Source organism: Jaculus jaculus, chromosome 3, assembly GCF_020740685.1.
Source record: "Jaculus jaculus isolate mJacJac1 chromosome 3, mJacJac1.mat.Y.cur, whole genome shotgun sequence".
NCBI classification, from domain to species: domain Eukaryota; kingdom Metazoa; phylum Chordata; class Mammalia; order Rodentia; family Dipodidae; genus Jaculus; species Jaculus jaculus.
Window position 1 is genome coordinate 39,698,743 of NC_059104.1, and position 144,179 is coordinate 39,842,921.

General features: G+C 36.0%; 1 protein-coding gene and 3 pseudogenes across 1 annotated transcript; 1 reads left to right on the forward strand and 3 right to left on the reverse strand.

The window, feature by feature from the left end:
* Nucleotides 1-51,992: 51,992 nt before the first annotated feature.
* On the reverse strand, nucleotides 51,993-52,498 carry LOC101594433 (annotated as a pseudogene).
* Nucleotides 52,499-58,863: 6,365 nt separating this feature from the next.
* LOC101613002 (cytochrome c oxidase assembly factor 8-like) lies at nucleotides 58,864-117,009 on the forward strand. The gene is made up of 4 exons (XM_045146027.1): nucleotides 58,864-59,015; nucleotides 71,619-71,644; nucleotides 110,838-110,965; nucleotides 116,270-117,009. Exons 1-4 carry the CDS (start codon nucleotides 58,864-58,866, stop codon nucleotides 116,831-116,833), a joined length of 870 nt encoding a protein of 289 aa, XP_045001962.1. The 3' UTR covers nucleotides 116,834-117,009.
* On the reverse strand, nucleotides 79,852-79,951 carry LOC123459741 (annotated as a pseudogene).
* Nucleotides 117,010-143,175: 26,166 nt separating the features above from the next.
* The window catches only part of LOC101594142, a 1,366-nt pseudogene continuing 362 nt past the window's right edge, over nucleotides 143,176-144,179 (reverse strand).

The window sequence follows — 144,179 nt, forward strand, 5'->3', positions numbered from 1 at the left end:
GATATGCAAAGTATATATAGCTGGAGTTCCTGAAGAGTGCTGTGTGGCTTTTGGCTTGTGCTTCTCTCTCTCTGCTTGGACCTGAGAAGACAGTCCAGGTTCTTCTGCCATTATGGAACTCCCCCTGGATCTGTAAGCTTCAATAAATCCCTTCCTCCATAACTGTACCTGGTCTGGAAGTTCATCTCAGCAAACCTGAAGCTGTCTGCTACAGGGATATTTTGCTAATTTTGAAAAATAGTGATTGTCGGGCTGGAGAAATGGCTTAGTGGTTTAGCGTTTGCCTGTGAAGTCTAAGGACCCTGGTTAGAGGCTTAATTCCCCAGGACCCACGTTAGCCAGATGCACAAGGGGGTGCATGCATCTGGAGTATGTTTGCAGTGGCTGGAGGCCCTGGTACGCCCATTCTCTCTTTCTCTCTGCCTCTTTCTCTCTATCTGTCACTCTCAAATAAATAAATAAAAGTAACAAAAATCAATTAGAAAAGTGATTGTCGTCATTCATTGGTGGACATGGAGTACAAGAAATTTAAAATTATAAAAATTAAATTTTGATATTACACTTCCATTGTGCTTCTAAAATCATCTGTCCATAATCTACTATTTTTCTTCTTTGTGTCCTAGTCATTAGTAAGACAAGGCAGATATTACTCATATCTCTACTCTCTGGCTTAGGGTAAAGATTTGTTTCCTAATTTTCCTCTGTGAATTGAATCTTTTGTATATGAACTTTGACCTGGCATGATATATTTCACTTCTGGAACAGCTTTTCTTTTCATGTTTCCATGTGTGTCCATATTTTCCTGTAGCAAGAAGCCATGTATAACATGACAGCTGTTTTGTCTCTGACTCACAAACTGAAGGGTGCAACATTAGATTCAAATATATATATATTTACAGTTTCTTTGGTATAGTAAAATGATATGCCTTCAGGACTATTTTTCATTATTCTTTCTGCCATTCTTATGTCTTTGAGTGGGTGGAAACTGATGCTTTTGTTCTTCTCATGCCTCATAAGATGTCCCTATCGAGATATTCCACTAACTTTCTTAGTTATCTCTGTTATTTAGCTTTTTTGTATGTTACAGGTTTCAATGATTGCTACTATCACATTGAAGAGAATATATAAGTGAATTTTTATTGTTATATGTAATGGAAAAGCAACAAGAAAATAAGTATGAGTCAGATATTCAGAACATACATGAGATTCTAACAGAGTTTAGAATTAAGTCACATATAAAAAACATAACATTTAAAGGAATGATTAGTCATACAATTGTCATTATTTTTGTAAACACTATATAAATCTGTAAGAAATACCATTTCATCTCAATAATCAACTAATGTAATCTGTAGATTAATGTTGAAATCATAGTCTGGGGAGATGGCTCAGCAGTTGAATGTGCTTGCTTGCAACCTGTTGCCCTGAATACAATACCCCACCATCCACATATAGCCATATGCAAAGTGGCATATGCATCTGTAGAGCCAGGAGGATCTAGATGGTCATGGGCAAGCTAAACTGCTGTAACTGGAGCAGCAAACACAGTAAAGAGCAAGAAGGGAGCCCCTGTCTCAAGAGTTGGTGGAGGAGAAACAACCCAAGGTGGTTTTCAGACTTCCACCCAAGCACCATGGCACTTACACACTCATCCACATACACACAAGAAAAAAGAAATTAAAATCAATTTGTAAAACCTGAGAATTTAATTTCACAATTATATCATCACGAAATATATGTAAATGGTAGAAATACCTATCTGAATATAGTTTTCCATTTTTATTAATAACCATACTAATTTAATAGCCACACCTTGAATACACAGATTTTTTTTTTTTTTCATGGAATCCACTTTCATTACTTGTCACAGTTTTGCCAAGTAAGCTTCAGGAGGAAGTAATTAAATTTAATAGAAGCCACCTTCATTTTGAATCTGCGGTCAATTTAAAGCCATGGGGAAAGATAATTACATTTAATAGACACCATAGCTTCTTAGACGGAGATGTATGGTATGTGACGTTAATCATTAGTACAATGGTCAGAAAAGTAAAGAGTCACTTGAAGCAAACTCCTGTAATAAAGCACACCCTCCTTTTCCTGTTAAATTTACAAGCAGAAAAAGTATAATAAGAAAGGATGCTTACCTGTGTCAGATGTACAATATTGAAAATCTGCTCAGATGTTCCATTTCATTGACTTCATGGTAAGTGGGCTTTATGAATCCCACGGCAGTAATATTACCTCTTTAGGAAATATGTACTGAAAATATTCTATATAAAATGTATGTTAGGTTTAGTAACATCTTTCATTTTCTTAAGGGCTAGCATGCAAAATGAAGTATTGCCTTATAGTCTATTCTTGTCTTAGGTTTTCATTTGTATAGATACATTGGTTTATGTCAAAGAAACTTACTGAGCTTTACTAAATGAGTATTTAATCAGTAAAATATCATAATTCAAAGCAAAGCAGTGCATCTCATTTTTGGTAAAAATCTATAAGCATGACTGCATTCCACTAAGCATTTTATAGGTTCACTGCTCCATTTGGTCACAGTGAAGTCACTTTATATTTAAGTCTTATGTTTTCTTCATGGTATATGAAAGATATTTGGCTTTTGTTTAGACATTGATTTTAGAAATAATTTGTAAATTATATTTAGATGGGTTCACATACAGTTTGAATAAATCCAGAAGATATTTTCTATAAGTTCATGAAGTTAAAGTACAGCTAGAATTACTAAAATTTATAACACTATTATAGAAATTCAGAATTATTACTTTTCTGTGTTATTTCTGTTCAATGTAAATTATCTTCAGAGTATAGTTATGTACACAGGGAAAAATGAGGTAAGTTTTTGACTTGAAAACAATCAAGAATATTTAATTCAGAAATAAAATTGGCCAGGTGTGGTGGCATATGCCTGTAATCCCAGCATTTGGTTGGGGGGCAGAGGTAGGAGGATTGCCATGAGTTCGAGGCCATCCTGAGACTACATAGTGAATTCCAGGTTAGCCTGGACTAGAGCATGACCCTACCTCAAGATACCAAATAAATAGAATAAAATAAAATAAAATAGATTTAAATAATTTTATTCCACTTTCTTGAAGTATATTAATAAATATACACCTACTTTAGTTAAGTAACATACAAAATTACCTTTTATAAATAAACCAAAATAAAGAAAGATTTTTTTTTTTTCATTTTTGAGGCAAGCCCAACAGACTGGCCTGTTTTATGAGTGTGAGAGGGAGAGAGAGAGAGAGAGAGAGAGAGAAATGGTATGCCAGGCATGCCAGGGCCTCCAGCCACTGTATTTGAACTCCAGTTGTGCGTGCCACCCTGTGCACATGTGTGACCGTGTGCATGTGCCACTTTGTGCATATTGCTTACATGGGATCTGGTTAGTCTAAAATGGGTCCTTAGGCTTCACAGGCAAGTGCCTTAAATACTAAGCCATTTCTCCAGCCCAAAAGGTTTTTTTCTATTGTAAAAAAAGTAAGGTTATCACATTTTAATAGGAAACACAAACACAGTGAAGACTTTTTATATATATATTTATACTTCTCTGCTATTCTTTTAACTATCCATCCTTTTGGTGGAATAGAAATATCAATTTTTTTTTTCAAATCTTCACTTTCAGTCAATAATGCCATTCCCATGTCTCAAGAGGAACCTTTTTATGAGTCTTTCTTTAAGACTGCAATAAATAGTCACTATAAGTGAGGTTTTACTGGATTTTTGGAAAGGCAATTCATAAATATTTATTAAAGAAAACTGTTAAGTTTCATCACATCAAGTATACTGGTTGTATTCTATATTAGCATTCTGTATTTTTCATTGTGCAGATTAAATGTAATATTATATGTTACATAATTTAAATGATTACAAGATTAATGAAGAACAAAGATGTGTCATCTTTTACTTTAGCAAAAAAATACTAATTCTTTCTGGCAGATTATTTTTTTAAGACATAAAACTACATTTTTAACATTTAAAAATGGTTCAGACATTCCCCAAGGTTAACAATTCTGCTATCTGCCTTAGCAGGGCCATTACTTTTATTTTTGTTGCTAATCACAATAGGATCTTGCATTATTAATAGATTAGTTGCTTTTGTTAGGGAACACATTAATACAGTACAGTTTATGGTTTTAAGATCACAGTATATACCATTAGACTCCACTCACTAACTCAGTCAGTATCCAAGATTGTCTCCTCATGGTACAAAGAGAGGGGGGAATGAAGGAGTCAGGAACCACATGGATGCCATGACAGGCTTCAGAGTCTTCAGTAGGCCTAAGTTTCTGTTTCCTGGCAAGGTCTAAGTTTTTATTTTTTGGTAAGGGTGGGTTTAACAGTTACTGGAAACTGCTTACACCATATATTCCTGTAGTCATAGATAAGTTTAGTTTCTCTAGCTCCTACCCACCAACTTTGCCCACCAATATCCTAAGCCAATCTGAAGAGTACAAGTGCAGTTACTGTTTAAATCAACCAGTCGTGTACCCATCCCCTTCTTCTTTGTTCCAATCCCTATAAAAACCCTACCGTCCTGCTACTTGAGGCTCTTGTATGGATCCACTGCATGGGTGAAGTCAAGAGTCCAAGAGAAAGCCTGAAATAAAGGTCCTTGCCCTTGGGGGAAAAAAAAAAGTATAAATTTGTAGCATTTATTTATAGTTTACCTGAAAAAAAAAAAAGAAATCTTAGCCATTAAAAAAATCTGAATTTCTTCATGAATTTTTCACATTTCAAGTGTTCATAGAAGAGAAATGCAGACACATTTAATATCGCTAGAATCATTGTATGCACTAGCCATTCTGTAATTTGAATAAGAGAATCCATATAAGGATTTTATGCTGCTATTAAAAGTTTGAAAGTCTTTGAGATACACTAGTATTAAAAGTGAATCATGGGCTGCAGAGATGGTTCAGTGGTTAAGGTAGTTCCTTGCAAAGCCTTGGAATATATAAGCTTCAGATAAACCCTTTACTCTCATAAGATGCTTTGACAGGTTCATGTCCCAGCAATGAGAAGGTAAGTGCAACAAGCACCATTTCTTCATCATTTCCTCAGAAAATGTTTTCAGGGAGGCTGGAGCGGCAGCTCACTGGATAATGCTCTTGCTACACAAGCATGCCGACCTGAGTTGGGATCCCTAGAACCCATGTAAAAAGCCAGGCTCTGTAAGGAGAAGGGAAATAGAGAGGAGAGTTGCCTGAAAATTCACAGGCTGGCTATAGACAGTGAGTAATAAAGAGATTCTGTTTCAAACAAGGTGGAAAGTAAAGACCAACACCTGACGTCACTTCTGACCTACACATATGAGCTATGTGTGGCACATGAGCATGCACACACAGGACAAGCACACCCACTCAGACACACAGGTACAGATCCACAAACAAATGATTCCAGGCCATCATTGCCCCTTTCTTAAGATTCTTTCCTTCTTTTTCATGAAAGGATGAATCACTTTGTCCCATCAGTACCTTACACATAGCTCATTTGCTTACAGCTATCAAATCTGACCTTGTGGATTGTTAGGAAGATTTATTTGTCAATTTTGAGGGTGCAGCCCACTTCAATTTTTTTGTGCCTCGAGTTATATGTTTGAAATGTGTTCGTATACATAAATACAGTGTGTGGATCTCTGTCTGTAATCTTTGCCCTGACTTTATGAAAATGTAAGAAAACTGTTTGCATTTGTAACAAGCATGAAAGGAGAATGAGTAAAACAGAAAAAAGAAAAAAAAAAGAGTGCATTCTCAATCCTATTAATCATTATATCCAGGAATTACAGCTAAGTTATCTATACACAGCACATGACTAATGACCATTTACATAGATGAGGTTAATTGTGACAAGGGCCATCAGACTATTATCCAGTAGAAATACTATATGTCCAGTTGAAATATCTGTAACTGAATGGGTAACTATCTGTAACTGAAATATTTTTAACTAAATGGGTAAGAAGGAAAATTAATACTGAGGGGCAATTGTAATTAATGGCCATGGTTAGTTATTTACTTTACAAAGCACCTTAAAGATTATTGTGGAAAAAAATTCATTCATGTCCTTACCCAGTATAAAGGTCAGGTAGACAAGCAAGATAATTGAAGGAGTTATTGGGATACATTTTTCCCTCAGGGTTAACCTAATCCCAACAGCCTTAATGGCAAGTTGAGGAGCGAGTATGATTACTAGCCAAGACAAATTGTCTAACTATATTCTTACATGGTAGATATATAATCATATTCAGTGAGTATTTGATAACTGTGCTAGCTTTTTTTGGACCTATTAACAGACATTCCATGTTTGTTTGCTTTTGTATTGAGACATTAATTCATAGATCCTCAAAACATGTACAAAAATATCAAGTGGATAGCCATTTCACTTCTTAACCAAAAGATAATTTTTCTCTATAATGTTACATTTATATACACAGAAGTCGGCTTTATTTTCACAAACTACTTTTCAAAATGCATTTTTATTGATTATTCTAAGTCCTCCCAGCACTCTATAATTCTCTGTAGTAGAGATATATTACATTGTGATACACATTGCTGTTTCACTGGCTAAGAATGGACAGCTATAAAGCAGACCTACATCATGGTAATTATAATTTCATAGCCAATGACCAACAATATGATGCATGTAAATACTTATTAAAATGTTAATCTGCTCAACTGGAGAAATAAGAAAGCGTTCTGCTTTCTTGGTGAACCAGGTACCAGCACAAGGGTAAAGGGGATAGACACAGAGAACACTCAACTCCTACCAAACCAGATATCCCGATACAGACACTCCCAAGACCTCATCACTGAAGTAGACCTAAAACAAACCCAACATATCTCAGGGAAATTCCCAAAAGAGGGCACAGAATGATTGTTACATTGCCTCTTCTTCACCCATAAGTGATGTCTAACCCCACAATGCCTGACCCACATTCCCCAAGGAAGAGGGTACCTGCAGAGCCGGGAGGACAGAGAGGAAGGTAATGATGCCAACATGACTGTATACACATTGTGTACATAACTAATAAAAAGAGGAAAATGTTTTATCTATAAACAATAGATATTACATATTTGACAATGTGAGGACCAGAAGTTATCTTTGCAATATGGAAAATTAGCTTAGCATGAAGCCAGTCTTCTGCTAGAGAAAAGTTCCAACAGCATTGGGTCCTCCCATCCAGATGGGGAGATGGGATGCCAGCTGGACATCACCTCTATCTGCAACGACTAGATCATGAGAGGGGAGCTCTAAAGATCAGCAGTCAGAGCTTATATGGAATGCCTAGAACAAATGTCCTACTTCTAAAAAGAGGGAAGGGGAGCTCTTTGCTGTGAATCATAGGTGTATTCTTTCTAGGTAGGGAAAGATTATATTCATAACTTTCCTTTGCCACCCTGGAATGGTAGCCAGAGCTTGTAGAAGGAAGACACTTTAAATCTTTTCTCTCTAGTACACACTCTTCAGCTCTGAATGCATCCTTGCATGTATCTATCCTTTAACCCAAAAGCCTACATTATTCCTTGCTCAGTAAACAAGAAAAAAGTTGGCATCATGCTTAGATTTTTTGTAGAGTTTATTGATTTTTATTATTATTATTGATTTCATAATAATTCTTTAGCATCCTCACATTTTGTGTTTGTTCCTGAATCTGCAATGTTCACATATACTTGATCATATACATGCTTTTGCATTTGTTTGAAATTAAAATCACATCTGCCTTCTGACATCTTTACCTTCACCCATACGTTGGTTTATTTTTAAGTTGGAGTGATATATACAGAATTCCATTTTTGTGGAACTAGTAACTATTCAAAAAGTCTATCTGGCAATATATAGTGTGAATTAGAAGAGTGGTAGGAAATTCTGGAGAACATGTTATGATTGATGTAAAAAGTTAGGTAAAGTGTGATGAGACTTTAGTTATTCATGAATGTTCTTTGGTTGTAATAGTATTAGAGATACATATGTAACTCATTAAACAGAGACAAACAAAATCACAGCTATCATTTTTCAAGACTTAGTTTTGTCAGATTTCAAGGCTTTTTACCATATAAGTTACCATATAAGTTTTTACCATATAAGTTTTACCATATAAGTTTGGTGTTTTATTTTCTTGCAGTATTCTTTCATGCAACCAGAAACTAAGTGTCCTCTAGAACATAATAATGCATAAGCACCTGTAAGACTACAAATAAAAACATCTAGCAAAATCTCTTATAAATGTAGCATTCTAAGCTCAGTTTTCCAGGTCCTGTCACAATGAGCTACCTATTTAATGGACATATATCTGACTTTATCCACTGATAACTAACCTTTATGCTTTTCTAATGCCCTGTGTTTAGGCAGCTACCCCTTGAAGTAGTGCTGGATGAGCACACCAGTTGATACTATAGGGAATGAAGATTTTAAGTTCTTTTATACTAACTCTCTTATCTGGAACTAAACAAATGAATGTCAATATTACCTCCCTTTGCAAATACATGACTATGGACAAGAGAAACATTAATTTACCTTTTCTGTATAGAAATGAGCATGGATGACGAGCCAGTGTCATTTGTACTAACTTGTTACTTTTTTTTTTATCAATATTTACTTTTTCCTCTGCTACTTTAGCATATTTCCTTAAAATTTTTAAATACAGAAATAATATGGGCTAGAGAGATAGCTTAGCAGTTAATGTACTTGACTGCAAAGCCTGAAGACCCAGTTTCTATTGCCCAGTACCCATGTAAGCCAGATGCATAAGGTAGCATAGGGGTCTGGTGCTCATTTGCAATGGCTAGCGGCCCTGGTGGACCCATTCTCTCTCAGTCTATCTGCTACTGTCTCTTTCTGTCTCATACATAAATGAAAATATTTTTAAGGACGGAGAGATGACTTAGTGGTTAAGCGCTTGCCTGTGAAGCCTAAGGACCCCCTTTTGCTTGATTCCCCAGGACCCAGGTTAGTCAGATGCACAAGGTGGTGCATGCATCTGGAGTTCATTTGCAGTGGCTGGAAGCACTGGAGTGCCCATTCTTTCTTTCTCTCTCTCTGCTTATTTGTCTCTCTGTCACTCTCAAACAAATACATAAAATAAACAAAAAATGTTTTGAAAAAGATAGAAGTAATAGTATAAATACATTACATTTTCATATTTTTTGTTGGTATGTTTTTAATTAATTAGTACTATATTTCAAACGAAACTGGATGACTGCATCATTGCATTGTTAGTGTTAAACCCACGCATGATAGTTTTGTATTCATCAAGATGTCATGATAAGAATCATTACATAAATAAAGAGTTATTCCTTCAAGACAGACCTGAAATATTTAGACTGTATGATGGAAGATATATTTACCAGAAGGCACTGATACTGGAATGCCTCTAACTTAAATGAGTTAACCTCCTATGTGTTGATATCTATCTCTCTTCACCAATAGTTCTAAGTGAAGTGAATGGACCCTGCAGAATGTTGTTTCTTTTCTATATGCCATATTTTATATTATTAATGAGCTTAAATACTCAGGCCTTTTTTGCTGTGTTTCATTTCTAATTTAGCAAAATATGTATGTATAATTTGACCTTATACTTCTTGTTATTTTATTAGTTTAACAATACTAAATAATGAGTTGCTGCTTTGGTTTATAAAAGGTAAAATTTGGGAATCTAGTTGTTAATAAGGACTTGAAATGTTGTAGAATAAATTATGAAGGGCACTTTCATCAGTTAATATATGGCTGCATATGTGGAAAAATTCTTAATTCTTAAAAGTTTAATTTGAAGATATTTATATTTTAAAATATCAGTGAAGATTTAGAGCCAATAAACCTTCTACTAGGTCCAAATGTAATGTTTAATAAGCAGGTCCATAAATCTGCCAATGCCATAAATCTCTTCGTGGAAAGCTTAGGAATCATGCAATGTGCCTCCATTCACTTGTTTACCATGTGCATCAAAAAAAAAAAAAAAAAACTGTTCTGACAAATAGATGTTAAGTCTATGACTGAGACATGAGGATTAATAGAGAAAACTTCATCATTATTTGACCAACTGAGATGGCAAGAGCCATATTTTTAAGCAAGATATTAATATCTCAAAGTATATATACTCTCATATGGATAAAAATCAAGTTAACTTACATTTTCTAGCAAGAAAGAAAAGAGCACTGATCAAATAAGAACCTATAGCAAATGTCCTAATAATTCGAACTACAGAGAAATATGCAAACAGTATTTATTAAAGTATTCATAGTGTATTAGTTTGTAAGTTATAAGATTTTCCAAGCCTCAGGGTATCTTTAGGTTTTTATGAAGTTGAATCTATGACATTTATTTAATTATAAATATAACATTTTACATGAAAAGTAAATGCTTTGGGATATAAATATTTTTCAAAAGACTTTGCCAAACTTCTTGACAATGTTTCATCAACTAATTAAGTTTTGACCAACTTCACTAAGCCTTAGAAACAATTAGGATTTTATTTAATTAATTATTTATAATAATTACTAATAATAAAATAATTACCAGTAAAAACCAATACTGATAAAAAATATTCAACAGTTTTCACTACTAATTGTGAAATCAAGACTAGTTACATTAACATCTATTGAAACACAAATATCTCAGATCAAAATGGAAATCATTCTTTAATAAACTATGTAATATATATATATATATATATATATATATATATATATATATGAGTATTCATTCCCATACTGTATATAGAATTCTAATATACAAAATAACTGTAAACTAATAAAACCTGGCTTGTGCACCATAATAATTTTTCTCCCAAGCGTGGTCTTTTTATGGGACATTGTGTGGCAGGAAGATAAGGAGACTGAAGTCATAGCTGGATGAAGAGAAACAGATATACTACTAAAATGATTTTTTTTTTAAATTTATTTATTTGAGAGCGACAGACACAGAGAGAAAGACAGATAGAGGGAGAGAGAGAGAATGGGCGTGCCAGGGCTTCCAGCCTCTGCAAACGAACTCCAGATGCCCGCGCCCCCTTGTGCATCTGGCTAACGTGGGACCTGGGGAACCGAGCCTCCAACGGGGTCCTTAGGCTTCACAGGCAAGCGCTTAACCGCTAAGCCATCTCTCCAGCCCTAAAATGGTTTTTTTTTTTTTTTCAATTCAAATGGCACAGGAAAAGAAATTTGAAGTAAAAGGAAACTGGAAAGAAGAAGAACAGGGCACACAGTTCAATCAATAATGACAACCTGAGTTTGATTCCCCAAACACACTTAAAAAGCCAGAGGTGGTCATAAAAATTTGTAATCCCTAGGCTGGGGCATGGGGCAGAAAAATAAGGAGCCCTGTGGCTAGCTATACAGCATATGTAGCCTGATTGGTGAGTTCTAGGCCAATGAGAGATCTTGTCTCAAAAATAATAATTGGGGGATGGAGGGATGGCTTATCAGTTAAAGCATTTGCCTGAAAAGTAAAGGGACCCAGGTTTGATTCCCCAGGACCCACATAAGCCAGATGCACAAAATGGCACATGATTCTGGAGTTCCTTTGCTGTGACTAGAGGCTCTGGTGGGCCCATTCTCTCTCTCTCTCCCTCTCTTTCTCTGTCAAATATATAAATAAAAATAAAATGTATTCTTAAAATACTAAGAAATTGACAGTGTTCATGAGAAATAGCACTCAAAGCTGTTCGTTGGTCTCCCTATGCATGCAATTACAAATGCACATCCACATATAAAATGCATACACTTGTGCACCTCCCATATGAATATAGACACAACTATACACACATTTCTAAAAGGAAAGAAGAGGCTAGAAAGATGGCTGAGTGGTTAAGCACTTGCCTGTGAAGCCCAAGGACCCTAGTTCGAGGCTCGATTCCCCAGGGCCCACATTAGCCAGATACGCAAGAGGGTGCACGTGTCTGGAGTTCATTTGCATTGGCTGGAGGTCCTGGTGTGCCTATTCTCCTCCTCCTCCTCCTCCTCTCTCTCTCTCTCTCTCTCTCTCTCTCTCTCTTTCTCTCTCTGCCTTTCTCACTGTCTCTGTCACTCTCAAATAAATAAATAAATAATGAACAAATAAATAAATAAATAAATAAATAATACTAAAAGGAAAAAATGGAAAGTGTATTGAAGTCACCAATGAAATTGAATATCCACTTACATCGACATGATATTTTTCACCTATAACAGTAGCTATCTAAAATAGCATAATCACTGTGTAGATAAAAGGACTAGAATTGTTAAAATTCAAAGATGAACAATAACGTGCTGAAAGGTTTAAAAACAAGGTTTAGCATCATGCATTTGGATCAGATAAATCTTATTTTAGCCCCTGCTTTTCATTTGCTAGTGATAAGTGGTGAGAGTTTAATCTGCTGAGAGGTGTGCGTGCATATTCCAGGGTGGTGCATGATGACCCTCCATTATAGCTAAGGTGAGAGAACACATAACATCAGCCATGAGCAGCTTCATTCCTGGTTGTCCTATATGTAGCATTATCTTGTGCAACAGATAGTCTCAGAGAGAAAGGGGACCTTCTCATATGTGCCAAAGAACAACTGAGGAGCCTGGAGATGGGCTCAACCTGGAGACTTCTCATTCATCCTGTCATCTATTTTGTATCTGAGAAAGGAAAATTATTCTGAAATATTTGCAAAAGATTGAGAACGTGTATGTGTGTGTGTGTGTGTGTGTGTGCGCGTGCGCGCGTGTGCGCATGTGCACACATGCACTTCTGTACACAACAATGTGGAGGGTAGAGGTCAACATCAGGAACTTTTTCAATTGCTACCCAGCTTATTCCATGAGACTCTGTTCCTTGCTGAACCTAAACCTTATAGGTCAGGCTAAATTGGCTAATCAATGTGCCCCAGGAAGACTTTGTCTCTCCCACTTCCCCAGCATTGGGATTACAGGTGTCTGCTATTGAAACCTGCATTTTGCATGGATGCGGTGATTCAAATCCAGGTTGTTATGCATGTTGTAAAGCATGTTTAATGACCAGTCATCTCCCTAGCCTCAAGAATTGGGTCTTAATTGAAACTACTCTTGACCACAAAGTGTAGGAAAACTTGTCAGTCCTACAAACAGATTACAGAAGCCAAGACAAGGCAGAAAATGACATATGAAACTTTCTCTCCAACATATTAATTTGACAACTCTGAAGAGATGAATTTCATGACCGATGGAGACTTTCAGTGCTTATAGAGAAGAGCAAAAGATATTTCCAATTTAGACATCACTTGACAATGAAAAAAATCAACAAATCTTCAAAATTATTTAAAAGTATCTTACTTTCCAAATGGCTTTCTGATTAGTTTTCCCTCCAAAACTTAAGATGTGAATTATTTTTAGTAGTACATTTTTATTAACATATAATACTATACATGTGACTTTTTTTCCAGAAACTCCAGTGCAATATTTAAATATGAAGAAATTTGTATATAAAAATAGAAATATTCAAAAGGGAATGACAAATTTACATTGCTTATGCTAAAATTCATCTGTTTTCCCTTTCTCCTTAAAAATAGTACCCTTGATTTTTATTGACTTTTCCTATTAGGAAAAGGGAACAAATCGCCAACAAATATCCACATGTAAAAGTCATTTTTCGTCAGTCTTTGTCAACAGAAGATACGTCCTCTGTCTAGCAGAATTGAAGGATGTGTTGACTTCTAAATGAGATTCCTGACGTTTGCTGGGCTGTAGTGAACATGGCCTGTCCTTCTCCACACTATTCTGTCAGATTGTAATTAAGCAATTAGACATGACAGTGAGTATTGTAATGTAGGAATAACACAGATCCTCTGATGTGTTATGCAGCACAAGACTGAATCCCATCAGGAATCCCCCTAAACAATTCATTTACAAGAGGAAAATGTGACCATACCTGGGAGCTGCAACAGCCAGTCCATTGCTGAACATTTTTTTGTGGATGATGGTGGTGTTAAAAAATAAAAAAGCAACAATTACTTACTACATGTGCTAATTTTACTTTACTAAATCATGTCATTTTTAAATTTTGTTTTGTTCATTTTTATTTAGTTAGTTGAGAGCGACAGAGAGAGAAAGAGGCAGAAAGGTTGGGGGGGGGGCAGAGAGAGAATGGGTGTGCCAGGGCCTCCAACCACTGCAAATGAACTCCAGACACATGCACCCCCTTGTGCATCTGGCTAACATGGGTCCTGGGGAATTGAGCCTCGAACTGGGGTCCTTAGGCTTCACAGGCAAGTGTTTAACCACTAAGCCATCTCTCCAGCCCAATCATGTCATTTTTTTGTGTCTCCTTTATGAAAATAATCTAATACATTAAAGGAGATGTTTTAATTCATTCTATATTAAAGTGTGAATTTTCTACAGCTTCACAGGATTCCAAATATACATTTTAGGTATTTAATATAAATTGAATTATAAAATGTTAAACTTATGTGTTTTTGTTTGAACATAAATGCTAATGTAGCAAAAAAGTAACGAAAATACAGATCATTTGGTCTGTATTTGATATATAAATTACAACAAAAATATTTTTTGATAGCCTTATGACAAAGTTATGTTGAGAATTTAAATTCAGATAATGAATGAATATAGTCTATAACTTTGTCCAGAAAGATCACATAAAAATAATAAGTGCATGTTCAAAATTCTACCAGTCTCTGTAATATGGCATTGCTAAACATATGTAATAATATAAACATATGACCAACAGTTACAAAGAGATGGCCTAAACATGACCCATGTCTTCTCCACTCCATTGTCCTGCTTGATTTGAAAAGCACAAGTTCATGAATAGGTCTCCCAAGCCTCTACCTTTTCTTTGCCTTGTCCCTCAACTAACAAAACTTATTTCTACCTTAATTCTCACAGGAACTGAGTGCAATCATGGTGATAGCCCAGGTTTGTGCCACATTTCTGTGCTATCTTGGCATGGGAAATGGTTCTCCTCTTCCCTCACAGGACTTTCTCACAAGCCATGTTTTGGCAGTCAAGTTTTTCTCCCCCCCCCCATTCCAAACCAATTTGTGTTCTTCCCTGCATAGAATTAGAAAAATCCTTGAGTCTTATGTGTTTGCCTTAGGTTGAACATCAGACTGATCAGAAGAGGAGAAGCCTGAGTGTAGACCACCCATTCCCCAGACTAACCACACCCTGGCATAGTTGCTGTCAGGAAAAGAGTTGGAAACCAACAGACCCAAATCAGCAAAAGTAAGCCCCAGACAGTATATAGTGTAAGCCTGATAGACCTGACACTGTCCAGATACTATGTCCTTTTCAGATTCTTCATGTAGGGAACACCTTTCTCCTTCCAGTCCCCCTGGGAGGGCTTCTTTTGCTCAACTTGGGTCACCATCTAATAACGGAGCAAGAAATAAGAATGAAGCTATTCAGCATGTGTGCTTGCACAATATTAAGATGAGCATTAGAATAGTAATATTCTTAGAATGGTATTAAAAACCAAATAAAAGACATTCGTGACAAATCTAGAGAAGGATGAAAGAGAATCTGGGGGACACCATATACAAAAGTAAGGGAACAAGTGTTCTTTATCATTTTAATGATAATTTTCTCTTGCATCTTGGACAAGATATAGTCATAATTGCTTTTGCACAGGACTTAAATTTGTGTAGCTGGCCCTAATAGAAGCCATGAATGTTAGCTGTTATGTAAAAGACTAATTCTTATTTAAGATGCATCATGTGTGAAATTTTTACAGTCAGTATTGCATATTTGAAGCAAAAACAAATTCCAAATATTCCACTATCTGATTACTGTTTCAAAATTAAACTACTTCCCCATGTTTAATGCTCAGGTTTTATATGAGTTAATAAATGTGTTAGTGTCTACGCAAATGTATGGGTGAAGTAACGTGATTTCCATTTATATTTCTGGTAAACACTAAAAGTTGATGATGAGAAAATAGAAGATAAATATGGAATAAAGCCATAAGTATGCTATGCAAATTATGAATAGTAAATTGGACACATTGATTAGATTCTTAGAAAGCCTAGTAGATTGAAAAAAGAAGTCTGTCAACTAAGTTTTTGACAGGTGTCAAATGTGCAGAACTATTTTGTAAAATAAGATTAAGTAATTGGCAGAGTATGCTATGTCACATTTTATATTAAGTATGACAGAGTTGACTTGCATTGATAGGAAGACCACTTCAGCAAAGCATAGATTTTGAAAAACAAGTGACTTTAAGAATCCGTTTAACTGATTGTAGTCCGTTCATGTTACATTTAATGTTTATGACCAAGCAACTTATACTTAGTAAAAACGTAATATCATAGTGTTTCTTCCAAACCAGCTTGTCACATTTAAGTCAGGAAGAAGAAAGTGGACAGGTAAGGCTCATCAGTGAAACCTCAAGGCAGTCCCAGTAACTCACTTCCTACCAAAGGCTCTATGTTGAATGGGTTCAATGACAAAGTGCCACCAGGTGGGGGGCCAAGTGTTCAAACACCTGTGAGCCTACAGGGGACATTTTATATTCAAACCACAACATAAGGCTTACCACATTCCTGGAAGGCTCAGGAAAAATTCCAAACAACTCACATATCTTAGATAGACATTCAAAGGGGTTGTTTTGATGCTTTGAACTTTAACACAATTAGAAGCTTATTAGATATATTGTCAGAAGTGCCCTGAGCCATGCTGAGCTGAGTCTTAGTATCTGGGTGACTTCAAATAGGAAATTAGCATCTCCAAACCTGTTTCATGATCTGATCTGAAAAATTAGGTTAGGCTTACTGTGTCATATTCAGGATACAGCAATCTACAAGGGAAACAGTAGATATGAAATTATTTTGTGCATCTTGATGGACAAGTCAAATGGGAGTTTCACTAACATTAAGGTAATGACTTCCATTTTAGGCTTACTTTGTACATACCAATAAAATATTATTAGTAACGTCTTACATTTTTTGTATGGCAAATCTGTGTGTACGAATTGCTTAACTTTTGTTTTGTTTGTTTGTTTTTATGAGGTAGAGTTTCACTCTGGTCCAGGCTGACCTGGAATTAACTATATAGTGTTAGGGTGGCCTTGAATTCAAGGTGATCCTCCTATCTCTGCCTCCTGAGTACTGGGTTTAAAGGTGCTTACTATTTATTAGTTTTCTTTGTGCCAAAATTACATAAAGTGAAGAAGAGATTATATCATTTATATTAAGTGTATCAAGAAACAGGAGTGAGAAACACCCACAATTGCAGAATCATAGAGCATTGAAACAGAACATAATAGTGATACTATTTAAGGAAATTAGTGAAGGCTCCATGTTATGAAGGAAAGAACAATTATATTGATACATATTTTTAGCTAACACTTCCATTCTCTATCATTTAAACTGCCCTGATGATAAAAATAATTTGGTTTATTTTTCCTTGAAAGGTTTTGGCAAGAAAATAAATATACATATTACATACTTTGTTAAGGTTTAATATTGACATTGATGAGTTAAAATTCTATCCTCATTGGCCACTCATAATAGACAAATAAGGCAAATGAGTTGGCAGCTGTGTAGACACAAACTGGATGAGGTACAAATGGAACAAATGAAATGGGAAACTAGATGAAAGAAGTCATATAGATGCTCAGCTGCTTGTATAGGCATGCACTGGCTGCACTGACTTGGCTAGATGCAGTCCTTCTCAGACCTTGTACAACTATATGTTCAAGGCTATCCAACTATATCTCATCCCCTGGGTTGGCTAGTGAAGATAGGCCACATTCACAAAATCAGGAATGTGGAGTAGTCTATATTTGTTCTCACAAGGACATTGTAGGGGGCAATCTGAAAATTCATATTTCTTTTAGAACTTAATACGTATTGGTATTTGTACTAATTTACTACCACTATAATATAATTTTTACATTCTTTATTGCTATAAACATTTGAGTACATATTTATTTGTTAAAATAATTTATTTATTTGTTTTTGGAAATCAGGATTATGTTTTGCCATATAGATATGAAGTGAGTTTGGTGTGTCAATGTGAAAAACAAATCTATAAAAGATTAGTTAAACAAATTGGAAGCAATATGATCTTTCAAAAACTCAAGCTTCCCACAGTAAGTGGTCAATAGCAATTTATTGATGGTGATGATTTTGCTGTTCCTTGGAAGGGCTGTTAATAATACAATGCAAACCATTTGCTGCTAAAAATCACTTGAATGGCTGTTTAGTAATATGATTAGACTAATTTACTGAAAGATTGAAATTCTTAACTTGTCTTAATGTGCATATTACAGTGGGTTTTTGAAAAATATAATAATTATGGGGAATGTCTTTTTTTTAAGGATGTGCTTTTGTGCACAACTTCATATGGAAATATAGGTTTAACCTATTGCTAAATTCAAGATGTTGAGATTTTAACCTTTTCTGCTCCATTGTCCTTCTGGACAGAAAGTGAAATATTTAGGATATAACTGAATAATTTAATCCAGAAGGTTGGTATTAAAAATAATACTTTAGGGCTGGAGAGATGGTTTAGCAATTATGGCACATACTTGTGAAGCCTAAGGACCCTGGTTTGATTTTCCAGGTCCCATGTAAGCCAGATGCAAATGGTGGCACATGTGTCTGGAGTTTGTTTGCAGTGGCAAGAGGCCCTGGCATGCCCATTCTCACACACACTCTCTCTCCTTCTCTCTGTCTCTAACAAATAAATAAAAATAAAATCTTTTAAAAAAATAATAAAAACAATGCCTTTAGAGCTGGAGGGATTGCATAGTGGTTAAGGCTCTTGCCTGCAAAGCCAAAGGACGCAGCTTTGATTTCCCAGGACCCACATTAGCCAAATGCACAAGGGGGCACATGCATCTGGAGTTTGTTTGCAGTGGCTGGAGGCCCTGACATGTACCCATTCTATCTCTCTCTTTCTTTGCTAAATAAATAAATAAAAATTAAACATTTAAAACATAATAATAATACCTTTAGTTCAGTGGGGTTTGCTTGGGCTTACAAATTTAGCAATTGGGAGGCTGACGTAGGAGGATTTCCATGAATTTGAGACCAAAACCTATATAATTAGTTCTATGTCAGTCTGAGATGGAGGGAAACATTGCCCTAAAATGCATAATAATAATAATAATAATAATAATAATAATAATAATAAGAAGAAGAAGAAGAAGAAGAAGAAGAAGAAGAAGAAGAAGAAGAAGTATGCACATTTATGGAAAGGAGAATCTTCAAGGCAACCTTTAAGAGGATTGGAAATTCATTCAACGTTCCAGTGCCATCACTCTGTAATCTGTTGATTGGTGTTCATAATTCTTCACAGAGATATTGTGGAGATTAATGAAATAGAGTATGTGAAGTATTTTATCTCTTCAAATGCAAGTTGTGTGAGCCGAACGTTTAGAAGCCTCATTATCCTCTGGCTGCTCTGTGCCAGCACTCTTAAACTGTTAGTAAAATCTCTTAAGTGTTGTACTCTATCATTGCTGTCTCGATAATGTAGGGCTATGCCTATCGTATCAGGTTTGTCTCTTAAGGACTGTTTAAGCATAGTACCATTGATGCTTGACATTTATCAGAGTTACAGTGATCCTTTTACATTTTGGAGTGTGTGGAATTTGTACTGATCCATCTTACAATGCTATCTAATAATGTCAGGCTGTATATGCACACAACCTAGAGCTACAAAGAGTGATGTTCTTTAAAGTATTGCTTGCATAAACCTCCTGAAGGCATGCCTTCAAACACAGCACACTGTTTTTTTGACTGAAGAGCTTCAAATTATGGGAAACCCTGCAAGATATCTAAATGGTAGTATCTCATAGCAAAGGAATTTATTTCCTTTTAATTCTGATTGTCTTCCTTTTCTAGAAACATTTTTCAATTCTGAATGAAAAAAAAAATAGAATTCCTTCTGATTCTGATATCAGCCAAGTCTTTCTTGGGGGAGAAAAGAGGTGATAAAGTACAGAAGATGTAGGGAATTCTACATTAAGCAAAGCATATTTCCTTGAGTGGTAAGAGAATGGACTGAATCCTCATTCTTAATTTTCATAGATCTGTAAAGATAATCATGCTTGGAAGGCCGTATCATCACTAAGATTATATCAAACACAAAACTATATCTGGTAGCATATAATATATATTTGAAGGGGCAAAATTAATCTATTAAATCTAATTTTTGTTCTCTAAATATATTGGCTATAGTTGAAGTTATGTTGTGTGTTCTGGGAAAAATAACAATTTAAATTTTGCTACACAATTCACAAACATGTATTTATTTGCCTTAGTGATGCAAGATAGTTCAGAATGTTTATAATGTTGGATCTTTGTATTTTTTTTTAAATTTCCTGATGACTCCCTATTTGTTAAAGCATCTGGGACAAGAAATTGACTTTAATACAGTTTAAAGAAGGGCAACAAATGAGGGAAATAAAATCAGAAACAAATAAAAACTTAGTAAAACAGGAAGATCTGCATTTTGGACAATATTATTAAGCATTAAAAAAAAATCTAATTTACTCATTTGACCCAAGTATGTAATTTTGATCAAGATATAATGTTTTACAAAACCTTAATTTTTTCATTTTAACCAAAAAGAGCCCACTGTTTTACTATTGTTCCTCGTCATTATTTAAGTAATCAAAATAGACTTCATTTCTAGAGTAGAAATACTTGATAAAATCTTGATATTATATTTTTATTTTTGTTTCTGACAGAGAGAGAGAAAGAGAGAATAAGCCAGGGCCTCTTGCCAATGCAAATGAACTCCAAACATCCAAACACATATGCCACTTTGTGCATCTGGCTTTTGTGGGTGCTGGGGTTTGAACCCAGGCTGGCATACTTTATAAGCAAGCACTATTAATTGTTGGGCCATCTTTCCAGTCCCAATAGTATATGCTTATATGTGAACATATGCTTTATTGGAGGGAAATCATCTTATAAATAGGTATTTTAAGTATAGATATAAATAATTCAATTTTTAATAAAATATTTTCATAAATCCTCATGTATTTAAAATCACACACACACACACACACAAAAAAAAAAAAAAAAAAACTGTTAGTTACCAACAAGAAGGATTTTAGATGGGCTGCAACCCACAGGTCCTCATATAAGTGATATACACTTAGGTTTATAAAGTGTCTATTTTGCTAAATTTTGAGACTTCTGTAAATTATGCTTGGTGCATATTCTACTACGTGTTTGAGTATGTTTCATTATTAGCTAATTCCTTGTGAATCATTAGCTTATCATGATACTGAAGTTTGCTGAGACTTTATATGCTATGTATTGCATACTACAACTTTCTAGTTTCTAGTTGGGTAATTGGGGAACAATACACAGATTTCAGAAATGGAGTGTTATTTTTACAATGTTAATGGAGAAAAGTACACTCAAAGGTTTCTTCAGGCATGACTGCCTATAGTAATATTTGATAATACATCAAAAGATAATTTGAACAAGCTAGCCACTATGTTAAACCTGCAGACTTGAAGATATTAACAACAACTTAGAACCAGCTGAAATGTTTGTTGTTTTATAAGTAATATTCAAAATTCTCAACCATGATAAAGGTTGTCTCTGCAGGAGTCTGTGAAGACTGTAAGGAAGGGGGAAAGCGCCACCTATTGATGGGAATATGCAAATTATTTGTTGGTCTGAATTTAGCAATATAAACTGCTTTGGGGTAAAGGAATTGAAATAAAAGATTGAAGATTTTACCTATTCAGTGCTGAATCCTTTCAATCATTTTCATCCTCAGTGTGGTGATTATTGCATTTGAGAAATCACTACATACATTTTGAGAAATATCAACAACTCTTTTTATTTTTAATTTTGGAATGCAATTATGGGTAGCCACTCCCATCATTCTCATGGGGATGTTGCATTGTCTATTAAAATAATGAAATGTAAACCTGTCCCCTTTTTATTCACCAATAGACTTTTCACATATAATAAAACAAGACGTCACTGTCTTGAGAAACTGATGCTACAAAGTCAGATTTTAATTAACCAGTCATATATAGTCAATGTGAACTATATGATACGACATCTTGTGTAGGTGATGTGTGTGTGTGTGTGTGTGTGTGTGTGTGTGTGTGTGTGTGTAGATAGAGTTTAATGATTATGTCTAGTATATGTAATTATGAATATTCATTAATTAATTATTTCCCTTTAGCATCTTACAATCTGATAATGAATAGGTAATTCTTTGAGTGGCATTTCAACAAATTGTGTGGAGATTTATGGACCATATTAACTGAATAGAAAGGAACCGTTATTATTTTTTTAAAATAAGATTTTATGTCTTACAGAACTGAGAAAGACTGACCTTCATATGAGATATCTCTGTTCTTCCATTCTATCCCTGATATCAATGGGAAACTACTTTCAATCTACACAAGAATATGTTTTATTCTCTCCATGCATGGAAGGTTGTCAGGCTTAAATTCTAAACATATCTACAGGCAGAAACTACCTCCAATTCGAAGTTATAGGGCAGCAATTTTGAGTAACATTTTCAAATAGTTCTTGCTCAGCAAATTGTGAACTGTGCAAAACTACTTAGCCTTCAAAAAAAAAAAAAGAAATAATATTGTTCCACAGCTGAAAGGGTTATATATAACTATGAGCATTGCTAATTATATTAAGATGTGCTAAAACTCTCACAAATATGATTTCAAATACATAGCATTAACTGAGAAAGAACCAAACTGATGTCTGATTGTCTTGATTTTCTAAAGACAGTGTTTCAGGATTACTATCTGGAAATCTAGTTTACTAAAATGTAATTGCAATACCTCAGTTTTACTAGCTTAGCTGAGAAACTTTACAGGTTATCTTTGCTCTTTTCCAGATCAATAACGTAACAGCAGATAACTATTAATATATTTCTTTGCATCTTCACAGTGAAAACTTTAAATATTAAAAGGAAATATTGCAGTCCATATATCATCCACTCTTACAAGACAGGAATGACAGTATTGAGATGCACATTCAGGATAGCGCTCTTTCTACTTTGAACGCTGTCAAGAACAAAGTGCTTTACAGACTTAAAATAAATCTAGGTACTAATCCATTGAATTTCTGACAACAGGAGCCCAAGGTTTCCATGCACTTAGCTGAGTACTGCATAAGAGCTTGTGCATTATTTATGTCCACTAATGGTGTTGCAATGCGCTTTGTGTGAAGCGGTGACAGTGCAATCTGCTAAGATAGCTGCTCTGTGGACAAAGCCATACATTTTCTTGAGCTTGAATTTTTGACAGAATACTCTATTAATGCCAATTCTGCTTAAGTAAATGCCGAACAGGGGTCAGTTGTTCCTTTTTTCCCCCTTCTCTTATTATTTAAGAAAACAGGGCCATAAAATTGAAAATGATGTTCTGAGGTTTGCTGGATTTTGCAGTACAATAGTAGCCAGTAAAGGTCATTCTACTTTTTTTTTTGTCTACTTTTATGATTTCATGTGATGGTCCACAGACTCAATAGGAAAGCTCTCAGCCCCGGGAAAGGGAGGTGCTATTAATTTCAGTTTCAGTGCCATTATACTCTTCAGTGGATCAATAGAATTAAATGAGCTGAGATATTAGGAAAATATTGAAAAAAGCAGGAGGGTTACATTGTGTGCCCAGGGTTGGGAAGAGTTGAAAATAAAGAGCCATCTAAAGCAGTTGTCAATAAATCATGAAAAGTATACACTGAGAAAAATGGAACACAACATGATGCCTCAAACTATAAAAGCTCATAATATCTGTTGTGGCTTTTGTAATTAAACCTTTTATTTTAAATATCCTGGCAATTATCTTTTGTCAATCACATGGACGTTGAAATGTTTTCTCATAGAGAGACTACTCTTGAAAGTGGGAAAATTGGGGATATATATATATATATATATATATATATATATATATATATATATATACACACATATATATATGATGACAACTTAATGATAAATGCAATGCATTAATGACAATTTAATGATAAATACATGTATGCATATATTTCAAGCAAAGAAGTAGACAATACATATGAAACGGTAAAACACTAATTTAACAATTCTGCTCAATTTCAATGTGTTTTTCTCTAGAGATACAACTTTTTGGATGATACATGTTTTATTTTCCTTATAAATTATTGTAATGTTATGCCATTTAATTAAATTGCAAGAAGTCAATATATTCTAGTCTCTTCAATAATAAAATCAACTTAAAAGTCCTTTATTTATCTCAGAAGCAAGAGATGCCTGTTAGGTTGGCCAACAATAATACAATGCAATTTTTCATTAATTAGTAAGAGCAGAAAAAACTCATGAATACCTGGAAGAGTGAATTCTAAGCATTGTATAAAAGGGATGTAAAAGTATAATTAAATGTTCATTTTTATGTCTATCAGACAGTGTGCCCTATTTAAAAAGTTACAAAAGCTACTGTGTCCTGAACAAATTTATGATGTTATACATCCATATTGCATCAATAATCTCTAAAAACATTTTAATTTAGAAATACTTTTAGTGTTTGTCTAATGTGACAGAGTTTTTGGTCCTGTGATTGCTTGACTGCACATTCCTTCTGCCTTTTCAGGTAGACTGATTAATAAAAGCATGTGAGAAGTAGCAGTTAGCAACATTTCTAGGTCAAGACATTGAAGAAGCAGCCTCTTTTCTTCCTTCTGAATGAATACAGATGAATAGAAATATAATAGAATATAAATAAATAAAAAATGATATGGCTACAAAAATGAAAGGACGGATGCACTGTAGGAGATTACTACAAACTGAGAACACCTGTGTGTATTATTATGAAAAAGAGGTTATGAATTATACATGAGTTATTTTACCTGTTGGGTCTGTTTGTTGCTACTTTCCAGGTTCAAAAAATAATAGAGATAACATTAAATTATGGATCTATCAATTTTGACGTGTGATGTCCGTAAACAGTAAATATGCTAATTTTCACTTGTCTTTGAACTTTTCAGATTGACATATGTAACAACCTACTTTATGAGCTGTATTGTTTTTCATAACCTAGAAGGTCACAGATTACAAAATGAAAAATTCCATTTCAGATGGTCCCCTAATAAGTGTATATTCATATTCAACACATATATACACATTACTACTAAAGTATAGCATACATTGACTATTTGAAAAAGATTTATTGATATTACCATTATAATCAATTAATTTTTAAACAAAGAAATGATAGGTTATATTTTTAAGAGGAGAAGTGAATAAATAAATAAATAAATAAATAAATTTTAAAAAAGAGAAGCAATAATTTCGCTGGGAACAAACTTTGTGTATTGAACAAAAGATTGATTATTGAGAAGATTAAATAAATAACTGGAGTCTCATTATATCTATATGACTTTATGTAGATACATTATAAAGTCTATTGATTTTTGGTAAAGATTCTGATCACTGATAAAGAAATATTGGTTAATATTCATTGACTCAGAACTTGACAGTAACTCTCAGACAGATCTTAAATTGAAAACCACATTTTAATGTAATACATTTGAACTTTGAAAGATAATTCCTCTTTTATGCCCCCAGTAATTAGGGTTGACAGTAAATTCCCCTTTCTATGTTGCATCTTGCAATATATATATATATATATATATATATATATATATATATATATATATATATACATATATATATATATATTAGATGATATGAATATTTCAGCTCTATCATAATATTATATGGAACCACAATCATATTTCTCTCATCTGTGAATCAAAACATTGTTTTTCAATGTATATGTGTAATTAATAGGGACAAAAAGCTTTTTTGGTCCCATGTATATCAATCAATATAATTATATATATAAATAACTCAAATACCAAATTGAGTTCTTTTGTAAAACAATTCGTAATTTATTTGAGAGAGAGAGAGAATGTGTGTACCAAGGTCTCTAGCCACTGCAAACAAACACCAGACACATGTACCATCTTGCACATCTGGTATCTATGGTTATTAGTGAAAAAAACCTGAGTCAGATTTTGAAGCAAGTGCCTTAACAGCTAAGCCATATCTCCAGCCCACAAAATCTATTCTTACTATATACTTACATAATTTATCTGATATCATATATATATATATATGTAACTTTTCCAAAGTTCATGCTATAGGTGTGTGTGTGTGTGTAATAAAAATATTACAGAGGTAGGAAGATCACTGTGAGTGTGAGTCCAGCCTGAAGCAACAAATTGAGATCCAGGTCAACCTGATCTATAGTGAGACCCAAGAAAATGTACAAAATTATATTGATTGATATACATGGGACCAAAAATGCTTTTGTGTCCCTATTAATTACACATATACATTGAAAAACAATGTTTTGATTCACAGATGAGAGAAATATAATTGTGGTTCCATATAATATTATGATAGAGCTGAAATATTCATATCATCTAGTGATATTTGAGCCTTCATAACACAGAAGTCCAACATATTACTCATGTGTATTGATAAAGCTACAGCCAGGAAACTTGCAATTCTGTCAGTCCTACAAAAATACAGCAATACATAAGTTTGGGAAATGGCCAGTTGAAAGATTTCTGCTTCACAAGCATTAGAACCTGACAAACCCTGTGGTAGTATGAAATTATGTTCCCCCAACAGACTCAGATGTTGTGTTCAAGTTGTAACTTTGATTTCTAGCTGTGTGGCTGGAAAGGGTATCACTGCAGGTGGATCCTGGAGTCTACCACTAAGGTGTGTTTGGGGGAGAATATGGAATTATACACTATGGTATGCAGAGAGCAGTCTAAATTCTCTCTCTGGGTCAATCTGCTAGAGGAGGAAGCTTTATCTGTTATTATAAAACTTAATCTGGGGCTGGAAGGATGGCTATGTGATTAAGGTGTTTGCCTGCAAAGCCAAAGGAACAAGGTTTGATTCCCCAGGACCCACGTTAGCCACAAGGGGTGCACACATCTTAAGTTCATTTGCAGTGGCTGGAGGCCCTGCCATGCCCATTCTCTCTCTCTCTCTCTCTCTCTCTCTCTCTCTCTCTCTCTCTCTCTCCGTCTTTCTCTGTCAAAGAAATAAATAAATAAAATTTTTAAAAATCCTTACTCTGGACTTCAAATAAATACCTTCTCCAATAAACTGGGTCTAGTTTGGAGGTTTATCTCAACCATAAGAGCTGACTATAACAAAGATTGGTAACAAAGAGTGGGATGCTGCTATACCAATGAATCTGACCATGTGGATTTTGTTTTTTTGAAACTTTTGTTTTGGAGGAATGGGCATGGATTTGGTACTTGTAACTGAAGATGTCTTCCAGGGTGGTAAGGTCAGATTTATGGTGAAAGTTTGAAAATGCTACGTGGAAAGAGAATTGTATTTGGAGGCTTTGCTTATTAACGTTCAAAAGGGAAGGAAAGACTTCAGAGAACTCCGTGGGAATTGGGCTACTGACACTGGAGATGGCTGTGTTCTAGTGTCTGTGCCCAGAGAATTTGACCAAGGTCAAAGTAATGATGTGCTTAGTGGAAGATTCAGAACTGAGAAATTTAAGATTAAAAGTTGACAAAATCCAAGCAAGTTTAAAATCACTGGCACTGAGACTGGTTTCTGAAGCTACTATTGTTAAGGGGATATGTCCAAGATTAAGCATGGCCCAACTGGTCTACATTGATAAAAATAAGTTCATTCCTCCCCAGAATGACTGAATGGTAGAAATGCAATGTCTTTAGGAAAGAAGAAACCTGTTTTTCAAGGTAACCATTTATTTTGTCCCTGAATTAACAATATGGCTGTGTCCTGCACACCTGGTATTGATTCTATAAGCATGAAAAATGCATGGTGTAGGTCATTAAATGCATATAGTTCTAGGAGCTAAGCCACTGCTGAGATGTGGCTTATATTCAGGGTGTAATGACCTTGATAAAGAGGCCAGGATATGGAGCTGAAGATGGGCTGTGGTTTGCATAGAGCCCCAAAGATGCTTTGGATATGCCAGGAATGTACAAGGAATACTATGGAGCTGTGTTGGTTTGCGATTGGCATGTTTGCATAATGGTGTTGAGTTTACATTGGTCCAACCTTGCCTTGTTATCCCTTATAGCGATGAAAATGTTTACTCTGTGCTATTTTGTTGAAAGTGCATAACGGTGGAGGAAGTAGAAGACCTCCAGCGTGCCAGAAGGTGCTACCTGGGCGACTGGGGGAAAATGACCAATATCTGTCCAAGCAACTCATGGTCTAACCTAATTAGCAACAAATAACCTGGTGTGATGCCCACACGAGTACAATAGTGGTACACAGCCATGGTGAGGAAGGAACTGCTCTTGATTTGGCTAACTGATCCCCTCAGTGGTACGGGACCCATAGCTGGAGCTGGGAAACAAGTCAGAACCATATCCAAACATAATCCCACTCTCTAATATCAAGCTACCAGCAATCATGGGCTACAGAGGGTCTACACCTATTTAATTCTCTATAAAAAAGTAAGGGCTATCTCATTTGTCCTGGTTCTAACCTACTTTCCATTGGAGAATATGCTTTTCTTTTTCAGATAAGGAGAGAGTCACCCCATCATAGCTCCAAAGGGCCCCCTCTGAAACTAAGAAAAATTAGTGAAACAAGCAAGAGTGCTGTTTTCCTGATAAACAGGATACCAACACAAGGGGGAAGGAGATCAACACATAGAAAAATCAACTCCTACCAAATCAGAGAGCCAGAGCCTCAGAGGCCCCCAACACCTCATCACTGAAGCAGACCAAAAATGAACCCAACATGGCTCAGGGAAATTTTGCGGAAGAGGGGGAAGAAAGAATGCCAGAGCCACATGTTGGGTCATGATATGCATAGACATTTATCTTACTCATAACTCTGGGCTTAAGCCACAATGCATGACCCATATACCTCAACAAGGAAGGGTGGGGGGGGACAGGGAGGGGTTGGTCACGGATGAACCTAATAATGGTACCAAACTGACTGTATTTACTGAATACAAAACTATTTAATAAAGAAAAGTATATAACAGTTAAGAGACAGTCTTAAATCTCAGATTAAACTTGTTTATATTGATCATATTGATTGTTTATATTGATTATCAATTTGACAGTAGCTGGGATAAGCCAAAAAATTAGCCTCTGGGCCTGCCTGTGAGGTATTATCCTGAATAGGTTAACTGAGGCAGTAAGACCCATTTTAACAGCACATAGCTTTGGAACTATCATAAGTAGGTAAAGACTATGGGACATTTTATGGTAGACTGGGTGCCATTTGCAATTTAAGATAATTATGAGTCCATTAGGAGTCAGGGGCAAATGTCTTAGTTTGAAATTATGCCCTCCAACATACTCAAATGTTTTATTAAACCTGTAACTTGCATTTTCAGCCACCTTGCTCTAAGAGATGTCACTGTAGGAAGATCCTGGGGTCCAGACCTAAGGTATGTTTTGGGGAAGATCTGGAGTTTCAGCCTAAAACATGATATACAGAAAACAATCTGAGTTCTGCCTGGGGCTTCCAGACTGTGCTTGCTTTTGGTGGCGCAGGTGGTGGTATCTTCTTTCTCTGCCCGAATCTTTGAAAGGGGGCAGCTTTTTCTGCCATTGTGGAACTTACCCTGGATCTGTAAGCTTCAAACAAATACCATTTCTGCCATAAACTGTGGCTTGCATATCAATCTCAGCAGCATGGAGCTAGTACAACAGGTCCCAAGGCCCCTGAGTTGGAGTGCCTGGCCCATATGCAAACATAAAGACATTATCATGCATGTCTGTAACTGCAATCTTGTGGGGAGAGCAGATAATTGCAGGGTCTTGCTGACTGGAAAACAAACAAACAAACATGACAAAAATGAATACCTGTAAGTTGATTGATAGACTCTATTACAAGGAAACAAATCAGTGAAAAGAATACACTTGACATTCTCTTCTGACCTCCAGAATTGCATGCACACACATTCATATCACATATCACACCGTACATCTTCTATACACATGTGACCACACTCCAAAAAATAGAAGAAATAGAAGCCTAGTGATAGTTTATGTTGATTATAAAGTTGACAGTAGCTAGAATAACCCAAAAGATTAGCCGCTGGGCCTGCCTGTGAGGGATTATCCTGAATAGGTCTAGTGAGGCAGTAAGACCCATTTTAACAGCACATAGAACTATTCACCATGGGCTGAGATGTTAGAGTACACAAAATGGGGAATAGATAGATGGTTTGGCTGTTCAGCAGCTTGCCTATGAAGCCTAAGGACTCAGGTTTGATTTCCCAGAACCCACATAAGCCACATGGTAGTACCTGTGTTAAGAGTTTATTTGCAGTGGCTAGAGGCCCCGGTGCACCCATTGTTTGTTTGTTTTTTTTCTCTCTCTCTCATAAATAAATACATAAAATGTTTTAAAAAGAATAAACAAAAGGGGGAGAGCTGGCTGAGCAGTAGCATTTATCCCTCTCTACTTCATGACTGGATACAATGTGACCAGCTCTTACCATGCTTTCTCTGTCATAATGGATTGTAATCTCAAAATGTAAGACAAAATATACTTTTCCTTCCTTAAATTTCTTATTTTGTCAAGGTGTTTTGTCCCCACAATAAGAATGGCCCCTAGTACAGACAGAATTGATTACTTTTCTCATCATCATGACAAAACACCTGACAAAAAAATTATTTATTTTGGTTCACCATTCCAGAGGTATTTGTCCCTCATGGTGGGGAGGATGTGGAAGAATTTCATAACTTGGCAGTCAGTAGTAGAGAAGGGGAATACTGGAGATATGAAGACTTTGTATTCCTCATCTATTCTACCTCGGTGGATGGAGCAGTCCCTGTTCAGGGTGAATCTTACCTTTACAAGCATACCCTCAGAGTGCTTCATCAGTCTTCTAGATGTCTCCAACTATAGTCAAATTCATATCAACCATCACCTGTATTTCATGTAATACTCCATAAAGATAGCAAATGATACTCCCATTTCTTCAGGAATTCAGTATACTTTTGGATTTATGGTCCTTTACTTATGAAAACATGGTGTACTATAGAACAGTGAGCCACATTATGATAGTAGCTGTCCACTCCATCTTGAACTTTCCCTCATTCAATTGCACCATTTTCTCTGTGCTTGATTTAATCTTATACTTTTTTGTCCTTCATTGTCTCTGGTGCACAAAGTGCACTGCTAATGTAGCCAGTAAGAAGCCATGTGGAGAACATGCCTGGAGATAGCAAAAGTGGTGAAGGACTGTGAAGGTGGGACAGCAGTGGTGCTTATTACTTTCCAGGCATGTCCCATTCCACCATAGTTATGAACATAAAGCAAATGACAAACATGATGGAAGCCATTAAAACAACTGCTTCACTGATGGCAACAAGAATGAGAAAAACTCAAGAAGCATACATTTCCAACATGGAGAATGTCCAATGGCCTGGATTGAAAATGTTAAGTTAAAAAGCCTATTCTTCTGGTCACTATGATAATCAAGGACTAAGCAAACAGTTTTCATTGTTGAAAGAAAAAGTTGGATCTCACTTTCATGTTGAATTTTGTGTTTGCTCTGGGTGATTAATTCACAAAAGCTTTTCTACTATATTTTTATTTTTTGACATGCTTTGTTGTGTAAATCTTTACCATTTTGCTATGTACAGGATGTGTAGGTTTATAGCCTAGGAACACTATTGAAACCTCAGTCTGTGTCTGTAGTAGGATATACCGTCTAGATTTGGATAGGTATTTTCTATGAGGCTTACCACAGTCAAGAAATTACCCAAGGGTGCATTTCTCAGAATGCTTCCCTGCTATTAAGCTAAAAGACATAGGAGAATACACTTTCAACATTTAAACTTCCATCATTCATACTATAGGAGGGAGTTATTAAACTTAATCCTTAGTCAAATTAAACCAATGAATTTCTAATAGCATCTCTTTTTTCCAGTTATTAATTGTGCATGCTACTAGAATGCTAGGGAAATAGGCATTCTTTTGCCCCTCAAAACTTTAAATGTAATATAATAAATTCATCCCAACAATTAAAGAGTTATCATTGCCCTCTACTTTCCAATTTTCAGGTTTATATGTAAACCTGGTTAAGTCCAAAAAAAATGGAAATTAAGAAAAGTTCTAGCTGGACATAGTAGCACATGCCTTTAAATCCAGCACTCAGGAGGCAGAGGTAGGAGTATCGCTGTGAGTTCAAGGCCAACCTGAAATTATATAGTGAATAACCAGTTAGCCTTGGATAGAGCAAGATCCTACCTCAAAAAAATAAGTACAAAGCAAAACCCCACCACACTATTCATTGTAGTGTAATATCAAAAATAGCTTTGTATATTCTAGCATCAATCTATATGTGGAAATTAATTATTATTATTATTATTGTCTATTTTCAGTACATTATTAATTTAAATGTTTCTTCCTATTTTTATTAATTATTAACATCACCATTTAATTATATAATGTTTAAAAGATAAATCTTTAAATTTCACATTTAGTAGAAAAAATATATTAATATTTTGCAAATTTCTTCCACAAAAATTCTATAGGCTTATATTTGGCTATAGGATATATGAAATGATAATAACTCAGAAAAATGTCCTATGTGGTGGTTTGATTCAGGTGTCCCCCATAAACTTAGGTGTTGTGAATGATAGCTCCCCAGCTGATGGATATTTGGGAATTAATGCCTCCTGGAGAAAGTGTATCATAAGGGGTGGGCTTATGGGCTTTATAGCCAGTTTCCCAATGCCAGTGTTTGGCACACTCCCCTGTTGCTATGGTCCACCTTATGTTGGCCAGGGCGTGATGTCCACCCTCTGCTCATGCCATCGTTTTCCGCTGCCATCGTGGAGGTTCCCCTCAAGCCTGTAAGCCAAAATAAAACTCTTTTTCCCAGAGCTGCTCTTGGTTGGGTGATTTCTACCAGCTATGTGAACCAGACTGCAACAGTAAAGTGGTACTGGGAGTGGGGTTGCTGCTAGACACCTGACTATGTGGCTTCGGCCTTTTGGAAGTCATTTTCAAGAGGAATGTGGAAGGAGTGGAAACCTTGGCCTAAGAGATGCCTTGCAGTGCTGTAAGTACAGCTTGATGGACTGTTCTGGTCTGAGCTGCAAGACCTGAATGCAATAAGAACTATGAACTGTGAGGTTTGGCTTATGAGGGTGTGAAAGAGCTTTGCCTGGACTGAGCTAGCAGTTTGTATGAGAAGCTGGCTCTTATACCCATGTCCTGAGAAGCTGTGCAGGGTTGCTTTGTGTAGAAATGAACTGGTGTGATCAGAGGGATATGGCACAGAAAGAAAAATCTTTGGGTGAACTCTTGCCCGTTCAGCTGCAATTGAGAGATTACAACTTTTGAGACTGGGCTAGTTGACCTGTGCTGGGTCAACAAGAAGAATGTAGACTCTTTAGAAGGGGCCTGAGTGCTCAAGGAGTGTCCTGTTCTTCAAAGTCTGCTTTATTGCCCCCTGGATTAACAAATTGGCACACTACCTAGTATCGTGGAGTATAAGAAATGCTGGAAAGAGGGTCATTGAGTTTGCAACATGGTCTTGTGTTTTGGAAATGGCCATGGGCAGTGTGAAGCAGGTTTGCTGGTTGCCTGCATAGAGACTCCATGGAGCCATGAGGATGAACCGTGACTTGCAGTGGAGACCCAGTGGAGACACACTGGAGATGCTGGGACCATGAGATGGCTGCCAAGGAGCTGCCAGCCCTGGTGAAGTTTTCCAGGATTGGGAGTAGCCTAGCTGGAGGGGTGGAATTGGAATGCCAGAGACTTGTTGCTGGTTAGAATCATCGGACTTGGGGATTTGTCACTGCCTAGAGTTGGTGGACTTGAAGCTACAGTTTGATATTTGCCCTGGTTGTTTTAAATTTGTATTAGTTGAATGTTTCTTTGCTATGTCCAATGCCATCTTTTGCAGTGTGGATATTTATTCTGTGCCATTATGGTTTTTTTGAGGTTATTTTTTGGTATTATGGCTCAGTTAAAAGATCTTGGACTATGGGGATGTATGAACATCATTGGGATTGATAAAACTATGGGAACTTTTAAAGTCAGACTGAATGCATTGTATTTTACATCATGTATGGATATCAGTTTATGGAGGCCAGCAGCGGAATGTGGTGGTTTGATTCAGGTGTCCCAGGTATCCAGCTGATGGATATTTGGGAATTAATGCCTCCTGGAGGGAGTGTATTGTTGGGGGCGGGCTTATGGGCTTTATAGCCAGTTTCCCCATGCCAGTGTTTGGCACACTCTCCTGTTGCTATGGTCTACCTTATGTTGCCCAGGGGGTGATGTCCACCCTCTGCTCATGCCATCGTTTTCCCTTGCCATCGTGGAGCTTCCCCTCAAGTCTGTTTAAGCCAAAATAAATCTCTTTTTCCCAGAAGCTGCTCTTGGTTGGGTGATTTCTTTTTTTTTTTTTTTTATTTTTTATTTATTTATTTGAGAGCGACAGACACAGAGAGAAAGACAGATAGAGGGAGGGAGAGAGAATGGGCGTGCCAGGGTTTCCAGCCTCTGCAAACGAACTCCAGACGCGTGCGCCCCCTTGTGCATCTGGCTAACATGGGACCTGGGGAACCGAGCCTCGAACCGGGGTCCTTAGGCTTCACAGGCAAGCGCTTAACCGCTAAGCCATCTCTCCAGCCCTGGTTGGGTGATTTCTACCAGCAATGCAAACCAGACTGCAACATCCTACAAAGAAAAATGTCCACAGACTCAAGAGATTTTCAACTATTTCTCAAAGATACATCTACTGAAATTATTATTATTATTTGTTTTGTTTTTTTTCAAGTTAGGGACTCACTGTGGTCCAGGCTGACCTGGAACTAACTATGTAATCTCAGGGTGGCCTCGAACTCATGGCAATCCTCCTCCTACCTCTGCCTCCAAAGTTCTCGGAATAAAGGCATGTGCCACCATGTCCAAAATCAGGAACTATCTTTTTTTATTTTTTAGTTTTTTGAGGTATGGTCTCATTGTAGCCCAGGCTGACCTGAAATTCACTATGTAGTCTCAATGTGGCCTTGAACTCATGGCAATCCTCCTACCTCTGCCTCCTGAATTCTGGGATTAAAGCATGTACCACCATGCCTGGATCTCTACTGAAATTATATTGTCTTTAAAATGTGGCATTCATGGTGGTTATTTACACCTCCTGCTATTTAACCAAACATTATATACAATTCATTTTAAATTCTGACTCTAAATCAATCTTTCCTTGTTGATAATATTATATTACTATCATGAGAAAATTAGCTTATTACATAGCTAATTTATTACATAGCTAAACACAGTTTAGCTTATTACAATGTGTATAATATGTCTATTTTTCCACTTAGATATACCATTAATGTACACAAGTCTTAAATTTAGTTATATTTGATTTTAATAGATTAATACTTATGACTTTTATAAAATGAAGCTCCCTGTGTATCAAAAATTATATGCTAATAAGAAAAATATTGTATATTATCAGGAAAAATAATATATCTTGTTAGTGTTAAATTATATATATATATACATTATGTATATAATAGTTTAATAAAACTAGATTAAATTTGAAATTATGAGAAAAATGTGGCCTATTTATCTCCATTGCAAAACACTTAGGTAGCATGCATAAAGTACTGCCATCAATCCTGAGCATTATAAGAAAAAATATATACATATTCTGGCTCATCTGACCATCCTCTTAGAAATCTATAATTTAGATATCTAAAAAATATATACATTAGAAAAAAAACAGTTCACCTGGGCTGGAGAGATGGCTTAGCTGTGTAAGGTATTTGCCTGCAAAGCCAAAGGAACTTGGTTCGATTCCCCAAGACTCACATAAACCAGATGTACATGGTGGCACATACGTCTGGAGTTTATTTGCAGCAGCTTGAGGCCCTGGCATGCCCATTCTCTCTCACTTTTTCTGCCTGTGTCTTTCTCTCTCTCAAATAAATGAATAAATAATAAAAACTTCATCTGATAAGCATATAAATATGCTCAAAATGTGAAGAACATATAAGTGAGCAAATAATGTTAAGATGAACAGACTTTTCAAGTAAAGTTTACATTTAAAAAATATTTATATGAGATGGCAGATATATGATGACAGATAAAAAAAAAAATAAACACATAGATGATAGAGACCATATGGGGACCCCATGGCCTCTTGCCAATGCGAACAAACTCCAGATGAATTAACGTTTTGTGCCTCTGGCTTTATGTGGGGACTGGGAATCAAACCTGCACCATCAGGCTTTGCAAGCAAGCACCTTTAACCACTGAATCATCTCTCCAGGCCAAACTTACATTTTTAAAGAAAATTATTGTTTTATTCAATAACAAATATTAGTTTTAAACTACATATTACTTTTTATAACTTTTTTTTAGCAATTTCTATGCATGAACATAATATAATTAGATTTCAGTCATTATGTTTTACCTTCTTTTGCATGCCCACCAACTACCCATTTTTATTAAACTACTTCTTTTCATTCATCCAGCTTCGACTTTGGTATTTTTTTTATCCATTTATCTATTCAGTGTTTTATTTCCCCCCTTTATCATCTATGTCAAATATTAATCAGCCCAATACTGTGCAGTTCTGGTGCAACCAATGACCATACAGACGCTTCCTTTCTCAGTTGGTGGAGATAGCTGAGAAGGTGCAAAGCTGGTCAGAAATCCAGAGAAAAGTAACAGTTAAGCAGTCAGTGCTAAATGAGAAATTATTACCACAGCTTCCAGAGTTCAGGAAACATCCCAGAACAAGTAGAAGAAAGAATGCAAGGCCACAAAGATGGGGATGGGTGCTTTCTACACAAGCCCTTTTTCAATTCATAATAATAAACATTTTCATTCATTTTGTCATTATTTTTTCCTATGATGTTAAGTTGCTGAGTGTTTAAGAGTGAGATTCTAATTGAATTTTAGAAACTAACAGAATATTAAAATGATATGTCTTACCTTTTAAGATTTGTGCCTCATGACTAATTACCATTAAGTTCTGTGATGCACTCAATTACACTGTGTCCAGTTTGCTCCTGTAGAACCCCCATGGATTTGTAAACTCAACCAGAAGATGTATCAATCAAGGCATATAGTGGGAAGACTTGCAGAGGATCAGCAACAATCCACCATTATTATAAACCTACTTAATGAGCAGTAAGTGCTATTCTAAAAGCTCAATTTAAAAATCGTACAATGGTCCAATAAGTGAATCAGAGTCCTAGTAAGATAGTCTAGGAAATTAATTGGTACATACTTATTAAGCCATAACCCAAACACTATAATTTCTTTGCAGTATCCACAAATTTGGGGAGGAAAAATCATTAAAATTTGAGGCTGGGTATATAGCTCCATGTTTTTCTGTATTTCATGATCTCCTTGGTTCGATCATCTATATAGGAAACAAGAGAGAATTTGGAATTACAACTTAATAACTTAATAAAACTTGCTCACATAAACTTATATCTTTACTAAATATATAACAGATGTGCTAATGTGTCCTAAGGTATATGCATAATGGACAAGGATAATATTTTCTCCACAATAACATTTTATTCCTTTCACCTGCTCATCTTTTATGCACCTGTTTCTTGTTGGTAGTTTGCTCAGCTTGAATTTGGGAGACATAACTATCAACACAGTATAGCTAATATTGTCCCTTGTGCATTTTAAATTGTTTATAAAATGTTTACACAGATTTTATGCACCCTCATCATCATACTAAGTGTCAAGCTTCTAAATATTTCTTTATTTTATTCTTGGATTTCCCAGGTTTCATGAAATGAAGAAAGAAAGCTAATATGATACCTAATTTGAAATAGTGTATTTTGTAACTTTTCAAGTATTTTTCTCTTAGTAGTTTGCTTTCTTTTTGGATTTCTTCTAAATTTTATATGCTTTCCCTCAGCAGTGTGATTGTTTTAGACATTTTCTCTGTTTTATGGGAAATGAAAGAGTAGGTGATAGATTTTTATTTATTTATTCTTTTTTTTTTTTTTTTTTTTGGTTTTCAATGTAGGGTCTCATTCTATCCCAGGCTGACCTAGAATTCACTATGGAGTCTCAGGGTGGCCTTGAACTCACAGCAACCCTCCTACCTCTGCCTCCTGAGTTCTAGGATTAAAGGTGTGCACCACTATGCCCAGCAGATTTTTATTTCTTTAAAGGTGTGTCTTTCAGAATCAGAAATGTTATGCTTATGCAGTAAATAAAATTTTCTGTCCAGTAGCCTTGGTCCAGGTTATCTAAGTCTCACGGGGAAAATAAAGAAAGAAAAAAAAAAAACTTGGGGAAATTTAACATGATTTTATTCTGTGCATTATATTCTCATAAGGATAATAAATGCTCAAAGTGACCCTTCTGTATTCACATGTTGTAACTCCAAATCTTAAATTTATGTCTAGACAAATAATTATAACATTTATGCACACTGAACTGGGGAGGTACCTCAGTGGATAAGAATATTTGTTGCAAGAATGAAGTCTTGAAAGGTCCTGAGTCCAACCAAATTGACTCCCCCAGGCCACACATAATCAGTGCAGTATAGCTACACATATCTGGAACCCAGTCCTGTGGGGAGCAGAGAATAGAGTCACTTGGGATTGTGAAAAAACACAGCTGCACTCAGGGAAACTTTTCTTAAAGCAAGTTTTGGATAAGTGAGAGAGGAAGGACAGTCAATGTTTTCTTCTAGCCTCCATGAATAACAGACACACATACCATATATATATACACACACACACACACACACACACACACACACGAACATACATGGCCACCACAACCACATATACTACCCATTCAAAAAAAAAAAAAATTCACAGATAAGCTATACTAGGATGTTGTCAAGGTACTAGGCTGCCTACCACAACTGGATATTAAGACCTTACTGCTGAAGACTACACATACTTGGACTACAGGTCACTGAGTAAACAAATTGGAGCTTCATCCCTATTAACTAGCTGTCAGAATTCTGGAATGAACTATGAAGCACACAGCCTTTGGGGTCAGATACATCATTAACTGTGTTAACTAACAGTGGAGGCTACAAACTTTATGGCTGGCCAGTCAGGTGAAAGGTACCGTCAGGTGCAATGGTGGCATGTCTTTTTTGGGGATTTGAGACCTTCTCCATGGGAGGGAATTCTTGCCTGGTACTGAAAACCTAGTCAAAAACCTAAAGCTGAGAAAGTCATAAGCCCTAGTAGCAGAAACTTCTACTCTTATCTGGCTAAATGCATATTTTATGCCCACCAAACTGTTCTCTAAATACTGATGTTTATGCCCATGTAGAAGTGCTGATTTCACTTTTAGTTAGAGAAGCGTCTCTTTCCACATGGTTATGACTGCTGCCGTGACTCAGGACAGGCCAAAGTGCTGAGAAGTGACAATGGAATATTCCTCACTAAGGAAGACATCTATATCACCCAATCCAAGGCTCAGTGACCATTGTGGAAGAGGGGATAGAAAGAATGTACTTTCTAATATAGGTTTAATTGATGTTATGTTTCTATCCAATTGATAAATTATTTTAGAATGAAGTTTGTATCAGCATTATAACTTTCTCATTAAATTTTGTAGGATATAACTTATACTTTGATTCATCTAATTTTTGTAAATGATATGTAGGCTGTGTAAAAGAGTATAAACCTCAATGAGTTTAACTGAGATGAAAATATACTGGAATAAACCTAACCAAGGAAGTAAAGAATCTCTACAATGAGAACTTTAAAACACTCAAGCGAGAAATTGCAAAAGACACTAGAAAGTGGAGAAACATCCCTTGCTCCTGGATTGGAATAATCAATATTGTGAAAATGGCAATCTTACCTAAAGCAATCTACACATTTAATGCAATCCCTGTCAAAATTCCAAAGGCTTTCTTCATGGAAATAGAAAAAACAATCCAAAAATTCATTTGGAATCACAAAAAACCTCAAATATCTAAAATAATACTGAGCAACAAAAATAAGGCTGGTGGTATCACCATACCTGATTTTAACCTATACTACAGAGCCATAGTAACAAAAACAGCATGGTACTGGCACAAAAACAGACATGTAGATCAGTGGAACAGAATAGAGGACCCAGATGTAAGCCTAAGTAGCTATAGCCACCTGATATTCAATAAATATGCCAAAAATACTCATTGGAGAAGAGACAGCCTCTTCAGCAAATGGTGTTTTGAAAACTGGATATATATCTGCAGAAGGATGAAAATAGATTCTTCTCTCTCACCATGCACAAGAATTAAGTCCAAATGGATTAAAGACCTTAACATCAGACCTGAAACTCTGAAACTTCTAGAGGAAAAAGTAGGGGAAACCCTTCAACATATTGGTCTTTGCAAAGACTTTCTGAATACAACCCCAATTGCTCAGGCAATAAAACCACAGATTAATCACTGGGACCTCATGAAATTACAAAGATTTTGCACTGCAAAGGACACAGTGAAAAAAGCAAAGAGGCAATCTACAGAATGGGAAAAAATCTTCGCCAGCTATATATCTGATAGAGGATTAATATCTAGGATATACAAAGAACTCAAAAAGTTAAATAATGAGGAATCAAACAAGCCAATCAAAAAATGGGCTATGGAGCTAAATAGAGCATTCTCAAAGGAAGAAATACGAATGGCATATAAGCATCTAAAAAAATGTTCTACATCACTGGTCATTAGGGAAATGCAGATTAAAACTACATTGAGATTCCATCTCACTCTTGTCAGATTGGCCACCATCATGAAAACAAATGATCATAAATGTTGGCAGGCATGTGGAAAAAGAGGAACCCTTCTACACTGCTGGTGGGAATGCAATCTGGTCCAGCCATTGTGGAAAACAGTGTGGAGGTTCCTAAAACAGCTAGAGATTGATCTACCATATGACCCAGCTATAGCGCTCCTAGGCATATATCTTAAGGACTCATCTCATTTCCTTAGAAGTACATGCCCTATCATGTTTATTGCTGCTCAATTTATAATATCTGGGAAATGGAACCAGCCTAGATGTCCCTCAACTGATGAGTGGATAATGAAGATGTGGCACATTTATACAATGGAGTTCTACTCAGCGGTAAAGAAAAATGAAGTTATGGAATTTGCAGAAAAATGGATGGACCTGGAAAGAATTATACTAAGTGAGGTAACCCAGGCCCAGAAAGCCAAGCACCACATGGTCTCTCTCATATGTGGATCCTAGCTACAGATAATTGGGCTTCTGCCTGAGAAGGAAAACACTTGGTAACAGAGTCCAGTAAGTTAAAAAGGAGACATAAAGTGAAGAGAAAGGAAGGGAGGAGGATACTTAATAGGTTGATATCTTATATATGTAAGTACAATGATTGTAATGGCGAGGTAATATTGATGGAGAATGGAATTTCAAAGGGGAAAGTGTGGGGGTGGGGAGGGAGGGAATTACTATGGGATTTTTTTTATAATCATGGAAAATGTTAATAAAAATTTAAAAATTTGAAAAATAAAAACAAACAAAAAAATAAAAATAAATAAATAAAATAAATCAGCTTAAAAAAAAAAGAAAATATGCTGGTTAAGTTTTTTTGAATAATTTACCACTTTTTTTCCTAGAACTGTTATTTTTCTGAAATGTTAAAGTGTACATGAAAGGCAAACACTAAAAAAATACTATTCACATAGTAAGTATCAGGTTCAAAATTCTAATAAAACTCTAATGGATGTCATGCTGTCATTCTCCTTGATAGGACAAAATGCTTGACACAATCAGTTTAAGGAAGGAAGTGTTTATTTCAGCCTATACAGTCTATCCTGGTAGGGAAGGCATGGTGGCAGGATCTGCTCACGCTCAGTCTATTAGAGAAGCAGAACAGAGTGACAGATGTTCAATGAACAGCCAGCTTTCTCTTTTTTACACAATCTGGGTACCCAGCCCATGGGGTGGTACCACTCACACTTAGGGTGATAACCTCCCAGCTCATCCAATCTAATCTAGAATCTTTCTCAGAAATCACCAGAGATTTAGTTCCATGATGAATGTACTACATTCAAGTCGATAAACAGACATTAGCTACCACACATACCCACTACTCACTATCAAATTTAATTCTATGAGAAACAAGAAATAAGAAAAGCTTTAAGTATCTACAACATGGAAAACTTGGCTTGGGGCACAGATAAGTTATAGGGTAATTGTCTACTGCACATAAGATACAGGGTTTGATACTTAGCACTGCAAAGAAAAAGAAAAAATAATAAACTAAATAAGTGTAACATTCACAACTACTTACATAATCTAAAGGATCATTTAGTTTTACATTAGAAATTTGTCATTGGCAATTAACTTGAACTGTGAAGTTCAATAGACCTGAATTAAAATCTTGATTCTTTGTTCTTTCAAGTGCAGTTTCTTTAAACTTGTCATTTAATTTCTTCATGTGCCAGTTTACTTATTACTACATTTATATTAAGTGAGAAAATGAATAAAAACACACAGTGATTGATGTGTCCAATGTGTAAAAACTATATTACTTATTATTATTATGATTTTAAATAGAGACTTTAATTATGACTGAAAGTAAAAATGGGAAGAAAATGACCTGAGGTAGAAAATAATGCCAAATTTCTGCAGTCATTGACTTGTACAAGCCTAGAAAATGGATTGATTCCTTTGAAATTCTTTTAATTCTTTCTATGTTTCAGGAAATTTGAATAATATAACATGCATTACCACAATTATATCCTTCCTATCTTTTCCATGAAAAAGCAAATTTAAAACTTTTATGGCATTTATTGCCTACATTTTCACTAAGTACAGCTCCAATACATCTCATGTTGTTTGAGTTAATTAATAAAAAAAGGGTCAAATGATATTTCACATATTATTTGGTTCTGTTCTGATTTACTTCTGAAAGCATACTTACTTCAAAAAAATGGCACACTAATCAAATTGTACCAATAATTATTGTATTTAATCCCAATGCACCATTGTGTATGACATCCAATGTCTACTTCTGTTCTTTTCTTTAAATTAATTTTTGTATTGACAAAAATTGTGCAGGTATTGCTAGGCATTGGGATGTCATGGATATCAAGGCCAAATTCTGTATGGACAGCTGCATTGTAAGGGGAGATACCCTTCCTTTGGCTCTTACTTTCTTTCTGCCACCTCTTCCACAATGGACCCTGAGCCTTGGAGGGTGTGATAGAGATGTTTCAGTACTGGATATTCCTCTGTTACATCTCCTCAGCACTATGTTGCCTTTTGGGTCACAGCAATGGTCACTGCCATCTTAAAAGAGAAGCTGCTATTAGCAAAAGTGGAAGCAGCATTAGTATATGAATATGAACATTAAGTGTAGTGCTTTTGGGGCAGTTTGGTGAGAGTAATATATGTATTTAGCCAGACAAGAACAGGCTTTATACCCTTAAGGTTCATAACCTCCCCTGCCATAGACTTTTGATTAGGATGTCAGTACCCCGGGCATGTATTCCTTCCCACAGAGTAGGCCTCCACTCCAACTCGGGAGCAGTTGGTTTCCCCCAGAGCAGATGTGTCACTATTGTTCAGTCATTTGGCCTACCTGGCCAAACTTGAAGCTTACAGTGTCCACTGTTTTCATCACTGATGACTTCTGTCTCCCATAAAGCTGCATGCAGTGAAGCTTTTCCCAGCTTTCAGTTGGTTAGTCTACAGGGAGAAGGTTTTCAGCTCAGCAACAGCTTGATTATTCAGTTACCTTGCTAACCACAAATGTGAAGTCTTTAGCAATAGGGTCTTATCATCTGTCTAGTGGGAAACCAAGAGCCTTGGAAATAGCCTGTAATGTTTTGGAGGTAACAGGGAGCTCCCCTGGCCAACAACTCATTAGAGGGTATCCCATTCCTGGCATTGGAAATTTCCTCGTAGTGATCTATGGCTTCTGGATGTACCATTATCCAAAGAAGTAGGCTTTCATATTTCTTATTCAGAATATCTTGAATTTTGACTGACCTTCCTTCTGCCTTTCTTATACTGAATCTCTTCCCCTGGCCTCACTTAGGCCATTCCACTCCCTGTAATCTGCTCTTATATTTACATATATACAATACTATCCCCTACAGCCCTTCCTTCTCCTCTCTCCCTTATATCCCTTTTCTAGCTTACTGGCCTCTGCTACCTATTTTTTGGTTCCAGCTCACAAACAAGTCTAAACATTTGTAGCTAGGATCCACATATGACAGAGAAGATGGATTCCCCAATGCTGTACCAGAGTATATTTCCAGTGTAGAAGGGTTCCCCTTTTTCTGTATCCTCACCAACATTTATTGTCATTAGTTTTCTTGATGGTAGTCATTCCGACAGGAATGAGATGGAATCTCAAAGCAGTTTTACTTTGCATTTCCCTAATGGACGAGGATATAGAATACTTTCTTGAGATGCTTAAATGCCATCTCTATTTTTTTTTTCTTTTTTGAGAACTATATTTAGTCTCTTAGTCCATTTTTAACTAGAATTTTTGATTTCTTATTGCTTTGTTTTATGAGTTCTTTGTATATTCTGGATATTAATCCTCTGTCAGATGTTTAGTTGGAAAATATTTTCTCCCATTCTGTAGGTTGTCTCTTTGCTCTAATCAGAGAGTCCTTTACTGTAAAAAAGTTTTATAATTTCACAAGATCCCAGTGGTTGATTAGTGTTTTTATTTCCAGAGCAATTGGGGTTATTTTCAGAAAGTCTTTGCCAAGACTAATATGTTGAAGTGTTCACCTACATTTTTCTCTGTCAGTGTCAGAGTTTCAGGTCTGGTATTAAAGTGTTTGATCCATTTGGAACTAATTCTTATGCATGGAGAAAGACAAGGATCTATTTTCATCTTTCTACATATAGATATCCAGTTTTCCCAGCACCACTTGTTGAAGAGGTTGTCTTTTCTCCAGTGAATACTTTTGGCATTTTTGTCAAAAATTAGATAGCTGGATTAACATCTGGGTCCTCAATTCTGTTCCATTGATCTATGTGTCTCTCTTTGCACCAGACCATGCTGTTTTTATTACTATGGCTTTGTAATGTAGCTTAAAATATGGTATGGTGATACTACCAACCTTATTGTTGTTCCTTAAAATTGTTTTGAATATTCAAGGCTTTTTGTGCTTTAAAATGAACTTTAAGATTGTTTTGTCTATTTCTGTGAAGAATGTCATTGTAATTTTAATGGGCATTGCCTTAAATGTATAGATTGCTTTTGCTAAGATTGACATTTTCACAATATTGATTCTTCCAATTCCAAATCAAGAATATGGACTGTCTTTCCATTTCCTAGTGTATTCTGGAATTTTTTGCAAGAATGTTTTAAAGTTCTCATTGTAGAGGTTGTTCACTTCCTTGGTTATGTTTATTACAAGGTGCTTTATTTATTTATTTATTGGTAATTGTGAATGAGAAAGATTCCCTGATTTCATCCTCTGCATGTTTTTTGTTAGTATATAGGAAAGCTACTGATTTCTGTGTGTTTATTTTGTATCCTGCTAAGTTGCTAAAAGTGTTTATTAACTCTAACAGTTTGCTGGTGTAGTCTTTGGGGTTCTTTACATATAGAGTCATATCATCTAAAAATAATGATAATTTTATTTCTTCCTTTCCAGTTTGTATCCGTTTTATGAGTGTCTCTTGCCTTATTGCTATAGCTAAGACTTCCAGTACTCTATTAAATAAAACTGGGAACAGTGGACACTCTTGTCTTCTTCCTCAATTTAATGGAAAAGTTTCAAGCTTTTCCCTATTTAGTATTATGTTGGCTGTAGATTTATCATAAATAGCCTTTATTATGCTGAGATATGTTTCCTCTACTTCCAGTTTCTGTAGGATTTTTACCTTGAAGGGATGTTGTATTTTGTTGAATGCCTTTTCAGCATCTGTTGAGATGATCATGTGATTTTTGTCCTTTAGTCCATTTATATAGTGCATTACATTTATTGATTTGCATATATTGAACCATCCCTGCAACTTTGGGATAAAGCATACTTGGTCAAGGTGAATAATATTTCTGATATATTCTTGTATTCTGTTTGCCAATATTTTGTTCAGATTTTTTCATCTATGTTCATGAGGGAGATGGGTCTGTAATTTTCTTTTTGTGTTCCGTCTTTGTCTAGTTTTGGTATCAGGGTGATGATGGCTTTGTAGAAGGAATTTGGTAGAATTCCTTCCTTTTCTATTTTATGGAAAAGTTTGAGAAACAGTGCTGTTAAGTCTTCCATGAAGTTCTGATAAAATCACCAATGAATCCATCTGGCCTATTCTTTTTTCCTTGGGATATTTTTTACGACTGCTTGGGTCTTCATATTTGTAATAGGTCTATTTAATTGGTTTATCTCATCTTGATTTAATTTTAGTAGGTCATATGAATCAAGGAAATGATCCATTACTTTTAGATGCATATATATATTCTAAAGTATATCCTTTTGATTTTCTGAATGTCTTTGGCATCTGCTGTAATTGTGCCTTTTTCATTTCTGATTTTATTAATTTTTCACTTCTCTCTTTCTTCTGGTCAGATTTGCTAAAGTTTTATAAATCTTGCTTATCCTTTCAAAAAACCAACTCTTTGTTACATTTATTTTTTGGATTGCTTTTTTAGTGACTATTTCATTAATTTCTGCCATAGCCCTTATTATTTCTTCCTATCTAATGATTTTTGGTTTGCTTTGTTCTTCTTTTTCCAAGGCCTTAAGGTGCAACATTAAATTGTTTACTTGTGAACTGTCTAATTTCTTAATATAGGCACTCAGAGCTATAGATTTCCCTCCTAGGAATGCCATCATCATGTCCCAAAGGTTTTGGTATGTTGTATTATCATTTAATTCTATGAATTTATTGATTTTCTTTTTGAGTTCTTCAATGACACATTCACCATTAAATATTGTACTGTTTAGTCTAAATTTCTGTATTATCTGTAGCTTTTTGTTGTTGTTGTTGTTGATTTGTAGTTTTATCTCATTGTGGTCAGATAGAGTACAAGGGATTATTTCAATTTTCCAGTATTTGTTAAGATTTGCTTTGTGTCCTAACATAGGGCCTATTTTAGAGAATGTTCCATGTGCTGCTGAGAAAAAAAAAAAAAAAGTACATTCTGTAGCATTTGGATGGAATGTTCTGTAGATGTCTGTTAGGTCCATTTGTTCTAAGACAGCATTTAATCTAGATATTTCTCTGTTTACTTTTTGCTGGAATGACCTGCCAGTTGATGAGAGTGAGGTATTGAAGTAATTCACTACAATTGTGTTTGGTGTTATCTGGGACCTTAAGTCTAATAGTATTTGTTTGGTGAAATTGGGAGTCCTCATGTTAGGTACATATTTGTTTAGGATTGTAATATCATCCTGTTGAAGAGTTCCTTTAATAGGTATAAAGTAACATTCTTTGTGTTTCCTCATGAATGTTGTTTGAAGTCTATCCTGTCAGATATGAGCATAGCAATCCCTGCTTTTTGTCCTAGGCACATTTGCTTGAAATATCATTTTCCACCCTTTCACCCTAAGACAATGTCTTTCTTTTATTGAGAGATGATTTACCTGGAGGTTATAAATGGCAGGATCCTTTTAATCCTGTCTTCAAGCCTGTGTCTTTTTATTGTGGCATTAAAGCCATTGATATTGAGTTTTTATTGAAAGGTATGTATTTATTCTCTCTATTTTTCTTGTTTTGTAGTGCATACTGTTTTACTTTACTTGCTTGTTTTAACTGATATCTGAGTATGGTTTATTTTTTCCTATTTCCTCATGTGTGTGTTTTGCTTCATCTTCAGCATGAAGGATTCCTACAAGTATTTTCTGTAGAGCTTGCTTAGTTGTCATAAATTCCTTAAGCCTATTTGCCTTGTGGAATGTCCTTATTTCTCCATCAATTTGGATATATAGCTTTGCAGAATAAATTAATCTTGGTTGCCAATTTCTTTCAGAACTTGAAATACATGATTCCAAGCCCTTCTGGCTTAGAAAGTTTGTGTTGAATAATCTTCTGTTATTCTGATGGGCTTGTCTTTGTTGGTGACTTGCTTTTTCCCTATAGCTGCTTTCAATATATTTTCTTTTGTTTTCCGTGTTCAGTAGTTGAATTATAACATGAGGAGAATCAGTTCTTTATAAGTTTTGTCATAAAAGCTTCCTGTATTGTATCTGCATTGGCATATCTTTATCAATTTGGGGAAATTTTTCTTCTATGATTTTGTTGAAAATACCTACTAAGTTTCTGGGTTGAAAATCTCCTTCTGCTATACCCTGAATTCTTAGGTTCATTCTTTTCATAGTGTTCCAGATATCTTGAAATTCCCATTCATACCTTCCTATTAGCTTGTTTTTCTCATTGTTGGACTGTGTTAGATCTGCCACTTGGTTTTCTAGTATACATACTCCATTTTCTCCTTCGTTCAATCTACTGGTAAGACTTTCCACAGAGTTTTTCATTTAACTAACTGTTTTACAGAGCTAGAATTTCTACCTTATTTTTCTTTAGTATTTCTATTTCCTTACTCATGTCTTGTAATGACCTCTTTATTTCATCAGGCTGGTGTCCTGTGTTCTCTTAGAATTCCATCAGGGGTGTGTTTTATTCTTTAATTCCTTTGATTTATTCTCTGATTCCTTTTGGAATTATTTGAGTATAGAGAATTTTTTTTTTTTAATCTTTGTCAGGCATTTCTTTTAAAATGGTCTCATTAGGGGTCATTTCTGATGGATTTGTAATTTTTGGTGGAATTGAATCGACTTGATTCTTTGTGTTTCCTATATTAAGATGCTGCAACTTTTTGCATCCTGTGTTGATTTGATGCTTGGGTTTTCTAATAATCTGCAATTCTCTTATATTTGGACATCCATCTTTATGTACCTTCAGAGTAGGAGTTTAAGGTGCCAAGTGTAGCTGTTGTACTCCAATCACATTTCAGAAGTAATCCTACAGATGAGTTTCCCTGCTACTCAAGTAATTTATTGGGCTGGGTGGAGCAATTTACTGGAAAATTCCAAAATTCAACTGAGCAATATACACATTCAATAAAAACAAGGACAGAGTATGTAAGTGTGGTGATTGAAACAAATAGATAGCCTTAAAAGCCCCAATCCCTAAGAGTGTGTGTTGTTCTACACCCTCAATCCCATCAGCTGGGAGGTTGAAATTTCTGTTGTGAATTGGCTTCCAGGTCAAGCTGCATCTGAATTAGACACTGCCCTCCGTAATGACAGAAACAAAAGATAAATGCCCTATAAATCTCAAAGCATAACATACAACAATAGTCAACCCCCAAAACAGCTTAATTGAGAATGGTAAGACCAACCAAGGACATATAACTCATAACCTTCCCTGGCATGGAAAAAGACATTAGCCCCTCCAGTGCAGCCTATGTACCTGCATTTTTGTCAGTTGGCCAATCTCAGCAGTGCTGACTGCTCACATCAATCCTGCATTGTACTATGGAGCTGGTGTTGTGATCAGCTGTGCTAGATGCCTTTCCACTGAGGGCTGAATACATTCTTTGGAGGTCCTGGTTCCAATGGGTGGGGGATGGGAGAGTGTGGGAAGCCTGGATTTGTACTGGAACTTCCCATCTTGTCCCACCTGCATCTCTTTAAGCAGCTTCTTAGCTGATCTCCACTGTATCCCCTTCAGATTTCTTGACTCTGCAAGGAGGCTGATGAGGTTAGAAAATCCCCTTGTTTGGTGTGTGCTCCTGCAGCTGAGCACTGGGCAGGCAGCATGGGGAGGGTGTGTGAATCACATAGATTGTGCAGATGGGGCTACAATTGCCTCACTGGGATTCTGGATGTTTTCCTCCTTTCTGGTGGATTTTGGTCTTTCCTACTTCTCCACTGTGGCTAATAAAATAATAATAAAGAAATAAACCTATATACCTTCACTTTTCAGAAGAGTATATTTTGATTACAACCCTTGCTAGGCTGATTTGGCATGTCTTCTATGCTGCCATATTACCTAGAAGTTCCAATAATTTACTTTTGAGGAACTTTGATAAACAGCTTTGTTAGAAGCTGATTTTGTGGTTATCATGTTATTTTTTGTGAAGTTCCAAGAAAAGAAGGTTATGACATTGACTAACTCAAAACTAGTAGAAACTTTGTTCCCATTCATTTTAGTTTCTTTATCTGGTACTTATTCCATAGGGAACTATATTAAAAGATATATGTGAGTACATTCTTACTCTTTTTGTTTCCTTTTCTATGGTTAAAACTTTCCCATTTACTGGTTGAAGACAACACATGCACTAAGTAATTACTTCTCAATATTCTGTTTACCTTTTTCCATATTTAATCACCTAAAATGTTGTTATTTAAAACAAGAAAACACATGCATTTTTTACAGGACAAAGTACAACATATCACTGGAAATAACTAGCAGAATATCTAATTATTGTTTATTATTGGTTACTTTTATTTTTAAACTAAGTGCTCTTTAATTTATTCAATTGAAAATGTCTTTTGCTAATTTAGAGTCAATATTTCTGCTTAAGAAAATGAATTTCTTTATAATTTAATTAAACAATATAGAGATTAGCCTTATCCCTCTTCTTTTCTGCTGTTTCCTAATTGGAGATGGTATGTGAGTTGGCTATCACTTCTGCCACTACACTTACCCTACTATGATGAATGATATACTATGAAATTGTGAGCTCCACCCCAAAACTCTTTCTTCCTTTAAGTAACTTCTTTGCAAATGGTTGATTGAACTAACAAGAAAAGTAGTTAATGAAAGGGACTGCCATTTTTATATAGCAAATCTGATACATTTCTAAGGTAGCTAAGAGAAAAAAAATAGAAAGCTTCTTTTTGTTAGGATAACTATTTCCCTTAAAAATGGGTCTACTTCCATAGCATTTTCCTAAATTTCTCCTCACATAATGAAATCAAGAAAACAGAAACTTCAGCATTAGATCACACATGTATACACACACATATGCAAACACATGCATATATTTATGTGCACTAATATGCATATAGGACAACAAGTTACATATATATTTTTCTTGGTATGCATGAATATTAAATATTGGTATTTTAGGAAAGATTACATAAATTTCAAAAAGAAATTATTGATAAGGTTTGTGTATTGTCTCTGGCATCTAATTTCTCAATTTTTTGAACAGAAAATTATGCATATTAGCTATATTTATGAAGTAGTATGCACACTTAAATATGTACTTTTATGTGACTGATAATAATGCACATTTTAACGTACCAAATTTAAAGTTAAATTTCTGTGGAACAATTAGAAAATATATGTTTAAAAAATAGAAACAGTGCAGGGAACAGTGGTGCATGCCTTTAATCCCAGCACTCAAGAGGCAGATGCAGAGGCAGAGGCAGGAGGAGAGCTGTGAGTCTGAGGCTACCCTGAGACTACATAGTGAATTTCAGGTCAGTCTGAGCCAGAGCAAGATCCCACCTCAAAGAAACACAACGAAACAACAACAATAAGTAAAGGGAAAAGGTGTGACCATACACGTGCACACGCATGCACACACACACACACACACACATGATGTCTTCATCATTGCTTGTTGTCATGTTTAGATGAAAGAACACTGGATCCGATAACATTTTTTTAATAAGCATAATCTTCCACAAATATACACAAGTGGAAAGTACATAATCAGAAGGCCTACTTATGAATTTATTTACTGTAATGTACTTCGGTACCATCTTAACTTCTTATGTTTTACAAACCATTTGCATTTAGAATATTTTAAGGAAACCTTTTATTTTTTATTTTTATTTTACCATGAAGTTTAATTATCATTCAGAAAAAAATGAGCAAATAACTTTCTCTGAAAAAATATATTGACTCTGTGAACTGTAGCTATTTGGAAGGAAGGAGACCACTGGTAAGTTAAATTACCCTACTTTCTATTCTGAAAATGATAGAAAGTCCCATTTCCTGTCTGATTATAAAGGTACATGTGCCCCAGATGGCTAAGAATAAATACAAAAAAAGGCAAGAAGCTTTAAAGCTAAGGGCATGCAACAGGCTCTAAGAGAAAACCTCAGAAATACCCCACGTGGCAACAAGGAGCATGTGGATGGGATCTGATGCTCTCTCAGTCATCCTTGTCTTTCGCTCTGTGTTTGAGGATGCGTGTGAACTGGATGTAGTTGAAATTCCCCTTTTTGTCAATGGGGGCTTCTCTGTATAGCTCATCTACCTCCTCATCAGTAAAGTGGTCACCCATGGTGGTCAGCAGCTCCCTCAGGTAATCCTCCTGGATGGTGCCAGTTGCTTCTTCATCAAAGCAGGCGAAAGCATTGAGGATGATGTCCTCAGGGTCGGTGCCATTTAACTTCTCACCAAACATGGTGAAGTTGATGGGCCCCGGAGCCTCGTTCATCATGGAATCCAGGTATTCATCAGTTGGGTTTTTCCCTAGTGAAGCAAGCACATCGTCCAGGTCTTCCTTGTTGATGAAGCCATCTCTGTTCTGGTCGATCATGTTGAAGGCCTCTTTGAACTCCTGGATCTGGGACTGGTCGAACATGGCAAACACGTTGGACATGGCAGCTTCTTGTTGGTCTTGGTCTTTGCTCTTTTGCTCGACATGGTGGTGGTGAGATCCCTGCACAGCCTGGAGAAGCAACAGCGCCTCTGCCGAACCCTAGCTGCCCTAGCACTACGACCTTTCCCGCCCAAGAGCCTCTAAACCATCAACGCTTCCCCCCCACCACCCCCCTTTAGCAAACCAGAAGGACAAGGAGACCTTTTATAATAATTCATTTAGATATACCATAAAGTAATTTATTTATTTTTATTCTCTTTTTCTTGGTTTTGTTTTGGGGCTGTATTTCAATATCCCTATTAACTTCTTTCTTTAAGTAGTGTATTTATGTATTTGAGAAATAGAGAGAAAGTGAGAAAGAGGCAAAAAGAATAGAGAGAAAATGGTGCTTCAGGATTTTCAGCTACTGCAAACAAGCTTCAGACACATATGCCACCATATGCATCTGGTTTGCATGGATTCTGGGGAGTCAAACCTGGGTCCTTAGCTTTTGCAGGCAAGAGACTTAACTGTTACACCATCTCTCCGGCCCTCATATTAACTTCTTGAAGTCATCATCCATGATGCATTCCTTTTATTTTTAGGATATTTAAGATTAAGCTTCTTTCAAAAAATACAAATATGTTTAATTATTCATGATTGAAATTAATGTAATTTCTTGAAATTGTTTTTCAATAATGTAAAGAAAGCACAGAGAACTAGAAATCACACATGCATATATAACTTTCCTCTTTTACTAGTAAACCTAACTTCTTTTGTCATGATTCTTTTTAAAGTTAGTTAGAATTGAACATCCCAATGAGATATAACCTAAAACCCAAAGTGTGAGAGGGAAAAAGCTTTAATAAATACCTCCATGGGAAGAGTAGCTTGCTGAATAGCCAACTCTTAGGCAAACACAAAGGGAGTAGACAAAGATAAATCATCAAAGAAGTCATGCAGATCCCATTCATGATGAAAAAAAAAAAATACAGATGAGGAAAATGCACAATTTCAATTTGAAATTTCCTGTGATCATTGGGGATGCTAATGTTTCCCAACCATTAAAGGAAAAGTTAGCAATCTTCAGAGTCAAACAGCTACTGGGTAAAACCTTATCAAAGTTCGCACAAAGTACGTAGGAGACAGACTCCCAGCAAAGCTTTCTGCCATTCAGAAACAGTGCCCAGGTTAATATCTCGAGCAGCTGTCCCGATCTCTATGGTCTAAGCTTTTTACTAACTTTAATTAAATGGAACCTTTGGAGTGCAAGGTACATGTGCCTGGGATAAAAATGAAAGACACAAGCAGCAGAGCCTGGCATATGGTTACACACACACATGCATCATTTGACTTTTGATATTTTGCAAGTATATTTTAACATTCATGAGAGGTAAAAGAGGCGAGAGATGAAATAGAATTGTCTCTCTGGACTTCAACTTTTGCCTACTATTTCTACCATCACAGCTAGGATTAAAAAACACTATAAGTCTTAATTGTCAAATGCACAATCTGCAATGCTTAAATGGGCCCTGTGGAATTGGGTCCAACACTGAACCAATCCACTGCAAGCTATTTTTCTCTTCTGTTGATGTTCGGCTGCAATATTTGCATAAATGTAACCGTGCTGTCCGTCTTTTAACTTTCACTCAATTAATTATGCTTCCAGCCCCCTGCTGATGGACAAAAATGAGACTTCATCTGCAAATAGCTTCAGCAGTTTACAGCTTATTAAATGCCAAAATCTAGTTAAGACAGTTTGAGAATTCTCATGTCAGGCATTTCAGCATGCCATTTTTACCACAAAATTCTTATTAAAAAAAAATGAACCCTCTACTCCAAGTCAGGGAAAAAGTCACTTGCATAAAGGTAATGAACAGAATAGAATTTTATACAAATTGTGTACTTAGCATATGTGACTTACACTGAGCACACTTAATTGGTTTCCCTAATAATGAAACCAGTAGGAGAAAGACTACTAAGTTGACAAGAAAATGGTCTCTACAAATCAAAGAACAGCTTTCAGTTATAGGACCAGCATTTATAATTTATATAAAAGTCTGTTTATAGTCTGAAAAGAAGTAGATGAATAAGAGTTATGTACTTGAATATTCTTTGCTCTTACTTCATGTGGCAGGTTTTACATATTGCATCAAACATCTGGTACAATCACAATCTACTATTCTTCATAACATGTGGGGTTAGCTCTTTATTGAAGCTGGATGAAAACCAAGAATATATCTGTTAAACTTAAGTGAACAGTTAAAACAGAGTATTTTGCATTTCACCATGAAAAAGTTGAAATAATTCTGAAATTTTCTGTGATAATTTGATGTACCGATTCCTCCATGATCTAAGAAATTGAATCAAAGCAAAAATTTCCTGAAAAACAATATTTTTCGTTATATATATGAGCTTATATAAATTTTTTTGTAGATAATTTATCATCTGTGCTATATAATGATGACTTATTAATACCATTTATATGATTTAATCTTTTTATCTTTTGGAGGTGGTGGAAAAGCAATTATTTTTCTTTGTATTGAAAGAATCAAAACAGTTAGTAAAGAATATTTCCACTTAATTCATCATTCAGTGTAATTTAGTTATTGTCACATAAAGGTCATGTCAGTTTCTTCTGCCAATTGACAATTGTCTCATATGTGCATTTGCTGATTGTCTCTCCAACCTTCATCCTTACCGTGTGTTACTCTACTGTTTTGGATTACCTTGAAAAACTATGTCATGTTTATGCTTTTTGTTTCTTTAAATACCACCATGATGGAACTGATTGTGACATGATGATTTATGACAGAAATTTCAGAGATTATTTTGAGAGCAATTCTCTCTGATCATATACCAATTAACAGCTTTCATAACAAGTCTTTAAACAATGGTTTGTGTTTGATCAAGATGATGATATTTCATGGCTAATACCAATATTTGGATCATAATAAAGAAATTTAAGTTCTTTACTCTTAATGTCTACTATTGTGGAAGTATATATGAGCTACAACTTCTTTTTGGAAACCACTAAATATTATTAATGCCCAGGGTTCTTAATTTTTTTTGTGCTAGAAATAAGGATAGATGAAATAACATTAGACATCATAACTAAAAATATCCTTTTTTAAAGTTTCACATAAGAAGGAAAAAAAATACACAAAGCTTAATTTTTTCTCTCCAACAATGATTGAATTTATGACTTATTACATATAGTTGATAATATGTAACATAGACTTCTAGAATTTGGCTATGTGTGTGTGAATATCACCATTTGCATATATGCAGTTAGGATTTTATGGAGTTCTTTCTATTAAAAATGCATTAGATTAAAATGTGAACCAATTGGAACTCATATGGCAAGTTGGAAGAGGACCACATTTATCAGCTATAATTAATTCCCATAATAGTGTCATATATAAGGGTCATAGGGTACAAATCCAGGCTCAACAATGCTACAGGATTCATGCTGTATAGGGAGCAGGTTCTGTGTGCGGTGAAGTAGCAGAACACATGAATTCCTATGAACATTCATTTTTCTTCAGATAGTCTGACAACTGTTCTGATGTTGCCTTGACTAAGGCATCCATTAAAGAGACCTGGGTCAGCACACTGGAATTCCTCAAGAAGGAACAAGACTCTTTGTTACCCTCCCCCCCTTTTTTTTTCCAATCTTTCATAACTTGAAATACATCATTCCAAGGCCTTCTGACTTTTTTGTTATTTATTTAGTTTTTTTTTTTTTACTTTTTATTGACATCTTCCATAATTATAAACAATATCTGATGATAATTCCCTCCCTCCCCCCACATTTTCCTTTGAAATTCCACTCTCCATCATATCTCCTCCCCCTCTCAATCAGTCTCTCTTTTGTTTCAATTTCATGATCTTTTCCTCCTATTATGATGGTCTTGTGTATGTAGTGTCAGGCACTGTGAGGTCATGGATATCTAGGCCATTTTGTGTCTGGAGGAGCACATTTTAAGTCCTACCCTTCCTTTGGTTCTTACATACTTTTGCCACCTCTTCTGCAATGGACCCTGAGTCTTGGGAGATGTGATAGAGATGTTGCATTGCTGGCACTCCTCTGTTACTTCTTAGCACCATAGTGACTTCTGAGTCATCCCAAGGTCAATCCCATAGGAAAAGAGAAGTTTCTCTAACCAAAAGTAAGAGTAGCATTAATATATGGGTAGAAACATTAAAAGAAGTGCTTACTGGGCAGTTTGATGAGCACAGTGTATGCATTTAGCCATATACCCACAGATGTTACCCCTCTAGGGCTCATGACTATCCTGTGGTAGGTTTTCAGTATCAGAGATATAATCCCTCTCATGGTGTGGGCCTCCAGTCAGATTACATGGAAGTTGGTTTCCCCCATATCAGACATGCCACTATTGCACCTGTTGCCTCATTTGGTATGGCTGGCTAAATATAAGACTTTCAATGTCCACTGTTGAGTATCTTCACTGGTGATTTCTCTCTCTCTCATTGAAATGCATGCAGTGTGATATTGTTCAGCTTTCTGTCAGCTAGTTGAAATGGAGGAGGTTTTCAGATCAGATTCAGTTTTACCCCTACTGCCTTGACTCATACATTTATTGATTATCATAAAGGATTGGGGAATACTTGTTAGAAGAAATAAATAATAAGAACATCTCACACTCATAACCAGTGGATATTTTGGGTCCTTACTTGCATACCTACAATGATGATATCATCCAACTACCTTTGTTCACTTGACTGAGCTGTCTTCTGAGAAGTCAAGAAAGTAATTCAGTATGTCCTTGTTCCCATCAAGAATGGTCTCCAAGGAAATAGAAAACTAGTCTTATCCTTTTAATTGTCACCAATAACTTTTAGGTCCTGCTCAGACAAGGACTTCACATTGTTAATGGCTGTTATTGTCAAATGTTTGTTTTGCCTCTTGCTGTGTTCTTATAGATAATACCATGGTTTCATTACCCTTTGAGGCCAAAGTCTGTACAAAGTAGACAGTACTCTCACCAAAGCATGATGTTCCCCTCCCTGGCAACTGAATCAATTCTTGCTTCTGCTCTATGCCTTTTGAATCCCTATTCACTGAAGCTACTCCTCACCTTTATACCTCAAAGTACAGAGACATCAACCTCTTTTGTGTAATACATTCTTTGTTATTGCTACACTACATTCTCAAAGCTTGTCTTTTTATTCATATGCGATCAATTACCAAGAACCCTTCACAAATTTTCTTTTTCTTGGTCAGAATATGTTGGATATCCACAGATGTTTTTATTTTTTAATTTTTTAAAAATTCTGTACCATTTGTATTTCCTAAACTATACTAGGTAATTTAGTCCCTACAGATATGATGCTACCAATATGTTTGGGACTCCCAAAGTCAGAATCCCACCTTGTATACCCCAGAAATGTGAACATAATTATAATCTTTTTCCATTTAGACTAGTCTGACTCTCAAAGCAAATACTTACAAAATGAAAACCATGGCTTTTATCACAAAAACAATATTCTTGTGTTCTGCCAGAGTGATACCCACACATACATCTGGAATTCAGTCCACCATACATCTATTATATTGTGATATCAAATTTTTAAGCATGTATTATGAGCTTTCCCATTTAAATATGCACTAAATTTGTACAGGTCTCTGTATCCATCACCGCATTCCTAGCTAAACCCATTACTTCAGCATTAACTAGCACTAATAATAGTCTAGATGTCTTCCAAAGCCTTAAACTTAGTCTCTTCACAGAAGCATCTATACTGCATCTCTGTTTACTTTATCAAAAGTTAAATTTAGCAATTTAACCTCACAATGTTTTCTTATATGTCCTAGGGTAAACACAGAAACAGAATTTTGCAATCTTATCAGTGTTTTTTACTTCCACTTTAGCTTACTTTAAAAAATTATTTGTTTTACTCTTTGTCTTGGGAACTCTTTGGCATTCTTCCTGTTCTCCAGGATTAGACAGCATGTCTGTCCCCAGCCCCACCAACAGCACCAAGGTCTATCATCCACTTCCATGCTTACTTGTTGGAGTATAAATAAATGCTAAGATATGGTTTTGAAGCTGTTTCTTAAGGTACATGAAAGCCTGTGATTTCTCCATACTCCAAATGTCCAAGGTACATGATAAGTTGAGAGAAAATATTATATATATTAACTTATATATATATATTAAATTTAATATATTAAATATTTATATTCAATTATACTTCATTATATTAGTAAGTTATTGATTCAAGAGTAGCTATTAGCCAGCCAAGATGGCGACTGAAAGAAAGGCAAGAAATTTGGGGTTATCAGAGTCTTCTTGCCAGTGGGAGGGCACAGAGTGGGGAAAAACAGGGAAGCACGCATCCCCCCACAGGTGGGTAGTCTACCCCCACACATACAGCCACCATGCCCCACACCCTGTGCCCCGCCCCCTGCGCCATGCAGCTGTGCTCCGATCGCACGCCCACCAGCCCATCGCGCACCCGCCAGCCCGCTGCACTGACACGGGGACCTCCGCCTTTGTGCTGTGATCGTGTGCGCTGGCCAGCCATGCTGTGCTCGTTCGCATGCCCGCGGGGGCCACCTCTGCGGTGATTAGGTGGCTGCCAGACCCCCCTGCTGCTGTGCTCCAATCACTTGCCTGTCGGCTAGCCTCTGCTGTGTCCTGATCCCGTGCCTGCATCAGCTGCCTCTGCAGTACAATTGCATGTGCAGCAGGCCCAGTCCCACAGCAAAGGCCACACAAGTCCACATTGAGTCACTAGAGACAGCTCAGGTTCCATCCCCTACCTGTCCATTGCCACCCATCCCCCACTCACCTGAGGCGAGAGAGTGCAGACTGTTTGCAGGTCCCAGTGCTCTCAGCCAGAGTTTGGGCAGCTTCAGGGCTTGCTACCTCAGTCCCCTTTCAAACTCCAAGGCAGGCAGCTTTGGTACATGACTGGGTGAGAATTCAGGCAACTTTGGGGCCCCTGTCAGGCTATAGATAGGCGGCTTTGGCAAGAGACAGCAAAAACCCAGGCTGCTTGCAACTGCCCCAGGCTGCCATGGATTCTCATTAAGCTAGATCCCAGGCTGCTCCATCCACCTACCTGCCCATACACTGACATGGGTAGACCACAGCGCAAAAGAAATAACATGAAAAATAAAATGCAAGAAAATCCAGGCAGATCACCCAGTCCAACAAGGATTACATCTAACCAAAACATAGAAGAGTGTTTAGGATCAGAACATCAAGGGGAAGCTATGAGCAATGCAACCCTGACCAACCTACTGCTAGAACTTGCAGGAAAGCTACAAAGGACAGATAATCGTGTGGATGCTACCATCACTAAGCTAGAGCAATACGATAAGACACTGGAAGGAATTCAAAGAGAGCTAAGAGAGTTGAGGGAGAGTGGAAAAAAAAAAGAGGAACTTAAAAATCAACTGGCCACACTAAATGAAAACATAAAGAAATGCAAGGATGATTTCCAAGAATCATCAAGAAAATCAGAAAATGAGGTGAAAAGGGAGCTGGACAGAGAAATGGAAGTGATACATAGGAAAGTAGTAGAAAATGCAAACTTAATTGAACAAGTCCAAAACTCACTAGAGGCTCTCAAGAATAGAGTCAGCAGAGTGGAAGATAGAAACTCTGATCTGGAAGACAGGATGGAAGAAACAGTTCGAGAATCCAAAAATTTCAGTAAGTTCAAAAGTTCCTGTGAAGAGAACATGAGGGAATTGTGGGATACACTTAAACGTCCTAATATCAGAATCATTGGAATACCAGAAGGAGAAGAATTTCAGACCAAAGGCATGGAGAACTTATTTAACACAATAATTGAAGAAAACTTCCCCCGTCTCTGAAAAGAAAGGCCCATCACTATACAAAAAGCAAACAGAACTCCTAACCGACTAGACCAAAGGAGAAACTCCCCAAGACATATTATCATTAAGACTCTAAACATTGACACCAAAGAGAAAATTCTAAAAGCAGCTAGGGAAAAACAGCACACCACTTTCAAAGGAAACCCCATCAGAATTACTTCTGACTCCTCAGTGGAAACCCTGAAAGCTAGACAGGAATGGAATGAAACTCTCCAAACTCTAAGAAACTATGGCTTCCACCCCAAACTATTCTACCTGGCAAAAGTCTCCCTTATAATAGATGGTGAAAGGAAAATTTTCCATGACAAAACTCAGCTTTACAATTATATGAACACAAAACCAAACCTACAGAAAGTATTCCAGGAAATTCTCCACAGAGAAGAAACAAATAACCAAACACAAATGCCTACAAGAAGCAGATCACAGCAACCAAACCCAGAGTAGACAGAAAAAATTTCAAATTTGATGGAAATGCCAACACAACTCTACCACCACAACATGGCAGGGATAAAATCAAATCTCACAGTCATCACCCTAAATATTAATGCCCTTAATTCACCCATCAAGAGACACAAGCTAACAGGGTGGATCAAAAAATTAGACCCCTCAATCTGCTGCCTTCAAGAAACCCACCTTACCACTAAAGACAGAAACCTCCTCAGGGTGAAAGGGTGGAAAACAATATTCCAAGCAAATGGTAATAAGAAACAAGCAGGTGTAGCTATATTAATATCAGATAAAATTGACTTTAAACCAAAAACAATCAAAAAAGACAAAGAAGGCTACTTCCTACTTATAAAGGGAACAATCCATCAAGAGGATATTACAATCATAAATCTGTATGCACCAAACACAGAGGCACCACAGTTCTTTAAACAAAACCTACTTGACAATAAAACAGAAATAACCACCAACACCATCTTAGCTGGGGACTTTAACACACCATTACCAGTAATAGACAGATCATCCAAACAGAAGCTCAACAGGGAAGTAAGAGAGCTCAACAAAACCATAGAGCACTTAGACCTTACAGACATCTACAGAACGTTCCATCACAAATCCACAGACTACACTTTCTTCTCAGCAGCCCATGGAACATTCTCTAAAATAGACCATAGACTGGGTCACAAAGACTGCCTCCACATATTTAGGAAAATCGACATAATTCCCCTCATGATATCAGATGATAATTCTATATTCCTAGAAAACAACAACAACAACAACAACAAAAAAAAAAACAACAAGAACCCCAATGGCAACTGGACACTGAATAGCACACTCTTAAACAATAAATGGATAGTGGATGAAATTAAAAAAATGAAATTGCAAAATTCCCGGAATTGAATGACAATGAGAACACATCATACCAAAACTTATGGGTCACAATGAAGGCAGTCCTCAGGGGAAAATTCATAGCACTCAATGCCTTCATAAAAAAGACAGAAAGATCCCAAATCAATAGCCTACCCATCCACCTAAAGGCATTGGAAAAATAAGAAAAATCCAACCCAAAGAGCTCCAGAAGGAAAGAAATAATTAAAATAGAGCAGAAATTAATGAATTGGAAACCAAGGAAACAATTAAGGCAATTGACAAAACAAAGAGCTGGTTCTTTGAAAAAATAAACAAGATTGACAAACCTTTGGCCAATTTGATCAAGCAAAAAAAGGAGAGACTCCAAATTAACAAAATTCAAAATGAAAAAGGAGAGATCACAACAGACATAAGTGAAATCGGCAGAATCATTAGGACTTATTTCAAAAAACTCTACTCCACAAAACTGGAAAATGTGGATGAGATGGATAAATTCCTGGATGCATATCATCTGCCAAAGCTAAACTCAGAGCAGATTAATCACCTCAATGAACCCATCACACTCATGGAGATTGAAAAAGTAATAAAAAACCTCCCAAAAAAGAAGAGTCCAGGACCAGTTGGATTCCCAGGCGAATTGTATCAAATCTTCATGAAAGAACTCAATACAATCTTTCTAAAATGTGTCACACAATTGAAGAACAGCGAAAGCTACCCAATGAAGCTAGTATCACCCTAATCCCAAAACCAGGCAGAGATGCCACAAGAAAAGAAAACTACTGGCCTATTTCCCTAATGAACATAGATGCAAAGATCCTGAACAAAATACTCACAAACTGAATCCAACAATACATCAAAAGCATTATCCACCTTGACCAAGTGGGATTTATCCCAGGAACACAAGGGTGCTTCAACATATGAAAATCTGTCAAAGTAATACACCACATAAAAAATCTTAAACATAAAAACCACATGATAATTTTGATAGATGCAGAAAAGGCCTTTGACAAGATACAACATCACTTCATGATCAAAACATTGGAGAGAATTGGCATGGCTAGTTCACAACTTAACATAATATAGGCAATATACAAAGCTCCAAAGGCCCAAATAATACTTAATGGTGAGAGACTGGAGGAATTCCCATTGAGATCAGGAACAAGACAGGGTTGTCCTCTCTCACCTCTGCTTTTCAATATAGTTCTGGAAGTCCTAGCCCAAGCAATAAGACAGGAGAAGAAAATAAAAGGGATACTATTTGGAAAGGAAGAAGTTACGTTAGCTCTATTTGCTGATGACATGATTGTATATGTAAGAGACCCGAGAGACTCCATACCAAAACTCCTGAAGGTGATTAACTCCTATAGCAAAATGGCAGGATACAAAACCAATGCACAAAAATCAGTAACATTTCTATATGTAAATGAGAAAGATACAGAGAAAAAAATAAGGGACATAGTCCCATTTTCAATAGCAACAACAACAACAACAAAAATACCTTGGAATAACGTGAACCAAGGAAGTATAAGATCTATACAACAAAAATATAAAAACTCTCAAAAAAGAAATTGAGGAGGACTTGAGAAGATGGAAAGACCTCCCATGCTCCTGGATAGGCAGAATTAACATTGTGAAGATGACAATCCTACCAAAGGCAATATATAGGTTTAATGCAATTCCAATTAAAATCCCTACAGTGTTCTTCACAGAGATAGAAAAAATGTTCTCAAATTTCATATCCAAACATATCCTCAGCAAAAGAGATACCTCTGGTGGCATCACCATACCTGATCTACAGCTATACTACAAAGTCATAGTAATAAAAACAGCATGGTACTGGCATAAAAACAGGAGTATAGACCAATGGAATAGATTTTAGGACCGGATTTTGGGTCAAGCAACTATAGCTACTTGATATTCGACAAAGGCCCGAACAATATAGGCTGGAAAAAAGATAGCATATTCAACAAATGGTGCTGGACAAACTGGATAACCACATGCAGGAAACTAAAACTTGATCCACACATTTCACCATGCACTACACTCAAATCCAAATGGATCATAGACCTCAACATAAGACTAGAAACTCATATACTACTGGAAGAAAATTTAGGAAGTACTTTCCAAAATATAGGAATGGAAAAAGACTTCCTGAACAAAACCCCAGTGGCTCAAGTTCTTAAACAGTCACTCAACCAATGGTATCATATGAAGCTGAAGAGTTTCTTTACAGACAAGCATATAATAAGCAAAGCCAATAGAATGCCCAGAGAGTGGGAGAAAATATTTGCAGGTTATCCAACTGATAGAGGCCTTATCTCTAGAATTTACAAAGAGCTCAAAAGTCTAAACAATAAGAAGACAAATACCCCACTCACAAAATGGGGCGCAGAGTTGAACAGGCAATTCACAGAGGAAGATACACAAATGGCAAACACACACTTAAGAAAATGTTCATCATCCCTAATCATCAGAGAAATGCAAATTAAAACAACTATGAGATTCCACTTTACCCCAATAAGGATAGCCAACATCAAAACATCAAATGAAAATAAATGCTTGCGAGGATGTGGAGAAGCAGGGACACTCATTCACTGTTGGTGGGAATGCAGGAAGGTACAACCACTTTGGAAAGCAATATGGAGACTCCTGAAAATGCTGACTATAGAAATACCAACAGACCCAGTTATTCCCTTACTGGGCATCTACCTTAAAACCTTCAAACCACAGGCCAGAGAGATTTGCTCAACCATGTTTGTAGTGGCTCAATTCCTAATAGCTAAAAGCTGGAATCAACCCAGATGTCCATCATTAGAAGAATGGATAACAATGATGTCGTATATCTACACAATGGAATTCTATACAGCAGTAAGAAAAAAACGACACAGAGAAATTTGTGGAAAAATGGTTGAACCTGGAACAGATCATTCTCAGTGAACTTACCCAATCACAGAAAAAAAAAGCGACACATAGTCCACTCATCTACAACACCTAACCTGAATCTACCCAAGATAGCTTACATACCCAGCAAGCACCTCATTGACTAGACACTAGGATGGATGGAAGGGTGGGAAGGGCATCGAAGGGTGGAAAACAGTAATCTGGACCCAAACGGCAATGGTACCATAAAATTCTACTTCCTAAAAACAGACCAAATGGCTGAACCTTCACTAGACCCTTACAAGAAACACCTGAACCACAAGACACTGGACAGGGTAGGATCAAGACTAACCTAAATCTTCTACATCTTCACTCCCTCCCTCTCCCCCTCTCCTCTCTATCTCTCTCCTCTCTAACTATTGTATATTAGTTATGATTTTCCTGAATTTCTTAGTGGGCACTGACCTGTAACCCCCACTTACTGCTTGGGGCTACCATCCACAATGAGCTTTTGATCAGAGAAATCTACAAGGTTTCCCAAAACAACGACAGACTTCTGTCAGAGTACTTGATGACCCACCAAAGGCCAGTGGTAAGACCCTATTGCTGAAGGCTCCATACACAGCTGACATGTAAAATGGAATGGCATGGCTGGAAGCCAGGAGAGAGTCAGTCCCCAGACAGTCAGCATGTCTAGTGCCAGAAGGTGCTACATGGGCGACTGGGGGAAATGACCAATATCTGTCCAAGCAACTCATTGTCTAACCTAATTAGCAACAAATAACCGGATGTGATGCCCACACAATTGCAATAGTGGCACACAGCCATGGTGAGGAACCAACTGCTCTTGATTTGGCTAACTGATCCCCTCAGTGGTTCTAGACCCATAGCTGGAATGGGGAAACAAATCAGAACCGTATCCAAACACAAGCCCACTCTACAATATCAAGCTACCATCAATCATGGGGTACAAGAGGACCTACACCTATGAAACTCTCTATCAAAACAGTACTGTTATCTCAATTTTCTGGGTGCTAACTTACTCTCCATTGGAGAATCTGCTTCTCTTTTTCAGATAGATGCAGATCCTAAGGAGAGAGCTGCCCCAACATACCTCAAAAGGGGCCCAACTGAAACTAAGGACAATTGGCGATACAAGCAAGGGTGCTGTTTTCCTGATTAACTGGATACCAGCACAAAGGGGAAGGAGACCAACACAGAGAAAAATCAACTCCTACCAAATCAGAGAGCCAGAGCCTCAGAGGCCCCCAACACCTCAGCACTGAAGCAGACCAAAAATAAACCCAACATGGCTCAGGGAAATTTTGCAGCAGAGGAGGCGGAAAGAATGTCAAGAGTCACATGTTGGGTCATGATATGCAGAGACATTTATCATACCAATAAATGTGGGCTAACTCCACAATGCATGACCCATTTACATCAACAAGGAGGGTCCATTGGGAGGGGGTAGATCATGGATGAGCCTAAACAATGATACCAAACTGCCTGTATTTGCTGAAAAGAAAACTAATAAATTAATTTTTTTTAAAGAAAAAAAGATAGTATTTTGAAAACTGTGTTATGTGTTATGAAACTTATATATTTTTATAGAAAAAACCATCCCCTAAACTATTCTAATCAGGCAATAGTGTCAGCATTTCTAAATGTCAATCAACTTTTTCTGTAAATGAATAAATAGTGTTTCATAATTAAGTACACAACCCATTTACATCAACAAGGAGGGCCCAATGGGAGGGGGTAGATCATAGATGAGCCTAAACAATGGTACCAAACTGCCTGCATTTGCTGAAAAGTAAACTAATAAATTAAATTTTAAAAATAGTAGCTATTAATAAATAGATATAGCAATATAACTGTGCTGGAGAATGGACCTTCTTCTCAAACCCTGTGGAATGCTCAACAAGTAAGTGTAAAGTCCACTGTTTCATTTGACTTTTGGTGGTTTCTCCCCCTTTATTTTTGGCCATAATCAACTTCCCAATGTGGATTTTCTGATTGCTAGGATGTGTCCATTATGCTTTTCTCAAGAACATTATTTTACTTCCTAAATTCTTAAGTCTCAATGCAAAGGGAGCTAGTTTTGTTGACAGCTGACAGAACCTTACTTGTGTATTTCATTATCACTTCCCATTTGGGATGCAATGACAGACAAGTGCAGAATAAGATCCTCAAGGAAAGTGCTCCTCTGTGTGCCTCTTTCTCTCAATAGTGCTCTTCCTGTTCTCACTATGATTGTTTCCTCTCTAAAATATTCCCCTAACACCACCTTAGTTTATCAGTTCTTGTATGCTATTTATTCTAGCCCAATATATGTAATTGAAATCATTTACTATAATGAATTTGTCCTTATTGATGCGACTTATAGGAAATGGTCATCATATTTATCCCAGCTCACTGTTAGAGGATGTGAGAGTAAGTGACTGTATTAAAGAGGTAGTATGTGTTTCTGTAGTATTAGAATGTGTAACTCAACACTGTTGGATCAAATAGTTTAGGTGTATGTTCCAGTATAATGATATGAGGCTTAGTGATATCTTTGTATGGAAATTCATGTTAACACAAAAAGTTGTGTTTGTGTATATGTGTGTTTGTGTGTGTGTGTGAGAAAGAGAAAGAGTGAGAGAGAAAGTGAGGGGGGTAGAGATAAATAACACTTTTTTTTAGAAGAAGAAATGTCTACTAAGACTTTTATATGGGAAGGGGTATGGGCAGAAACATTTTAGAATTTTGGAATTAAAAAAAAAAATAAAGTTGGCTGGAGAGATGGCTTAGCGGTTAAGCATTTGCCTGTGAAGCCTAAGGACCCCAGTTCGAGGCTCGGTTCCCCAGGTCCCACGTTAGCCAGATGCACAAGGGGGCGCACGCATCTGGAGTTCGTTTGCAGAGGCTGGAAGCCCTGGCGCACCCATTCTCTCTCTCTCCCTCTATCTGTCTTTCTCTCTGTGTCTGTCGCTCTCAAATAAATAAATAAATAAATAAAATTAAAATAAATAAATAAATAAATAAAATAAAGTTTAGCTGGAGTACAGCTAGTAAGATGGTGAGTCACAAAGTTAAGCAACAATCAAATAAGAAATACCTAGTGGTCATTCAAATGTCATTATTATACGTACTAATTAACAGAACTTAATGAAGGAAAGTATAAATGAACTCTTATCCTTCTAATTTTCACCAAATTTTATTATTCTTGACCTTTTGTGTGTGTACATGGGTGTAGGTGTTCATGCACATGTGTGCATGTGTGGAACCAGAGGCTGACACTGGATATTTTCTTCCATTACTCACCATCATATTTGTGAGAAATCTTACTAAAACTTGAACTCAATTATTTGGCCATACAAACCAGCTGGCCATCCCCAGGGATCTTCTGTCTCTACCTCCCTGGTTCTGGGATTATAGGCAGGCACTCCCATGCCTAGCATTTATGCTGGTTCTGGGGACTCAAACTCAGAGCTTGTTTCTATGGCAAGTACTTTAGCCACTAAGGCACCACTTTAGCTCTTTATACTACTTTTGTCCTAAATGTTTCCTAATCTGTCCTCCTGTTGAGCAGTTTAACATCTAGTTTACTGTATATTGCTTGTAGTTGTTTCCTTGGAAAATTATGGTTTATATATAATGGAAATTTGGCTACCATTCTCACTTGGAATTAGTCTAGCTGATGGGAGCATTTCTTTCACATAATGTTTCAAGAAACTAAGATTTTCCTTTTCAAGGCATTTCTTCCATACATTTTAGCTGGCTCTTCCATCACCCCTCCCATGCAGGAGAACTGGGAAATATGAAAATCTGGGTACAGGATGAAGATGGAAGCTATCATTTTGGTAGAGATGTGGCAACCTTTATATTGCTCAATAAAAATATCTGTGCATTTTTGGATGTAGCCAGGTGTGGTGGTGCATGCCTTTAGTCTCAGCACTTGGAGGCAGAGGTAGGAGTATTGCCATGAGTTTGAGGCCACCCTGAGACTACAAATTCAGGTCAACCTGACCTGAGCTAGAGTGAGACCCTACCTCCAAAAAGCAAAAGAAAAAAAAAAAATAAAAGATCTGTGTAAAGTTTACATTCCATAAATAGAAAACACTTAACCTTTTTCAAAGGACATGATCTAAAATCATAGGGATTTTTGACTACAGTTCAATGTCAAGCATCACAGTTTTCTCCATCATGTTGGGTCCAATTGATTTGGCCTAAAAGGTGTGTGATTCACTCCCATCATGGCACTCCTATCACCTCTGGATCCCCACTCAAATACCATCTGGAGTCCTGAAGCAAAGATTTTCCTTTTCATGACTGAGACTTTTATCCAGGAACAAAAATACAGGAGACCAATGAAGGCACTGTCAGCACTAACAAGATGCTGCTGAGCAAGCTGTTCCAAAGACTTTCTCCACCAAGGGCAATGTTGTCATTACTTTCCTCAAGCTACTAAGAGTCCACAGAGGGTCCCAGGCCCAGGAATCATGCATACAGAGAAACTGCTTCTTTTCCATTATGAAGGAAAAAGTTAATTTCAAGTGGATTTGAGAAACAAAGAGGTGGGGATTATTGGTTATAAGGTCTAGCATGTCTCAAACTAAGGAAATACATTACAAAAGCATTATCAATTTGTGACTGAAGCCACATTAATAAACAGCAAAAAATGTCCTCCACTGGGCATAGCAGTATGTTAGGAAGAAACAGGAACATTAATTGTGTGACTAATTCTCTTGACCAGTTTATAACAGATAATGTGGTAATTGATAAAGGTTAGCATTTAATTTATTCAAGGATTACTGTGTGCTTTTTAAAGTGAAAAGCAATTACTTCTTACAACTAAAAGCTTTCCCTCTCTTAAAAAGAATCTGAAGTGAGTTAATAAAAGTGATAAGCATGCCTTGATTAACCACAGGTCCATGGGGGGACATGATGAATTTAGGCTCTGAAATTTTGAACAATCTGAACTTCAAATTAACACATCGATTTTAAGCATTTCTTCAACCGATAGAGTATTAAAATATTTATAATAGAATTTGAACAATTATGTTCTTACATGATGATGATGAAAATTTGCAGATATTTCAATGACTAGTGCATCATTGCAAAGTATATTTTCTAAGTGCAAACCATGTCATTGCTTGTGGATTTTTCTATAGAAAGCTTTTTGCCACAATTGCTTCTTGAAAATAAATAAGTGAACATATATTGAGAGCTAACTATGTTTAGATATAAATCACATAACGTATTTTCTATCCTCTTCTTTGTCCTCATTTTTCTAGAACAGCCCTGCTGTCTTCCCTTATCCTACCCAATTTTGTTTGTCTTTCTTATTCTCTATCTTCCTTATATAAAATAACTACAAGTGGGCAGTGGTGATTCTGAGTATGCGTTGATATGCAAAAGTGCTTTTTACAGTTACGTGTTTTTAACATATTATATCATTCTACATACTACTTTTCTTCTTAACTCATACCTTTCATTCTAATGCTGAAGACAGAAAGTCTACCTTAGACACCTTTGCTTCATCCTGTGTGGTCCATTGTTCATTTTGGGGCATTTTTTCCTTTATACAGAGGTGGGTATTAGTACATTTAATATTATCTGTCCACACTCCATTTAGCCAGTGTATGCATTTTGCAATCTTTTGATTATGGAAGACACTACTACCTCCAACTTTTTGGATGTGTTTACTCTAGCTGGAAATTCTCTTCAGTAATTCATATACTTGATATTCAACAAAACTTTCAGTACAACTGAAGTTCACCTTACTTGCTTACCATTGAATGAGGGTTGCACTTTACCTTTGTATTGTTACGGAAACCAAGAGACTTTTCAGCTTTGTAAGAAGCAGAGACAAACGAATGAATAAATGAAGTAAGCCTGAAGTATGGACACTCTGGTGAACCAGTTATAATCATGTGGTAAGAGAAGCCACAAAAATAAGTGAAAGGTGACATTTACGAACCTTAAATGCTTGATAAGTTAATGGTACATGATCCTTATTCATGATTAGAAAGTGAAACATCAAACAACAATTCCTCAGCTAACATTCGTAATAATCCTTATGAAGTTCATAATGAAGCATTAGGAGTTTTTGCTTTTTGTTTGCTACTTTTTTGAAGCCAGGTCTTGCTCTGTCCCAGGGTGAAATGGAATACACTACATAGTCTCAGAGTAGCCTGGAACTCACAGTGATCCTCCTACCTCCGCCACACAACTGCTGAGATTAAAGGCATGTGACATCATGTCCAGCTATGACAAACCATCTCTACTCCTCAAATTATACTGAATTCCTGAGGTTTTCCTGAGATATACCTAGCTTTCTTTCACAGCCACATATCTTTAACGCTTTCTTCATCTTTCCAAATTTACCCTTCTCACTTTTTGTTCTCATTTAAATTTCCTAAAAGCATATCCTGGTAATCCCTTTAGGAAAAGCTGGAAGATAACTGGGAAAGTGGGGATAGAAGGTATAAAATGAGAACAAATAGAATGTGTACTATAAAGCAAGTGAACTCTGGATCAAGAAAAACACCATCATCCTGCTTGATGGTCACAGACAAATAATGCTCAAAGGGTATTTATGCAAGAACTCCCAGCACTATTTATGTAGGCAGCAATTCATTTTATTTTCAGAAGAAATTTTACCTTAATTATCTCTCTCATTCCAGCAATATTTATTAGCAACTTATAATTTGAAGTCTTTGTCCACTTTACCTTGAAGACACAAGCTTAGATTTCTGAATGTTAGTAATTATACTATGAGAAAATATAATTCTACAATGTGCATACTTTTAGTTCCCTATATTACAATCCAAAATGCATTGTTGGGATACTTATAAGGAATATTATTATGAAATCCAATGTACTTCATCTTATCTTTTTATTTATTTTCAATGCAAATTGGAGTGGGAACTGGAAAATTAACTTAAGAATGAAGTAAATGTTACCATTTAGTTTTATTTTGTGTTCTGAATGAAAATTGAGAAAAAATACTACTGCCTTCATTTTCATTTGTGTTTCACTGTTACAGTGTCAAATCATACACTGTATATCACAGTAAATGCAAGCATGCTAACCTCATAGTGCTTCTTTGAATGTTGATGTTTCCCATTATTTGTTTTTAGAATGGAGCATGATGGTGACATTGCGGGTAAAAAAAAAAAAAAAAAAAAAAAAAAAAGTTTGCAAAATACTTTCTCATTTATCCATTTTAAACAAAAGTTTTGTCATCTCTCAATATGGTATAGTATTGTGCTGCTAGATTACACAAACTGAAGGACATTTTTACATGTAGAAAAATGAATTCTCATTATAGAAGCCAAGGAATGAAAGCTGAAAGTCGCCTGTGCCACATTACAATGAGTTTGGGAAGAACTCACAAAGCAGTGTTGCAAAAAGCTTAATGATGAACAAATGCATGTGTTCACTGTGTACAGGCTTGCTGGCTGTGATAATTTAAAGGTAAAATATCCCACACAGCCTCAAGTGTTTGTGGCTGTTTACTATTTAATTCCCTGGGGGAGGAATCTTGCTAGAGGATGTGTGCTTCTGAGGGTTAATCTTGGGGCTGATGAGCCCAGGCCATAGTGTGTTCAGATCCAGCTAGCTCCTGCTGCTCTCTAGCTCCCTGATGCTGATATGTACAGTGAGACAGTCTCCTCCCCCATGATGAAGATTCCGCTCAAATTTTTATTTTATTTTACTTGTTTATTTGAGAGCGATAGAGAGAGAAAGAGGCAGATAGATAGATGGATAATTAGCGCGCCAGGCCTCCAGCCACTGCAAAGTTTCTTCAGACACGTGCACCCCTTGTGCATCTGGCTACCGTGGGTCCTGGAGAACCTAGCCTCGAACTGGGGTCTTCAGGCTTCACAGGCAAGCGCTTAACCGCTAAGCCATCTCTCCAGCCCTTCCCTCAAAATCTTAAGCATGAGGCAAAACCTTGTCCTGTCTTGCCAGGAGTTTTTTGTGGTCTGATGTATACCTCAGCTAGGAGAACACAAATGCAACACCAGTATACTGACTACATGAATATAAGGTACTATCTGCCAGTCATAAGGGGATAAAACAAAATAAATATAAATGCACAGGATGCACAGAAACATAAGAAATTGTTTTGTTTTTAGTGCTATTAGGAGTAGAATGTCTGTATATAATTTTGAAAAATATAATCAAGTATTTACCATAGTATTGTCTATATAAAAATATAAAACTTTGATACCAAGTCCATAGTATTCTCTCATGAGGATTACATAATTGCCTTTAGAACTCTGGATACTACTACTTAGAAGGCCTGAGTCTTTACCCCTATAAAGGCAACCTTTGCCTGACACACAAAATAAAAAATAAAATAAATTAAAAAGCCAACGAAAATTCCATCTCACAAGGCTGTTGATGCTATCTTCATTGCTGTGCAGAAACAGCATAGAAATCAAGGTGTGCATTTGTGCAGTCCTCAGATCACTCAGGTATGAATGACAGACCACGACAGTGTCCACCTGAAACATCCTACTGAATGGAGCCTGAAGAAAATAGTGGGGAAGGGGAAATACAGATTTGTAAAAAGTTTTATTGTTGATTCTTGAGATCTCTTGGCTTTGTCATGAAAAATTTAGGTAAAAATTTATTTATCTAAGCATATTTTGTTTTGGCATGGTTTCTTGGATTTTTTGAGAATTGAAATTATAAAATATGCTTAACAATTCTACTCTAATAGAAGTAAAAGTACATTAACTTGTATAATCAGCAATGAAAAAAATTCCATAAGATCATAATAAAAGGTCTAGTGGGTCAAATGCATTGTAAGGAAGAATTTCAAGTCATATTGATTGTGTCTAAGGATCCCTTATTTATTCCAAATATATACCTTTATCCTTTTAAACTCTTTGTATATGATTGCTAATATAATTTTAAATCTTGATTCTGAAATACCAAACTGTTCTGATTCAGGTACCAGAGTAACAGACTTTAAAGTCTTTCTGCGAAATCTAGCTATGAACTGAGAACATGCTCTCTTAAAGTAATCACTATACACTATTTACTTCCTATTTTATTATATACCTTACTTCTTACACATAACATCCAGTTAAATATTGTGTGTATGCATATACATGTATATATGTGTGTGATAAGATGTTCATGTATATGCACCCTTGCAGGGTCCCGTGGGTTGCTTTGTGTCAGATTGAGCTCCCATGCAGTTACTGGTGCAGAATACAGCTGGTGACTATAACAGTCAACCTCAAATTGCTGGGATGAATTTACAAACCAGGCACAGTTATGGAGGAAGGGAATTTATTGAAGCTTACACATAGAGGGGATGTTCCATAATAGCAGAAGGTGACATTCTTTCACAGGTCTACACAGAGAAAAAGAAAAGCAACCACCACAGAAAGCAAGCATACTCCAGGAACCAAGGGTAAAGTTAAAGCTCTTTTTTTTGCATATTTTGATTGTTTATAATTATTTTTTTTCTTTGAGATAGGGACTTACTCTATCCCAGAGTGACCTGGAATTCACTCTGTAGTCTCAGGGTGGCTTTGAACTCATGGCGACCCTCCTACCTCTGCCTCCTGAGTGCTGGGATAAAAGACATGAGCCACCATGTCCGGCTGTCTTTATATACCTTCAGACTGGAATTCCCCAAACACACCTTAGGGTTGAACCCTATGATAGCCCACAGTGACACCAAGTTACAAGCTTGAATAAAATTTCTGAATTAGTTGGAGGACATCTATTCAAATGACCATAGTGGCCCACTCCATGTACTTCTACTAATTTCTGTTTGAGCCAGAGTCATTATTGATCCTGGAGCTTAAATCTTCACCCCTCAGCTCTGTCATTTCCCCCAACCACAGGGAATTGGAATTTAGGAGCACATGGCTACACCCACGTGTTCAGTATTGTTTCTGGCTATTGTGGAATGTTGGCATTTCTAGGCTCCATCAAGACCTCAGGTGTGTGCAGGAAGAGCACTTAACAACTAAGCAATCTCTTCAGTGTGGAATATATACTATACCATTTAACTATATGAAACAGCAATGTAATACATAAGTTACTATAAAATTATTAAAATAGCCCCCCCCCCATATCAACTTCAACATACTCAACATAAGAAAGGAAATGTAGAATAAGAAGAGATGGAGCTACAAACCAATGAATTAAATGAAGAAACAAATAAACAGAAACTACAGAAAAGAAAGAAAAAAAAAATGAAGAGGACAATACCTAACAGACCAAGTAATAATGTGACAATTCCATTTGCCAGGTCCAAAGTTGGAACCTGTGGTCATATCCCATAGCATACAAAGGTAAACAGCACACAACTCATAGGAAGAGATTTAAGCTAATCTACATGATCTGTCAGTCATCCTCAGGTAGTTTGAGTGCCATGATAACTAGTTCCATTAACAACTTCTGAACAATTCTGTCCTAAGATTTTCTCTGTGCTGGACATTTTCTTTTCTGTCATCCCAGAATTTGAACATCCAGAGAGGTAAGGATGTTGTTTCCTGCTGTTTCATCCATCATACTCTGTGTTGTGAATGAAAGCACATTCCTGCCAAGCATGGTTGTGCGTGCCTTTAATCCAGCTCTCGTGAGGCAGAGGTTGAAGGATCACTGAGAGTTCAAGACCACCCTAGGATGATGTAGTGAATTCTAGGTCACCCTGGGCTGGAGTGTGGCCCTACCTTGAAAAGCAAACAAACAAACAAACAATCCCATTCCCTAGGGTAAAAGAGAGAAGGTTTTCATTTCTCTATAACTGTTGGACATAGATCAGTCCAATGTCCCAAGTCTACTTCATCACAAGCACCTCTATACCATCTTGACTGTGATATCTATTTATTCTGATTCAAGGTAACGTCTTGGCAAATTATTCAGTCAAGAATTCTCAGTACGTGTATGTTTATGACCTTCCATGAAGGACCTTCTTAAAATTTACATTCTATGTTTCAGAGGATCTTAAATCATTGACTTCCCATTAAAATTATATGACATGGTAAAGTTCACTTTGTCATACTATGTTGAAAATAACCCACTATATATGTTTGTGTGTGCCTGTGTGCGTGTACTGATCATATATAATCTATTTTTGTCACTAACTTTATATTTAAATAATTTTACAACTATATGAGGAATTAAGTAGGTAATACAAACAAGTGGACTTTAATAAAACTTTCCATTTTCTACCAGGAAATATTCAATGTCAGCCTTACAAATAGAAAAATATTTGACATATCTGTTGTTTTCTATCAGAAAAATGTGACATGTACTTCCTGTATTTCTATTTAAGAATGTTTGATATTTCTCTTTAAGATTTGTTAAGTTAGATTAAGGACAGTTAAGTGGATAAGGATTATGTTGCATTTATTAAGATAGAATATTTCTTTCCTTGACTTACTTTAACCAAAGTAAGTCATTATTCAAGAATGTATAATTAGTTTGTTTTAATCTTATCATTTTTAGTTACCTACTGAAGTAATTAGCTTTCACTTTTCTTTTTACTTAGAAGATTGCTGAAGGATCAATGCATAATATATCATTTTCTACTCTCCAGCACCAATTACTTTGATTGTCAGTATAAATTTATTGATTTTTCATATTAGTATATTATCACTGAATACTCACAGCATGGTATTTGTTAATTAGTGGGAGAAATATAGATTCATTTAGGAACAGCTTTCCTTTTAAGTTGTTAGTATAATACTTGCTAGTACCAAATAGAAAGAAGTTAAAGTATAATTTTATTTTAACCCCCAATGCTTCAGTATTTTCTTACTGAGATACATAATCAACTCTGGTGACAGTAAGTCACACACACACACACACACACACACACACACACACACACACACAGTCACATAAACATACACATTTCTAATTTACTTATGTAAATTAAAAAGTTAGGAAAAGTTGTTTTTCCAGGCTTGATTTCATTTAGAGTGGCTTTATGCTCCTTTAATCAAGGAATATAAAGCAAATGTTTGGTACATTCTCTTCATACAAATGAATTATTATATTATATCAAAGCTATAAAGGTAAAGAGTAAATATGAGTGATATGATGCTGAAATATGCTCTTTGGTGTTTAGGATATTTGTCTTTATCGATTCAGAAAGGAAAGCAGTGAGTTAAAATTTAAAAAAAATGAATTAATAATTAGCCATGACATTGTACAACAATCTTGTTCACAATCCTCTGATGTCATCTTTAGTTGGTAATACTTATTCAAAAATATTCAAAGTACTAATATGTGCCAGGAGGTTTTGAATCCTAGCATCTACTAGAGTATAAGATAAAGATAAGATTAATGATTGAAAATGAAAACTTATGGGCTGGAAAGAAGGTTTAGTGGCTAAGGTGCTTGCTTACAAAGCCAAAGGACCTTGGTTTAATTCCCCAGGATCCACGTAAGCCAGATACACAAGGCGGCACATGGACCTGTAGTTCCTTTGCAATGGCTGGAGGTCCTGGTGGGCTCAGTCTCTCTCTCCATCTCTCTCTCTCTTTTTCTCTGCATGGTTCTCTCTCTCAAATAAATAATAATAATAATAATAATTTTTAAATGAATACTTATAAAATAATATAAGTACAATTTGTCAGTAGGCAAACATGGAATTTCTCTGGATGTAGATGGACTTCAGGTAGAAAAAACATTCATCTAAGAAAGCAGCCACATGAATATCTGAGTATATACTAGAATTGGTATCCAGTAAGTTCTTGTGTCCTGACAAAAACATACCTGGTGAATAGAATTGCAACAAGGCCAATAGTATTGTCTATAATGAATATTACCATTTCTGTTGGTAAATGATTCCCATATTTATTACAATTAATTGTTTATATTATTCAATTCATTATTATTTTCATTAGGTATTTCATTTTTCATGGATCTAAGAATACTGATAAAATGACATCCTTTGGGCTGCAGAGATGGCTTGGCACTTTCCTGTAAAGCCAAAGAACACATTATTTTTATCATTTTTTAATTGACAACTTCTATACTTATAGACAATAAACTATGATAATTCCCTCCCCTCCCCCATTTTCCCCTTCAAAACTCCACCCTCCATCATATCCCCTCCCTCTCTCCATGAATCTCTTTTATTTTGATGTCATTGTCTTTTTCTCCCATAATAATGGTTTTGTTAAGGTATTGCTAGGCACTGTGAGGTCATAGATATCAAGGCCAATTTCTGTCTGGACAGGTGCATTGTAAGGCATCATACCCTTTCTTTGGCTCTTACATGCTTTCATCTACCTCTTCCACAATGGACCCTGGACCTTGGAGGGTGTGATAGAGATGTTTCAGTGCTGGACATTCCTGCATCACTTCTTCTCAGCTATGTTGCTTTTTGGGTCATCCCAGTGGTCACTGTCATATAAGAAGAGAAGCTTCTATAACCAAAAGAGAGAGTTGCAATAATATATATGAATGTGAACATCAAATGTAGAGCTTACAGGGCTGTTTAGTGAGCATAATATATGCATTTAGCCAGACAAGAATAGGCTTTATACCACTAAGGCTCATGACGTCCCCTACCATAGGCATTTGATTAGGTTTACTATACCATGTATGTATTCCCTCTCATAGAGCAAGTCCAATTGGTGAGCAGTCGGTTTTCCTCAGAGCAGACATAACACTGTTGCACTTGTTCAGTCATTTGGCCTATCTGGCGACACTTGAGGCTTCCAGTGTCCACTGTTTTCACTACTGATGACTTCTTTTTTTTTTAAATTTTTTATTTATTTATTTGAGAGTGACAGACACAGAGAGAAAGACAGATAGAGGGAGAGAGAGAGAATGGGTGCGCCAGGGCCTCCAGCCTCTGCAAACGAACTCCAGACACGTGCGCCCCCTTGTGCATCTGGCTAACGTGGGACCTGGGGAACCGAGCCTCGAACCGGGGTCCTTAGGCTTCACAGGCAAGCGCTTAACCGCTAAGCCATCTCTCCAGCCCACTACTGATGACTTCTATCTCCCATAGGGCTACATTCAGTATAGTTTTTTCCAGCTTTCAATTTGCTGTTATACAAGAAGAAGGTTTTCAACTCAGCCCCAACTTTATTTCTTAGTGACCTTGATGCCCAGGCATGTGAAGTCTTCAGTAATAGGTTCTTACCATCTGTTTCTTATAGGAAACCAAGGGCCTTGGCAAAAACCTGTAACATTTTGGAGGCACCAGGGACCTCTTTGTCTGACAATTAATTGGAAGGTATCCCATTTCTTGCACTGAAAATTTCTACTAACAGTCTATGTTTTATGGATGTGCCATTATCCAAAAACGTAGACTTTCATATGTCTTATTCAGAATATCTTGAGTTTTGATTGACCCTTCCCCCTACCACTCTTTTCCTCAATCTCTTCCTCTGGCCTCATTTAGGCCATTCCACTTTCTGTAATCTGTTCTACTTACATATATAATATACCATCCCATTAAGTCCTTCCCTCTCCTCCCTCCCTTATACCCCTTCTCTAGCTTACTGGTCACTGCTACAAATTTTTGGTTCCAGCTCACACACAAGCTTAAACATTGGTAAGTAAGATCGACAAATGAAAGAGAACATGTGACATTTAGCTTTCTGGGCCTAGGGTATCTCACTTAGTATAATCCTTTCAAGATCTATCCATTTCCCTGAAAATTTCATAATTTTGTTTTTCTTTAGCACTGTATAGCACTCCATTGTACCACATATTTATTATCTATTCATCTGTTGAGGGACATCTTGGCTGATTCCATTTCCTAGCTGTTGTGAATAGAGCAGCAATAAACATGATTTTGCAAGTATCTCTAACGTATGAGTTATTAGTATATATGCCTAGGAGTGGTAAAGCTGGATCATATTGTAATTCTAATTTTCAGCTGCCTTAAGAACCTCCACACTGATTTCCACAGTGGCTTCTGGGAACAATGTATGTTCTGCAACATTTGGATGGAATGTTCTGTATATATGTGTTAAGTCCATTTATTCCATGACATCATTTAATCCAGATATCTCTCTATTTAGTTTTTGCTGGAATGACCTGTCAATTGATAAGAGTGGGGTAATTAAGTCACCCACTACAATTGGGTTTGGTGTTATCTGTAACCTTAAGACTAATAGTGTTTGTTTGATGAAATATGGAGACCCCATGTTAGGCAAATATACATTTAGGATTGTAAAGTCCTCTGTTGGAGTGTTACTTTAATCAATATCAAATGAGCTTATTTATCTTTCCTCACTAATGTTGGTTTGAAGTAGATCCTGTCATATATTAGGATTGTAACCCCTGTCTATTTCCTAGGCCCATTTGCTTGGAATACTGTTTTCCATCCTTTCATTCTAAGACAGTATCTATCCTTTTTTTTTTTTTAATGGAACATGTCATAAATTTGTGTGTCATCCATACACAAGGGCCATGCTAATCTTCTCTGTATCATTCTATATTTATTTATTTATTTATTTTAGTATATGTGTTGCCAAAGTGAGCACCAGTGTCTATCTTTTATTGAGAGATGAGTTTCCTGGATGCAACAAACAGCAGGATCCTGTCTTTTAATCCAGTCTGCAGGCCTGTGTCTTTTGGTTAGGGCACTGAGGCCATTGATATTAAGAGTTATTATTGAAAGGCATGTGTTTATTCTTGCCATTCTTTTTGTTTTTGTAGTGATTCATGTTTTTTCCCTTTACTCTCTTACTTTAACTATTATTTGAGTATGGTTTGTTTTTTCCTGTTTCCTCATGTGTGTGCATTGCTTTCTCTTCAGTGTGAAGGAGTCTTTCAAGTTTTTTTTTTCTGTAAAACTGATTCAGTTGTCATAAATTTCTTAGCCTTTTTTGTTGTGGAAAGTCCTTATTTCTCCTTCAATTTGGATAGATAGTTTTGCAGGATAAAGTAATCTTGGTTGACAGTTTTCATCTTTCAGAACTTGGAATACATCATTCCAAGCTCTTCTGGCTTTAAAAGTTATGCTAAATAATCTGCTCCAATCCTAATAGGCTTCCCTTTATAGGTAACTTGCTTTTTCTCTCTAACTGCTTTCAGTATATTTTCTTTGGTTTGTGTGTTTAGTAGTTTAATTATAACATGGTGAGAAGAACATATTTTTGTACAAGAGCTTCCTGTATCTGCATTGGCATTTCTATTCCAATTTGGGGAAATTTTTTTTCTATGGTTTTGTTGAAAATGCCTACTATATCTTTAGATTGAAATTCTTCTCCTTCAGCTGTACCCTGAATTCTTATGTTTGATCTTTTATAATATCCAAAATATCTTGAAATTTCCATTCACACTTTCCTATTAGCTTGTCATTTTCTTTGATGTGCTGTATTAGATCTTCCACCTGTTCTTCTTGTATTAGATCTTCCACCTGGTCTTCTAGTTTAGATATTCTGTCCTCTTCTTCATCCATTCTACAGGTGAGACTTTCCATAGAGTTTTTCATTTCACTTACTGTGAATTTCAGTGCTAGTATATCTCCCTGGTTTTTCTTTGGTATTTCATTTTCCTTACTCATGTCTCCTAATGACCTCCTTTCTTCATTAAGCTGGTTCCCTGTGTTCTCTTGGAATTATTTCAGGAGTTTTCTTCTTTAATTCCTTTGTTTTCTTCTTTGATTTCTTTGACTATAGGTAAAATCATTTTTTCAAAGTCTTTGTCAGGCATTTAATCTAAAACATCTTCATTGGGGTTCATTTCTGATGGATTTATAATTTTTGGTGGGATTTATTGTCTTAAGTCTTTGTGTTTCTTTTATTATAATGTAGTGATTTTTTTGCACCCTGAGTTAATGTGTTCCTTGGGTTTTCTACTAATTATCTGCAGTGCTCTTAGACTTGGGAATACAACTTTATGTACCTTCAGAGTAGGAGTTTAAGGTGTCAAGTGTAGCTCTTGTGCTCCAATCCAACCTCAGAAGTAATCCTAGGTGTTAAGTTTGCCTGCTATTCAAATATTCTTGTGGACTGGATGGAATAATTTTCTGGCAAGATTCTAAAATCCAGCTGAGCATATAAATATGCAACAAAAACCTGCACAGAGATTACAAGTGTGGGGATTGAAACAGATAAACTTATAAATTCAAAGTCCCTAATGGTGTGTATTACCCTATACCATTAATCCTGTCTGCTAGGAGGTTGAGACTTCTGTTCTGAAATGGGTTCTAGGTCAGCTTGTGTCTGGATCAGACCCTGCCCCCAATAATGACAGAAGAGAAAGACAAAGGCCCTATGAATCTCGAAGCATCACAGGCAACAATGGTCATCCCCCAAGTAAAGCTTAATTGAGAATGTTAAAGCCAACCACTAATATGTAGCCTAAAACCTGCCCTGTCATGGAAAGAGATTAGCCCTTCTAGTGCAGGGCTATTTGCCTGCTTTTTTGTCAGTTATCCTTGTTACCTTTTGTGGTGGCTTCCAATCTCACCAGGGCTGAGTGTCCCCATTGATCCCTCCCAGTTATGCTGTGGATCTGGTGTTCTGATAAGCTGTGCTGTATGCCCTACTACAGGGGGATGAATACATTCTCTGGAGGCTCGTGGTTCTGACAGTTTGGAGATGAGAGAGTGCAGGAAGCATGAAGTTATACTAGAACACCTCAGATGGTCCCACCTATATCCCCTTCAGCTGGACTCTGTTGTCTCCTGTTGATGGATGTGGTAAGATGTTTCAGTGCTGGACACTCCTCCTTCACTTCTCGGCACTATGTTGCCTGTGGGGTCATCCAAGTGGTCTATTCTGGGGCGAGAGGAACCAACTGCTCTGTAATTGGATTGGAGTCCTGCTCTATGGGAGGGAATACATCCTTATAATGAAAACCTAATTAAAATCCTATGGCGGGGGAGGCAATGAGCCTTAGGGGTATAAAGCCTGTTCTTATCTGGCTAAATGCATATACTATAAACTGCCTTGTAAGCACTATACTTACTGTTCATATTCATATAGTAAAGCTACTCTCACTTTTGGCTAAAGAAGCTTCTCTTTTATTATGGCAGTGACCATTGGGATGGCCCTAAAGAACATTTTGATTCTTCAGGATCCACATAACCCATATTTATAAGGTGGTGCATACACCTGGAGTTCGTTTGCATTGGCTAGAGGTTCTGGCATGCACATTCTCTCTCTCTCTCTCTCTCTCTCTCTCTCTCTCTCTCTCTCACACACACACACACACACACACACACACACACACACACACATTGCCTCTATCTCTCAGGTAAATAAATAAAATTTAAAAAAAATTAAAAATACATTGTTAAATCAAGATTAGTACATGTATCTTCTAGATATTGCTATGAAAATCAGATTTTATGGTAAACTTTTGAAGCATTCAAAAGCGATTTCTAGGAGACAAAAGAGGTAAAATTTGAGATTACTTCCATAAATAAATAGACTAGCACACTTGTAGTCCATTCTTGTTTTATAAATAATTCCTTTTTCATATATCAAATGACATTTTCCATACATCAATGTCTATATTTATTTACTCATGTATATTCATCTGTAATTCAAAGTTTAGAAAGTATTTATTTATAATTTGCTTGAAAGTATAGGAAAACTTGTCTAGTGGAGATAACAAAAACCAGGAAAATAGTACTGTTCCTACTTATTTTTTACTCTTTCTATTGTTTTTTTCTCTTTATGTATTCATTAAAGTGTAAATGTTTCTAATATCCATAATAAGTTTCAATTTTACTATCTTATTGACAAGTTATTATACACGAACAGAATTTGATCATAATCGCTCTCCTGGACCTTCTTTTGCACCTTTCCCCCTTCCACTGAAGTCCATCTTCTTTTCAATATCCCTCTACTCTTTTGATATAATTTTCTTCACACCCTCTATCTTCCATGTCCAAATGTTGATGGGCTCAATATCATGCATGTCTTATGAAAGGTACAAACAGTCATTATAAGATGATAAACTAATGGTCACCTCATGTTCAGAAGATAATATCCCAAAATACTCCTCCATATCCTCTGGCTCTTAGAGGTTTTCTTTGGTTACTTTTTTTTACCTTTGTTGTAAAAACAAACAAACAAACAAACAACAAAAAACACCTGTCTCATATATATCCTACCAAATTTCAAATTTACAATAGTACAATTTATTTGAGAATAGTTATTTAAACTTAGTATAGTATTTTAGATATTGAGGTTTAAGTATAAAATGTCCCAATACAGTTTATAATTTATAACTTATAATTAAGACTCAAGCTTAACCCCAAAATTTGGGGGGTAAAGCCTTGCTAGAGAAGATAGGCCACAAGGGATGGGACTTGAGGTTTACTGTCCAGTTCTACTAGCTGTTCAGAGCTCCTTCTCCCTCCTTACTGTGTGGAGCTGTGGAGATGTCACCCTTACCTGTCTGTTCTTGCCATGCTTTCTTTTCCATGATGAAATTTCTCCTTGAAAGCATAAACTAAAACAAACCCTTTCTTTACATGAGCTGCTTCTGGCAGGGTGTTTTGTTCCAATTAGGAGAACTGCTACAACAGGCTGTTTTACTCTTGAAGAAATAAATGATGTAGAAGTAACTGGGATAACATAAATTTACTGTACAAGACAAGGGACAAGTTTTATAGTCAGTGTGCTGAGTCACCGATGAACATATCTATTCAGTAATAAATTTCTATAATTCTATTTTTCATCTTTCTGATAAGACTGTGTTACTTTTTGAATGTACTTTTTCATACTATGTTGGAACTCCCCCCCCCACTCTGTCCCTAGAAGAAATCTTTTCTGTGTGTGTGTGTGTGTGTGTGTGTGTTTGTGTATGTGTGTTGGAAATAAAGCCTATTTTCTAATAAAGTTGATAGGAGCCTGGCCTATGAGGTTTTTCCTTTGTCTTTGGCTATGTCAATCTAGACAATTAAGATGAAAAGCACATGCACAAGAGAGTATGAAAATGTGATTAAAGTATGCAGTGTTAGCTTTCGTTATCTTAGTAATATTATAAATTTTATTGGCTCTAGTTGTCAAGAATAGACTGAGTTCGAGGGATTTCTTTTTTTTTTTTTTTCAAAAAGTCAATTCACCTGAAAGCATGGTCGATTTATTTAAGAGACAGAAAGAGCATAATTGACAGTGCCTGTGGCTCTGCTATCTACTTTTGTAAGCTTGCATGATTTTCTAGAAACTTTAGTATATGAGTGGTTGTCTAAAATTCTTGGGGTCAGGTAAAACAGCACCAGAGGTGGAAAAAAACCTCAAAAATGATTGAAAAATTACCTAATCCTTATGGAATTATTATGTCTGGATTTTTGCCAAACTCATTTACATCATTCTTATTTGTTGTACAAGGTCTGTGCTTTCATAATGAAGTGATTTTGTACTGGAGTATTCTAAACATTTGTGAGATATAGGATTTAAAATATATGTTCTGAAAAACACATATGTAAATATTCTATACAGGCAAACATAACATCCCTTGATTCTGTATCTATCATCTATCCACCCCTATCTATTATCTATTTGCTACAATCTATTATCTACCCATGCATCTATCACCCCTTCCATACATTGCTATATTCCCTTAAAACAATATTATTAGAATGTTTCTTTGTTGTCATAAAACTGTATTCAATAAAGAAGAGAAAAGCTGCATCAGTTTCAAGCATGTTTCAACTCTAGTTATCTTTCAGTATAAGTGGTTGAGGTAGTTCTCAGCATTCTTGTGGACATAAAATTACATCTTGGGTTCCTGGAAAGAATATATGAAGCTAAGTAAACTTCTTAAGAAAGGAAGATTTTTTAGCTCTCAGTTCTGTAGAGGTTCAATAGTACACATCTTCCTGGCAGATTCTGAAAGTGGTAACCACTTATTAAGGAAAAGAGAATATGCTTCTGTGCCTTTTCTGGACTTTCTACTTTTTCAAAGCTACCAGAAATTGGAGCTTTTATCATGATAATCTCATTTAAGCTTCATCACCAAATATCTCATTTCTAAACTGCATGCATAGAGGTTAAGTTTCTATCATTTTGCTAACTCACAATGTAGCAAAATCATAGAAAAATATAAAACAAAGTGGTAATCAAGTCTCATTAGGAACACCTTGTACATACTTGAAATCATGTCTACATTACTTAAAATGCCCAATGCAATTAAAATCTAATGCAAATAGTTGTAATACTATGTTGTTTAGGAAATTTCACAAAAAAATTGTTCACTGCAGACACAATTATTTGGATTTTTAAAAATCCACAGTTAGTTGAATGTACAGAGGGAGAAACTGGCCATAAAGAACACTTTCTATGCTCATATCACCTATCTAGATAAATAGGAATCACAAATGCCTATTATGATTAAGGAATTATTTATTTATTCATATTGGAAAATAATAATAATTATAATTAGAATCTCAACCTAATTTTTATGGCCATTCAATTATTCTAGCCTATTACAGCAGTTAATTTCTTGTTTCTCACACAAAATACCTGACCGGAAGTAGCCTGTGGAAGGAAAGGGTTTATTTTAGCTCAGGATTTCATAGGAAAATTTCTGTTATGTTCATAGAGCATGGCAGAAGCACATAGAAGCATCACAACTTCACAACAGCCTTAGGTAAGTACAGAGTACAAAAGCAATGTGCACAGCTGAGCTGTAAGATACCAAGGACCAGTCCATTGACACACCTCCTCCAATAAGACTTCACTTCCTAAGGACTCCTCAAACTTCCCAAACAAAGCCAGGCATGGTGGTGCAAGCCTTCAATCCCAGCTTTCGGGAGGCAGAGTTAGGAGGATCACCGTGAGTTCAAGGCCACCCTGAGACTACATTGTATATTCCAGGTCAGCCTGAGCCAGAGTGAGATACTACCTCAAAAACAAACAAACAAATAAACAAACAAAAAAACCCAAAATACTTCCCAAATAGTGCCACAAATGGGATTAATCTTTCAAAACACATGTGTCTATGGAGACAATTTACATTCAAACTACAATTAATGTGCTTTTATAAACATTTATGATTGCCATTTATTTTCTCTAACCTTCAAATCTAGAAACATTACCATGCATTTCCTAAACCTAAGTTACCACACTGACTGCAGTTGGTGCTAGAAAGTACGATCTTTGCTGCCAGCAGCCTATGTGGCTATTTCAGAACTGATTTTTTTGGAGGAAGGTGGAAAGACTTGAAATCTTGTCCTAAGGGAGACTTTGCAGTGTTGAAGGCAGAGTTTTACCGACCTTTCTAAAGACCTGAATGCAGTAAGCGCAATGGACTGTGTGGTTTGGCTTGTAACTTTTTGGGACTGCACAAGAAACAGTGTGTGCGAAGCTTGGCATGTTCTGCCTACCAAAGTACAGAGAACTTTTGTACGGCTGAGTTGCATACAAATTGATTAGTATGAGCACATGGAGTATACCACAGAAAAAAATGGAAGTTTTAGGCTAGAAACAGAGCCCATTCAACTGAACTTGTTTGAGAGATTACCGTTATTGAGATTGGGCCAGATGGTCTGCATTGGTACAGCAAGAAAAATGCAGACTCTTTTGAAAGAAGGGGTACTGACTACTGATGGAGTATCCTGCTCTTCTAAGTCAATTTTATTCCCTGAGGCCCATTGGAGCCATGTGGGTGTACCCAGTGGACACCCAGGGGAAACAGCAGGACTATGGAACAGCCATCAAGGAGAGCTGCCACCTTGGGATGGAATTTTCATAGCTATGCAATTTGATGTTTGCCCTCCTTATTTTTTTTCTTTTTCTTTTTCTTATAACTCGTATTGGTCCAATCTTTTCTTGTTATACCAAATGCTATCTTATTCAGTGTGAATGTGTATTCTGTGCCATTATATATTTTTGGTATTACAGCTAACAGTTAAGAGAGTGTGGTCAATGGGCATGTTTGAATGGTATTGGGATTGAAAAGATATAGGGACTTTTAAAATTGGATTGAATGCCTTACATTTTATATCATGGATGTTCAACTGTATATGAGGGTCAAGGAAAGAATGTGGTGGTTTGAATTAGATGTCCCTCATAAACTCATGTATTTTGAATGCTAGATTTGCAGCAAGTAGAAATTTTGGAATTGAAGCCTTGCTGAAGAAGGTGTGTGTTGAAGTCAGGTTCACATTGCTGGCAGAAATCATCCAACCAAGAGCAGCTTTTGGGAATAAAGGATTTATTTTGGCTTACAGACTTGAAGGGAAGCTCCACAATGGCAGGGGGAAACCATGGCATGAGCAGAGGATGGACATCATCCCCTGGCCAACATAAAGTGGGCAATAGCAACAGGAGAGTATGCCAAACATTGGCATGGGGAAACTTGGCTATAACACCCATAAGCCCACCCCAACAATATACTACATCCAAGAGGTGTTAATTCCCAAATCTTCATCAGTTGGGAAACTGGCATTCAGAACACTTAAGTTTATGGGGGACACCTGAATTATTGCAGTCAGGTTTGCATTGCTGGTAGAACTCACCCAACCAAGAGCAGCTTGTCGGGGGAAACAAAAGAAGTTTATTTTGGCTTACAAGCTCAAGGGGGCAGCTCCATGATGGCAGGGAAAAACTATGGCATGAGCATTGAGTGGACATCAACCCCTTGCCAACATCAGGTGGACAATAGCAACACAAGAGTATGCCAAACACTGGCATGGGGAAACTGGTTATAACACCCATAAGCCTGCCCCCAGCAATACACAACCCCCAGGAGATGTTAATTCCCAAATCTCCATCATCTGGAAACCTAGAATTCAGAACAACTAAGTTCATATGGGACACCTGAATCAAACCACCACAGCGTGTTGTGTGGGGTGAGCTTGTGGTTGTTATAACCACATTCTCCTTGCCAGCGTTTGGCATACTCTTCTGCTGTGGTTTCCTGTCTGATGTTGGCCAGGAGGTGAAGACCAGCCTCTACTCATCCCCTGCCATCATGGAGCTTCTATAAGCCAAATTAAACTCTTTTTTTTTTCCCATCATCTGCTTTTGGTGGGTGCTTTGTCCCAGCAAGAGAAGTTAAGTGAAACACTTGAATCCTATTCTGTACGTTGATAATCACATTAAGGACATGTATTGATGAAATTGTTAAATTAAGATACACAGGCAGCTAAAGTATCACCATGCTGAAATTCCATGTGAGTACTCCATTAATACAGGACCTTACCAGTGATGCTTTAAAATTATAATCTGTCATCTACATTTTCAAATATTTATGAATTGTATGTGCCTAGTTGGAAATCACTGTCTGTTGTTCTTATTCAGGCCATGTGTGCAAGGATTTGACTTCAAATTCTTCACTAATCTCCTACATTTCAGTCCCACCATCCCTGTTTACCTCTACAAAGTCAACAGAGTGAAGTGAAAATTTCAAATAATACTATCTTTTTGATAATTTGCTGTATTTCTCTGTTACCTTGAAGTACAGAGAAGCTTCTTAAATCTCTTATAAAATCAGGCGTGCTCTAATCCTTCCCTACTACTTTCTTCTCTTCTGAACTCCCTTCCCTCCTTCCCCAGTCTTAATAAACACCTGAGATTTTGCTGTAGTGCCTGATTTTCAAAAATGCATTTATTCACTCATATATTTAATCATCCATTCATTAACTTATTTTTTTAATTTTTTATTTATTTATTTGAGAGATAGAGAGAGGGAGAGAGAATATGTACATGCCAGGGCCTCCTGCGTTTGAAAACAAACTCCAAATGCATATGCTACCTTGTGCATCTGGCTTACATGGGTCCTGGGGAATCAAACCTGGGTCCTTTGGCTTTGGAGGTAAACACCTTAAACAATAAGCAATTCCTTCAGCCACATGAACTTCTTTACATATATATTTTTGTTCTTGCTCATATATATATATATATATATATATATATTTTTTTTTTTTTTTTTTTTTTTTTTTTTTTTTTTTTTGAGAGAGAAAAAGAGAGGGAGGGGGGAATTGGCACACCATGGCCTCAGCCACTGCAATGGAGCTCCAGACGCTTGCACCACCTAGTGGGCATGTATAACCTTGTGCTTGCCTCACTTTTGTGCATCTGGATTCCATAGCATCTGGAGAGTGGAACATAGGCAAGTGCTTTAATCAGTAAGACAGTTCTCTAGCCCATGAACTTCTTTTTGAATGGTCTTTTCCTAACAGAGTGGGCTACCTGACATTGCTACCACCCTTTTGTACCATGGGCAACTTGTATATGTATCTGATATTTTCCATAGGATACTGAACATTTTGCTAATGCCATATGTTAAAATGCTGACATATATGTAACACTTTTTCTGAAATATATATTTACTAATAATTTATGTGTATATAAAATATGCAACTTTTCAAATACATTATTATAACTGTATAATATTCTATTTACATCTTAGGGAAAATATTGTTTTATTTATTAGCTTAGAAATTTTGGACACATTCTGTGTTTCAATTTTCATCTTAAAATCAGTAAAATTTTCCACTGAGAAAGACAGAATTGATATCAATAACACTGATACATGACTTCTCAATCAATTATATTTATTTCATCATAATAGCATATGCCATTGATAGTGCTGTTTTCAAGCTCTAAAGAAACATAGTGAATTGTATATTTTTAGAAAATTCATTACAGAAAATGTTAGCAGGTATTTAGGGCTAGCACATCAGTCTTGGTTGTACTAGCACTGTTGAAATCCTTTGCCAATTCCTCAGAGATCAAGACTCCCCACAAACCCACAAGCCCTTTATTGCAGTAGACCAATCCCGCACATATTGGCTGCTAATGAATGTGCTCATCTGGCTTTGTGTCTGCAAGTATAATCTCGGTTAAGCCACAACAGCAGTTATGGAAACACCAACACGATACCAACCCCTATATGATGGGTATAAGGGGATGAAAATACAGCACGTCCTAAACTCTAAGTCAGGTTAACTGTGAAACGCAATTCATGCCCCAGAGCTTCCTAACTCCTAACTTCCTACCTCATTCTCATAGCTCAGCTTTGGGCTGCTTCTAACCTGCTTCTACTTGTACCCTAGAAGCCCACTTAATAAATCACATGCTCCGGAGTCCTTGGCTCAGAATCTACTTCTATGAATGCAACCTAAAGAAGTTGTTTCTCTTTTATATTTCCCAAAACTGTTAACTTATTTGTTATGTAAACATGAAAGCAATTTATAGAATAGCAGCCTATTTTGTAAATTATGAAAGATAATTTAAGAAAACAGTAAAACAAAACAAAGATGTCAACAATTCAGAGTAATTCTAAAAGTGATTAAAAACACAAATTACATTTTGACCAAAATATGTAGAGTACTGCTATGTTTGTTTTGGGGGGGCAGTCATCTAATGGATTTTTTTATATCATATTGTGAATAATAAATAAATATTATGAAGGAACACCCTGGATTTTTATTGACTTGCAATGTTTTCCTTAGATACTTGGTTATGCATAATTAAGAATTTAAATCTCTGATTTCTGTCTTCATAAGTGATTTTCTTGTTATAAATGATTCAGAGTATATAAAGAGCTCTACATATACTCAGAGGAACTATAGCAATAAATGATGAAAACATAGAGAAAAAATATAAATGAATGGAAAAAATTCTTTGTAAGTAAATTTCATAATATTTAAATATGCCTTTTAACTTTAGCAAATGACTAACTCCATTATCATAATTTATTAACCAAATCTTTTGTTCTATGTAGTAATACACTGTGTTTCCATGCTGTGTGTTTTTTATCCAGTGACCTAATTTGCTTAAAAGGAAACTCTTAAAACTCCCCTGTTGTAATGAATGAAATGTTAATGAGGAACTACAGAGAATTCCCTTCTGCCTCGGCTCCATATTCCCAGGAACATCATCATGAATTTGTTTGCCTGGTTCTGACAATGGTAGTGTGTTCAAGCAGTGCAGAAGCATGGCAATGCTAAATGGTTCTGATAGAAGAGTTAAAGCTGTTCAAGGAGCTGTCATCTGGGATGGACTCTGCGAAGTTATCTTTAGGAGGAAGTATTTGATGGATTTGGCTTTCATCCAGTTTTTTTTTTTTTTTTTTAACATTTGTTATTTGCACTTATAATAGCTAGAATAACTAGAATACTTTTCTGGAAACCTATGGGCAAAAATTATTCAAAAATATGTGTACTCCAAAAATGCATTGTTTTTTGTTCTTGCTCATTTTATGTTAATGTACTTTGTATTAATTTCCTAATCAGACTGTTATAAATTATAATTACAAATGTTTAAATTGATTTTGACTCTGCAATCTAACAAACACTGATATTTATCTTTTGGTGTTTTGATCTATGCTTTACATGCTGAGGACACAACTAGGAATTTCAGTAATAATTTGTGACGAGGAACAACTAAGATGAATTTAGGATGCCTAGTTTTCAAATTACCTGTTGGAAATTTCAGATGTATAGAACACAAAATATCCAGCTAGATGAGGGAAATGTGCAATTAGAAACCAACCTTACTATCTTAAAAAAAATAGTTATTTATGTGCTGGAGAAATGGCTTAGTGGTTAAGGCACTTACTTACCTGCAAAGCCAAAGGACCCATATTCAATCCCCCAGGACCCACATAAGCCAGATGCACAAGGTAGTACATGCATCTGGAGTTTGTTGGCAGTGGATGAAAGCCCTGGTGTACCCATTCTCTCTTCTCTTAAACTAAAACAATAAATTAAAAGTTAAAAAAAATATTATTTTTTTATTTGTAACTATGGTGTGCAGTGTACTCCAATGCCTCTTGACGCACGCACTAATTTTTGTGTCTGTCTTTACTTGGCACTAGGGAATTGGGCCCAGGCTTATTGGATTTGCAAATAAGTGCCTTTAACCACTAAGCCATTTCCCTATCCCAGAAACCTGAATATCTTTATATAAATTATATGTATCATGCTATATCCCACATATTAAATATGCATGAATTACAAAATATTAAAAATAAAATGTTTTAATATAAATGTTAATCCCTCAAGTAATATATATCTGAAAGACAAGCAAATTGATATATTTTCTCTTATGTAAAATATCTGGGTGGCAGAGGCAGGAGGATTGCCCTGAGATCAAGGTCAGTCTGAAACTACATCGTGAATGACAGGTCAACCTGGGCTTGAGTAAGATCTTACCTCAAACTCCCTCTCCCTAAAAACTAATTTACTGTTTATACATTTGAAACTAAAGAGAGAAACTCCACAAAAAAATCAAAATAGCAAGTAAGAAAGAACATATAAACAGCAAGTCAGAGTGTGACTCTATGTATTACTCTGTCTCTTATAATATCCTTGGATTTATTCATATGCTTAAAGAGAATTCTCTTTCATACTTCAGTTTTGGGGCATATGCTTTTAGTTTTAATTGCATAAATTTCTATCAGCTTTCCCCTCTAACAATCAAAAGCTTTCTCTACTCATCTGTATCAAAGGATATGTGCAGTTGCAAAATTTTCACAAGCTTCAAAGAAAGTCTCTTGCTTATATTAACTTTGAATTATATGGAAAATAAGTAGCAAACAGACCTATGTTGTAAGCAACATATTTAGTTCTATGATATATTTGGATAAATAAAGGAAGAATCCCCAAATACATGAAAACAATATTGCTAATTGGTCATTGATGGTTTAACATCACAAGATTTCTAAGTATACAGGAAAATTTAAATTAGAAGATGTTTCTTATACCAATGAAGCAATGTCCCACAGTATGAGAATGTCCACATTGCATTGTTATAGACCTATTATATAGATATTTATCTTTAAATTGATGTTAATTGTTTGGGGGCAGGTATTGGCAAGATAGAGAAATGAATGAATGTAATAGAATTTAGTATATTATTTAAATTACCTTTCAAATCTATCATAACATAGCATTTTACCTTAGTGACATTACAGCAGAATACAACCAATGTTGAAAATTGTAAGTTCACACAATTACAAGTGCTTCTGAGTCCAAGTATTTTACATTGACTCAAAAATACTAAAAGTTACTAAAGGGAGGAGACTTTGACACATTTCATATTGAATTATTTGAAAAGTTGCAAAACTTAACTACCAGTCACTTTAAATCTCCTGCATCTCTAACAATACTGTAGCTCCTAAATTCACTTGATATGTATTTTATGACATTTACATAAATAGAATTTATTGATACAATGTTCATTACAATGACTTGGATGGGAAATACTTTAAATAGAATATATTCAATCTCTGCAGTTATAGAGTACAAATGCACTTCAGTACAACAAAGGAAAGGTGCATCTGTGTGAAGGCATTTGATTTAAGAATTTGTTACAATTTATAGCATAATTGACTGAAATTTTGAGACATAATTGAAAATATTCAACTCAGTGTGATAGTTTGTGGCCTATTAATGTGAAGGATATTGTCTGTTGAAGAAATATAACTTAAATCCAGAAAGTATTCAGAAATATATTTGTGACATCATCTTTTCTTGTGTATGCATGGATGCGCCTATGTTTGTATGCACATACATGCACACATGTGAGCTTAGACATATCCACATATGGCATAGAGAAAAAGTCAGCACCAAAAGAGCCGAAGTCTACCTGACAGAGCAATGACATCTCCACCATGAGATTACATTTAGATAGAAGTCAACGCTCAGTTAAAGTAAACCCAATATAATGGGAAGCAACTGGTGTGATTACTACTAAAACATACAATACAAAACCACAAAATGTAATATGTCTGAGAAAATGTCTATTATTTATCATTGTCAGAATTCAGGACAGTAGAGCAACTACATTACATGTGCTTTTATTTATCTGGAGATTCATAGAATAGTGTCAAGTGCCACTGAAGAATCCATTGTGCTCAAGATGTTATTTATAATTAATTTATAACATGTATTCATATATTTATTATATATAACTATGACATATTCATTTATGATAGTTATTAAATATGTGTAGCTTCATGTGTGACTGGAACAAACTAATGTATTTGATTTCATGGAAAAAAGTGTCTGGGACTGACAATAGTGATAATTCAAATGCTATCTCAGTGGTATTTATCTAGTATTGACTACCAGACTTTCATTATACAAATATCATCTATAAATAATTATTTATTAAAATCATGTTACTGGAAATGTTGAAAATTTTATGATTTCTACTAGAATATCTGATTGCTATTTTTTATTTCTTTTTAGAGAGAGATAGAATTGGCTGTCAGGGCCTCAGCCACTATAACCCAACTCTAGACCATTGTGCTACCTAGGGGGCATGTGTGACCTTGAACTTGCCTCACCTTTCTGCATCTGGTTTACATGGGATCTGGTAGAGTCTAACATGGACAGGCAAATGCCTTAACCAGTAAGCCACCTCTCCAGCCCTGCAATAGGCCTTTGTAAAATACATTTCAAAATTAGTTTTTTTTTTTTCAGAGAATCACTATATCAGAGCACAGATAAAGTGTTATGACTTTAGAATCAGAGATGAGGCTAGACTAAATGTCAAACAATCATGTTAAGGTGATAAATTTCCTGAACTGAGAAGTGCTAATATGTAACAACCAATTTATCATTTTAAATGGCTTAAATCATGTGTATAAAAACAACTTTGTGAGACTTAGGCAGGGCCCTGGGTTAAAGCAAACCTAAGCTGTCTGATGTGAAGGCCCCACCTATGGAGACGTCACAGCAGCCTGAACCACCAGTCATATCTGGGGTACCAGACCAGCAGGGGGAGCTCCTACCCCCATTCTTGGAGGTTGCAGTGAGGGTAGCAGTGAGCCAGGATCCTCCCCCCATTATTGGGGGTTGCAGTGAGCCTGGACCCACAGACAAAATCTTAGACCCCAGAGATCAGCAAGAAGTAATACCACTCCCTCTCCAAGCACAGTATACCTGGACATTCAGATGAGATTTAGGCTTTGCCCATAACCCTATGGCCTTTGGACAGTTGCCTAGGAATCTCCTTATTGGTATCAGCCAGCAACATTTGCAAAGTCTATCCCCCTGTACCATATACTTTCTCTCTACCATTGCCTAAGTGCTGAAATGTATGTCCACATATGCTAATTAGGCATCAACAAGCATCCTTGTACATCCAATCCCATTAGGACCCTCTTCCCACCCTCAACTATTTATAAACCCATTTCCATGACAATAAACCAAGCTGTTCACAGAGACTTCTCCCAAAAAGAAGTCTTTTGCACGCTCACTACGGTTGCCTGGGTACCTTCAGGGGAATAGAGGACAGCCCTGGAAGACCAAGGTACTCACACAATTTTTGAAGTTGAAGACCACTAATAAATGTAAACTATTATTAAAACTCACATGCTCATACAATTTCCAACCTGAATTTCTCTCCTCAAGGTTACACAATTTCTCAGATAGAATTGTGTTTTCATTCATTGATTTTTTTTTCTTAAACTTACAATACTCTTTATAAGAGCTAATGTGTTGGACAGAATTGTGTTCCTCAGTAAGACCACAGCAAAGTTGTAAAGTCTGTACTAATGCAAATCTGGCTAAGAGAATTGCCATCTTTCTTTTTTCCTTGTACTGAATTTATACATGTGGAACAATGATAATGGTATAACTATTTTCCTATATATTTATCATGAAAAATACAATTAAATCTATTTTTAAAATCACAAGACACCCTGTAGTAATTAGTGTCATAAATAAATGTCTTTGATATACTTGGATCTTACTCAAGCTTCTAACCAACTACTTCTTATACAGTTTAGAACTAAAAAATCCAAAAAGTAAGAAGTCAAACATCCCACTCACAAAATGGGGCAAAGAGCTGAACAGGCAGTTCACAGAGGAAGAGACACAAATGGCAAACACACAATTAAGAAAATGTTCATCATCCCTAATCATCAGAGAAATGCAAATTAAAACAACTATGAGATTCCACCTTACCCCAATAAGGATAGCAAACATCAAAAAGTCAAACGAAAATAAATGCTGGTGGGGATGTGGAGAAGTAGGTACACTCATCCACTGTTGGTGGGAATGTAGGATGGTACAACCAACTTGGAAAGCAATATGGAGACTCCTGAAAAAGCTGACTATAGAGATACCAACAGACCCAGTTATTACCTTACTGGGCATCTACTCTAAAACCTTCAAACCACAGTCCAGAGAGATTTGCTCAACCGTGTTTGTAGCGGCTCAATTTGTAACAGCTAAGAGCTGGAATCAATCCAGGTGTCTATCACTAGAAGAATGGATAACTAAGACGTAGTATATCTACACAATGGAATTCTATACAGCAGTAACAAAAAATGACACAAAGAAAATTGAGGAAAAATGGGTGAACCTGGAACAGATCATTCTCAGTGAACTTATCCAATCACATAAAAAAAAAAAAAACACGCCACATAGTCTCACTCATCTACAGCACCTAACTTGAATCTACCCAAGATACCCTACATACCCAGTAAGCATCTCATGGACTAGACACTAGGATGGATGGGGGAGGGGAGGGCATTGAGGGGGTGGGAAACACTAATCTAGACCCAAATGGCAATTGTACCATAAAATTCTACTTCCTAAAAGGCAGACCAAATGGCTGAACATTCACCAGGCCCTTATAGGAATCACCTGAACCACAAAACACTGGAGAGGGTAGGATCAAGTCTAACCTAAATCTTCTACATCTTCCCCCCTCCCCCTCCCTCTTTCCCTTGTCTCTCTAACTCTTATATATGAATTGTCTTTTTCCTCATTTTCTTAGCAGGCACTGTCCTGTAACTCCCAGTACCAGCTTGGGGCTATCATCCACAATGAGCTTTTGATCAGAGAAACCTATATTTAGGTTTTTTTTTTTTGTTTTTTTTTTTAGTGTGTGTGAGAGAGAGAGAAAGAAAGAGAGAGAGAGAGAGAGAGAGAGAGAGAGAGAGAGAGAGAGAAAGTGACATGCCATGGTCTCAGCCACTGCAATCAAATTCCATAGGTTCCACCACGTAGTAGGTATGTGCAACCTTTTGCTTGCCTCATCTTTGTGCATCTGGCTTACATGTGATCTGGAGAGTGGAACATGGGTTCTTAGGCTTTGCTGGCAAGCACCTTAACCACTAAGCCATTTCTCTAGCCCCCTGTATGCCTTCTTAAGCACTATGTCACACATCATTTAAAAGGTGATTTCAGGGATGCATGGCCCTTTCTGACATAACTAAAGGCAAGCTCTCCACTGCATAGCTTTACTTTTGAACTTTCTCTGGAATCAGAGAAAATCGAGCTAGAATGTGATGGCTTCAGAGTGATTACATGTGTGAATACACAAACAAATGTTCCTTATTTATCAAATGGGATAATCTTAAGATATTATTCAATACTGCTTGATTAAATTCTAGAAACACTCTAAGATACTTGCTACTTAGTGTGAACTTTTTGGTAGCTATCCCTTTTCTGTTTCACTGAAATTATTTTCTCTCATCACCTGCTGGAATTATTACTACTCTGATAAATTTCTTGTGCTTGAATCTTAGGTTTTTTTTTTTTTTATTTTAGACTTTTTAATTATTTATTTGAGAGGAGTAACTTAGACATTGACATGCCTCATAGTCCATTAGAAAGAATTACAGATTAAAGAGTAATATAAAAATATGAATAGTTTTAGAAAGACATATTATTTACTTGAGAGGAGAAAGGGAGGCAGATAGAGAAAGAGAAGGTTTCCTAAAAGAACGACAGATTCCTGTTAGAGTACTTGATGACCCACCAAAGGTTAGTGGTAAGACCCTATTGCTGAAGACACCATATTCAGCTGACACATAAAATGGAACAGCATGGCTGGAAGCCAGGAGAGAGTCAGTCCCCAGACAGTCAACGCGTCTAGTGCCAGAAGGTGCTACATAGGCAACTGGATGAAATGACCAATATCAGTCCAAGCAACTCATGGTCTAACCTTCTTTGCAACAAATAACCTGTTGTGATGCCCACACAAGTGCAATAGTGGCACAAGGCCATGGTGGGGAACCAACTGCTCTTGATTCGGCTAACTGATCCCCTCAGTGGTACCAGACCCATAGCTGGTGCTGGGAAACAAGTCAGAATCATATCCAAACATAAGCCCACTCTCCAATATAGGCTACCACCAATCATGGACTACAAGACGGCCTACACCTATTAAATTCTCTATAAAAAAGTAAGGGTTATCTCATATGTCCTGGTGCTAACTTACTCTCCGTTGGAGAATCTGCTTCTCTTTTTCAGATAGATGCACATCCTAAGGAGAGAGCCACCCCATCATACCTCAAAAGGGCCCCCGCTGAAACTAAGAAAGATTGGTGAAAAAAGCAAGGGTGCTGTTTTCCCGATGAACCGGATACCAGCACAAGGGGGAAGGAGACCAACACAGAGAAAAAAAACTCCTACTAAATCAGAGAGCCAGAGCCACAGAGGCCCCCAAAATCTCATCACTGAAGCAAACCAAAAATGAACCCAACATGGCTTAGGAAAATTTTTCAGATGAGGGGGTGGAAAGAATGTTAGAGCCACATCTTGGGTCATGATATGCAGAGACATTTATCATACCAATAACTGTGGGCTAATTCCACAATGCACAACCCATATACCTCAACAATGAAGGGCCAATGTAGAGGGGGTATGTCACAGATGAGCCTAATAAGGGTACCAAACTGTCTGTATTTTTTGAATAAAAAACTAATAAAAATAAAAAAGAGAAAAAAAGAAAGATTAAAAAAAAAATAAAGTAGTAAATGCTGGTAGAAAGTGCATGCCAAGAAGAAAACAAAGTAATTAATTGTGAAGTTTCTTGAAAGTAGATATTAAATAGATAAAACTATATTACACATAATCCTATTATTCCTGTTTTTCAATGTCCTGTGTCACTCCTGGCTTATGCAATGAAAACTTTGGTAGATTTATAAATATTATTTTTTGCATTTGTAGCCATATGTTTCATTTTTATGATAAGAGTCTCTATATTAGAAAATCTGAACTTACTTGTAGAAATACAGAGTGAATACTAATATGATTTTATAAACAAATACATAAACTAGAAATTAAAAATTAAACTAGGAGCTGCAGAGATGGCTTGGTGGTTAAGGAGTTTGCCTGCAAACCCCAAGGATCCTGATTCAACTCTCTAGGAGCCATGTAAGCTGGATGCATAAGGGGTTGCATGCTTTTGGAGTTCTTTTGAAGTGGCTGGAGGATCTGGCATGCCCATTCTCTGTTTCTTTCTCTCTCTCTTTTTCTCTCTCTGCTGCTTTCTCTAAAGTAAATAAATAGATAAATGATATTTTAAAAATTAAATTAGAAATATTTCCTGTATTATTTTGGTAGACTCAAACATATTGACAACTTTGAATATGAAAACATCTAAAAGCTAAAATAAAAGGCTATATTAGCATTTGATTTAATTATATTTTTATTTTATTAATTTATTTGACAGAAAAGAGAGAAAGAGAGAGAATAGGCATGCCAGGGCCTCCAGTCACCACAAACGAACTCCAGATGTACATGCCAGTTTGTGCATCTGGCTTTAGGTGGGTACTGAGTAATAGAACTTGGTTCCTTTGGCTTTCCCAACAAGCTCCTTAACCGCTATGTCATCTCCCCAACCCTAAATATCTTAAATTTATCCAAGGTATGAGAGCATTTTAAATTCCCTGAATGTCCACAATTTCCTTTTCCTACTGACACTGTCATCTCAATCATTTTCTGCTTGTAGTCACCATCTTCATCTCTTATGAAGTCTATGTACTTAGATATTCATATTAAATTACATCTTAGGGTAGTCAAACAAGAATGTACAATGTTATGGGCTGGAGAGATGGCTTAGTGGTTTAGCGCTTGCCTGTGAAGCCTAAGGATCCTGGTTCGAGGCTCGGTTCCCTAGGTCTCACGTTAGCCAGATGCACAAGGGGGCGCACGCATCTGGAGTTCGTTTGCAGAGGCTGGAAGCCCTGGCACGCCCATTCTCTCTTTCTCCCTCTATCTTTCTCTCTGTGTCTGTCGCTCTCAAATAAATAAATAAATAATTAAAAAAAGAATGTACAATGTTATAAAGATGTCTCATGATGAGATAATGAATTTATCTCTCAAAACATAAATGAAATATTATTTATAAAAGAAGTTTTAAAATTATGTATTTATTTGAGAGAGGGTGGGGGAGAGGTTACACCAGGGACACTAGCCACGGGAGTGGGGGAAGATACATGTGCCATCCTGTGCATCTAACTTTACGTAGGTACTGGGAACTTTGTCTTGCAGAGAAAATTTATACATAAATTAAAACTACAAGTATATTTTTCTAAATATTAGTAGTTAAGTGCACATGGTATACTCATGAAAAAATATACTGGCAGTAAAAGTATTAAAACAAAAGTGCTTATCTAGTTTTAGTAGAATTATACAATGAATAACTATAATATAGCTTCGAGATGGAATTTGATAAATACTATTACATATGTCTTTCTAAAACTATTCATATTTTTATATTACTCTCTAATCTGTAATTCTTTCTAATGGACTATGAGGCATGTCAATGTCTAAGTTACTAAAGAGGGAGAAATGAGGAGTGTTTGGATAGCTTCATCATGTTGAGTCTAATTTCAGTGCAGGCCTCACCCTGAAGCTGACCCATGTCTATATAGATGTTCACTAATTAGTATTAACTTATCAAGCAAAGAACTTTCTAGTTTCAATGCATCATAGAGACATGCAGATGCAGCGAAGAAGGATAGTGAAGCACTGAGTATATTCATAGTCTTATGTCATTTTAATTAATAGAGAAATCCATTTAAGAAATGATAATATGCAGGAGAATGTATAAACTATAAAACAATCACCAATTGTTCTGGACATACGAGAAAGCATAAATCTCTTAGTATCATGGACAGGAAACTCAACTATGCTTTCAGTTTGAAATGATTGTAACTTTCTCTGAAAGTAATAAAATTTGTCCTTGGATGAATCTTCCATAAAATGGCTACTAGTTTTTCACTCTTTTCTATATTAATTGTATTTATTTGTGTCTGAGAGCGAGAGACAGACAAATAGGCACACAGAAAATAAGTATGGGCATGCCAGGGTTTCCTGCCACTGCCAGTGAATTCCAGATGCATGTGCCACTTAGGGCATCTGACTTTACATGGGTACTGTGGAATTGAGCTCAGGTTCTTAGGTTTTACAGGCAAGTTCTGTAACTGCTGAAAAATCTCTCCAGCCCTAGTTTGTCACTGTTAATTTAGACTACAGTTCAATGCATAATAGGAAAATCCAAAGGGAATCATTTTTCATGTACTGATCTTGGTTTATTCAATCGAAAAATTGATTAATGAATTATTTCCAGCAAATGAAAAAGAAGCTGTAAATAACAAGTTAAAGAAAAAAAAAAAGTGCATGTAACATTTGCCAGCTGCTGCTCTCATATCCTGTGAACATGAGCCCAGAGCATTCATAGAAGGTTTGTGTGGTGTGATGTTGAAAGTGCTCTGATAAATGAAGTAGAAAGGTGTTTGGGGGATATGCACCCCAAGCAATCAGTCAGTCATGTTTGTGTACACACACACACACACACACACACACACACACACACACACACACTAAGTCCAATTCTGAGAAATTGAGAATTTTGGTAGACTTTTATGAAATTTTCATTTCCTTGATCAAATATCTGTAACAAATAAAATGAAACAGAGCCTGCTAATCTTAGATCCTAATCTCCTACACATATAAAAAAAAATCATTAGAAATTGCTTTATAAGGGCTGGAGAGATGGCTCAGCAGTTAAGATGCTTACCTGCAAAGACTAAAAATCTTGACTCAACTTCCCAGTACCTACGTGAAGTGAGATGCATAGGATGGCACATGTATCTTGAGACTCCCCCACCCCTGGTGGCTAGTGTCCCTGGTGTAACCTGTCCCCCACCCTCTCTCAAATAAATACATAATTTTAAAACTTCTTTTCTAAATAATATTTCATTTATGTTTTGAAAGATAAATTCATTATCTCATCATGAGACATCTTTATAACATTGTACATTCTTGTTTGACTACCCTAAGAGGTAATTTAATATGAATATCTAAGTACATAGACTTCATAAGAGATGAAGATGGTGACTACAAGCAGACAATGACTGAGATGACAGTGTCAGTAGAAAAAGGAAATTGTGGACATTCAGGGAATTTAAAATGCTCTCATACCTTGGATAAATTTAAGATATTTAGGGTTGGGGAGATGACATAGTGGTTAAGGAGCTTGTTGGGAAAGCCAAAGGAACCAGGTTCTATTACCCAGTACCCACGTAAAACCCGATGAACAAGCTGACATGTACCTCTGGAGTTCATTTGTGGTGACTGGAGGCCCTGGCATGCCTATTCTCTCTCTTTCTCTCTTTTTTGTCAAATAAATTAATAAAATTAAATTAAATCAAATGCTAATATAGCCTTTTATTTTAGGTTTTAGATGCTTTCATATTCAAATTTATACAATATGTTTATGCAGTTTGAGTCTACCAAAATAATACAGGAAATATTTCTAATTTAATTTTTAAAATATCATTTATCTATTTATTTATTTTAGAGAAAGTGGCAGAGAGAGAAAGAGAGAGAGAGCGAGAGAGAGAGAGAATGGGCATGCCAGGGCTTCCAGCCACTTCAAGAGAACTCCAAATGCATGTGACCCCTTGTGCATCCAGCTTACGTGGCTCCTGGAGAGTTGAATCAGGATCCTTGTGCTTTGCAGGCAAACTTCTTAACCACCAAGCTATCTCTCCAGCCCCTAACTTAATTTTTAATTTCTAGGTTATGTTTTGTTCATAAAATCATGTTAGTCTTCATTTTGTATTTCTACAATTTCAGATTTTCTAATATAGAGGCTCTAATCATAAAATGAAACATAAGTCTACACATGCAAGAATAACATTTATAAATCTACCAAAGTTTTCATTGCATAAGCCATGAGTAACACTGGCCTTTGGAAAACAGGAATATTAGGATTGCATGGAAAATAGTTTTATCTATTTAATATCTACTTTCAAGAAATTTCACAATTAATGTCCTATTTTATGAGGGACCTGTCAGCACATAGAATCTTAACTATAGAAAGATTCATTTGGGAGCTGAAGAGCTATTATACCCAGTTCAGGCAATATATCTACATCTAGTATCAAATGTATGATTTTATATTTTAAGCTTACTTTACTGTCAAAAATATTAGTGATTCAACTAATTGTTGTTAAACTGAAATTTATTTTCTTAGTTTATCACATTAAAGCTTGACTTTTGATATAAATGCAAATCAAAGATTGTTTACCAATAAGCATTGTCTAATTTGAAGCAGTTTTGTTTTAGTTTGGGTGTCCACTTAAAGAAAAATTGAAATAAGTTGGAATCGGTAGTTTAACCTTGATACTGAGGTACAGTTGAAAGCTGAGGAAAGGAAAACACAGTGAATGACTTCTATTAATATAGCTTTAAAATGAATGAATAATACGTTTCACCCTCTGACATAAGGCGAGGTTCACAGTCAGTTTGGCATAATGGTTTCACTTAATAAACACCTGATTAGCATTGTTTAACAGGTTTGGAGCACGGAGAAACAGTCAAATAGCAACACTCTTTATAGCTAATTCCTCATTAGCTGACTTACAGTGCCAGCATTTGACAGATTGTATACCAGTCTTGACACATGATGACCTCTTGCTTGGACCTGTTCATCACCTTTCAGTCTGTCATAAATGAAGTTAGTAGAAATGTCAGGGTGAAAGTGACATCACCAGAGACTTAGTCTGGTGCCTTGACAGTTATTATTGTCCCAATATTGTTATTATAGCCATGGCTAAAATATGTGTAGCAACAAATAAAATGAAGACTACAAACTATAATGAATAATATATAATTCATGAAAACTCTTAAGTAATATGAAGTACACAACTCTAAGATATGTCAGTACATGCATATACCGGTATTGTTACTTCAAACCAAGTATTCATTCCTCAAAAAATATAGAAACTCCACCCAAAGTAGACAATGTGTAGTTTGTGGTAGATTAGAAATGAAACCAATATTTCAAATATTATTCTCTCATTTTAATATATTTCTATATATTTCCTTTAGAATTACTTTAAAAATGAAAGAAAAAAACAAGCATTAAGATAAATTTAAAGAAATTAAATTAAAAGCTATGAATGAGAAAACCTTCAAGTAACACAGTTTGTGAAACAAAGCTTTGGTTATTAGAGCATTCAATAATGCAGGTTCAACATTGCAATGAAAATATTCCCTATTTTCCAAGGAAATACTTGTTTACCACTTTCATCAACCTTGATAAATCATCTCTACTAAAGAACCTTTTATATGAGTCACAAAATTAATTATACAATTGCACAACATTTGTATTCTTCTACATGACAAGTGGAAATTGAACTAGTTTCAATGTATTTGAATGGAGCTTTGATTAATGTAGTGTTATTCGTCACAGAACAAATTAGATATGTTCCATTGCTTTAAAAAATTATTTTACAAATTTTCCACCAAAAAAACTTTAAAAATATTCTTCCTAAGAACTCTTAACTTGAAGTAGAAAACTTGAAGCCACAAGGTGTATGCTTACTAAGGGAGAAAAACATTTGATAAAGGATTATCTTGTTTTTTTCTTTAAGTTTAGAGGGAAGCCATGTCACTCACTGGATTAGAAATATTTTATGAAGAAAGAGCATCAAAATGAATATTATTGTCATTATAAAAGTGGCCATAAAATATGAGCATATGTAAGAAAAAATTCAAAACTAAATTTCTGAACGATTTAACTTTATAATAAAACTTTATATGTAAGGGTCCCACTTTTCAGTTTTTAATAAACTCATTGATTTTTTTTTTTACAAATTTAGCTATCATTGAAGTTGATTACAATAATTTTAATTAATGCCATGTAACTAACATGGCTTACTTTCATGTCTTCTTTTAAATGTGTATATGCTATTTGATATATGATAATATTTTTCAGTACTACTGATTTGACATTTTCAGATAAATAAAATCATAGAAAGAAGGGTAGATGATCCCTCAACTGTATAAGAAATTAACATTTGGTTTCTTATACAGTAGTCTCCAAATGACGAGTTTTTCTGTGATATCCAGAGATTCTTGGATCTTAGTCCTGTGACAGGCTTTCTTAACACCCCTTACTAGAGAACTGGTGTTTTCTTAAGGATGAGGCTGAGGCTCAAAGCTGAAACAATTTGCCCAATGACTTCACTGAGTAAGTAACACACTTGAGCTTGCACATTTTGTGTCATGGAATATATTCTTTTCTTTATTATTTTTTCTCATTTCATAATATTTTGCTTCTCCCTCAATAGCAATCTTTCTATGATTATTTTCAGGCTAGGTTTATAAGCACATCTTATATGTAGAGTTATGTTTTTAATCATTTTGTTTTTTCTCATCTGTAATCTACCGATGCCTTCCAATGAATCAACATCTTTTCCTGTCATCATTTATAAGGTCTGGTCCCCTTTCCTGTTGTCCTCAAAGTAATATCAAGTGATGCAGGATGTGGGTGCACAATTTTCTTAATAATCTATGATATATCACAACACGGGCAGCTGATCTATAAATGCCCATTTTATTCAAGCAATAGTTTCCTATATTCCTGTGTCAGATATAATCCCCAAATGCTTTTCATTATTTTTCTAATTGTACAAATGTACTTTTTTCATTTTTTATTGGCAAAGACAGATTTACTGTAGGCAAGATTTTCAAGAGGCAAAGTAATTCAGATTAATAATTTTATGTAAATTGTTCCCTCTTTATATTGTTATTTTAATGCTTATTTCCTAAAAAAAAAGAGTATTTATTTTTAAAATATTGTTTTAGCTTTGCTTTGGTGGTAGGCAGCTCTCCTCAACAATAATCCTCACCTCATATTTGATTTTTGCTAAACATGAGCTCCACAATTACTAAGTACGTAGCCAACCATTGAACTACATTCTCAGGTCTCTTAAAGATCTTTCAAAAATAGCATTTAAAATATTTTGTCAAATTTTTGTGATGTTAAACAACAATAAATCTAATTTATTTTCATTCTGCATTCTAATTTATCACAGTAGACTTGCTTCTTCAAAGTAGGACAGCAGTGTTGGACATTATTCAGACATTATGGGATTGCTATTAGCAAGAAGGATTAAGTTCAATGTATTTGCCTTATAGTGCCATGGCTATAGCTACTGGCGATGTGTTGTATTCTAGAAATCTGCACTGACTGTGGGGGTTAAATGTCCTTACCACCAAAATTGCATGAGGAGTCATATACACTCATAGAGTTTACCATGCCACACTATAGAAAACACCGTACTTTGCATCTTAAGTTAATAGTTTCATAGTTATATACTTAAAATACAATAATTAATTATATAAATGCTAATACGGCTTCAACAATTCTCTAATTTCTTTATAGTAGTTAGAAGTGAGCAGACAAGGTATCAAAAGTTGTTTTATTTGCAGCAAGGTAAAAATGCTTAGAGATAATCAAGTGCATTTGATTGTTATGTTTTAACATCACAGCTATTATCTTATTTGTTTATTTATTTTGGAATGTTAGATGTGGATATTTAAGGAATACATAAATAAATAATAAATAATAATAAATAAATAATATGTATAAAATAATTGTTTGTTTTCCCTTATTTTGTTGGTGAAACTTGAGAGTCTACAACTGCCCTAATAAATAATATTTAAGGTGAATATGTAACTCAGGTAGAAGAAAGATTAGCATGCACAAAGCCCTGGGTTCAAACTCCAGTACCATGCAATAAAGACGGTGTAGTGATGAAATTCCAGAATTTAAGAAGTAGAGGCAGTAAATTCAATTTCATCCTCAGATGTATAGTGAGTTCAAGGTCAGCCTTGAATAAATAAAGCCCTGTCTAAAAACAGAAATACAGACAGACAATGTTCTTTTGAACTGCTCTATAAGCACAAAGAAAATTATCTTTGTTGCATAATTTGAATGATATGCCCTCATTACTGTAGAATAATAGAATTTCTAGCTTTATTTAGTTACTGAATTTTTCTATACATGCAATAAATATCCTCTAAGCTAGGCTCTATAGGTCTTCTGAATCTCTTTCATGCTGACCTAGTCTAGGAAGAATTATTCAATCATGCCAGTAGATTTTTAGTATTTAATTTCTCCCTCTTTGATGTGTCTTTCTTGTAACATTAGAGATCACGTTGTATAATTATTTTGAAATTACTTTTAGCCTAATGTTAGGATCAGAAAATAAATATTATTGCTTTATTAAGCAAACAAAGTTTAGTTTGAAATGCATACTTTGTCATATGAACCTACATTTAGCAGTCTTGTTTGGTTAAATCAGTGACATTAAAATATTTTTATATGGAGTGCATGCCTCCTTGATTCATCGACTCAGTACTTACTGGATGTCTATTTCCCTATTTGCTAAGAACTTTTATAGGACTTCAATAGTTTGCTTAAGAAAAACTTTACAACACATTTATGAAATTTGGATGACTCTAATGTTTTAAAATTGCTTAGTTGACATTGTTTTGGCACAAATGTATGTAGGAAGATCTCTGTAAAGTGTTGAGCCATTTCTGAATCATATGATTGTCAGTATCGTCTGTGCCATTTATGGCAGGAATATAGAAAATGCATCTTGAGTATTATGAAATATTACTCATTTCTAATTCATTACAAAAATACTTTGCTAAACTTGCATATGTGGTGGATGGCAAGAAACCAGCTATTCACATCTAATTATAAGGATTTTTCTTCGTGCTAAAATGGACTCTATTTATCTATCGGTGCAATCAATCTATGCATTTTTTTCTTGTGTCTGTCACTGCACTACCTAAGCACTTAGCAAAGATATTAAATTAGCCAAAAAGTGTGGAGTGGGATGTTTTCCTTGTCTTTATTACATTTATCTAAGCCAACCTAAAGCTAAGCGGACTGTGACTAATATTGGAAGCCTTATTCTTATCGCAGACAGAGTTGTTTTCATTCTGGTGATTATTAATTGGTTGAATGCCAACAATATATTCAGTACAGGACATAATTGCACAATATGTTCTTTCTCTTGCAACCTAGAAAGGGATTAACTGCTTTCATCTACTAACATTGATGCCAAAGTGATGAATGCCTCTTCAGAAACCCAGTTTCCTCCCTTACCTCCCCCCTTATCTACTTCCCTCACCAGTTTTCTAAAACAGATAATAGTTGCTTCTTAATTTTATTAAGTATTGTAAAAATATTATTAGACTTTGTTTTATAAAAGGTAACATATGAAAAAGCAAATATATGTATACCATTTCCCAGAGAATTATAATGATGATAAACCTATAGTTTTTACTAACATATTTGAAAAACATGTACTTATGGGCATATGTTCAGCTCATGCAAAGCATGCATAGGATATATACATAATATGATAAAAATCTATGCACAACAATAAGATCTACAAAGGCAGTTGTTTTTATACTCAAGTTTACATAAGGAAATTAACTTCCTCCTGTACATTTTATTCTATCTGACCCTTAATGCATTATCTAAGTATACATGGTACCTGTGTCAGAATTTTTTTCTGGACTAATATTTCTGAATTTTCTTTGTCAGTTGTAAAGCTATGTAATTCCTTCAGAAATGTTTCTATCATGTCTAAGATCACATTATCATCAAACTATTTATTCAAGCTAGGGACAGAAAGGCACTAAATTTTATGATTTATATAAAATATAGTAACCAAATTTATATTATTTAAACTGAGTCCTACTCTTAGTAAATTGAATATATTTTATGCAATCCATTTGACAACGTGGGGTTACAACATGGTCATATCCACAGAGACAATACCTGCTGATCTTGAGAAATTTGAAACTAAGTAATTTGAACTATGAATAGTCATAGAAATTCCACCTTTTCAATAGCAGCCTCAGCAGTACGTAAGGCATTCTGGTTTCTATGGAAGACATAATATGTGATTTATTCTGCCATAGTATCTTAAACTTTTTTATTCTAAACCATATTTTAGTGTAGCATGTAACTCAAAAGGGCATAAGATTTAATGTTCTTATTAATATTATTAAAATTTGCAAAAAATGTATACTTCCAATGTGTGACAAAAGCAAAGATATAGGAAAAGCGAAAAAGTTGATCATGAAAGTGCTCACATAGCTTTCTGTAATATTAATAAAAACCATCCAAGAAGACTCATAAAGTGTTCTATAAGGTACTGTTATAAAATTAAAAGTTGTGCAAAGTGCAGAATAACATAAATCACTTCGCTGATATCAGAATGAACCACACTTTTTTTTTTGCACTGGAAATATAGGGAGACACATACTTTAGAAAGTAATAAGTTTGTGACTTTCAATAAAAGATAAAAGTTAGACACAATTGTAAAGGTATTATAGTCTAAATTGAGAATAATTAATTAAAACATTTTAATTTAAATATTTTGGAAGGAAGTCTATTTATAATAAGCTTGGAGAAAGCCAAAGTATGAACATGTTTATGAATTATATTTCCCTCTATATATGACCATTTCTCACAAATTTTGATTGGCGGGACCATGTAAGTGCGGGCTGTAGCATTTTAAGTTTCTTTTAGGACTTTTCCACAGTTCCCTACTTTATTTTTATAATTAGAAATGTAATAATCATTGAACAAATTATTTGTTTTACATTTGTCATCTTAGTATCATTATATAAAATGTTTCTTTTTCTTTCCTAATATTTTAAACCATTTTTAATAGAGGGAAAACCAAGGCATGGGAATTAGATTAATGTTAAGTGCTTAAAAATTCTGGTCTATAAATCTTTAATGCTTAAAAACATTAGACATTCCTTCTGTGCAGGAGAGATCCTGGGAAGATGTAGAGGTCAGAAGAAAAACTCTCCTTTATAGAATTATGCAGAAACACATATGCGATGCACTGCCATTTCTAATTACTGCTTCCAGATCGCAACACTCAGCTCATACCAAGCCACCAGATGGGAAGAGATGATTCTAGAGCACATGGGGGAGCCTTGAAGTGCTGCGTAGAACTTTCATTCTTGCTCACTAAGGCTGAAGTCCCTCACATTTCCAACATTCACAAGTGTAGCTGTGAAGTTCTGAGTGGCTGCTCCCCACTTGAAGAGACTAATATATTGATACCCGTACATTTATAAACAGTTCTTATGGACATTTTAGATTTTCATGAACAATGAACATTTGATCCTCAAGTTTCTGGAGTTTAGTATTGGCTAGCTGTCAACCCATTCATGAAGTCACAGACCTCATGCCTTTTACTTGCCTCACAACTCAATGCTGTCACACTGGAATTTAAGTGTCAACACATGCCTTTAGTGGGGCACCTCATATTGAACACCTCATTACTATATGCAATTCATATCAAGGATCTTGGATTTGGATACAGCTAAATTGAAATGTGTTTGACAGGAAATTATGTGGATATGAGTGAGCTCAATCCCAAGAAGCCAGGAAACAGCCAGTTCTGCAGGCTGAAATCCCAGCACTGGGGAGCTGGAGCTGGGGAGAGGTGCTTGCTAGCCAGCCACTGCAGCCAAGTAAGTGATCATCAGACCAAAGAGAGAAGCTGTCTCTATAAAGGTGAATGACAGCTTAGATTGCCTTCTGGTCTCCACACTCATATCCACATATAAACACATACACTCATGCACCTATGTACACACACACACACACACACACACACAAGTCCACAATTTCTCATGGATCAAAGACTAGAAGATCTAGGACACACAAATCCTGTTCTTCCACTCCCACTATAGAATGGAAAAATGGGCACAGAGAAGAGGGCACAAACGAGGTACACATTTGAAATTTCAGGAAGAAAAGGAAGAATGAGAGGTAGATGTACTGTGATACTGAACCATAAAGAATTTTATCAGTAAGGTACTATGTATACCTTATGCTCTTCCATGTCAAAAATTCCATTTTTCTCCCTACATTACATTTAGATAATGTCTTTCAGGCTTGTCTCCAATACCTGGAAATTGGGTCCTTGAGGCTGCATCTCACATGACGCCTTAAATGACACACCATTGTGGACACTAAGTCCATGCACTTCTGAAGACTTACTTATGTAGTTGTATTTATTTTTAGGATATATTCATGTATCTTACTCTTACAAATTTTATCAAGGTACAGTAAAAAAAAAATATCTTCTGATTTGGAATTCATTTGACCTGTTTGCTTTCAGACAAATTAATATATCCACTGCATTTCTGTTGGCCCTGACTACAAGTATGCCTCAGTGCCCTGCATCTTATGTTCCTGTTTTACCTTCAGTCATGTCCAGTAACAACTACAGATAAGGACCCATCACCTCCCTTACTACCTGAAATTAGTCTAAAATCCCTCCCTTTTTTTTTTTTTCCTTAAATAACTGCCTTTATGAGATCAGCTTCTCACAGGCATTTTGGCATATTCTAAATGTTGACTGTTATTCTAGATCCTTACTATTTCATTTGTATATATTACATGTAACACAATGTTTACATATATTATTATCATTATTATTTTGTCATTAGCTTTAATAATCCCAGATTCATCAAATTTTGTTAAGTTTCTGTATTCCCTGTCATTTTGTAACTCATACTATTTAATTTTCAGTCATCTCTTTCTTGCAAATGCATTACTAAATGCCACTTACAATAAAAGTACACAAGGTTATCAACCTAGCTCTTGTCAGGTTTTCTCCTCTAGCATTATAGGGTTGTTTGATCCTGCACTATTAGTAATAATTTATCAAATATTTTACATGCTAAAAAAATTCCTTGTGTTTGACCACAAATTTTTCTTCCTTTTTTTAGTTGAATAGAGAAATGTTTCTACTGTTCCTTTTATTATTATATATGGACATATTTTCTATGTAAACATCACATGTTTGTACCATCCTTTCCCTCCTCCATGCCTCTTTTCTTTCTTTCTTTTTTTCCCCTGCCTCTTTTCTGAAGAGGCTTTCCTCATTGGGGGTGCAAGATGACCCAATGGGGATTATGGATCATGCATTATGGGGACAGCAGTCAGTTACAGGGGAGAGGCAATGTCTCTTGAAAACTGTTACAACTTGTGCCTTTAACAATCTTTCTGGCCCCTCTTCTGCAAAATACCCTGAACCATGCTGGGACCATTTTAAGTCTACTTCAGCGATGGACTCTTAGGAGCATCTAGATGTCTGATTTGGTAGGTGTGGAGTGTCCTCAGTATCTTACCCATCACCCTTGTGCTGATATCCATTTAACTAAGAGTGCAGCATTCTTGCTCAATTCCCCAATTCCTCTGTGGTTTCAGCTGGGGCCAGGGTGGAGTGCGCTGGATCATTTATGTCATCAAGTTCAGTTCCCATCTGAAAAAGACAGGCAGATTTTCAAATGGAGAGTGAAGTCAGCATCTTAAAGGGGATAACCATTATTAATTTAGAGAGGGTTATAAGGGTTTAGACACATTTATAGTCTAAGGTTAGTGGGAGATTGATAATGGAAAGCAGAATCATTATCTGGATAAGATTCTGACTTGTTTCCCAGTTCTAGATATGGTTTCCTTTCCACTGAGTGTTAACCAGTTCAAGAGCAGTTGGTTACCCACCATGGCTGTGTGCCAGTATTGTACTTATGTGGGCATCACATCTGTTGTTCACTTCTAAGTCACTTCAACTTTGAGTTGCTTGGACAGATATTGGCCACTTTCCCCTGGTAGCACATGTAGTGCCTTCTAGCACTAGATGGGATAATTATCTGAGGACTGGCTTTCCTCTGGATTCCAACCAGGTCTCGCTATGGTCTGAGCTGACAGCGATTGGTGTCTTCAGCCATAGGGTCTTACCATTAATCTCGGTGGGTAATCAAGTGTTCTGATAGAAGTCTACCTTGTTTGGTTTGGGAGATCTAGTAGGTTTCTCTGATATACAGCTCATTGTAGATGTATACCACATCCTGGTACAGGGAGTTACAAGCCAGTGCCAAAGGAAAAGAAAAGGACAAAGCCAGAGAAGAAGAGAAAAAGGAGAAATTTCAGGTTATGCTTCATCTCACTCTCTCCAGGTTCCTTCCATTCAGATGTTTGAGGGTTCCACCTTATAATCTGATTTCCAGGATATAGGATTTTATAGTACCAGTTCAATTTTGGTTCAGATTTTGTGTCTTCCCCCCCTCCATCCACCCACTCCCTTCCCCCAAACCCTACCCTCCCTGTTGTCCAAGCCTCAAGATGCTATTCAGTTATGTTAGCAACTTGGGCTGATCCAGGTTAGTCACTGCAGATGAGTGAGATCATGCAATAATTGTGTTTCTGTGATTGTGTGAGTGCACTTAGAATGATCTGTTCCAAGTTTGACCAGTTTTCTACAAATTTCAATGTACCACAAACTTTTCAAAATACTAATCCATAGCAAAGTATTGGATTGCTTTAATAGCAATATCTGATACAAAGCATTAAATTCTCTAAAACTTAAATTATTGCTATCTATCCTTATAAGCAATAGCTCATTCCTGTGTTGTATATCCTGCATGTGTGAGAGTTCTAAAACAAGAAAACGCAGCATCCCAGGATATTATTTTTTATGTTGTCAGTAGGCATTTAGGAAAGCAGATGCTATGCCATCATCAATAACTTTTTGCACATTTTCCTTGGTTATCTGCTCAAAACTGAAGAAAATGAAAAAGGCAGGCTCTTATGACATGAGACTTGAATTGGCAAAACTCAGTTCTCATATTTGAAGGGGCAGGTCCTATCTACATGGCCATATTTCCCCAACAATGCAACTAAAAATGATGTATCTATGTACTCTGGAGGACTATGAGGTATGGCTAGAGAGACCAAGTGAAATTGGAATTATAGCCTCTTTTTAAAAAACTTACTTCCTAATTATTGGATAATTAAAAAATTCAAAATATATTTGTCATTTAGTCAAATAAATTCAGAAATTTTGCATTTAGATATTTACAGAAGTACACAAAAATATTAACCTTAATTCATGATTATTATAAAAGGTGATAGCCAGTTACATTACCTACTTTATCATTCCATAAGACATTAATGAAATAGCAGCTAGATTTTAGGAAGTGTCTATACCTATAGGATGCTAAGTCTTACTCATGAAAAAATTTATAACTAATTGAAATCAGGCACACCAGCAATTGGATAAAGTATCATTTTTTACAGTGGAACATACCAATCTTTCCATAGGAGAAAATATCTACTCACTCTCTTTAGGATTAAAGTGACATATTTGTACTTCAGTCTAAAACCCTTTTATAGCAAGAATAACTTTTCTTAACAATTTAACTTAGTTACATAGGTCAAAATTTCAATTTAGAGCATAGAGGAAAAATCTTCCTTACAGCAATGAACTCTCATTCTCTTCGTATAAAGAATGCCCCAGACAAAGTATAATTTTTGTTTCTGTGTGGGTATGTGTTTTGAAGTAGGATTTCACTCTTGCCCATTCTGACCTGGAATTAACTATGTAGTCTCAGGGTGGCCTTGAAATCACAGCAATCTTCCTACCTCTGCTTCCCAAGAGCTGGTATTTAAGGAGTTCATGACCAAGCCCAATTAGTTTTTGCTTCTTTAAACAAATTTTAAAACTTTTGAAAGTACCATTTAATTGCAGTTGTTCGGAAATGAGCTGTTTAAAGTGCATTTTCCCCTGCTTAACAAAATCAATAGTTTTTATTATGTACAATAAGTATAACCTGATGTCATTTCCCAGATCAATAAAATCTCCTCTTCCTTCATGATATTCAAGAGCCTGGGAGACAATGTAGCCATTTGAATATTAATTTTGTTACTGAATCGTACTTATTTGTTAACTTTGACCTCAAAAACATGTCTTAACTTTCCATAATTTTTGTTTCTATGTAATTCATTTGGGAAAAATATATAGATTATAAATATTAAGGTTGGAGAAATAGCTCAGCCACTAAGGCACTTGCCTGCAAATCCTAACTACCTGAGTTTGATTGTCCAGTGCCCATGTAAAGCCAGATGCACAGTGGCACATGCATCTGGAGTTTGTTTTAGGTGGCTGAAGGTCCTGGTGTGCCCATCTATCCATCTATCCCCACCCTGTGCTTGCAAATAAATACACAAATAAAAATAATTTTGAATTAATTGATCATGTCCCCTTTATCTAAATACACAAAGATAAGATGCTTATATTAATTCTACTTTTTTCTCTTAACATATTTGTGGGAAGAGAGGAAAAGCAAAAAGGAGAGAGAGTGTGTGTTTGTGTGTGTGTTTGTATGTGCACTGCTGGGCCTTCTGCTGCTCCAAAGGAACTCCACACACATTGGCACTTCGTGTGCATGTGGCTTGATATGAATACTGAAGAATCAAACTAGAGCTGGTAGGGTTTGTAAACAAGCTCTCTTAACTGCTGAGCCTTCTCTCCAACCCTAATTACACTTTTTTATTGGAAGTGTTTTCTTTACATGCCTTGTTGGCCACAATAAATACCCATTCCATCATTGCATGACCAAACAAAACTCATCATTTCATTCTATTTATTACTTACAAATTATTTGTCATTGCCACACAATAGAAATCATGTATATTAAATTGAAGACATTTTTTTTTCTGCTAGTTCTCTGAGTTAAGTGACACATTTCATTGGTTTTTCTCTTACCTACAGTGTTTACTAGCTTATTATATTGACAGGAGTTTTAAAAACAGAAAACATATCAAAATAGCTAATCAAAAGTTTTATGAAAGTTTAAAATATTTAAGAAGGTTGAGAATATAGCTTAACTACTAATAGTGTTTTGCGAAGGCAGCTCCTGGCGGTGTCGCGATCCAGCTGTACGCCGCGGAAGCCCATGCGCTCGGGCATGGCCGCCTTCGGGTAGCGAGTGAAGTCCCTTCGCCTGCCACTCTGCCGCGCCTTGGCGGGCCGCGGCTGTCGGCTGGCTCCCCAGCGCAGTGAGGAGCGCAGGGAGGCGGCGTCGAGCCGGGTCTCAAGATTCTGTCCTCCAAGACAATCCTGTCATGATTGGATAGGACCTCCAGATAAATATTCAAACCTTCGACCTGTTCATTTTTACATCCCTGAAAATGAATCACCAATGGAACAAAAGCTCAGAGAACTGAGACAGGAAACACAAGAATGGAATCAGCAGTTCTGGGCTAACCAGAATTTGACTTTTAATAAGAAAAAAGAAGAATTCATTCACTCAAGACTGAAAGCTAAGGGATTGGACCTGAGAAATGAAACAGGTCAGAAAGCAACACTGATTGCAGAAGAAATGGCTGACTTTTACAAGGAATTTTTAAGTAAAAATTTTCAGAAGCATATGTATTATAACAGAGACTGGTACAAGCGTAATTTTGCCATCACCTTCCTCATGGGGAAAGTGGCATTGGAGAAGATCTGGAACAAGCTGCGACGGAAGCAAAAGAAGCTAAGTGTTTAGGAGCCCACTCCACCAGACCCTCCAGCATCTAGGTTCCATTCATGAGGGCCCTGAAATCTGTAAGTGGCTGGGCATGGTGACAAACACCTTTAATCCCAGCACTCAGAAGGCTGAAATAGGAGGATCACTGTGAGTTCAAGGCTAGTCTGGGACTACAGAGTCAATTCCAGGTCAGCCTGGGCTAGAGTGAGAGACCCTATCTCAAAAAACAAAACAAAGGGCTGGAGAGATGGCTTAGCGGTTAAGCGCTTGCCTGTGAAGCCTAAGGACCCCGGTTCGAGGCTCGGTTCCCCAGGTCCCACGTTAGCCAGATGCACAAGGGGGCGCACGCGTCTGGAGTTCGTTTGCAGAGGCCCTGGCGTGCCCATTCTCTCTCTCTCCCTCTATCTGTCTTTCTCTCTGTGTCTGTCGCTCTCAAATAAATAAATAAATTTAAAAAAAAAAATAGTGTTTTGCTTGCTTCACATGCACAAAGCCTTGTGTTTTATCCCCAGTACCACATAAACTGAGCATGGTGGGCAATACCTGTAATCCCAGCCATAGAAAAAGCAGCAGAATGACCAGAATTTCAAAGTCATCCTTGGCCACATAGTGAATTCATAGCAAGCCTGAGATACATGAACTTTCAAAACAATTTTACAAGATTCCATCATTTATCTATGGCACCAAGCATGCTATGACATTACATTTTCCAAACTTCCATAGATATAATGACCTAACTTTTCAATTAAATACAAAAATGTTTAATTTACCAAAATACCAAAGACAGTAATCATTGGAAGGGGAAACTGAATTAAGTCTAGGACATTTAGACTGTTTTTAAAATTTTGTTTGTTTTTTTGAGGTAGGGTCTCTAGCCCAGGCTGACTTTGTTACTACAGTGTAATCCTATCACTAATTCAAATTTTATTTTTTTTCTCTTATATATCTAATTAGACATTCCATGAATTCAGTACATCCAGCAGCACAATGATGACATTTGAAATTAGACAGACACTTGAGGATGGGATCTCCTAAAATTAAAATCCTATTGCACAGCTAAATATATTATCAACAGAATCAAATGAAAATCTACAAAGTGGGAGAAAATTTCACCAGCTATATGTCTGACAGAGTCATAATACCTAGAATATACAAAGAACTCAAAAAACTGAACAACAACAAAAAAAAATCAACTTAGTCAAAAAAAATGGGGCAGGTAACTAAACCGAGTTTTTAAAGGAAGAAATACAAATTACCAATAAACATCAAAAAATGTTCAAGATCTTTGGCCATCAGAGAAATGCAAATTAAAACTACTTTGAGATTCTAACTGGCTTTGGTCAGAAATAAACCAGCTAGGCTCATATACACTTGTGCAATAGTGGCATGCAGCCTCTGTGGGTAACCAACTGTTCTGTGATTGGACATGAGGCCCATTCAGTGAGAGAGAACTCTTACCTGTTACTAAACACAAAGTCAGATTCTCACAGTCAGCAAGCTCATAATTCAGAGAGAAGCTCCCAGTACTCTGTGGTAAAGAGGTCTCTGGAGAAGAGTCAATTCTCTCTCATATCTGCCAGGGCTCAGGAAACATTATAAAGGAGGTGGCAGATTAAATATGAGTGCTGCTTTCACTCCCAGCCTGAGTACCATCCACCACTAGAGAGATGGAGGTATATTTTGAGGAAACTCAAAACTAACCAAAGAAGAAAATAAAAGGATATCGAAAACTCCACACTAAAGGAGGCTTATAACATGCTCTCCAGGGCTCAGGGGACATTGCAGAAGAGTGAACAGAAAGAGTTATTGTCCAGCTCCACCCTCTTATCCTGCACAGACTGATCCTGACCAGTGTCATCATGACTTAACAGTGATTACTGATCATGTTCTTCAGTAAAGAACCCTCAGTGGAATGGGGTAGGAGAGAGGGGACAAAAAGAGGATGCCCTCATGGGAATATGACCAATTCATAGCATGTTTATATATTAAAGTTGACAACATTTTTTTTAAAATGGAAGAAGTTAAACAGATTATGTATTATAACACAAGAACAGCCATTACTATGATCTGCCTTCAGCAGATCATGTACTGATTTCTAGTCCTCATTTCCATATCAAACACTATTATAATATTAACTAAAAGAGGGGATCATTTTAAGAATACTAAGGCATTTAACAAAGATTCCTCTTCATGGTTTGCACTTAACAAATTGTGAACACAAACAGGTATTTTTCTTAAATTAATTGAACCTCATTTCACTCATCTATGTCATATACTTCATAACATTCTGTAGGGTAAAGAAGATGAATGAGTCTTTTTTTTTTCATCAAAAAGCACATGGAAAACACCCCAAACTCATTACAGGACATTAGAAGGACAATAGATATTTTGAGCAGAGAGGAACTTAATATGACAGTTTGATGCTTATGGGATTTTTAGAAGGCTAAATAATATAAACAACCAACAGTGAAGTAACAGTAGACTTAGGTCCATAAACCTATTTACATTTCCATGATTTCTGAAAGAAAGTAGGAAGCAAAAATTGGCAGAAGAAAGTGTATATATTTCTAGGCCAATGTAAGGTCAATTCTTTCCCCAACTTGTTGCCATTGTACAATGTGTAGAAAGCAAAGAAAAAGGCTAGAACATATGTAAGTTGAGCTGTGTGACCAGTAACCAGTTCTTTCTTGAGGGAACTGGGCCACAGATTGCCTCCCTTTTCTCCATTCTTTTTTACACAAATATTATTTATTTTAGTTGAAGCTTAAGAAAATAGGGTCTTAAACATCTATTGTTTTGAGAGAGAAAAAGGATCTCAGGAGATTAGAGAGAGAAAAAGGGTCTCAGGTCTGGGAGTTCTTTGTCCACAGGAGCATTCTTCAGACAGTTGTCAAATGGAAACAAGTTGCATACACTATTTGGAGAGAGGCCACCTCCAAGCTCCCACAGTGCATGTCTTCCAAAAACAGTACTGCAAAGTGGGGAAGGCTGAGAGCTAAATGAAGGAGTGCAAGTGTCTCCTTCCAAGGTTTTCTCATGAGCTCATGGTTAGAGCAGCTCAGTGATTTAGTGGGCAGGAAGTTGTTATAGTTTCTCTCATTAAATGTACATCCTCTAATTCAGATCTTGTCACAACTACTTCTGAGTGTCCTTAGTATGTCTATTACTGAGAATCTGAGCAGAACTCTTCTATCTCTGCACAATTATTTTCTAAAAGAATGCTATTACAAGACAGCTTTTTCCTTATTTGGACTCTTCAAATTTAGTACTATTTCCTTTTCCATTTTTCCTATTTCCTCTCCTCTTTCCTCTTCTTTTTCTTCTCCTTTCCTCCTGTCCTAGTCTGTCCATTCATCTCCCTCCTCTTTCTTCATCATTCTCTCTTTATAAAACATGGTCTCACATGAAGCCTAGGTTTCCATGAAACTTTCAGTCTTCTTGTCCCAGTCCTTCAATGCTGAGTGTATAGGCTTGCATTCCTATGTCCTTCTTGTACCATCACTTTGGTTAGGATGGTATAAACACAGAAGAGAGAAAGATAATACTAATGAAGTACTTCTGATCCAGATAACAGTTACCAGGAAGAAACTATTTCAACTACATTTGTGATTTCTCAAACCCATGCTTCAGTGAAGGGTTTTTTTTGTAATCATCTCTCACTTCTCATTTGTAGTTTACTTCTCCAAATCTTAGTATATGCCTGCATATAGACTATTGAAGAAAGATTTAGGAAATAATTTACTTACTATATTACATTCAGCTTTTTAAACAATCATCACTGACAGTCACACCATACATGGCTCATGCTCTGCACATTAGTTTCAATAATTCACTTCCTTGCAAATATTGCTAAACCACAAATCAGATTTAAGAAAACCAAGACAATTTCAAAAACATTATATTTGTTATACATGAGATTACATTCCTTCCCTATAACAATCAGAAAGAATTGCTTTCTTATTGCATGCATTATTTTTTAAAAAAGAAAGAGAGGTTTCAGTAATGACTATTTCTTCAGAGATTAAGCCTTGCTCCTTCCTTTATATGAAGCCCTGATTATATTAATTTCACTTTATGAGACATATTTTTTAAGTCAAACCTTTTAAAAGTTAGCAGCAAAAGTCCACATTTATATGTGGTTCTTAGACTGAGAGTGATGAAAACATATAGTAATTTTTGACTTTATTTTTTCTTCCAATTTTATGACACTAAAGTAGTCAGAAATGAAATTCAGCCTTGGGGCTGGAAATATGGCTCAGAAATTAAAGAAACTATCTTCCAAAGCCTGATGATAATGGGACAATTTCTTAAGTACACACATAAAGCCAAAAGACCTAAGTAGTTTATGTGTCTAGAGTTCATTTGCAGCAGCAAAAGACCCTGAAATGTCCATTCTCTCTCTCCATCCCCTTCTTTCTCTCTCTCTTATATCTGAAAGTAAATAAATAAATAAAATATTTTAAGAGTAAATAAAAATAAAATTCCATCTAGGTTTCAATATCTGATTCACAAGAGACATGTAATCAATGGAGATATTTTGTTCTATCAAACAATATTCACTTTATCAAGGCTATAAAATAGATGTTGCTCTTTGATGTTAGAGATATGTAACAAAGTATAAAATACCAACATAATGCAAATAATCTAAGAACAAAGAATTTTAAGATTATTTTACTTATTAAGACAATTTTTCTCTTTATTAACTGTCTTATATTTTGTTTGATGGGCATCTTAAACATCTTTGAAGAAACACTAATGTAAGTCAATTATACTATAGTGGCTATCTAGTAATGTTACTATGGAGAGAAATTAGCTTGAAGCAGTTTCATAGTAATGTCTACATTTGTTGTCAACAGCATGTCCTGAGGACAGGTGTTTCTTCTTGATGGAACTCCCTGATTCTTGGCACAAAGCCCAGGAGGTAGTGTCCTGCACACAATGTCCTCCATATTCAAAACGAGGAATTGTCAAAGTTCCCCAAAGACATGCTACCTTGACTTTCCCCCATCATTAACTGTTTCCATAAGTGATGCACACTAAGAATATTTGCTAAAATCAAAATGTATAATTTGACTATGCATGGAATCTTTGAAGAATAAAATGTTTTATTATATTTGTTTACATTCTTGAACTCTGCGAATAAAAGCTGTGGTGTGCTATGACAAGTATCTTAGTTTCCTCTGAGATCCTCAGCATCCATCTATGAGAAATGCCAACTGGACTCCAAGTTGTTAAGGCCTAAGGGCTTCTGAACTGTTCTGGTGACATCACCAAATACTCTTTCTTGTTTAGTGTATGCACTCCCACAGTTCAAGATTATTAGTGCACCATTCTCCTGTTTTCTAGCATCTAAACACTTTAACCTCCTTTCAAAGTATCTTCACATCTACCTCTTGCATTGTTCTTGCTGCAAATGTCTGAGAGAGTACTACTGTGCTACTGTTGTGGTTTGGCCAGATGTTCAGGGTTTGAATAATAGGAAGAATGCTGAGGTAGTTTTTCCTTCTCTTTAAAGTCCGCTTTATTGCCAGTGAATTACAAATTTGGTAGTACATCTTGTTTCATTGAAGTATATTTGTTACATGTTTTTTTTTTTTGTTTGCTTTTTGTTTTTTGGTGAAGGAGATTAGTGATGAAATGCAAGTCATTTCAGTCTCTGGACGTCCAGCAAGGCCATGGTATAAATAAAACATGGAATTCAGTGGAGATCCCAGGACTTTGGAGATATCAGGACAATAGAATGGTCACCAAAGAGAGCTGCTAGTATGAATGGATTTTTCAAGAGGCTCTATGAAGCACAGCTGGAGGTTAGGAATTCAAACCTGGGAAACATTATTGCATGTTGTTGATAATGCACATAGAGGTATTAGGTTCCCTGTTTGGCTTTGGTCATAAATTAGTTTGATCATTTCTTATTATGTCTTCTTTTTCAATGAGAAAGATTATTCTTTGCTTTACAGTTCTATAGTTCCTGTTTTAATTTTACAGTCTTAAAGTTAAGACACCATTTAAAATGACCTGTAGAGTTCTAAAGAGTTTTTTCTCAATTTTATTAACATTTTCTGTGATTATAAAAAATATCCCATGGTAATACCCTCCCTTCCCCAAGTTTCCCCTGTGAAATTCCATTCTCCATCATATCCCCTCCCCATCTCCATCATTCTCTCTTTTATTTTTATGTCATGATCTTTTCCTCCTCTTATGATGGTCTTGTGTAGGTAGTCTCAAGCACTATGAGGTCATGGATATCCAGGCCATTTTATGTCTGTAGGAAGCACGTTGTAAGGAGTCCTACCCTTCCTTTGGCTCTTACATTCTTTCCACCACGTCTTCTGCATTAGACCCTGAGCCTTGGAAGATGTGATTGAGATGTTACTCTGTACTCCAATCACTTCTTTCCAGCACTATGATACTTTCTGAGTCATCCCAAGGTCACTGCCATCTGAAAAGAGAAGATTCTCTACCCAAAGTGAGAGTAGCATTAATATAAGGATATGAATATTAACAGAAGTGCTTACTGGGTAGTTTGATAAGCATAGTACATACATTTATCCAGATATCGGAAGATGTTACACCTGTAGGGATCATGTTTTAAGTTTTCAGTATCAAGGATGTATTCTCTCCCATGGAGCAGGCCTGCAGTGCAATTGGAAGGCAGTTGGTTTTCACCATGATAGATGTGCCTCTATTGCACCTGTTGGCTCATTTGACTTGGCTGGCCATTTATAAGGCTTGCGGTGTCCACTGTTGAGTATCTTCACTGGTGGTATCTTTTTCTCCCATTGAGCTGCATGTAGAATGGCTTCTTCCAGCTTTCTGTCAGCTGGTCTATGTGGAAGAGGTTATCAGATCAGTTCTAGCAGGATTTCTCAGTGGCCTTGCAGCCCAAGTATGTGGAGTCTTCAGTAATAGGGTCTTACCATCTATTCCTTGTGGGAAACCAAGGACCTTGGCAATGGCCTATAATGTTTTGGGGTCAACAGAGACCTCCATGGGTAATAACTCAATGGAAGGTATCCCATCCCTGGCACTGAAAATTTTCTAGCAATGATCTACAGCTCCTGAGCATCCCATTGTCCAAAACCGGAGGATTGAATATGATTTACTTATATCCTCTTAGATTTTGATTAGTGCCCCCTCCCCCTCCAGCTTTCCTTTACTCAGTCTCTTCCACTGACCTCACTTTGGTCCTTTTTACCCCTGTTAATCTATTCTTCTACTAATATATATGCAATACCAACCTATTAAGTACCCTCCTCCCTTCCTTTCTCTTCCCTTTATATCTTTATTTTAGCTTACTGGCCTCTGCTACTGAGATTTTTCCTTCTCACACAGAAGTCCAATCATCTGCAGCTAGGATCCACGTATGAGAAGAACATGTGGCACTTGGCTTTCTGGGCCTTGGTTATCTCACTTAGTATAATCCTTTCCAGATCCATCCATTTTCCTGCAAATTTCATAACTTCATTTTTCTTTACTGCTGAGTAGAACTCCACTGTACAAATGTGCCATATCTTCATTATCTACTCATCAGTTGAGGGACATCTAGGCTGGTTCCATTTCCCAGCTATTATGAATTGAGTGGCAATAAACATGGTTGAGCATGTACTTTTAAGGAAATGAGATGAGTCCTTAGGATATATGCCTAGGAGTGCTATAGTTAGGTCATATGGTAGATCAATCTTTACCTGTTTTCAGAACCTCTACACTGATTTCCACAATGGCTGGACCAGATTGCATTCCCACCAGCAGTGCAGAAGGGTTCCTCTTTTTCCACATCCCTGCCAGCATTTATGATCATTTGTCTTCATGATGGTAGCCAATCTGACAGGAGTGAGATGGAATCTCAATGTAGTTTTAATCTGCATTTCCCTGATGACTAGGGATGTATAACAATTTTTAGATGCTTATACGTCATCCATATTTCTTTTGAGAACTCTCTATTTAGCTCCATAGCCCATTTTTTAAATTGGCTTGTTTGATTTCTTATTATTTAACTTTTTGAATTCTTTGTATATCCTAGATATAAATCCTCTATCAGATATATAGCTGGAGAAGATTTTTTTTCCCCATTCTGTAGGTTGCCTCTTTGCTTTATTCAGTGTCCTTTGCAGTACAAAATCTTTGTAATTTCATCAGGTCCCAGTGGTTAATCTGTGGTTTTATTGCCTGAGCAATTGGGGTTATATTCAGAAAGTCTTTGCCAAGACCAGTATGTTGAAGGGAGTCCTAAAGAGTTTTGGGATTGATTAAAAAAAAAAAAAAGAAAGAAAGAAAGAGAGAAAAGATCTATGAGGATTTTAAAATTGGCCTGAATACATTTTACATTGAGATGGTCATGAATTTGTGGACCAGTGGCACAATATGGTTTCTTGAACGATCTATCCAACAACACACTAACATGTCTTTTGAATGTTCGGTGTGTTGCTGGTGGCAGTTTGGGAAGTGAGGCCCTGTTGGAGGAGGCATGTTACTGGGGCTGAGCTTTGGAGTGCTACAGCACCACACCCTCCAACCCCCCTGCTTCTCAGAGTTCAGGTCCCTTTCTTGATAATTTACACCTGCTGTGCCAGAAGTCATGTCCAGGCTTTGCTGTGGGTTTATCTTTTCCTTCAATCACAAAGCATTCTCTCAAGAATGAACAAAAAATAATTGTTTCCTTCTTCTAGCTGTTTTATGTATGTGTTTTGTCCAAAGAAGTTGAAGTTAACTACGAGACAGCTCTATTCTGTTTGCTGCAGGAATATTCCCTTCTAGAGACAAATCTTATCAAACTACTCTTCTAGTTTTCTTTCATGCTCCTCACAAGATTCCTCAGCTTGAATTATGGCTATGTATCTGATAACCATGAGGAGTCTGTCTTCTGTGGGCTTCTAAAATACCATGTTCCTGTTAAATGATATCATCTAGCATCATGTTTCCAATTGAGAAGGATATTTGGCTAGCTCAAATACTGTTATTCCTACACAGTACTCTCTTAGTCATTCAAAGTGTATAGCTATCAGTGTTGGATTGTTATTGATTGATATTTAATATTTATATGTCCCAAGTAAATTACATCATTGCCCATTTTATAAGTTACTTTCTTCATTGCTGAGGCAAAATTGGTAACAAGAAGCAGCTTAAGGGAAGAAAAGACAATTTCTGTTTATATTTCCTAGGATACTTCAGTCCAGCATGATGGGGGAGACATAAAGCCTAGAACATGAAGCATCTGGTCACATCCAATACACTTGTCAGGAAGCTGAGAGTAAATGACACTGATCTGACTTTCTTCTTTTCACTCTGTACTGCTCCTATCCAACCCAAGTCACTCAGTCCAAGTCACTCAAGGCCCCTCCCGGCATCTTTACTTAAAATAAATCTTTCATAGCTTCTGTTCTGTTCGTCTACCCACGCCAGTTTCTTGTGACTCATAAGACAAGTGGAGCTTGATAGGTACTATTATAGGAATTAGAGTGTTGGCCACTCAAACCCTGAAGCTATTTCCATCCATAACCCAAAGGGTCTATAGTCAAAAATCTGATAAGTGATTGAAAGCATTCCTCTTTCCTTTTCTTTTCATACCTTAAAGCCCTGCAATAGCTTTCCATTTAAATTTGATTAAAAATAAAATATCTGGGCTAGAGAGATGACTTAGCGGTAAGGCACTTGCCTGCAAAGTTGTAGGACCCAGGTTTGATTTCCCAGGAACCACGTAAGCCAGATGCACAAAGTGTTACATGCGTCTGGAGTTCTTTCTCAGCAGTTAGAGGCCCTGGTGTGTTAATCTCTCTCTCTCTCTCTCCCACATATAAATAAATAAAAAGAAATATTAAAAAAATAAATATAAAACCTTTGAGTTAAGGTCCATCAGGATCTGGATATTTGACATTATTGCTTATTAAATGTTCAATAATAAATGTTCAAATAATTAAATGTTTGAGATAAAATAGGAACAATAAAAATATGGATATATTGTTATAACCACTGCTATTGTGGAACAAATTGCCCTTGCCTCTTTTCATACTATTACAAATCCCTTGGCCTTAGATACTTAGCCTTTCAGTTTCTTATGTTTCCATAGATTTTTTCACAGAAAGCATTCAGATATCAGCATAGGGGCACCTTCACAAAAGCATAGTGTATCTTGCTTTACAGTTTTCTTTTCATAATAGCCTTACACAGTACTAAAATTTAATCCTTAAACTTATATTTTATTCTAATTGTAACTCGACTTTGATTAATAACTAAGTTTTGTAAAAGCAGAGAGTACAAGATGGGTGCAATATTGAGCAGGATTTCATAATCATTGTACTTAATAAAATGTCATAATAATTTTTGTTTTGCTTTTCAAGGTAGGGTCTCACTCTAGCTCAGGCTTACCTAGAATTAACTACATAATCTCAGTGTAGCCACGAACTCATGGCAATCTTCCTACCTCTGTCTCCTGAGTGCTGAGATCAAAGGCATGCACCACTATGACCATCTAAATGTTATAATTTTAAAACTTAATATATTGTCTTTTAATTTCTTCTCTTGGTGACTTATGGGGCATTATATATTTCAGTAGGTTTATCTCATATCTTTAGGAAAAAGGAAATACATGAATTCACTTTAAAATTTAAAACTCACAGCTTTAATTGGATATCTAATGGCTTACTTCTTTTAAAATGGCACAATTTGGTGGTATATTATAGGCAAGCACCTAAGCACTGTGCCATTTCTCCACCCCACTTTATGGTTTACTATAAATAAAATGTTCATTTTCATTTTCTATGGTACAGCTGGAAATAAATTATTATTTTAAAATAATGTAAAACTTAAAATTATTTCTTTTAAAAATATGTCACGATTTTTTTTCAAATGACAGTGTTACATTCATACTTCATTGTTATTACTCTGTTGCATCACTTACCACAAGGCATATTTCCTTAATTTTACAAATCAGAGATCAATATCCTAAGAAACCATTTTGGTTAAACATATAGATAGATAGATAGATAGATAGATAGATAGATAGATAGATAGATAGATAGATGAAGATGATACATGAGACAAAAGTGACTGCATTATAAAATATAAGTAAATTATAATCATAGAGAACATTAAACTTGTTTATATTAGCTACAGAATTACAACACTCAATCTAGAAATTCTAGGTATCTTAAAAAATGAACTATAGCACAGTGTTCACATTTTCATCAACTCCAAATACAAATATGAAATGCAGAAAGATTTACAATTACTTTAATGACTTTGTATCTTGTAATAGCAGGGCTTTAGGAGGTACTTTTCTAACTATTTCATTTGAAATTTGGAAAGAAGCATTTCCCATCAGCTTTATAATAATGATCCACAGAAATGCTTACTGACTAACAATTTCCCCTTCCCTTGTGTTTGTAAAGCATCTTCCCTAAGAGAATCATAAAACATTATATGCACACTATTGCCTTGGCCCTCTTCTCCGTATAGAGTAAACATTCCTACTCTTCTCCACCACCCTTGAATCATCCATAGGCCCTTTCGAAGTATTGTATAGTAACATGGTAAAATTTGTTCTGCATTGTTATTGGTGTTGTTGAAGTAAATGTTTCATAGAACTTAGAGTTCATAGCATTTTTTAGCAACTTGTATGAATGTGAATAACATCTTTTACAAAAAAATAATTACAGCCTTCATTTTAACTGCTAATGCAAGAAAGAAGGCTTTCCTAATGTATGCTCTGGTCTGTATCTAGAAGACACTATAATACTGAATATTCACATCCTTGATAAAGCCTTTGAAAGGGAGATAATTCTTTCAAGTGTTTGTTAAGTCATAATCATTCCAGTAAAAGTCAAGATATTAGTTATAATTATAAGAACACCAATGTTGATAAAGTGACAAACTTGTCTAAGACTAGATTTGTGGAGACTGGGCTTTATAAATGGTAATTAGATATAGATATAGATATAGGTAGATATAGATATAGATATAGATGATATAGATATAGATAGACAGATGATAGATAGATAGATAGATAGATGATAGACATTGCCACTTATTGTGGGCTACCTGGAAACTATCAGTATAGGAATTGTATATTGGCAGTGTGAACAGATTTCAGTTTTAATGGGTTTAGGACTCTCTAGTAGATACCTACATTATGACAAGGTCGCCAGTATTGTCCAGTAGTTCCATGCCTATTTATAAAATTACCTAAGATAATTGCATTTAATCAAACAACCATAAAATAAACAATTTCATTTATAAAATATTGCATTTACTATTATTAACTTAAGTCTGAATCATAAAAGTGCTTGAAGGATTCAAGAAAGTACATGTCAGACTATATAATGTTTTCAATATAATTACTTGTATATGAATTAAAGAGGAATGGAGAGAAGAATAAAAATGTTTTCCTCCTCAAATTGAAATAAAACAATGTTATTTCAGTAAATATTAATGCAATTTCAGCCTCAATATGAATGGTTTTGTTATTATAATAAAATTAAATTTAAGTTTGAAACTAAAACTTTTTCTGGAAGTCCATGGTCATCCATCTTGAACTCCAAGCATGTAGGAAGACGTAGGTGGAAGTATATTAAATCTGACAAATGACCTCCCATGTGCAAAGGAGGAAATAAAGATTCATTCTCTGTGTTTGTGAGATCATTTTGATGAAAGAGAGGCTAATTGAGGATGACATACATTCGGAATCTAATTCAAATCAGCATTTTTACATGAAGACTCATCACATTTCCAATGGTACGTGCTACCCTAAAACAGCTTAGTAAAGACATTTACAATTTGATTCTTGGGATTTTTTTAATGCTTCATCAAATCTGACATTTTTAGTGGTAATGACTTTCCAATCCCAGTATTAGTTCAAACTGAGTGTCTATGGTATTTTATACTTTTTTATTTAAAAACTTTTTTATTTCTTCAGCATAATTAAATCTTATGTAGCAGAGAAAATTGTAACTAATATATGATTATGCTTAGGAAAGATGTGGGGAAATTGCCAACACAGGATTTCTCACAGTAAAGCAAATCACCTTGAAATGATTAAGATGCTAAATTATGAAGGATGCATCGTGTGGCATTCAAAAAATAATCATATTCCAAGACCAAGTAGCGCTATTGTTGTTTTTAAAATGAAAAGGTGATTGCTAACTCTTTCCTCTTGAAATGCTCCAAAATCAGCATTAATGTTATCCTATTAACACACATTTACCAGCTCACACCTTTGAAAAGATCACCTCATCTTTTATATAATGTATAATTTTGTTAATCCTGCAATTTTCATAATATGAATATCATTTGCTAAAAGTCAGGGTCATTATGTTTTATATTTAGGTAAAATTGTACCTTACCTTATATTTACACTGTGATGACTTCAAACATATAGGACATAGATATACCAAAAATATCAGAAAGAAAAATATACCCAGGAAGTTATAGCTTTAAGACTGCATCAATGCTTATAATTAATTTTGCAAACAAGCATTTCTATGCGCCTAATGGTTGTAAACCTGTCATATACAAAGATCAGTGTCCAGATCTGTTTTTTCCTGTACTGTGTTCTCATCCATTATCATGAACATTTGGCTTTCTTCCAACAGTTAAACAAAACATAATGCTTAGCTATCAAATTTAGATTCAACAAAGTAGAATTGTTTTTTCTTTCAAGTAGATTTTTGTTAAAAAAAAAACATGTCAAATATATTTCAACACTTAAACTTTTGAAAGATTCAAGACACTTTCAGATCAAATGAGCATGTTTCTTGTTTTCCTGGAAGTGAGTCTGTCATTGACAAAATACCTTCAAGTAGCACCATAAGGTGAATGGATTTGTTTTGGCTCATGGTTTCAGAATTGTCAGTCCCTCCTACCAGAGGAGAAAGGCAGGGAAGAGCAACTTTCCTCAAGCTGGTCAGAAAGCAAAGAGATGAATACAAGGGAGATGCCAGGACAAGGCATAGTCTTCAAAGACATAACCCCTGAGCTCTTCTTCTCCAAAGGAGCCCTTCATCCTTGCAGAAATTACACCACATTATGAATCCATCTATGGATCCATGCATTCATTAGGGCAAAGCCTTCCTGATCTAGTTCTCTAGAAATGCAATCATACAGAAAGTCTAAAAAGGTTTGTTCAGCTTATCTCATAGGCATTTCTTAACCCATTGAAGTTCACAATTAACATCAATTGTCAGAATTTACACTTTGTCCACTTATTCCTACTATGGTGATCAGAACAATAAATTATTTCTAGAGAGAAAGAAAGTTATATCATCACCAATGATCAATTTGATGAAATTAAATGTAATCATTTATGCATTTACAAGCTCAAAAATTCCTGAACAAAATGTACCTGCACTGGTGTCACAGGCTTGTAATCTTTACTGTTGAAAAGGTAAGATAACTGCAAATTTAAGGGCTGCCTGGTCTTCAGAATAAGGTCAAGTCCAGCCTGGGCAAATTAACAAGACATTCAAAACTGAATTTTTTTTTTTCTAAAGGGCTGAGGATGTATTTTAGTCATAGAGTTTTAAAATAATATATGTAAGTCCCTAGGTTAAATACACATTTACTGAGGAAAAAAAATATTTTAAGGCTGGAGAGATGATTTAGCAGTTAATATGCATGCCTGAGAAGTCTACTGATCCAGGTTCTATTCTCCAGTGCCCACATAAGCCAGATACACATTTGGAAACATCTCCATTACATATTTTTAGATGGCACATATAAAAGCCACAACTGAGCAGAAGCTCCTATCTGGTTACCTCAGCATGAAGTGGGATTGTGGGAAATGAAGGTCTTCAGCAAGGACTTTTTGCTTGGAGTGGAGTTTGAACAGTTCAGTTTTACACCTCTAACATTTAATTGGTACTACAAGCCTTCAATTTTGGTGTTAACCAATTTTTGATTACTAGCTTGGTCACTGATTATATGCATCTATTACTAAATGATCAGACACACCTACTTACTCAAGGACAGGAGTTGAACCTTAAAAACTTTCTGTTCCTGTCCCATTTCCTGCTTCCTAATGAGGGGTGTTATTTGGAATAGCCATGAGGCTGAGACCTGGACAGAAGGCCTCAAAACTGAATTAAGTTCCCTTTTCCACCTTGTGCTCTATCAATGTGTGTGTGTGTATATCATCAAATACTGCACATTCTCGAAAGACCCAAACAATATATTCCCAGCTCACAGCCTTGTGCATCACAACTGCTACATCAGTTCTTTTGTGTGCATCCCAAAAGAGCTCTTGTCTTTTTAAGCATCCAAAACTGCTCTGTCCACTCAGAACTAGGGAATCCCTGTCTTGAATTGACTCTGTTTAAAAAGATTTCATATTTAATTTTCAAGGAGAGAGAGAAGAGAGAGATAGAGTGAGAGAAAGAGGGAAGATGGGCACACCAGGGCCTCTTGCCACCATACATGCACTCCAGGAGCATGAGCAACTTTGTGTATCTGGATTTATATGGGTGTTGGGGAATTGGACTCCCAGTCATCAGGCTTTGCAAGCAAGCACCTTTAATGGCCGAGCCATGTCTTCTGCCCCTGAGTTGAATCTTTATAATATTAGATTCTAAGCCAGATTGCTGGAAGTCATCTTTCATGTACCTTGCTATTTCACCATTCACACATATTCCCACTTTGCCTTAGCTATTTTCTCCTGTGTGTATTCTCAGTGTGTTTGGGATTCTATTTGCCCTGCTATCTATACTGCTATGCCCTAGCCTTTTGTTGATTAGAACTACTGCAATAGTTCTTGGCTGATTTCTTACAACACCTCTCAATCCATTGTGTTTGTCTGTTAGAATCAATTGAACCATTTTAAAACTGTATAGGACTATGTTTTCTATATACCAAATAATTAACCTCTTTCTTTTTTAAAAACGATGGAGGGAATATTTCCAAGTAGCTACTCAGCCTATTCCTGATGCTTCCTTCATGCCACCATGTCTGTCTCCCAGTTACATACTGGGTTTTTCATTTTTTCTTCCTCTCATTTCTTTCTGCTTCCTATAAAAGTACAGATTCATTTTTAAAATATTTTGGTTGGGCTGGAGAGATGGCTTAGCGGTTAAGCGCTTGCCTGTGAAGCCTAAGTATCTGGGTTCGAGGCTTGATTCCCCAGGACCCACGTTAGCCAGATGCACAAGGGGACGCACGCATCTGGAGTTTGTTTGCAGCGGCTGGAAGCCCTGACACGCCAATTCTCTCTCTCTCCTCCCTATCTTTCTCTCTGTGTATGTCGCTCTCAAATAAATAAACAACAAAAAAATATTTGAAAAAATATTTTGGTTAACTATTTTAGAGAAAGAGAGAGAGAGCGAGCAGGAGCATGGAAGTACCAGGGCCTCCGAAGGCAAACTCCTTAACCACTAACCCAGCTCTCCAGCCCCAAGGAATGGATTCTAGCCTGCCTTTAACATGTTTTCGACTACCTTGCTTCATTACCTCTTGATTATTGTCTTAGTTCATGCTTAGATACAAAACCTGGATAATGCATAAAGAACCAACATTATCTTTCACCATTGTGGAAGGTGAGGATTGAATATTAAGACCACACAGATTTGGGGGCAGATAAGGGCCTTGGCTCCACTCTGAAGTGAAATCTGATTGCTGCGTCCTTCAAGGGTAAAGGCTGTCCTTACATGCTAAAGATGGCTGAAGGACAAGACAGGAAGAATATAATGTCCTTGAGCATAAATGCATGAGAATAGGAGATTTATTAAACTCTCTGAGAATCATTTTTAAATTATTTTTTATTATTAAGAACATACTTTCAATGCATGCATCATGTGTTAGTACCATCTTCCCCCTCTCTTAGAAGCCTTTTAAAGTTTTTATTTTTATTTTTATTAAAGAGAGAATGAGAGCACACATGCATGTGTGAGAGAGAGAGAGAGTTGGCATGCCAGGACCTCAGCCATTAAAATCATACTCCAGACACTCGGGCCACCTAGTGGGCATGTGTGATTTTTGCTTGCATTGCCTTTGTGCATCTGGCTTATGTGGGATCTGTAGAGTCAAACATGGGTCCTTAGGCTTCTCAGGCCAGTGCCTTAACTGTTAAGCCATTTCTCTAGCTCTCAGAAGCCTTTTTTAAATGAAAACATTAATTCTTCTTGAAGACAGGGTCTGACTTAGTCATTGTGCTAAAGAAAGTCCTTTTTATACAATTGTATGATGAGTGGGCTGCATCTTCCATTTGAGAAGGGCCGTCATTGTCCTTCCATCTCATTTTCTCTAGCACATCCCCTTGTTGAAGATTGGTCAACTCTTGCCAAGATGGTTTAGATCCACTATAGGATTCGGGTCATAGAGTGCTCTTTATTTTCTTATGTGGGACTTAGTTAAACTAGCACACTTTTTTTTAAACTTATATACATTTTAAATTCTATTTTATATCATATGTTAAAAAACTTTATGTTATCAAGATTGTTGGAACTTTTGTAAAATTATATTAATAAACTAATGAGACAAAATTCAGAGGTGCTTCTGAGAATATAATTAAACAATATAGAGTTAATTTAACTTTAGGTAAGCTACATACACACATACACACACACACACACACACACACACACAGAATTGGCTTTCCACAGCAACAGTGTACAAGATGGAAAATACATTTAAACAGAAAACAAAACAAAACAAATCCCTACCCTATTCCTTGACTAAACTCCAGAATTTGTGCTATTACATGTACAATTTTAACATAATGGCTGATTTCATGTCATTTACCTTGTGCTATGTTTCATAGGAAATCTAGAGATGACTTAATGTATATTGGAGAATGATGCAAGTTATATACAAGTACTATGTCATTTTATAAAACAAATTTGAGTCCTCCAGTTTTGTTAGATATAAAGATATATTACATCCCTCCCTTTTGGACATGAAAGGCCAACCGCATTTACAAATACGTGTGTGTGTGTGTGTGTGTGTGTGTGTGTGTGTGTGTGTTTTACTGGTGACCTAACATTTTTGTTTTGTATCTTCTTTGTTTTAGGTTAAATAAAATAAAATTCTGTCCATCACAATGAATGAATGAATATGCCACCTTTTCTGGCAAACACCTGCATTATTGAGGTGAACTTAGAACTACCTCATTAACATACACATGTAAGCTGTCTTATGATTTCTTCCATGTAATACATTTGAATCTGAGAGGTGCCAGGTAAACATCATGCTTTGTAAACCACAAATTCTAAGGTAGAAGTGTTAATAATGAGGTAAATCACCAAAGACTCAAAGAAATTGCTTTGGTATTCCATATTTCATATTAAAATATGGATGCTGGACTCATTTTGCTGCTCCATCTGACACATTGTCACTAGACCTGAACAGACTATGGTCTAATATCACTTTTACTAAGTTTTACTGAACAACATGAATATATTTACAATTACCTATGATGTACAATTTAAGATTCTGTAGAAATGATTATTGGCTTAGAAAACACTACAAATAAAAGGCTCAGTGTAATATATATGTTTTAAGATGCACCAGTTATAATGATTGCATTGTTTTTTTTTTAAGGCTTCATTTGTTCATGACAGAAACAATTATGTGAAGTAATTATATCTAAAGTCAGGCAGTGTGCAATGTTCAATGTGGAAGGTATAGAACATTGTTTGACTATTGTTACCAGGCACAGTCCTGATAGAGAACAAATGCTTACATCAACAGGAATCATGCACTTGTAATTTACTCTTTTATTCACATATGCTGTTATCATGATAAGTGCCAGGTTAACTGCCTTAAACACAAGGACAAAATTACCAGAGTAGCATCAGTGAAGGAAACAAACACAGTTCAGCTCATCAGTATTTCATTTGCTTCGCTTGCTATTTTTATGAGCTCCTTTCTCCTTGCATGATAAAATGTTGCACAATTGCCTGGGAAGAATGTGTCCAGACGAGATCTAAAGAAGAATGAAAGCTCAAGATATTGCTAATTCTTGAGAATTCAGAGCTGTTAACATGTCCAGCTTCTGGAAATTATAATTTATGTACATTTCCACAAACAAGTTAACTTATTTTGAAAGGCACATGTTGGGACTAAAAATTATCTATATTAATATATAATATCCTTGTAGTTTGGAGAAGTCCACAAATTCTCTAAAATTGTCCAAATTAAAACCAGTCATTTTGGCATATTGGTCCTTGCTTATATCTAAATGATTCTGTATGCAATGAAATATTTTTAGAGAATTTATGGTGACAAGATATAAATATTAAAGATTCTTCTGTAACATTCTTTGTTTCCTTGCTATTTTACTTCATAAAGCTATTCATGTACTTGTCAGTTGAGAAATTCATCTATTGTTCAAGAGAAACACATTCACCTTTAAGAAGTTGAAAGGAGGTCTGGAGAGATTGTCCAGTGGTTAAGGCACTTGCCTGAGAAGCCTAACAACTGGAGTTCAATTCCCCAACCAGGTGCCCAAAGTGGAAAACACATGTACTGTCAATTTCCAGTGGCTGAAGGGCCTGCCACACCCATTATCTCTCTCTGCTTGAAAACAAATGATTTTTTTTAAAAAATCATAAAAAACAAATATAAAGGAATATATAGACTTAAAAGTACCATATATTCATTTAAAGTATTATTGATTTATAATAAATTGAGTTCTGGGCCTCTTCAACATTGTTATGAATATACCATTTCACCATCTCAAAAAATAGAATTATTTTATCTCAAATTTATGAGATTATAGACTGATTAATGTGGAGCATTGATTTTACTCTACAAAGGTATCTCACCACGTGTAACAGGCTTCTTAACCCCAGAATGAACTGACTCAATAAGCAGTATTGAAAAACTTGCAACTCAGTGCATCCTGTGTTCCCACACCAAGAGAAAATGAAGGAAAATTAATGTTACAACTATATGGAACATAATGGCAACTTCTCAGAAAATTCTTGTTTCTACTGTAAGTTTCCACAGTAATCAACTATTAGAGCAGAGCCACAAGAACCATGTTAGAATTGTGAAATTGAGATTTACTATCAATAATCATAGATTCTTAATGAGTATCAGAGTAAGGTAGATATCCTAATTTCAGTAATATAATTGTTCAGGATTCATATATCACTTTATAGGGATCTGTGTTGGGATGCCAAAAAAATTATGATTTTTGATCTTATACATATCTGAGGTCAAGGTAAAAGTTTTACTTCAACTTCTCAGAATGATGAAACCTAAGCACTTTTAATGGGGTTCATGCTCATTTGTACTGTCATTTCTCAAACTGAGGACCTATAGAAGAAATTTCCAAAAAGCATAGCCTAATTAAAAAAAATATATATATTGAAAAAGGTTTTTGGTGTGTGTGTGTGTAAGTAAAATAACAACTTCAGGTATCAGGCTTGGCTGTCTGTCTTGTTTTCAGACAGTCTCTCATTTTGTTCACTGCTGCATTTGCTAGGATATTTGGCCTTCAAGCTTCCAAACTTCCAGGTGTTTCTTCAGTCTGATTGCCTTCTCTCTCCATGTACATGCTGGGTTGCCTTGCACGGCATCCAGCCTTTTATGTGGGTTGTAGAGATTCAAACTCAGGTTCTCATTTTATCTAACAGCCATTTTCCTAGCCTCTGAAATAATATTTTTTTAATTTTCTTTTTTTTATTTATTTGAGAGCAACAGATACAGAGAGAAAGACAGATAGAGAGAGAGAGAAAATGGGTGCGCCAGGGCCTCCAGCCTCTGCAAACGAACTCCAGATGTGTGTGCCCCCTTGTGCATCTGGCTAACTTGGGACCTGGGGAACCAAGCCTCGAACCGGGGTCCTTAGGCTTCACAGGCAAGCGCTTAACTGCTAAGCCATCTCTCCTGCCCTGAAATAATATTTTTAACAGAGAGAGCAAAATAAATGACTGATAACTTTAGATATAGTAATTACATAATAATAATAATATTTCTAAAAGTTTTTTGTACGCACTTTTACTTATAAGCAAAGACAGAGATAGAGAGGGAGAGAGAGAGAGAATGACCGCATCAGGGCCTTTTGTCACTGCAAGCAAACTCCAGACACACACTCCGCTTTGGTTATCTGTTTTTACATGAGTGCTTGCCCCCGACCTGCGGGGCCAATGTTACGGGGTGGTCGAGGAGGGCTGCAACCTGAAAGAATGGGCAGAAAAGAAGAAGGAGACCAAGCGGAGGTTTTGTCAAGGTCTCGTTTAATGTCGGATTTTTTAGCTCTTTTATAATCAACCAGCAGGTAGGGCAATAAGGAGGGGAAAAGGGGGGAAGGAGGTACAAGGAAGTAGGGCCACCTGGCCGTAATCTTCTGGAGCATCTTCTCCGAATCTCTCTTGTGACCTCTCCCAGAGCAGCTGTTTGTTCTCAGGGGAGGGGCTGCATGAGGGCTGCTAGTTCTCTTTTGTCCTCAGGGCAGTGAGGGGCCATATGAAGGCTGTTAGTTCTTATTTTGTCCTAGGGTGGTCAGGTCATGGTCTCTGACAGGCGCTGGGAATTGAATCTAGGCCATCAGCCTTTGCAAGCTTGCCTTATAACTACTGAACCATCTCTCCATTCCCATAATTACTGTGTTAACCAGTGGGGTTAATATAACATAGAAGTATCACAAATACAGTGAATACAAAATAGCCTTCATGAAAAATATATATAAATATCAAAATAAGAGGGACTGGAAATCTAAAAGATGTATACTGTTCCAGTAAAGCAGAAAATACTGATATTTAACTAAGAAAACATAGAAACATAAAATATAAATGAGTATATATGAATTTATATATATAATATAAATGGATATATATATATATATATATATATATATGTCATTATAAATGGTTAAAAACAGACATGAAGAGAACTACATAAAATGCCACCTAAAATAGCATAACAGTTCAAATAATTTGATCTATTATTATTAAAATGAAATCTGTTACAAATTTCCAAGAAAGAGTGAAAGATTTACATTTACTTTTAAACTCTGACAGATTCAACAAAATAAAAATGTCCAGGAAGTTAAAATAAAGTATTCAAACCAATAATAGAAAACAAATATAACAGCTCTTCAATAAATGTCACAACTTTGATATAACAAATTCAGAAATGTATGAATACTGAAAATTTTCTCAATAATAAGTTATTAATAACACAAAGTTGCATAAATTAAGAATATATATATATCTGAAGGTTGTAGAAATGGCTTATCCCTTAAGTTGCTTCCTTGCAAAGACTAAGGACCTAGGTTCCATCTCTCTCCAGATCCCACATAAGCTGGATACACAAAAGGTGAGGCAAACACAAGGTGTACATGCCCACTAGGTGCCGCAAGCATCTACAGTTCAATTGTAGTGGCTAAAGCCCTGGCACATCCATTTTCTCTCTCTTTGTCTCACTCTCTCTAATAAATATATAAATAAATCAATATCTGATGTCGGGAGCCATTTTGGCTGGACTTGTATCCATAGCTCTGGGCTCTGGCAGCAAGACATTAGCAAAACTATAGCAGCCTTCCTGCAAGTAAGATTGTGTATCTTCAGTGTCAGGAAGCCATCTGGCAGCAAGACATTAGCAAAACTATAGCAACCTACCTATAAGCAAGATTATGTATAGTCAGCCATTTGGCTGGTCTTTTGTACTGAGAAGTGATTGACATGCAAAAACTCTGTAAAAGGAAGGTTTTTTGATTGGAACTTGTAAAGCTCATAAAATCTGTGTCCATGGAAAAACTGTTTGTAAAAAGATATAAAAAGGAATGCTGTGAAATAAACCATGTCTTCAGTCCTGGCTTGAGGCCTTGCTTCCGCCCTGGACTGGAGTCCATGCTTTCACTCTTCTGTCTTTCTTTAATACTCACTCCCCATCAGGCTCGAACCCTTTCAGCCGGCAGGCTCCGGCAATCTGAGAAAAAGAATATAATTGTGATTTATCTTAATATACAGTTCTTATATCAGAAATTAAAAAAAATGTACAGATTCTCCATATTACCAAACAAAATAAGAAAATCACTGGAAATCTGTACACTAAGTACATTTCTGTCAGTTACATTTTACCAATACTTCAGTTTGATATAGAAAGGAAGTTGTTTAAGATAAAAATGATGGCTTTATTATAAATAGTACAATTATTTAACAATTCGTTTATGCTATAGTATCTTACAAATTCAGTTTTCCTGCTAAACTTTATTCTATTGTGTACCATAGCTTGTTCAGTGTTTCATATCTTGATGGATATATATTTTTTCTCTCAATAATTGTCCTTATTTAATGTGTTAATAGTACGAGTCCCTTGCATAGATTTTTTTAAATATATAGTAACTTATTTAAGAAAGATTATGTGTGTGCGAGAGTATGTCTCAAATGAGCCTTCTGCTGCTGAAAATGAATATCAGAACAATGCACCACTTTGTGAATCTGGCTTTTTACAGGTACAGAGAAATTAAACAAGGTTTGGCAAGCTTTGAAAGCAAGTGACTTTATCCACTGAACCAATTCTCTCCAGTCCTAATATTCATAGATTTTTATGTTGATTTTATAAAACCCAAGTAAAATGAGTATGCATATATATGTATATATCTATACATTGTTATGCAACTAAAATTCATTTACAGCAGCAGAAAATTATTACACATAGAGAAGTAAAGGAGGACACAGAGGAGAGAGGACTGTGAAGGCATCCAGGAAACATTGTATCAATATGTCAGTGTTTTCCAAAGTTATGTATTTGTTACATTTAACACTTTAAATATATATATATATAGTTAATTGTACACAATTATATCTCAAAAATGTTTCATAAAAGTCTAAGCCCTTGTTTTAGCCTCAACCTTAAGGTTCCATCAGTCTATAAGTATCTCTCTGAAGTGCATTTGCGTGGATGGATGCCCTCGGACCTTCTAGGCTTTATGTACTCCCTATCAATAAGTCCATCAGACTCTTTGGTGACATCTGCCAAGTCTCTGCATTCTATAATCAGTCAGGCCTAATGGCCAAGTACCTTGCATTCTGAAAGTAATGGTTAAATAAATTATAGTTCATGGTTTGGCAATAAATTGATTTTAATTTAATTCACTTTAAGAGGAAGGCAATTTCATCTCATTGATTTTCAAATCTCTTTCTACTCACCTGTTTATTAAAGATCACTTTATCTCCATATGATTTATCTGATCTGCAGTACATATTAATTGTTGATGATGAACTTTTAATGTGCATAAGCTTTTCTATTGAGGAAAATAGACTAATCGAGGTTTTCATTTCATAAATATCTCCAACATGTTTACATTAAATATTAATTTAAAAATATTTTATTTGTTTATTTGAGAGAAAGTGAGAAAAAGACAGAGGACAAAGTTCAATGCAAACGAACTCCAGACACATGTGCCACCTGTGCCTTTGGCTTCTCGTAGGTACTGGAGGATCAAACTTGGGTTTTCAAGTTTTGTAGGCAAGTGCCTTAACCACTGTGCTCCATCTCTCCAGCCCCAAATATTAATTTTATAGATGTTGAGCATTTTATACTACAGGATTTTATCCTAATTAAAAGATTAAAATCAGGGCTTCATGATAAATTTGAAGGACTCTGAAACCTTCTCCTGCCCCTTGGATATATAAGTGGCCATCAGGAATCTCCAGAAATGTCCAGGTGATTTAAGGACCCTTCTTAATATGCTGATAAAAACCAATCACATTATACTTGCATTAATCATATAGTTCATCCTTTTTTTGGTTTGAACATTTATACAAGTTTAAAGAATTTTTTCATTATACTTTCTTTTGCAAAAAAATGTAATTACATGGAGTTTTCAAAATGTACAGTATATTAAAATAAGATGGAGGTGAAAAAGAGAGGTAGAGATGACAGGGCTGATGTCCAGGAAACCCTGGCATCTGGCCGTCACACCTTTGTGCGGGTCCTGCTGGTGCTCTGCAGGAAGTCAAGGACCTATGATGGACAGCCATGCCACACTTGACCTGAATAGGGTTTGCTCCACTCAAGACAACACACTGACCTGGTCATCGGCAGCATTACCTTATATTTGGGGGAAAATGTATTGCAAAACTTCTTAATATTTTAGATTTTACAAATTACTAATGTGACTTCAAAAACTTCTATCTCCATCTTCTACTAGCCTCTTTTGATTGTTAACAATTAGTTCCATTGTTTTGTCAATGCCATTTTGTTATAGCTCCACACTATTTAATATTTTAATTTTTTTTTTTTACATAACAAACCAACATACTTTATGGCAAGCTCCAAGACAACTACAAATAGTAGGAAGAAGATTCATTCCCACAGACATGGATGAATTGTCCATAGGTAACCTGAGGACTCTATCACATATTTAGATCAACAGCAGTATCACCTTACATCTCAGCATACATTATTATTATTATTCAAGTTTTGCTGAAGAGGGCTGGAGGGATTGTTTAGTGGTTAAGGCATTTGCCTGCAAAGCCAAAGGGCCCAGCTTCAATTCCCCGGGACCCACGTTAGCCAGATGCACAAGGGGTACACATGTCTGTAGTTCGTCTGCAGTGGCTGGAGGCCCTGGTGCGTCCATTCTTTCTCTCTCCCTCTTTTCTCTGTCAAATAAATAAATAAAAATAAAATATTATCTTTTTTCTAAAGAAAAGCATTATTTACTTTTCTAAGCATATTATCTACTAATTGAAAGTACGTGATGTTATTTGTTTTCTTGGTGAACCTGGAACCAGCACAATGGTGAAGGAGATCAACACAGAGATCAGTCAACTTCTATCAAATCAGATATCCAGAGACACAGAGGCTCCCAAGACCTCATCACTGAATCAGAACCTAAAATGAACCCAACATGGCTCAAGGAAACTTGCAGAAGAGGGGATGGAAAGAATGTCAGAGCCACACGTTGGGTCATGATATACAGAGACATTTCTCCTACCCATAATTGACAGCTAACCCCACAATGCATGACCCATATTCCATAACAAGGAGGGTCCTTGCAGAAGGGGGTGATCAGGGAGGAGGCTAACAATGGTACCAACTTGACTGTATTCACTGAGTACAAAACTAATAATAATAATAATAATAATAATAATAATAATAATAAAGAAGGTACCTGCAAAAAAGCATAAAAAGTAATGTCAGTCTAAGACAAAAGTCAGTATCAGTACACAAATGCAGTTATTCCTTGGGAATGGGAACCAGACATCACAGGATAAATAAGACAACATAGAAAATGGAAGAGGACAAAAAAGAGCAGAAAACCACTCCAGGTGGAAGTTGCTGGGTTAATTAGTGCCTTCTCTTACCCACTGTGACCACCTTCATGGTGGCTTTGGAGAAGAAACTATCAAAATCACTCCTAACAAGAGTCACATTATTGCCACATTCTCAGTCAGTTCTAATTCAGAGCATTAGGTCTCTACTCAATTCACACAATTACTATCACTCCTTAAATTCAGGACCGCTTGGGCCAGTTTACCTGTGTCCAGGACCTGCATTGCCTCAGGCTGTGGTTGAGAGTCTGTGACTGTTGTGTATCCAAAAGAACCAAAATCCACTGTAATGTCTTGCATATTTCTCTCATTGGCATTATCAAAAATGTCTTTGCCATGTAGCTGTTTAAGATGTTTCCTCAATACTGGCTTATGTGCACAAACCATGTCACAGTAGTTACACTTACGGGGTTTATCTCCACTGTGAAGATTAAGATGATCCTGTAAGGAACATTTCTAAGAAAAGGTTTTCCCACCGATTTTATATTGGAAAGGTTTATTTTATTTTATTTTATTTTATTTTATTTTATTTTATTTATTTTTCTCAATTTTTATTAACATTTTCCATGATTATAAAAAATATCCTATGGTTTATTGATTCATACCTGAGAAAGGTATTATAATTATTGAAAGCATTGCAATTTACAGCAATACTTCTTTTTTTTTTGATTTTATTATATTGGAAAGGTTTAATTCTGGTATGTACACGCATGGGTGGATGAAGATTGCCTTTCTGAGTAAAACTTTTGCCACAGAGTAGACACATAAACAGCTTATGCATTTTAAGTCGATGGTCTAGTTCTACAGGTGATGAAACACCCTGGTACAATTGCAGCATTGGTGATGCCACTGTAAGCCTTTTTCTACACCTCGGATATTAGGCCCAAAGACATCTTTTGAGGTAATGATGATGTCTTCACTGTCGGTAGAGAGGGCATAATTTTGTAGATGGTTTTGCTCTTGTTCGCTTACTCTGCGTTCCACAGTTGAATATACCAGGGACTTCTGGGGCTCTGAGGAATGTAAAGCAGTGGGTTCAGAAGAAATAAACTGGTCCTGATCTTTCCTTCTAACTTCTGATACATCCCCAGTAGATTCGACCTTAACAATCTGGATGTCACTGTTCTCCATATCCATGCTCTCTTCCTACGGGT

Coding starts and splice junctions, on each gene's coding strand:
- LOC101613002 (XM_045146027.1), top strand. CDS start 58,864: ATGCAGCTGTGCTCCGATCGCACGCCCACCAGCCCATCGCGCACCCGC. Junction 71,645..110,837: donor GCATGATGGTGACATTGCGG/GTAAAAAAAAAA, acceptor TGTGTTTGACAG/GAAATTATGTGGATATGAGT. Junction 110,966..116,269: donor TAGCCAGCCACTGCAGCCAA/GTAAGTGATCAT, acceptor GCCTTCGGGTAG/CGAGTGAAGTCCCTTCGCCT.